Raw genomic sequence first — 144179 nt, 5'->3', positions numbered from 1 at the left:
GTTCCACTCATAGTCTGCCATGGTAGGTTGTGCCCGCTGGCAAGACATTCAGTCGGGGTGATTCCTCTCTCCATCCAGTCCTGGGCTTGTGTGTTTAGCTGGTTCCATTCATCTTTCCAGATGTTGGTCCTTGCTATTTCTTTGGTTGTCTGGAGAGGTGGGACTGTCTGCAGGAAACTGGCTCTGGATTTCAGTCGGGGTGGAGGTGCTGTGTGTCCGTGCAGGGGGTGCCTTGTGTCAAACTCCTGTGCTCTCCGCTTGCCTTGGGCGACGATGGATCGTCTCATGTGGGGGGGCAATGCCAGCTAGAGCGTAGAGGCACGGGACTAGCGTTGTCTTTATGCATCCCGTGATAATGCAGCAGGTGTCGTTAAGGGCTGTGTCAATCAGTTTGGTGTGGCGGGAGCGGCTCCAGCTTGAGCACGCGTATTCGGCTGTGGAGAAGCACAGGGCTAGGGCAGTTGGGATTGTGAGTTGATGGTTGGTGGATCGGCACCTCACTTTGAGTTTACCAGTTTGCGCAGGATGTTAATGCGAGTGTTGACCTTGGCTTTGGTGTGTCCTGTCGAGTGTGACTCCGAGGTTCACAGGGTGGGGGTGGTTGGAGAGTTTGTTTTTCGCATCTCGATTTTTTAAGATGGAAGCTGCATAGTTGGGTTTTTGATGGGTTGGGTTTCAGGTGGTTGTTATTGTAGTAGGTTGGCATCTCTTGGAGGGGACTTTCCAGGACAGGCTTAATCTTCTGGAAGTTCTCCTGTTGGTGATGTCGGTTGTCATGCAGAGATTGTCTGCATAGATGAAGCAGCGGCATTGTGGGGGAAGTGGTTGGTCATTAGTGTAGATATTGAAGAGGAGGGGGCCAGTATGCTGCCTTGTGGTAGGCCATTCTTTTGGGCTTTCCATTTGCTCTTCTTGTCATTTAGTTGGACAAAGAAGTGCCTGTTGTTGAGGAGGCTCTTGATGATTTGGCACAGGTCAAGGTCACCATTCATGTCAAAAAGTTTCCTAATCATGGTGCAGTGCTGGACAGTGTCGTAGGCAGCGGTGTGGTCTGATAAAGCTGCTCCGGTGATGAGTTTACACTCAAAACCGTCCTCAATGTGTTGGGTGAGGTTCAGTAGCTGCCCAGCACAGGACTGGCCAGGGCAGAAACCAGCTTGATCGTTAGTAAGCTTAGAGTCTATAAGTGGCATAAGGCATTGGAGTAATATCCTCTTGTACAGCGGTATTCTCCTGTGGGTCTACGCTGGTTTTGGTTGCGACCGTTTGCCACCAACTGTGCTGCAACTGAGTTTGCTATGACCTTTGTGAGCCTGGACGGTGTGGTATGGTCTTCACCGAGGCGGCAAATTGTGGCCCATGCCTTCTTGCTGTTGTTGGTCATATTGGTGTTTTCTATCAGCTCCTTCCAGACTTGCCTTCAATCTTCCCCGACTTTGTTCAACAGAATCTCTCCGAGTTCCATGGTGGTGGAGGAGAAAGGGTTCTCATGGTATGCCCTGTGGTAGGCTTTCGGTAGATTACTGGATGTTTCCAACAGCCCGGGGATGTACTGGCATCCTCTTGGTATACTGTATGTCGCCTGGCTGACCTTTTCAGCAGGTCTGTAAACATGTTATAATTATTGGGGTGTGATGGAATGCTGGAGATAGAGTTTCCGATCTCCTGTTGGAATGACAGCCAGTCTGCCTTCCGCAGATTGAACCTTCTGCGGAAGGAGACGGTTGGATTGGTTGGTTATGGTGATTGGCTGGTGTTGCGTATGGGGGATAGGGTCCAGGACCTCTTTCACAACTCTAGATGTTAGTTCACTGCTCACACAATCAAGATTTGGGTTATATCCTCGTTTACATCTGGCGCTGTGAAAAGATTTTGGCAGTTTAGCGTCGTGGATTAGGGTCAGGTGTTTCGACTCAAGCCAGGTTTCGACTTCATCTCCATCTTGATTGTTCACTTCATAACCCCACAGTGTGCTATGGGCATTGAAGTCCCCAATGCTGATGCGGTTCTTGCATCTATCTGGCAGTTCAGAGTGGAGGAACGGACTTTGGGGGGGTTTATACACTGATATGATAGAGACGTTCGGGAGGGCAACTGTGATGGTTTCCATTTGCCCTTCGGTGGTGTGGGTGCAGACCTCTTCGATCGCAAGGTTTGGTCTGCTGAATACAGCTCACCCATACTGTCTGTGTCGGATCTCGGCCACCAGCTTCATTCCAGGGATGGCTGGTCGGTGTTGTGCAGGGCCGATGCGGGTTTCCTGCATGCATACTATGTCGAAGCATTTGGCCGCTGTTGCTAGAATGTCTGCCTTGCATCTGGAGAAACCTTCAATATTGATTGGGGTGATTGACAGTGCAGGCCCTGAGGGGGGCGAGTGTCTGTTGCGCTCCGGCATCGTCATCTGGTAGATTACTTGGGTAGGTATACAGATATTGACCTACTGGTGGTAGTAATATCATATCAAAATATCAGATTGTACCAATCAGTGTTTCCCAGGCTGCACCAAAGGGAGTTTTCTGTATTAGCAGCTAGTCAGTTGCAGAGCATGAAGGAGTGCCATGCTAGCAGCTAAGCGAGCATTATAACGTGTGTTACAAAGTGACGCAAGTTCGTCATGGAAGTAAATGCTTGACTACAACAGAGCTGTTTGGAGTTTGTGAAAAACTATTTTTTCTCTTGAAGATAGTAAGTCCCTTTGGGGTGGACTTTGGGCTTTTTCACTTTGTAAACCTATAATGTGCACAAAATGATATATAACACTATAAAGGAAAAGGAAAAGCCAAAAAGCATAATATAAGCACTTTAACGCCAGCAGAAAGTCACTATTCCTGATTTCCCCTTCCTTCTTGCAGAACACTTCTACTTTATAAATACTTCAGGGTTATCTTGCATTCTTAACAGATTTTTGATTCAATTCTTTTTGTTGGCTGTGAAGCTAATTGTAACACCTAACCTGGTTTTTCATTGACTACTTGGTGGTTAAGTTATGTAAAGAATCATTCTATGCTCTATTCATTCTCTTTTTCAGCTTTGTTTTCTCCATGGACTCTGGGACATTGGCTTAGAAGATTTTGCTGATATTTCTTAGAATCCATTCTTGTCTCCAAACAATACTACAAATGGCAAGGTGTTCTTGACTTCTAAATGTACAGTACCTTAACCACAGTGACATTTTTGTTTAATTCCACAGCACCTATAAAAGAATTATAGAAGTGTTACATACTGAAAATGTCTTTCAAATTGTCATTGCAAGTTAGTTATCCCCCCTTTGTGTTCAGTAACACATTTGTGGAGAGAGTAATGTATTGTAGTCGTAACAGTGTTTTTATATATGTTGCTCCAAACTCTTCTACACCTTCATTATCTGAAAGGCATTATGTTTTTTTACATTATATTGCAGCTTCTTACATTTTTAGGGACCTGTAACTTTATGAGAGGTTTCCACTTGACTGTGTGATTTCACAAGACTGTCATCACTTCTCTCACAATGATGCCTCCAAAAAGGGGTGTTGATTAATCCATTAGCGAAGCTGCAATTACTATTGTCCCTGCAGTTATTTGCATGTAAAACGAGAAATCAGCCCTCAATAGACAGATATCATCACTTTGAGATACTTTGAGATTTCAGTGACATTCAGGAGTTATTTTGTGATGAAGTGTTCTATTTACATTTGTAATTTAATTGTGTGGTACACACTTCCCCTGACCTGGCTAATACACTTCTACTTCAGTTTGTGATTTCCTTTGTCACCCAAAACGGCAACATAACCCGGGGAGAAGGAGGGCATGCACTTATTACTTTCAATCAAAGGTGGGCGTATTGGAATATAAATGTCTCACCAAGGAGTTCTTGAACATTGGGGCAAGTCTGTTTGGTGGCTGAGTCCCTTACTAAACTGTCTAGTGGCTGCGTTGCATTATGGTCTATTGAAGCTACTGTCGGTGTAGAAATTTGTCTCTCTGCCTATTCTACTGTGGATTTGTTCTTGTGTTGGTGCAAAATGGCAGCTGCCTGCTGTGCAAAGAGTCTTTTTCTGAGTGACCCCAAAATATACTACAAAACAGTAACACACAAAACCCTTTTTGTTATATTTTTCTATAATTTCATCATGTGGCCACTTATCGGCATCAAGCAGATCCAGAAATAACCATAAACATTCTTTATAACTGCATTCAAGTGTTTCAGGATGGATTTTTCTATTACCATTACGTAAGTGGTGCTTATGGTATCGAGACATGAGGTGCAACACTGTATCTGACGCTTTTATTTTTCATCATAATAATGATACCGTTTTGATAGAAAATGAGCAGACTCCTGCTTCACTGCCATTACACAAAAGCAGTATTTGGTGTTCATATTTGGTCTCCTCTCCCCACACAGCTCAGTGAAAAGAAAAATGACACCTGTGGGGTTGCTTATGGCTCATTTCTTGGTCTTGTCTCGCATTCACCACACAATTCAATTAAACTGTGAGGTCTTTCTAGAAAGCGAGCATGATCCCTCATGTGCAACAAATGTGCGTGCACCCACACACACACACACACACACACACACACACACACACACACACACACACACACACACACACACACACACACACACACACACACACACACACACACACACACACATTCAGACACCCCCTACAGGCTTCTTTTCCTCACAAGGGAACACTCACTTAGCGTAGCGGCAGAGTGCAAAGATTGGAAACTCAGCAAGTGGTAGGAAACTTGTGGTATGGAATGAGAGGTTTGATGTTAACAGAAAACTCAGTATGCACTGTACAGAAACTTTGCTGTTAAGACTGATTGGCACTCAAGAGATTGAATCAAATTAGATTCTAATTTTGGGCAGAAGGTTCCCATATAGTATTTACCCAGAGTGTACTTTGGGAACTGTGTTTATATGTGTATCTGCAAGGAAGTTGGATATACTTAACCTCTTCCGTTCTGCTGGACCCACCACAGGGTCATTGCTAAAATGTGTTATTGTTCTCAATTATATGAGCCTGTACCTTAATTGCATTCTTCAAGTATATCCTTTACATAATGCTGAGGGATTATAATGTATTGAAAGGTGTACACTAAGATCCTGCTGTTAAACAATCGGTGGAAAATAAGCTTGGTCCTGTTATGTTTTACAAACAAAATGCCAACATTTTAAATATGAACAATGATATTGTTTAGGTTAGGGGGGAATATTGTGGTTAATGCATATCAAGCATGGTTAAGTTATGGTTAAGGTTGGGAAACAAAATTTGTTAAACCAGTAATGTATTTTTGGCCACTTGGTGGCAGTAGAAACAAGTTGTGAACACAACATTGACATTTCATCACCTTTTTAAGTTGATACGGTAAACTTAACAGTTGTCTATTTACACATCCAGCAGTTATTTTCATTAGCATCCACTTGGAGTCGTGTGTTGGACTACCTGGTGATTACAAGTCCATGATTTACTCTCTTTTAGCTCTGTTTGTTGTCTTTACTAACTAATGAGGAAAGTCTGTCTCTTTAGTCTGTCTCCAGCTAGTTGCTAACTGTCTGTGGGCCGTTTGGTGCTGAGCAGGCAGTGTACACTGGGTACAGTTTAGAGCTGCATGCTGCAGCCATAATCTAATGCTATAATAATAATAATAATAAATTGAATTTATATAGCGCTTTTCATGGACTCAAAGTCGCTTTACAGGGCAGGGTAGATTATAAAAACATAACAAAACAAAACGAGCAAACAAAACAAGTAGAAAACAAGATACAGATGAAAAAGGGAGGGGGGCAGGTGGACTATGGGTAGGCTGAGGTGAAGAGATGGGTCTTGAGGCGGGACTGGAAGATGGTGAGGGACTCAGAGGTGCGGATCTCTTGGGGGAGGGAGTTCCAGAGCCTGGGAGCTGCTCTGGAGAAGGCTCTGTCCCCAAAACAGCGCAGGTTGGACTTTTGGATATATAGAGCATATATAGAGCAGTGTGAGTGATCCATGAGTTGAAACTCACTATAACTCTCTGTGAAGCGGAGGGAAGAAATTTGGGTGATAATTATCTGGTGGACGAGCGAATACTACTCTCAAATTACCAGACCAGGGGTCTCCTTTATAAAACTGTGTGTAGGATCCTTAATAAAAGTGTACGTACGCCCAAAAGCCAAAAATGGCATACGCCAAAAAAAAAATCTGGTTTATAAAACTGTGCGTACACACATCTGTTCCCTTTATAAATCACAGATTACCCACAAGTGTGCGTACGTGCATCAGGCTCTTATCCCGACCTGTACATGCCCATTTTTAACCATAAATAGTCAATGCAAAGCCCCTAATGAATGCTGAACAGTCAATGACCCTGACTGCCGGGGAAAAAGCAAAAAACTTGTCAGACGCTCGGGAATTGCTGCAAATTGAATTATAATTTCAGCCTGTTCTCGCACATTGTAGATAAACCTGATGTATAAGACTACCTATATTAATAATACTGTCCAAAACGGCAGGCATTACGGCACTCTGGGACAGCTTCGATATACCAGACCTATATGATAAGATTTAACAGAACTATATATTATATCCAAACAAGCCTTAGCATTGAAGTTGAAAATTCTATATAATATGTATATAAATATTCTGCCATTTCCCTCAGGAAACAGCCTGTTGCCCCCAGAGTGGCGAAGACCTGTATTTGTACCGGGATGGCACGGTTCCGGCACGTTGCCCTCTCTACTGGACTCAATTCAGTACATACAATACAGTACAGATCCATGAACACAAGTTTTTGAAGACAAAAGTCTAATAGGCAAACACACTTTTCTTCATGCAGGTTTTGTTACGAACAGTATTAAAGTTCGGACCGATAACGAGGACATTAAGTGTAACGATTGTGTGATAGCTTAACGGCTGTATTTCCAGACTTTGACATTTAATGATATATGCACAGTATTAAAGACAAATATTTAGTTATTTAGTGTTTTTGAAATTTAGTCTTCTGCCGTTATCTAATGCTAGGATATTTGATGCTATCCTGTATTCCATGGAGTCGGGCCATCTCCTCCTCCTGCGCTCCGTAGCAGACGATGTGACGGTGAGACAGCGCCGATTAAATATTAAGAACGAATTTTGATTTAAGATTTGAGTTGGATTTTACAAGGTGTTTATGGACAACACGGTCTCACGGCAGTTCGTGAAATTAATCAAATTGTATTATTTTTAATCTATTGATTCATGTACAACAACACGTTCATCTGTTTTTTTTCGTGGTGGCCAGCACGAAATGGTAACCATCTATACGGAGGTTGGGTTTAGGAAAAGATTAACTGGGAAAGCAAACGTCACACCCCGGGACACGATCCGCGCTCTCTGGGGGACACGTGACAACAACAACGGGACGGCGGAGGTTGGATTTAGGAAAAAAACAACGGGGAAAAAAAACGCCACACGCAGGACCCGATCCCCGGTGTCCGGGGTGAAAGTCCTGTATTGTTTCACCCATCCACCACCCCAACCAAACTCCCTACGCGGATATTCAGCATTTCATACTACTCGCTACCGTAGTCGTGCTGTGATCACGACATACGCTTCCCATTGAAATACATTAGTTTACATTTTTGTGCTGGCCGCCACGAAAAATACGAGAAAAACGTCCCTGTGAACACGAATCAATAGATTAAATAACGTGACCATTTCACGAACTGCCGTGAGACTGGGTTGTTATGGAACAAGTATCACTCAGTACAAGCGCAAATAACACTGCTGGATTTAATCTTCATGATAACATGGATGATATGGAGTGAAGAAATGTGCGTGAGACATCAATACTTGAAAATATTAAGAGTAATCGTTATTCCCACATTTACTTTCTGCAGTCTGACTTCAGTTCACCACCTCACCATCTGCGTCGCCAATTCCCATTGTCTCCAAAATGTTCGTATGCATGGGTCAGAGTTTGCGTGGAGGACCGCACATTCTCCCGTCAAGTTTGTTTTTTATAAATCACAACCTTTGCGTGGGAAGTGGCACAAAACGGGGCTGAAAATGTGCGTACGCCACGTTTATAAATGAGACCCCTGATCCTCACTGCTACTATGCTGACAAACATGTTTGGCTCGTGTCTTTATCACTTAAGCCACGCTGGGATCACATGAAGATCACATGCAATCTGCAGCAGGATTACGTTTGTAGTTACATCGGCTACTTAAAGGTTCCCTGTGGAGCTTTTGACCTCTATTAGCGCTGTGGGGCTGTTTTCTTAATGAGTGGGTCCACGTTTTCCACAGGGAAACTTACCTGCCTCAATGTGTGCGATGAACCCAAACTCATTTGTGTCCATGCATGAGAGTGTTAGCACATCATTAGCTGGTAGGTTTTTTTCTCCCTTTTTTATCACCTTGGCAGTGTAGGCGGGATTGTTCACCAGATTACTAGCTGATTTCGGGAAATTGTATGGGAATACTTTTTCATGTCCTATAAAAAAGTGACCAGGGACAGTATATAGGGTCACATAGAATTTCTTTGCTATTATTATATCTACACTTGTGGCTATATATATATATATATATAGCCACATTATATAGCTGCATTAAATACTAATACTTCATGAGAAAATAATTAATTAGCCATTGTTGTTATGGACCCAGTGCAATGCCGATCCAAACACATTAATTTCATATCCATTACTGTAAAAAACAATAACTAAAAAACTTTTGAGGTTAGAAATAATACAAAGCTCCATTTTTTTGGTACCATTTCAGTCTTACCTAATAAGTCCTAAAAGAAATTGTAGTACTTTGGCTGCTTTTGTAAAATAAAGGTTTTTGTAAAAAAAAAAAAAAATCATTATAGTTAAATGTTATTATATATTTTTTATTGAAGAAAAATGTTACACTAGCAATAGTATCATCAACTCATTTCAAATCCTACCCCTGCTCAGTATGTTATTATTATACTTGTCAAGTACAAGCTGGCATTGTCAAACCGTTTGTCCCCCGTCATTGCTGCAGCTCTACTGGCTCTGCAGCTATGAGTCAGCAGGCTCAAACGGCTGCTAGGCAGTCATATGGTGATGTGGTTTGCTAGCGCTCTTATTGCAGATTTAGGAGAGCAGCTGTGTGTTAGACACTGCAGTTGACTCACTCTCATCGGGGGTGTAGTTGGACATAAATGGAGTTTTTGATTGGTTCCAAAAAAATCTGGCCCAAACCCGCATGAACTGATTCGGTTCTGAGTCTAACACAAGTCCCCATTTGATTTGACTTGAAACTGTCATTTTCTACCTCTGTATATATGAGTCAGTTCCTGATATAGAATCTTTACACATTTCACCGTCCTACCTCAGCAATACTTTAACAAAAGCAATGGATATCTTGTCCCTGCAGATAGTAACGTTAAAGGGGTTTCATCATACCTCAGATATTCCTGTCCATGAGGACAAAGTAAGTTCTCCTGGTGCTAATTTCATCTTCACTTTGTCTGTGTGGGTTTCCAAGTGGTAATGTGCATAACCAAGTAGCTGAGAAGCACCTAAATGTCACAGAACGTGTTTGGAGGGGCTGGAGGTAGGGGACAGATGTGCACATCACCTTGTTAGGGAAAAAAAACAACAACAACATAATGTGTGATTTAATCCTGATAAAAGTCAGAGAGTCTGACCTGGCATGAACCCACCGGGTCAGGTCTGACAAAAAAAAGAAAAGTGAATCAATAAAAGGCTTTAAAATGAGCTCTTACTCCCTACAGGGAAGCAGCTCACTGGCTCAGAGGAAAAAGCTTTGGCTTTGCCGGGAAGCTACCGGCCGTAGACTCAGCAAGTCGTCCTTGCATTAAAAATGCAAGTATAGAGAGAGAGCAAATATCTTTTTTTAATGAAGAGGTTTTTCTCTCCTTTTAAGAGAGATTTCAAAATCTCTCAAACGTGTTTCAAGTAGTAAACCTGTTGGTCTTGATAACCAATACTTCATATTTACTTTTCTGAAAAACGTCGAGCCTTCAAATTTTAATTAAAGCTAACCTTTTAGACCCTTTAATGGTATTTTCAGTAGGTGGCCACCACTTTAGTGTTTGCGTACAACTTTGAAAAAATACACTGACTTTAAAGCAGCATACTGACAACCCAAGTTTTTTTTTTTCCTGTCTGCATGTTCTCTTATTGTTTATACAGTCAATTCATTTGTTAGTCTGCTCGTTTTCCTACCCCCTGGCTGTCCTTTTAAATTTTTTAAAGGACATTATCTACATGTAAAACCCTACCGGCAGTCTGTGCGCTGTGTGTCCTTTGGTAATTGGACATTGCAAAGCTTTGGGTTTAACATTATTTAACCAAGGAAACGTTGTGCATGAGACTGAGAGCTGAGGTCGGCAGCAGTTAAATCCTACTGTGTTAAGTCTTGCAGTTTGGCAGATCCGTTGGTTGCGGCATGTGACTGTTCAGTAGTTTCTGCTTCCAATTTCGAGAAAATCCTCCCCTGTCACTCAAGTGATAGTGGTGATCTTTTTATCTTTACAGTATAATGCTACTGTGGCCACAGACAGCCTCTGCAATGCACCATACCCAATCCAACTTGTACTGCATGGTGTATGTATTTTTCTTTTTATGTTGGCTTGATACATATATATTATTTAGAATCAGGGCTGTCAATGTTAACGCATGCGATTCATCTTAAACGTATATGTATATATGTTTAAAAATATCAAAATTAATATTGATATCGCAATATTCATAATCGATTTCACAATAACACATTAACGCCTTCGAGGGTAACTATTGTTACGAGAATACATAAAGTGCACCACCCTGAAAAAGCTATGTTATGGAGACTTTCTTAGCTCTCCATAGATTCTCAAATATCGAACACAAAGCACAGAGAAACACAGAGATGGTTAAAAAATGGTGAATATTGCAAATAGTTTACGTAATTAATCACAGGGGAGTTACAGAGGAAAAGTAACAAGGTCTTATCAGTTCAGTGTTCCTCTGCAGTTCCCCAGAACAGTTTGTGCACCATGTTTTTATACTATTTTAGAGACTAAGAACTGTTTTCTGATTGGAATACAGCCAAAAACAAATCTCTTCTTATCCTATTCTTCTTATCGCTTGTCTGAGGAGTGTGCTGTCCTGTCACAGGAAGCACTAAATAATGAGGCCTCCCAACTAAAGGAGACTACAGTATGCAGCAACACAGAGACTCAGAGCGTACAGAACGTGAACACAGAGTATATAGGAAATGTAAAATGATCATTAATAAAACTCAAGGAATAATAATTCCTTTTACAGCTACGAAAGTGAGGCAGTTGGCAGTAGGTACTTTTATTGCACTGGAGACCACTGGACATTGTCGTCACAAGCATGTGTATATGGTAAGCTGGCCCATAATGCAAAAAGGTACTTGGCTACACTTTCCTTAACAGTGCCATGTGAGAGACTGTTCTCTTTGGCAGGCAACATTCTGCAGAAGAAGAGGTCAGCTCTATCATCTGAAAATCGGAACAAGATAGTCTGCCTGAGCAACTGATTGAAAAAAGAAATAAAAGAAAAGAGTAGACTGTATGATTGGTTGACAGGAGGCATGTTACAGAGATGCACACTGTTTGAGGTAATTATCTTTAACCAAGAATGTAGAGACTGTTCCCTCTTCACATACATTATGGCATTCTCTTTCTAAAATAGGCCTACTTGTTGTTGCATTCATTTGAGTTGATTACATTACATTGAAAAATTACAGGTAAGCTATTTGTGACTTTGTAGCAGACATTACTTAGTAACAGTTGTTGGTTACTGCTAAATATGTCTGCAGTTCATATGGGTGCCTCAACAAATTAAGATTGTTATTGAACACTTGTTTAATTATTTGTTAATGGGTGAGACAATTTTACTGAAGAACCAGTTTTTTTAAACCAGTTCTTCAGTCATTTATTTATTTCAACACTGCACGTTTACAAGTAAATCCTAATATTTTAAGTTTGCGATTAATCGTGATAAATTTACAGCCTATGACTGTGATTAACTTGATTCCATTTGATTCATCTTTTTTTTTTAACGATTGACAGCACTATTCTGAATACATGAAACACATCACATGCCAAGAACATTTCGGTGTTGGTTGTTCTTCCCACATTTAATTTTAGATTGATTTCTGTGATAACGTTACATAGTGAATCTGTAACGCTGCTCAATATGTTTATATTAACATTGGATCAAATAACTGTGTGTAATGTGAAGGGGGTCACATGTGACAAACCCACAGATAATTATCACCTGACTCTGCAGCTGCCCTCACCTCTACGGTGTTTGACCGTCTTCAACTAATTTCTTTAGTTTTACAGCCCGCAACTTTACTGGTGTAGTTCACTCCCTCACACCGCTCTCATCAGCGTCTGCAGCAGGCAGCTGTTTTCAGTGAAAAAGCTCCAACAAACCCACTGTATTCTACCAGCCCAGCAACAAACGCACGCAGACAAAGTTAGCTAGCAGCTGGTAAGCGTTTGGCAGCTAAAGAGCTGTATTCTTCCCTCAGGACTTGGCTAGGAGAGCAAAACAGAGATAAAATGAGAGGGAATATTGGGCTTAAATTAATCTGATAAGGAACATGACTCTAAATTAATGCTAATGCTGCTCTTTGTCTACTGTGTGTAAATGAATCCCTGTTTGCCTTAAAGTTCACCCAGAGAGATAGAGAAAGACAATATCTCTATCTCTCTAAGACTAATATCTCTATGGCTCTGGTATGGCTCTGAGTTCGCCCTGTCAACTTGATCAGGTGATGGATAATGTCAGTGATGTCTTTACAGCTTGTTTCTGCTGCCCCCAAGTGGCCAAAAAAAACCCAGCTATTGCAGGTTTAAAGGGATACTTCACCGATTAGCATTAAGCTTTGTATCAGTAGAAACCCGGGTAGTATTTTCAAATGACCGTGCTTCCCTCCCTCATGTCCCCCTGAGACGATAGAGCTCTGTATTGTGTGTCTTGAAAAAAGCCTTTGATGACCAAAAAAAATCGTCATTTAGCGTCATCGGAGGCATTTTTGGCCCGAGGCTAAGGACTACAGCCATAGTACAGCCAGCTAGGTCTGCATGTTTTCAACCCGCCCATAGGGGGTGGGACTGTCACTACTGGATGCGAGTCGAGTGTCAGCCATCTTGAAACTTAGCTAACAGGCTCTCTCTTTTAAGCAGCAGCCTTACAATTATGTGCATTCAAACTACCGCACATGTGTACCACGGGGATACATTGGTACAGATCGGATAATATGCAGGAAACTTTATTACAGACGGAATACTCGACACACTACGCAAGTTTTGCCTGCTACGCAGACCAGCACCTCAGCCTGCGGTGACGCTTGATGCCGCTAGCCGGGGAAGGGGACATCGAAAGCAATGTGTGAGAAAGCGGAACGAGTGCAGGAGTTCGAGCTAGGTGGAAAGCTAACGCTAGCCGGCCACCTGTCCCATCCATCCTGCATGCAAATGTTTGCTCATTAGACAACAAACTGGACTACATCCAACTTCAACAAAATTCCCAACACAAGTTCAGAGACTGCTGTGTTTTTGTTTTTGTGGAAACATGGCTGAACAACAGTGTACCGGACTCCGCTATCCAGCTACCAGGCCTTCCGAGCAGATGCTACTCTGTGGAGGTGGGCTGTGTTAACACGGACACGGACTGCTGCAGAAATGCGGTGCTTATCCAACTAATGAAGCTCAGCGTAAGTTCTTAAAGGAAGACTTCTAATTGCGTCTTTCATCACTCCTAATTGATCAGCTGTCCATGGCATTCAATCGGATTCAGCTGTTTCATTTTTAGTTAAACCAATCAGATTCAGCCACGTATCACAAGCCAATCACAGCATGACATCCTGTTTTAAATCTTCTCTCTCCTCTGCGGTTGTCAGTTGTCGTTTCAGGAATAGAGTGCATCCCGCATCCTCCCCTTCATCCACCGGTCGTCTCACCCACGTACGCCGTGGTTCGTCTGCTGTATGGCTATTCTGATTGGTTCCTGGGCACCTTCATCACCCCCACCAGTGTCTGGCCTCCATCGGGGGATATGTTTGGGTTCACTACCCCTTTTATAACATATGGATTTGATGGAGTCTAATCTCCAGAGACTTTGCACATTACATTTTCATATTCTGTCTTGTACAATAAACATGCTCATAATTGTCAGGAAGTCTCTCCTGATTGAACTGCTCACCGCTGGTGGAGTTTGTGACTGTTAAATGCCGACCATTCTTCATTCCACGCAAATTCACGGCTGTGTTTATACTCGGTGTTTACATCCCACCAAGCACTAATGCTACCAATGCGTTAGCTGAACTTTACAGGGCTATCAGCGAGTTCCACATCCGGATGGGCTACTTATTGTTGCTGGTGATTTCAAGCACGCAAATCTCAAAAAAGTTCTTATATTCCACCTTCACCTCACAGTGAATAGTAATTGAACTTTATGTTGTGTGTGCACTAAATGTAGCCTGTCTCGTATGTCGTTTGTATATAATGTCGTTTTTATAAAAGGTTGTTTTTATATATTTTAAATGTGTAACGCCATGGTGAAATGTTGTTTTGTTTCACTATATACAGTGTATAGTTGAAATGACAATAAAACCCACTTGACTTGACTGCCCTCTGTAACCGGTAGGTGTGGCTTGGGAGTAGCCTCGTAGGGTAGCGAAGCAAGTGCATTTTGTTGTCTTTCATCCACATGAGCCAAAAACACATTTTCTGGCTTTTCTCAGTCTACATGGCACCAATTTCTAAAAAAATTTCACATTTCTACTACATAACTGACCAAATTTAAATACATATTAATCTTTCCAGCGGTGAAATATCCCTTTAAGAAATGCAAATGCTGAACATTTTTGGACAAAATCTAATCGATATGATCCGATTGAAGCTGGAAGATATGGTTACTACTTGTTGATGAATCATCTGGCTCTTCAATCAATTCAGGAATACTACAGTTGTATAATGACAACAATACAGTATACCAGCTTTGACTTGCGGGAATTAAGTTGTATATTCTGGCAAATTCTTTGATTTGGAGTTACTTTGAGTAAACAATTCACAATTGACTTGGTCCCCAAATTTCAAACCGAAAATGTATATACTGTAGGCCTATACTAAATATCTGCTAGTGGGCTCCAATTTCCAAGTAAAATTAAATACATTATTTCAAAAAACGAAACACAAGTTACATCTCCTAGGTATGCAGAACAATGTAAAATTAGTGTTGGAAAAAAAGCTCCATCTGTATTGTTTGTTAAAGAGGTATGTGCGTATTTGTGAGCATTCAGAGTATAATCTAAAAGTGATGATGAAACCTCTGCATGCAGGGGTGGGCGATATGGCAAAAATATCATATCAAGATTTTCTTCAGGCAGGATCAGGATCCACGATCTTATCACGTTTCTTTTTCATTTGGCGTTTTAAGACTGTTATCTAAGTGACTGAACAGGATGACCAAACAAATTTCCCTATTTAAAATGTTATTGCCCTACAAGGTAACAAAACAAGACACCAAAGTGCGTTGTCAAATGCAACACTTCGTTAAGAAGCCTCTTTTAGGGTTCTGTAGTCATATCACATTCAGAACATTAATATAGCAACAATCTAATATTTGCTTTTTAAAGATAGCTAGTGGAGTAATTGTGTCCTTGGCAGAGAATAAATTCACATTCCCTCTGTGTGTATAGATATATAATATATTATATTTTTAAGGTCTTAATTTTTCATGTGATCAAGGACTAGTACCTGGCGGTGAATGAGACTGGCTTATAGAATGTACTGAGTGTACTGTTCTTTGAAATATCTTGCCTAAGACCATAATAGCTTGTGAAATCTGCTTTTAAGTTGATTTTCTCTTTGAAACTGCAGCTGCATGTTTTTGTAAAATAATTGAAAATATAAAAATAAGTCCTTGTATTATGCAGCAATGTATGACACAGAAATAACGTTTGTCCCTAAGGTCCAGGCTTTGGTAAACTGCAGCACGCTTAGTACAACTGAACCTTAAATGTCATATTGCCTTTTGCTAAATGTGTGTATGCAAATGATACTGCCAGTTTGAGTCAGTTGACAATTGTGTACAAGTTGCACAAGTGGTTGCTGGGTATGGTGGTGCCCTTTCTGTTCCAAAAGAACTTAAACATGCTGAGGTAAACATGCCTCCCTCTAGCTCCATCATGCCACATTTAGACACTATGCAGAATTATCATCTAATCATCAGGCCAAATTAAGCGTCGGTATGCATATAGGCTCCATTTTGATCAGAAGCACATTAAGCTACACAAGCTTAAAGAGATGAAACCTGAACAGTGCATGGCTGCATGAAAATGATCCATGATAGTAGTGAATAAGTCAGAATTAAATGACTAACGGCACTGCCGACACATTCATCATGTCACATCGTACACTATGTGGCATCTTTATTACTTCTTTCCTATTGAAATGCATATGTACAATGTGTGTACAGTATGTGTATGCGCAGTGAGTGAGAGAGAGAGACAGACAGAGAGAGAGCAGTGTACAGAAAATAGGGTATCCCCAGGGACAGTGCTTACTCCCGGTGGAGCGACCTGTCTTAAATAAATCATTCCATTTCCATGCCCAACTTCCCTATCTTCCTTTAATCCAGTGTGGGAGAGAGTGGAGAAAGATAGGGGAGTAAGCTGTTTGCCTTACTCCTCTGCCTGTGTGTCGCTTTAAGCCTTTGGTAACTTGAGTTCCCAAACTTTTTTTTTTTTTTTTTGTTGACCCACTTAAATGTAACTGTAAACCCACAAACTGGGTTGTACAGTAGAGGGGAAGTCATTTCGAATGAATTTTCTGTCAGTAAACAAGGTTGTTTTTATTACTGTGGATTCCAGCTGCATAAGCTGAGCAGGTTGACCACACATACTTTAGTAATGAGATCTTTCTATGCACTTACAAAATACAAGGCTGAATTTCCAACAAGTCAATTTTATAAATGTTAAATAAATGTTACTAAAGTAAAAAAAAAAAAAAGATCAAATGTCAAGTATTAAGATGGCAGTAAGTATTGCCCTGGAAATGTCCTTGTCATTAATCGGCTGCTTGTTTTTCATCAACTCACTTGTTTTTGCTGACTTCAGGTAAAAACCCCACCTAGCTGTGTGTATCTAGAGTATATATGGAGTCCTATACCAAACACTAAATGAGATTTGGAGGTCAATGGTAGTCCTGTGAATAGTAAGGCTGTTCTTAAGCTACCCTTGGCACATCCCGTGGGTCTGCCTGAAAAGTGCACTTACTGCATAACAGATCAGTTGACCCTGTCAGCTGTGCCTCACGGTGATTGGCACTGCTCTCTTTGAAAGCTGCAGACTTTTACTAGTGCTGAGTCTGACAAGACAAGGTTTCCCTCTCACACGAGGTTTCTCTACCTCACTGAGCCCGAAGACCTTTCAGGCTTTCGTGTTGTGATCAAGTGCAGGAGATATTTGTGAACCCTGATAGATAAGCCCTCTATTCCTCAGTGAGCACTGGGCTGGAAAACTGAAGCGCTCGCTGGAAACAAAGCCAATATTAACCATTAAATAAATAACAATTTTGATTCATAGATAATAGAAACTTGACATTTCACCACCCACATACAAAAAAATAAAAATAAACCTGTGACCTCAGAGCAACCACTTAATAAAGACTCAATTTGTGGCAAGCACTGAAACAACAGATACGTTTTCTTTTATATAGTGCAGATGACAAATGCAATCTCTGTTGAACAGAAGCAAATAGTCATGGTACAGACTAGGCTTTGATTGCCAATCGTATCGACTATCCGCGATTGAAGAGACGATTGCCGGTGTTTTTCCCCCCTGCCGATATAAAGGAACTAAACTGTTATAGAAAATGTGCTCCAAAATCTGCCCCCTACTGTGCATTTACAGGGGATGGTTCTGGTGGAGTGGCATGTCTGCGCACGGTGATGGTTAATCAGCAGTGACTCTGCTTCAAAGTAACTCTGTTGCGATCCTTTTCCCATCTGTGCACCATGTCCATAGCATCCTGCTGCGTGGCGTTTCGGCTCGGTTATGGCTGCCCGAGACGATTCACTGCTGTTCTAGCTGGTGTGTGTTGACAGTCAACTTAAAATACATTTTTAATGATGCATTTAATTTGTTACTGACTTTGTCTTGAAACTTAAAACTTTTTTGTGTGTGATCGAGAAAAGGGGGATGGTCTCCTCCGAACCTCCGCTCTATGTGATCACATAAACTGTGTTTTAATTAAGCAGAATTCACAATATTGCCTAGTGGTTTTCATTTACATACTGTATTGTTCTCTGTCCATGAGACGTTGGAAGTAGTGTGAAATTGTTATCACGGCTCATAAATACTATCTTAACCAGCAGTCATTAAGTTGCACTGCAGATGAAATCATTGTTTTACGATCGCTACTGTACATTGTCTGACAAAATAAGCAAAAAATAAACCCGATATGGAAATACAGACGATTGCCCGACCCTAATACTGACACAGCAGGTTAGGCTAATTTAGCAAAAATTTGCTGTGTTTGTGGGGCTGCATACTTACAAGCCTCTGAATCTCTCCAGAGTCCTTTTTAATCTTTCCGCAATATGCCTTTGGGTCCCAAGTGCATTTTTATAAAAATACTGCTCACGGGTAAATGTCTAATAATGAAAATGCCTAAAGATTCTCAGCAAAAAGATACATGAACAGTTTTGTACCACAACAACATGCAGCTGCTTTGCCAAAATCAAATCTGTTTTACCCCGAGAACTTTGATGCCGTGCAAAATGTCAAAGTGCGTCTGCACCCCCATCGCATGACAAAAAACATGATTTGTAGTTTCCCCTGCTGTTCTGATTGCAACAGTATAAGGCAGGCTTGTGAGTGAGTGACTCCCCGAGTTTCACACTTACCCGTTAAATCACATCTTCTGGCTTGGAGCTTACTCCACTCATCTCTTGGAAGTCAGCCATATTCAACATGATATCCTTATCTTAGTTACTGGAGCCCACCAGGAAAAGCAAAGACTGGCTGTTTTAGGCCATGGAGAGTTCTGCAGTCGGATGTAAATTCCTCATTCGTGGAGCGAGAACATCTTCTAGCTACAAAAAGTTAATTTTATCTCATTTTATTTTATTTTAGCAATGTTATACAAAATACTTTTTTTATTTGGGCCTAATGTCCCTTGAGCCCTTTGTTCCCTCAGCCCTTATACGTTCAGTAATAAGCTGTTCCAATATGGTGTCACTATGTGTCCCTGCAGTACATGAAAGGCACAAAAATACAGAATTTGACTGACAAAATGACTACGAGCGGAGAGTCTCAGTGTTGTGAAGTTAGTCTTTATATCATTTATAAATGACAATGCCATAATTGCTTTACTTTAATAGAGCCAAGCAAAAGGCAGCAGCCTTTGCTTTATCCCCTGAGGGAATGTCAAATGGAAGATTCGCTGCGTTGTCATCCCAAATATTAAAAGAATTGTCTTCTAGCCATTGTCTATGGTGCTGCAATTGCAGTGTGTTGGTAAGACAGACATTAATGTCGTCATAAAGACTCAAAAACCACACAAAATCAAAATGTTATATTTTTACCAATTATCCAGCATTGAGTTGTATCTTTTTAAAGCTATTTTTGTAACCCCACATTATATCTATTGTCGGCCCAGAAAGGTTAAATGTTTGCTTGGGGCGAAACTTCAATCCAACGTTTCCACAGACTGGGTCAGCCACTGCTGCGGGGCCTGCGTAGAAACTTTAATGTACAGGCAAAGGGAAGAATGGCACAGTGGATGGTGCCCCCACCTTAACGCTGTGTGACCAAATCACGGACTAACATAGATGGAGCTGACTGCACCTTAGACTCTTGTGTTAATTGTAATGTTTGCATAGAACCAGAAAGTATGCAACGCCTAACATACAGGTCAAGCTGCTGTTTTTAGATATCACAGCTATACCATTAGCTGAGAACATGAACAAGTTTGTTCTAAGTGATTAATTGTTCTGTATATCCATTCTAAACAAATTGTTTTTCTCAGGTGACCTATGGAGGCTTTTAATGGTGAATCATTAAGAAAGGAACACAAGAAATTTGGCGCAGAAAATACACAGTGTTTGTACAGAAGAGATTCGGATGGCAGTAATGTCAGCATTACTTTAATTAGTCTGCAGCAGCACAGCAGGTATGTCTGCCTCTTCAAACCACAGCTGTCCTTTCTGTCGGCCTTCTAAATACATCACATAGCTGCTGTGTCATAGCAGCACATCCAAAGATGTTGAATGGACGGTTTTCCCCAAGTTGGAACTAGATGACACTCGGCTTGTTGCACTCAAAGCGCAAAAAAATACATTCTGTGTGGTGATACAGCTGGCCGGTGTTCAAACTATACCGTGGCCTTCGGGGGAGCCCACTTTTTTTCCACGTGTGGGGGTCGTGTGCTTGCGACTTACAATGACTTACAAAGATACATAACAGCTACAAGTGTATGCACTACAGGATTGACCCTATTATACTTTATCGACAGGAATAGATAGGTCAAATAGCAAACAGCCAGCCACAAATAGTCCATAAACAAAGCATCAGGCTGTCTTTGAGATTTCACATGAACAACGGTTAAAGTTACTCAGTCTACCAAAGAATACCATAATTCCTCCGTTCAATTAGACCTTAGCGACTCACCACAAGCTTCCATCCTTAACAAAACAGCCATGTATATCGGCTCTTCCAGTCTCTCCACTGCTGGCTGTTCTAATTTAACGGGAGAGAGAGTAGCAAGAGGGGTAAGGATCATCTTCAGCCAGAGAGGAGTGTAAATGTGTGTGAATGTTTATCTGATGAGCAGGTGGCACCTTGTACGGCAGCCTCGGCCACAGTGTATGAATGTGTGTGAATGGTGAATGGTTCCTGTACTATGTAAAAAGCGCTTTGAGAAGTCGTTAAGACTAGAAAAGCGCTACATAAATGCAGTCCATTTATAAATAAATACAGTCCATTATTTCTTCAGCTTCTTCTTGCGTTGTCACCCCGGTGGGAGACGTGCTAACAGGGCTTGCAACCAAGGGGGTAAGCTTCGCTTCAGAACTTGAACCTCCGATGGCGCCATTTTGTTGCTACAAAGGTATCACCTCCTGTTAGCATTCCACTGACCGCCATTTTTTTTTTACGTCACTTGACTGCGAATAACTTTACATCTGAAGCGTTTAAAGACTCTATTTGTCCATTGTTTAGTTCTAAAGAATCACGACAATGTATAAAAGGCTCCATTACCTTGTATCTCACGTTATGGCTCCGTAGCAGACGTTTTTGTAAAAATAGACTAACGATTCTGTCATAACCAACTGACTTACTGTCGCATAGTAGAGGAATTACTGTATAGTACAGGAGAAGCTCCCAGGCAGTTTCGACTTACATTAGCTGTTTAGTTTTAACTACTAATGTTAACTAGCATGTTAGTTAGCAATAATTAGCCTGTGCTTATGTTATCTCCTTACATATACCTACGCTCTCCGTCTCTGTAAGATTGGGAATGATTGAGATTTCTCTTGGCACAGCTACCAGAAGACTTACAACTTTCAGACACGTTGCTCACGTCACATTTACGTTGTCTCTGTCAGTTGGAGGCTACGCAGTAAAGCAAGAGATCACCGGAAAAGTGCTTCTAATATCCTTCACTGGTCTCCGTCCAGAGCAACGGGGTCTATTGGTCCATTATATATATGTCAATGCTTGCAACAGGTGAATTAGTCATGCTATTAACGTCATCGCTACACAATTTCTTAGTAAAACCAAAATTAATTAAACTGCCTGTTTTCTTTTGGCCATGGCTATATGATGCTTACTGCAGAATGGATATCAAGGACTTTATGCGCCGATTAATGGCGCAATAAAAAAAACGTTATTTTTTCTGCGAATCTTTGAGTTAACATGTAGCCTACTAAACATGAGTTGAATTTGCACCGCAGCGCCGCCACGCCTTGATGCTCATAACAAAAATAGCATGTATAGTTATCTTTATTGAAGTGAATTAGGTTTAAATCGCCATCATGCATGAATGAATGATATTTTTGCAGTTTTACACATAATAATCCACGATGATCACATTACACAAAACTGAAATTGCACGTCAAAATGACACATTGTCAATATTTTTCTTTAGAGACCCCCCAAAAATTTCACAAATCACGTTTTCAGGGGAGCCCATGTCTTATTAAGGGGAGCCGAGCTACCCCTAGCTCCCCCGTAGTTCGCACCCTGCAGCTGGCGGGTGTAGTTTAGTAGAAAGAAAATAGTTCCTAAATGAAACTGCCCACAGTCGGGTCTGTGCATTATCTTGAGTAACAGGGTCATGATTTCTGGAAAGAGACATTGCTGTTGAGTTTGATGCTTTAAGCACGGCAAGCCGAGTGCCGTCACCAACGTATCTTTCATTCGTTCAGCCCAAATTGGTTAATAACACATTTCCTGTGGTGTGACAGACTCAGAACACATATTTATTTTTGCTTTACCAGGATTCTAACACCAAAGAAATGTTATTATCCTAAACCTAAAAGGATTCTTTCTACCCTTAGTCTTCATCTCAAACAGAACAGATGGATGTTTTCGCCATTAATTTATGATTACATACAGTAATCAGGTATTCTCATTGAGCTCAAGGTCTCTTTTGCAGGAGAGTACACTAAATGAAACAAACCTGCCAAGGGAAGAAAGCACATAAAATCCCAGTCATCTATAAATAAGTCAACTGTAAAGTCCAGTTCAGTATTTACTCAGTGTGTATGTAATGTTAACCAACCTTGACACCTAAGCTGTGTTCGAAACCGTTCCCTCATTCACTCACTCACTATTACCTATATAGTGTTTATTAAATAGTGAACTATATAGGGAACGACCATACGAGATTTTGGACACTCACTGAAAATATCGTTGCGTCAGTAGATGCGCCGGTTATTTGTGTGACGGAGGCGGGCGCGCCCAGCATCATGTAAACAAACCGAAACTAAAATACTTTTAATACGTCCCTGAAACATCTTATCTTTATATTAAGATCAACTGTAGTTTATTTTGAGTCAATGGTACTGTACATGTGCCATCCTGTTGCTCTAAATACTTGGTTGTACACCAAATGTGTGTTAATGTGAGGCTAAAAATAGCACAACAAATGCAGTATTTACAGCTATATGAGTAACATTTGCTAAAGGCTGTCATTTACATCTTAAGTAGGAAAGAATGGGCTTGGGGCTGTGCTCCACACAGCGCAGAGAGGAATTATTGAGAATTGAGAGACGAAATAAAAAATAGTTGGTTTTGGACTTTTTTTTTAGCTCCTTTTTGTTGACGAAGAGAAAACTTCCCAGCCAAGAGACGGAGCACAAACAGTCATCTTCGCTGGGAGATCTTAGAAATGAGAGTATGTAGTTCTCTTTGTTACTTATGTGGACCAGCTTACTTGTCTGAAATGGCCAGACCAAATCGCAAATGTGAGAAAGTCTTTGTGTGGACTAGCCAGACCTTCCTCCGCAGCGCTTTGGAGGAAGGTCTGGCAATGTGAGACTAATATGTCTGTGAATAATAGTTGCTGTTTTTGTAATGTGAATTTGAAAATAATACGTAATACTTATAAAACAGAAAGATCCACATCATTGGTGCCAGGGTGCTCGAGTGAAGAAAAATTACGTCTTTTACCATTACGTCTTTTGTGAAAGCTCGAAGGCTCTTAAAGTTGTCAGTCATTGTCTCAAACCTGCTCCTGGAAATCTGTCTGAACGGAAAGGGGGACCAGAAACATCTGCCAGAGCGAATAAAACAGATTCATCTGGTTCTCAGGCTACTTACCTGTTTTTATTGGAAACGTCAATGATTATAGTATGCATCTTCCGTAGTAGGCACAATGGTAAACTCACTGTATGAAGTTGTTTAAAGTATTATGAGCAGCATGTAAAAACAAGATCACTTTATAGTCAAGCACAGACATGATGACATAACCAACTTTACAATGGTTCTCTTGTTCCCCAAAAGAGAAATCACACAAACACATATCTAATTGTGTGTGTGTCTCTCTCTGTCTCTGTCTGTCTGTCTGTCTGTCTCTCTCTCTCTCTCTCTCTGCTCCAGCACCATCCTCAATTTAGTTTTCACCTTCAGTCTGAGTCTAGTCGCTCGGGAGGACGTTGTGCACATCTAATCACTAATGTATTATTTTTCATCCTCTCTTCAAGGTGCCCATTAAGCATACAGTTGGCACACTGCTCACATTTTCATCTTTAATGAACAATCTGCTTCAAAATTCTCCCAGTTTTTGACTTAACTTTGTGCAAACATGGTGTGTTTTTTTTTCTCTCTCGAGCAAACAGCTCAATCATAAAAAAAAAAAAAAAAAGTTTTCTCATCCACACTCCACATCCTCCTACATAAATGTCACCATCCACAGCCGGTACTTCTACTCAGGGAATGAAGAACAGAGCAAAGGTGTAAAATGATGAAAAAAGAAAAGAAAAAGTTTTCCTTTCTTTATCTTTTTATATTTTGTTATTGATTTATATGCTGTAAACATAAGATACTGTAACTATAATATACTAATTGTAATACTAAATTTGATAGAGATATTCACTTTTTTTCTTGTTGGAAGTTTACAGAACAAATTGAAGACATCAGTGAAGATCTCTCCGGCATGCTTTGAAGTATTTTCACTGGAGGGAGAGGTCACAGTTTTCCATTCACATTATGATGCATTGCAGTTTGCTCTTGGATTTAGCAGAAGGATTTGGCAGAGGCAGTGGGGGAACCAGGCAGTTATGAAGGAGGTGGTGATTTGATTGTATTTTATTGGCTGTGTAGAATTGCACCGCTGTAATATCCCTGTGGAGGGTGGACCTCAACTTCTGTAGGAGGAAGGTACAGTATATCCACTGCAGGATCTCCATGCTTATGGAGGTGATGGTTAAACTCAGGGAGGAAATAATGGAGGGTATTGCAGAGGCCATGGATGTGTATAGTAATCTTATTGTCTAATTGTAGTTCAATTACCGGTTTCTGTCACCACGACACATCTCAGCCTTTCTCTCCCAGTTAGTGACTCTTTTTTCAATCCCACCTAATGTAAACTGTATCATTGGTAAACTTCAGATGTGAAACTGAAGGATTGTCAGAAAATCTGTATTAAACTCTAAGTCAGGCTGTTAGATGATGAAGAAAAAGCTGTAAAAAAAAGCACTGCTTTTCTGAACATTGCATCATCGAACTGTAACGATGTTGAGGGGATTGTCTATTTTATTTCACTTTGTGCTCTTTTGAATCTCCTTCAAACATGTGCATATAGAAAACTGACAAGTACAATTACCAAAGAGGAGAGCAGGTCACATATTCAGCAGAGCATTCATTAACCTAAGGTTCTTGTGCTGCCTCTGATGACCTTTAATGTGCCATCCCACATACAGTGCAACACCAGTGTAGCGTAGCAAGGCAACTTTATTTTAAGCAGATGCTTCGAACATGAGACAGTGAGATAACACATACAACATTATAGACCTAAAGAAAACGAAGGAAAAAAACAATGACAAACCGGATTTTTTATTGCACATCAAAGTGGCGGTATATAAACAGATAGAGGGGTATGACATGCACCTACGGTCTCAGGCCAAAATCAAACTGATCATGTTGCAGTTCCTTGGTATAGACTACCAGCACAATATGTTTATAACCTTGATTTTAAAGTGACAAATGTTACAGCAACTTTGTCCAGATCTGTGCAGCATAGCTAAAAGCGTCCGCCACTTGTTTCAATGTAATTCTGAGAGCAATCAGCAGACCATGTAGCCTGATGTCGTCATACTCAGATTCTAGTCAGAGTACGAGTCTGATACTGCTCCATTGGGCTGTGATTATGGGGCGTGTTTCAACCGAACCAGGAAAGAAAATGCCTCTGCAGTTAATTGGCTAGACCTACAACCAATCAGAGCAACGGAGTATGGCGTAGGAAGGACGGCAAAAACATCTTTCCGATCGACAAATGCCTTGATCGTGGTTCTCTGTTCCTCTTTTAAAATGAATGCGCTGTCGATATCTTCTATAACAGACGCGATGGCGGAATCTACACATCTCAATTCTCCAGCAGCATACATCTTTGTTGTAAAAGAATTCAACCCAAGCGCTCTTTGGTGACGTGATTGATTACGTTACTGTTGATCATCTGTCCATCATCGTAGAAAGTCCGCCCTGACAATTTGATTGGTCCAAACAGCTCTGGTTCGAGCATAGTTGCTCCACAACGGATCAAGTCCAGACCGAACTTCCCGACCTCAAATGTTGTGGGTGGGGCTAAGTTTGGCTGGCGTTCCAGGCTACAGACCATGTATCATGGTGGCTGAAACTCAAAAACTCATGACTTTCAGCATTACCTCACTGCACTGATAGCGACATGATGCAGTACGTAGGCAGGCCCTTCCAGCTTTGTAAAAACAATTAAGTATACTGTGAATAATGGCAAATGGCTATCGATGTTCTTAAAAAAAAAAAAGGAGATAAAAATTTTGCACGATCACATCTGACCTTTCTGAAATCCAAGGCTGAAGTATTAACTGTAATATTCCCCCTTTGGAAAAGAGAAACTATCGACTGTATTTTACTTCTTAATAGTCTGCATCACAGCATACTAATGATCAGCTAGTAGTGTCTGCACACGCAATTCAAGTATATTTGTTAGTCACATGCAGGTGCTGCCACTTGAGTAGTCCAGCCTCTTGTGAAACAGTGTCCACACTGTACAATGCCAGCGCCTTTTCTGTAATACTGAAATGTTCGTGTCTTGTAATTGCTGTGTTGTGCGTAAAATCAAGCTTGTGGAAATTAGTTTTTTTTTTTTAAAGCTTTCATCACACAAGGTATGTTGATCATTTTTGCATCCCTCTTCACGTGTTAATTATGTACTCGCTTCTGGCATCCATTGTGAGTTGTAGCACTTCCAAGTGAAAATGAGGGGTGTTGAGGACTGGAGGCGATGAAGGCTGATGAAGACTTTTATGGTCACACGTGGCAGTGGCACAGATGGTTGCACCTGTTACAGAGCAGGCTGCATATTCAGCAGCGAGTCAAGTGAAGTGCTTGTTAACTAGTTCAAACTGGCTGTATTATTTGCATATGAGCTCTTTGGAAACTGCAACATGACGATTAATTAATTCTATGGAGAAATCTTTGATATCCTTCACTGCCAGCCTGTAACTTTCATGTGCGCGTAGGGCATGAGAGAAAAAAGAGAATTCAGTTATGCTGGAAAACTAAGCACTGGTCAAAAAAAAGACAACTAAGAATTGTCATGACTGCAAACATCATTACTTTTTGATGGATAATATTACACAATACTAAACAAACAGCATAAAAATATGAAAGAAATGCAATACCAACCACTTAACCGGTATGGCTGCCAACAATCGAAAATGCAAAACATAATAATTATTGTCTACAGTTAATCATTTCATTGCTTAGCAAGTCAGCAGTAAAACCAGCATGTCAGGTTGTTTTAATTACACTAACTGTGTGCCCCCTGATGTGTTCCCATGCAATGACAAACCATCAACAACTGGTGAAAGATAATTATCTCACCATCAATGCCTCTCAACCCCAGGATCTCCACCATCTCTTTAGGAAAATGAGGGGTGGAAAAAACGAAGCACTTTAGAAAAAAAGCCTTAGGAGATAACTGTCTGTCTCCGATACAGATGCGGATAAGAGCTCTATGAAGAACAGCAACAACTAACCTTGTCAACCATTGAGGAATTATATATGAAGTCAATTCTTACCGCAGAAACCTGTGTTACCCAACCTGTGGTCTGGATCAACAGAAGTACAGAGGTCAGTCTTTGCCCCTCACCTTTCGCTCTTTGTGCGTTGCCTTTCTCAAAATACCTTCGCTACGGCAAACAACAACAAACGTTGAGCTACCAAGTGTATGAGTGGAATGATTGTAAAGATTTACAAAGAATATGTTTACGGCATTTCCTCTCTAACTGGGACGTTTTGGGACCGATTGGAGAGGACTGCAATGGATGAAGTACACACGGCAATACACTGGTAAGAGCAAATTACGTTTAACCATGCATCCAGCTAATTTAAACAGCTCACGTTACAGTATTGTGTGAATAGTTAGCTTCATTTAATATTGTATTTTTGGCGTTTTGACTGTGATTGGTTTAAAGAAATGCAAACAACCCAGAGCATTTTATTTTTTTGTACTATCCTAGAATGTATGTGTGGTGTAGCCAGACCTTACTCCACAGCACTATAGAGTTAGGTCTAGCAATGCGAGACTACCCATACTGGCTTCTCACAGGCCCCATTTCTTCCCTGTGCACGTCCTCCAGATGATGAAAATTGGTTTTCACAAAGATCTGCAGCAGATGGGAGGGTGGGGGACTCAAAAATCATACTAAGAGTTTCAGAAAGTGATTGGGCATTTTCCCCCTTTTTCATGCTACACTATACTAGAGGAATATTTCCTCCATTGTGCTTGTCTATTCATTCGATTATCCAGTGCTTTTCATATGCAGTATGTTCTCAGACAATATACAGTAGCTTCATTAACATCACACAACTCATACAGTACGCCCCTCCAGTGACAACATTTTTTATTTTTTGTGTTCTTGTTTCAGTCCAGTAATCCTAATACTCTGAAATCAACTGAACTTTAACAACTGACTCACTCATGCACTTGATCCTGGCCCGGTGTGTGTGTGTGTGTGTGTGTGTGTGTGATCCTATCTGCAATCACAGGACCATGGACCACATAGACCAGTCTCAGCTTTGTTTAACAGTTTAGCATTGTCCCAAAAATAATTAACTGATGGACACTATTCATCATGGTCCAGCTCTATCCATCGAAAAGGTAACGAGGAACACACATACACAGAAGTGCAAACACAAACACACGGCGCAAGGCAACGGTCCCAAAAATGACAATGCTGACAATGTGTGTGTTTGGACCAGTGAAGATGAACAAGGCACGCCTTTTAATTATGCTTCCTACATCCCCCCCACCACCCCTCCACACACACACACACACACACACACACACACACACGCTACTACACTAAGGACAAAAATGAACTGAAGGACCACTCACCTGATTACCCTCAGTGCTCTCTTCTCTGTCTGATCATGGTGTTTATGTCCTCTTTTTTCATTATGCATAAATTAAATTTGATAAGTCAGAAATTACTTGAATATGTTTTTTTTTTATTTCATGTAGATGTTATTTTATCTGAATCAGAGAAATACATTATATTAAAATAGATCTAATAGGCACAATTGCATTCTTTATTTTTATACATTTTATGTGTTGGATGTGCACAAGTTACAGAAATCTGTGTTATTGACCAACACCACAATAATCTTAGAAAACTGGGATCTCATTTAAAAACAAAAAAAATCAATTTATTTTTCTAATCTTATTTAAATATGTTATGTGCCAAATTTAGTGAAAATAAGACCAAATTTGTGGGATGAATTCTGAAAGATCAGTATTGAAAATGTACAAAATGAGAGGAAACTAGGTAGAATTGCCCAATAGATTATTTTGTTAATTATATATATATATATATATATATATATATATATATATATATATATATATATATTTTTTTTTTTTCTTCTTCTTTTCTTTTCAGTTATGTTGTTTTTGGGTTGTCTTACCCATGTGCCATCCAGAGTGGGGGAAGGTAGGAGGGTCATTTCCAAAGACTCAGGGCCTGATGAATGTCATAACACTGTATGCGTGGATAAACAAGAGTACCATATTTGTATATTTAGGATAAAATGACCCATATCCAGTATTACAAATGTATATAGGCTGATGACTTACTGTTATTCTCAACTTCCAGTATTGAAAAATAAAAAGATCACAAAAAAAGAAATACCAGTTTTTAAGTTTTAGTTTGCGAGGGCTTTTATAATGACCAATAACAACGTCCTGTTCCTTGGCCCATGGCCTACCTTTCCACCAAATTCCATTACGAGTTACTGCAAACAAACACAAACGAATGGAACTGATGGAACTTTGTTTACCTGCCAATGACAATAAAAAGAAGCACACCAAATCTGCCAGCTGTTTCCTCCACACACCAGTTAAAAACTGGCATGGACCCTTAACAATATGAAGAAGGTACAGATGATATTTTTTAGTTTCCAGGGGCATAAATGCATTGCGGTGCAGCTTTTCTCAAGGTGATCCCACTAAAGCTGATCTCTGCATTGCGCACTTGGCAGGACAAAAAAAAAAAAAAAACACTAAGAAAGAAAGGGAGATGTAATTTGTACGTATACAAATGTCAAAATGTCAAGGCATGTAATCCTTTCAAGAGGTGATGAGGTCTTTGGTTAGAGCTTGGCACCACTCCAGACTTTAACACCAGAAAAGTGCTTACTCCAAGTTCTGGAGGTGAACGATGAGTTCTGATCCCACTCTCCTGTGCACTCACTCTCCCTCTTTCTCTCTCTCGCTTTGAAGGGATTATTTTGGTATCAGTACATATGGATTTATAGTAGCAGTGTAAAGTATATCCTGAGTGAGATGTTCCATTTTATTTATTGCCTAAGCATATTTTCCCAAGGATATTTGTGGGCTGAGGTGGTGTATATGTTAAACTAGTATGTTATTACACCATTCAGTTAAAGCCATATCACTTACAAATCCTCACCCCATTTCCCCGATGATGCATTCCTCCTTGATAAGAGCCACATCATTCACACAGACTGTGTCAAAACATTTTTAAAAGCATGGAGCTGTCAGAAAAAGACACATCCGGCTAGATAACCCAGTTCTATGCGAGCTGAGTGTTTGCAATGTCATCTGAGACAGCGTTTGTACAGGAGTCCCTGAAAACCCTGAAAACCTAGTTAATTAGGAATTGTTCGCTCTAAATTATAATGGAATTATTTTTCTCATTGAAAAACTCACTCAAGTTAAACGCTTATTAAACTAGTAATTGAGTTTGACTTGAGTCTAATGAAATACAAGGAAATAAATACGCTCTTGATGTATTAACCCCAGAATGCACAAAGGTGCGTGAAATTGTCCGTGTACGTTTTTGTATCAACATGTAATCAAGAAAAAACATTGTATTGTATTCCTTTTATATTCTATGTATTCCACTAAGTCCCTTTCCAATGCTCGTATTTATCTCACTACCCCAAATATTTGTAAAATGGCCCATGTAATTTTTTGGCATACTGTGTTTCCACTCTAATAATTTCCTTTGGGTTTTTACCCCCAGTTGGTCCTCCTACGCAAAAAATGCTTGATAAAAGCTGCACACTTGATTTGATATTCTATGTATCCCTCCACTACTTTTTAAAAATTCTGTCCAACGTCTGTCCTCCAAACCACTCGTCTGTCTTCTTCCACTTACAGCAGCTGTTGCTAGGCAACAGGTCATGGCTGCATTAGAATATTAATATTAACATTAAAACAATATTCAATAGTCAGTGAATAGGCTATTGGATAGAAGTTGCATCATGGAGTAATTCAGTTGAATTTCAATGTTCAGTTCAGGCAAGGACGTTCCCACCAGTTCAGCAGCTGTGATGCCATTACCACAACTTAAACAGTAATCTGTTACATTGCTTTTACCGGGAAGAGTAGTGTGATTACAGTTACATATTTGTTAGTAATGTGTTACTCTGTTACTTTGAATACTGGTCATAGAAAAGTGATAGCTAGCACTTAGTTTTCAGGATTGAACTGCCTTGATTATGGAAATACTGTAATATACACAGCTAAAGAGGCGAGAATACCACTAAATCACACAATTTTCTTCTAAAAAATAACGAAAAAACAAGTCGCCTCTAGGTTGAATGAATTACCCCAAACTAAGTTAAACATCAGTCTGAAGGTTGTTATGCTAAGCCAGATTAACCTGCTTTTTCTTACAACCCAGGATCACTGCAAAGATTTTTTTTTTTTTCTTTTCATCTTTGCAATGTTCGACATCCAATGTGGCTTTATTTCATCTTGTCTTAGCTTGTGTAATCCTCTGTTCTCCACCCCACCGGCTGTAGCATTGCAGTAGATTGTGCTGCATGCACGTCACGGCACCATATTACCACTATCCCACGCCTGAACTCCAGCCGCCTGTCATGTTTTGAATCGATTTTGTTTTTAGATTCTACAGAAGCCTTGACAAGGCTGGGCCATTTCTCAAATGTTTTAATTCCTTTAAAAGATAGACCGTGTTCTGAGATTCTCAAGCAGGTTCCTCCGGGACATATTTCCTGGCATTATGGCATATATACAGTAGTATAAGCGATTGGGCCTTTGCCCTCAGAGCCAAACAACTCTGGAATGTCACGCCAGAGGAGCTGGAAAAAACACCTTCAAATGTGTCACATTTGAATAGATTTGCTTTAGAGAATTCATTTTAATCCTTTTATTTCCTTAAGTGTTTTTGTTTAGTTTTTATACTTTTAGCTATTTTGCATATTGAATACTTTTTATATGGTAATTTAATTTGTCTTGCACAATTTTGTGTTGTGTCCTGTGGATCTTTCATGTTTTTATGCCATCCATGACGATTAATATTTGGGCCATACAAATAATGTTAGTAATATTGACATTGAGTAGTAACTTCCACAAGTGGACCGCTGCCGTAAACACTGAAGCTACTGCCGACCATGTCTTCGGTCAGGGAGGACTGTAAGTCAGTGTTTCTATCATTGGTGTTGCTAACCCGTCATGTGACCTGCTGGTGTACAGTTTACTGAACCATTAGTCTGGCATTTATTAAGTATGTAAGAGCAGGAATGCTGATCGATAATTCATTTTAGCTTTGCCAGCATAACGGCATAAACAATCCGGAGGATCTGGTGGTCGTTGCTGCTAGATTAGAGCTCTTACATTAGAGGTGCCAGAGCGAAGCAGCAGCCTGTCGTTTGAACGGCTGAACAGTCAGGTAGTCGCTGCCAGCTCATCAAAGCACGGAAAAGGGCAGAAAATATCGCTGTCACTGCCAACCTTGTCTGCCAACGCAGGTAAGCACATGTTTAGCAAAAACACTGGTGCATCTGAGCTCACAGCAGCCACCACCACTACACCAGGCCAGCACTGAGGAGGACCCCCCCCCCACACACACACAAACACACACTGAAAGAGCTAATGGGATTTCATTTCATGTGAAAAATAATATAATAAAATAATAAAATGGATTGATATGACTCTTAAAACTACAACCATACAGTCCCTTTTCCCAAATAAACTCCTTAGGCTGCAAATAACAATTATTATCTCCAAAATGACTCCAGTGTGCACCGATTTAATACGAAGGAAAGCTGAAAATCTACATTTAGGAAGCTGGAACCAGAGGATATTTTCGCTTTTACTGTTTTTGGCTGATAAGGGTAACAGTTTATCAGCACTACACCTACATACTCACTTGCTATGTTTGTTTATAGTTCTCTCCTCCTCTGCAGCTTTTCCTACATGTCAACCTAGATGCTCAGTGCAGTTTTATGACTATGTCAGCAGTGCTTGAAAGTATGCCAGAGCTGCAACACCAGCACAATGAATTCTGTCTTAAATGTATATGGTTGTTGATGTGTTTGTGTTTAATCTTCTACTTGACAGTCTGACTTGTCTGCACAACATGTGAGGTCCTGTTACAAACAATGTGTCAATCTTGTCTTTGTCGGCACCAATTAGCCAGGTCACATTCCTTCTGCTCCCTTGCACACTGTCAAATAAAGCAATTCTGATTTGGATACAAGCCTGAGGAGCAGCTTGGATATGGAGAAAAAAAGTGTAGCACAGTATCTCTAATATCAAATATTGGAATAGAAGTCTGAAAATACCGTTATCTTCCTTTCTCTTTCTTTGGAATTTACTTTATGCGTATCCCTTGAAAAGTGTTAAATAAATAAAATAATGATTTTTTTCATCAGATGAAACTCAGCTTGTCAGATTTTGCCTGCTAATGTTTTTTTTTTTTTTAGTAACAACCGCACAGACTATTACAGTTTAAGAAAAGCAGATGTCTTCTTCTATCCCAAAGGGCAACATTATTGGCTGACATCAGCATGTCGTTTTTAAGCTCTCTTTTTCAAGGAAGGCTAATTTCTGGAGCTGTGACAGGTATTTCAGATTTTCAGCCTACGTGAGTCAAACGGACATGTTGAGCGTGTATCACTTTCAGGCAGCAACCACATGCCACCGCCACTGCTGCTGCTGCTGCTGCCCGTTTGCTCAAATCTACTTTTAGATCATTTGTTGAATAACCGGATGTGGAACTGGGATTGGCTCCTGTCAAGGCAACATGCAGCAACAGGCAACATTTCTTTTGCCTCCTAATTGCAGTTCCATAGGGACAACTGCCATTATCCGGTCTATCTGCCACTATAGACCGCATATGTTCCAATACTGAGGTCTTTAAGTTGTTTTCACTCAGCAGTATCTGTGATGAAAACATCTAGCTCCTCTTCATCTGTAATGGAAGCAAACCTTTAAACGTAGCATAAAAACTGTACAACTCAAAATCTCTGCTGTGACATAAGCCTTTGAAGTTGGAATGATGTTAGTTTTTTGCGCACAGTTTTTCAGCTGTTTGCTTCTGTCAGATACTGAAATGAATTATCCATTAACTAGCATATTAATCAAACCAATCAATCAAAACACACGCACACACACACACACACTCACACACACACACACACACACACACACACACACACACACACACACACACACACACACACACACGCACACATAAATAACACATACACATACAGAGTGAGCATTGAATTGAATTGAATTGAATGTTTGCCTCTTCTCTTCTCCATAACATCATAATATTCTTGGCTCCTTCTCTTATCCAGTCTGTGCACACAAATGTCTGTAGCTACTTTTGGCATAAAAGCTGCCAAAATTGTGAGAGATGCCAAACTATACTGAGAGTCAACTATCGGTGCCTGGAAACACAATTTTAGGGTCTTGTCCTATCTGTTTCCCATTGACTTTTTTTTTAATAGGATAATATATTAATCCCAGTGAAAGGTCATGTATCCTGTATTTCTCCCATAAAACGGCATGCACATGCCATTGTTAAAAAACAACAAAAAAGAACTGAGCATTGTAGCTTCTTTCTTGGGCATCTTTCCGGGTGAGCCTCATGCCCCCTGCTTCCATAGTATTTATTTCAAACTATGTGTTGACATTTCTATTTCACTGGATAATGTATTGTGAAAAGAGCGAAGGGATACAACTAGGGCTGAAACGACTCCTCGAGTAATTTGAATAATGTGATTACTAAAAATCCTCGATGGAAAATTCTTTGCCTCGAAGCTTTGTTTAATCAATGTAACTAACGTTGTACCGCTCACTGTGTTTCCGCACGGATGATTTTTACTAGCGCGCAACGGGCTGACGCTGGACAAGACTGATGGCGCAGATAACAAAATGAAGGAAGACAGCGAAAAATAATGAGGGGCTAAGAGAAGAGACAGGCAAGAGAAAACGACAGGAAGTTTGGGACCATTTTGAGCTTCAAAAAATGACAACTCTGTACTGTGTGTTTATTGTAAAATCGAACTAGCTTACCACAATAGCAGGGCGTCGATGCTACATCATCTCAGCAGAAAACATCCAGTCAACTCCTCCATTCCACGGAACGAACCCGACACAAGGCACCTAACGTCTGCTGCTCTCGTCCACCGCTACAGCACGCTACTCTGCAAATAGCGATGTTTTACAAGCAAGCTAAAACGAAAGCTGTCGGTTTGTAGTCTAACTATTTATTAGTTTGCTACTTATCTTGAAATTTGGACACATTTTTGTAAACTTAGCTGCTGCCGGAGACAAACCAGCCCCTCCCCGCTGGAGAGGTAACCTCATGGCTACTTAATATGCGCGTGAATGACATCATCGGACCATGCCGGTGATATCTGCATTCTTAATTGTTTCGCCTAACTCAGTATTAGCCTTCTTAAAATCTATCCCCCTGAACAGTGTAGTTGAATTGCCCTGCTGTGAGCTTTGTACAGTCACATTTACCTGGGCTTAGTGAACAGCTCTTTTGCATATCCAGTGTAAAGAGCCAGAGGCAAGAAGGGGAAGGGGGCGAAAAAGATTTACATTTGGGCCTCCAAAAATGAATTTTTGCCGAGAGCATAAGGGGCTTGGTGGCCCATGTGGCATATGTCCCTGTTATTGTATGCAATTTAGGAAATAAAAAATGTAGCTTTTTCTAAAAAAGAAAACCTTTTTTTACTATTGCTTTTACTATAAAGCAAAAGTATTTATTATCCAATTACTCGATTAATCGATGAAATAATCAAGAACCAAGCTTCCAAGCCTGATTACAACCAAGATGATGCAGTTGCATGGTTTGTGTGGCAACCGAGCCATCAGCATAGTGCAGAGGTTACCCTTTAAAGGGATACTTCACCGATTTAGCATTGAGCTTTGTAGCAGTACAAACCCTCCCTCATGTCCCCTTGAGACCAGAGATCTCTGTATTGTGGGTCTGGAAAAAATCTTCCAATGACGGAAAACGCAGATTTTTGCGTCATCGGAAGACCTTTTGCGCAATGGACTACAGCCAGTAGTAGGAGCTACTTTCGCATGTTTTCAACCCGCCCATAGGGGGTTGGACTGGTCTTTACACAAAGCTTACCAGAGAAACCCAAGTGTCAGCCATCTTGAAGCATCGCTAAACAGGCTCTCTTTTCATCAGCAAACTTTTACAACAATTATGTGCATTCAATCTACCGCACATGTGTACCACCGGGATACATTGGTACAGATTGGAGAACATGCAGGAAACTTTATTACAGACAGAATACTCGACTTCGCCTGTGACGGAGACCAGCACCTCAGCCTGCGGTGTCGCCCGATGCCGCTAGCCGGTAAGAGGACATCCTCAGCGGTGAAACGTGAACGAGGGCTGGAGTATAACCTAGCTAGGTGTAAAGCTAATGCTAGCCGGCCACCTGTTCCATCAATCCTGCTTGCAAGTGTCCGCTCATTAGATAACAAACTGGACTACATCCAACTTCAACGAACGCAAGTTCAGAGACCGCTGTGTTTTTGTTGTTGTGGAAACATGGCTGAACAACAGTGTACCGGACTATCCAGCTACCAGGCCTGCTGCTCTGTCGCCGGGTAAGACTAGTGGAGGTGGGCTGTGTTAACATGGACTGGTGCAGAAATGGAGTTATTTGTATCCAACTACCTGCTAACTGCTGTGGTAATTTGTGACTGTTAAATGCCGACCATTCTACATTCCACGTAAATGTACGTCTGTGTTTATACTCGGTGTTTACAGCCCACCAAGCGCTAATGCTAGTTTGCGTTAGCTGAACTTTACAGGGCATATAATGTGTGTGCACTAAATATAGCCTGTTTCGTATGTTGTTTTTATATAATGTCGTTTTTATACATTTTAAATGTGTAACACCACTTGAGCCACGGTGAAACGTTGTTTCGTGTATATTGTTGAAATGACAATAAAACACACTTGAGTTGAGTTGAATGCTGCCTCACTGTCTGTCTGTCTGTAAAGGGTAGGCGTGGCTTGGGAGTGGACTCTAAAGCAGCGAAGCAAGTGCATTCTGGGATTTGGTGTCTTTCATCCATATGAGCCAAAAACACATTTTCTGGCTTATCTTGGCCTAGAAGGCACCAATTTCTAAAAGAAAATTCACATTTCTACTACATAAGTGACCCAATTTAAAGACATATTGGTCTTTCCAACTGTGAAATATCCCTTTAAGCCTGTTTTACAGTTCTGCGGAGGCTCCACGCAGAGCTTTCGCCGTATCCAACGTATGTGGCCTGATGTTTATACTTGTGCGCTGGTGTGTGCGTTGAGCCGACATATGTGTGTGTGTGTGTGTGGGGAGTGGGTGATGGAGCGAGGGAGAAGTGAGAGAGTGACGGTGATTAGCTTTGGAGAGGGTACCGACTCTAGAGTCATAGTGAGAGAAACAGTTTCTCCTCTGTGTTTTCTGTCCAAGGTAGGAAATCTGTAGCAGTAAAAGTTAACCCTCTCCTTGATTTCATGTTGTTTATGGAGAAGGAGAACCAGGAAATGAGTCATGGAAAATGCAGCACTACCAAGCCACGGCCGAGCGACGTGCGTCGCTGTGACATGTAGTTAGATTTTTCGAGAGGTGCACGTCAGGCTATGGCGTAGGGTCCGGCATAGACACAGAGGGGTCTGCGGGTGGCTTTTAATACGTAGTAGTGGTGTGACAATTTCCCTTTCCTCTTCCTGTTTCTACAGTGTGTAACCTTTTCAGATTTTACTGTTTTCTATGTTTCATTCTTTTTACTGTATGATATGTTGTTTTATTCTTGGTTCCAGATGTAAAGCACTTTGGATACCTGCTGCTTGCTGTAAAGTGCTATATAAATAAATGTTGATTGATTGATTGATTTAATAGGATTTTTCTCCCCTGCACCTTTCAGTCTGTGCATGCTACTAGTTGGCAACCTCCCCTTCTCTCTCTCTCTCTCTCTCTCTCTCTCTCTCTGTCCGCCTGTCTTATGCGTAACAGGTGTTATTAGACTCTTGATTATAGACAACAGCAGTCAAGTGGGATACCATCTGTTTCACAGCTTGCTGGTTTAACCTGTCTTCTCTTAGAACCAGACTCCCTGAACAAAGCTTTTCTTAAAGGGGACATTTGCACCAAACTGGTTTGGGTATCATGTCGGTTTTAATCACAATAGAATATATTTTAACGAAAGAGTAAGCAGCAGCAAATATGACATGTACATATTTTGGCTTGTGTAGAGCACCCCTGGCTATAGAATAACAAATTCCTCCTTTCTTTCAACATACCTGTGTTTGCTGCTTCAAGGGGCTTGACAACCTGACAAAGGTACTGCAAGCATAGAGTACCAGATTTAATATCTTACCGTGATTCACTTTCTAGAGTTATACAATCTGCCTTAAAGGAGGTATAAACCCCTGTTTGATATTTTAAAGTGTAATAAGCCTTCAAACTGGAACGACTATTTTGTATTAGAATCCTTTACCTGAACTATGTAGCAACACGCCCACAATAATGTGGCAGCAGTTTTTTCATACTACCAAGTCTTTTTGACAGTGGCCTTACAACACATTGGGCCCTATCTTGCACTCAGCGCAATTGCCTTTGTACACCGACGCATGTATCATTCCTATTTTGCACCCCACGCACAGCGGATTTTTCCCTCCACAGCAGGGCTGGACCGGCCATCTGGCACACCGGGCATTTTCCCGGTGGGCCGACGCACTTTTGGGCAGAATCGGCGATATAAATAGGCCTTTTTGTATTTTTTGGCCGGGCCGGCCCATAAAGAACTCACAGCGGCCCATTGGTTAATTTTCTTTATTGGCACTGGCCTGACCCAATCAAATCCAGGAAACTCCTTCCCCACTCCGGGCCACAAATTTACAAATCCCACTATGGCCACGCCTCCCGGCCCTGAGACACGAGCTGTAATAGTTATGCTCGAAGTTTAGCATTCACGTTAAAATGGACAAACGACCACCAAAGGGCAAGGGAGGTGCAGAGAAATTACAGGAGAAAAAGATTAAGAATCTACAGGCGGATTCCTCAAAATGTGCCAAAATGTTTGACATGTTTGGGCCTGTAGTAGCTGCTTCAACATCAGCATTACCTGAAGCCGAGGAGGAGGAGAGGTGGCTGGCTATACAGAGAAGCAGAAACAGCATCATAACAGGGAAGAAGCTGAGGAGGAGGAGAGTGACCATGACATGGGAGCGAGTGAGGAAAAGATGGAAGAGAGAGTAGATGACGATGTGGTAAGGAGTAGGCAAATTAACTGTCAGGAAGGGAGGGAGGCTGTGTGTGTGTGTGTGTGTGTGTGTGTGTGTGTGTGTGTGTGTGTGTGTGTGTGTGTGTGTGTGTGTGTGTGTGTGTGCGCCACATCATAACGATAACAAGCAGTTTGGCTGTAACATTAAAGTTAGTGGCTGTCAGGTAACCGAACTGTTTAAGCTTACATTGAAAATGCTAGCGGTTAGCCTGTTGGGTAGCTGAAAAGTCTGTGTGATCTATAAAGTCAGTGTTGATACAAGCATCAGTGTTCCTTGAATGGCTTAATTAGCTTCTCTTGTATTGGTGCTTTTTTCCAGGGCATATACTACTCTCAGCTTTACTGTAGCTTTTGGGAAGGGTTATAGTTATGGTCATAGTATTTAGCAGACACTTGTGTCCAAAGCGACAAAATATGAATCTTACAATAGTTAAAATTAACAGTAAACAGTTTTTAAAAGCCAATATTAAGCAAAATAGTAATAATAACAATAATGGCAATACAATATCAAAAAATAATAAAAATACCATAAATATGGAAATCATAACTCTAAGAATGAATGAATTATTTAAGTGTAAGATCAACAGATAAGTCTTGAGACCTATCTGCAGGGAATGTGTCTGACCAATCACGGTGGGTGTGGGCTGCCTGGGCCAAAAATGCCAGGGCCAATTTTTTGTCCCAGTCCAGCCCTGCTCCACAGACGCACGTCGGTAAATTAGGGAATGTATTTGCGCTCCCGGGGGCGGTTCAGCGAAAAGAGGAGGCGTGTTCAGGCGCAAACATTACGTGGTGCTATTTTGCAGTTTCAGAAAACAATTCCGCCACTGACCAGGAAAAACCTGGTCTAAAGTCAGTGGCGCTAGTCTAAAGTCAGTAGCGCGTTATTCAGATGCTATTTTAGAGACGAATGCTTTGCCATAATGTAGCGTATACACTTCTCTCATCTACAGCAGTTCACATTTTTGAAAACCATACATAATTACAAAGAAAAATATTACTGAAAATGCGCTTCATGTGTTTGGATAGATCAGGAGGCATTTTACAGTACAATCCTCAAAAAGTCGCAGCATTCTTTGTGGCTTGTTGTGTTTTACACATTTCCATGATTCATGGATGTGTTGATGACATAAATGAGGAAATATTAGAGGACTTAAGGAGACGTGATGTTGAACTACGGTGGGATTGGACACTCCGGCGGAATCTGGTCCGGGAGTGGCAATGCGCGATGCGCTCCTGATGGAGCGGGTGGACGGAGATGGAGTTGGGGGAAGAGGAAGGGGCACAACAGGTGCAGGTCGTGCGTTTGGAGGCCCACGCTGCATGGCTGCAGCAATCCTCTCCAGACTTGAGGAGACGCGCCCGAGAGGCCGCAGCAACATCGCCACCCGGACAAGACGGGCATTTATTACTTTGCCGCATCCCGGACAGCTCCCGCTGGCGTGCGCCAGGCAAATCTGCCGTCATAATAGCAATCCGCCACGGAACAATACGCCTGCTCTTAAAGGGAATGTGAGATGACGCTCTGATTGGTTATTTCACGTTACGCCCAAACCACACCTAGCTACTTCAGACCAACCCATTTTAGATTTGCGTCGGGCGCAAGAGTCATTTATCCCGCCGGTATAATAGCAACAGCGCCCGAGATCCGCCCACAAAGCTACTTGCGTTTTGCGTTTCACACTTGCGTTTCAGATCGTTAAAATAGGGCCCATTATCTTAAAGAGATGTTTTGATGAATTAAATCCAGCGCTGTGCCATGGCAGGGTATGCAGATTAACGATGTGTGTCTTCCCTCTAGGGCTGAAAGGATTCCTTGAGTAACTTGAGTAAACAAAAAATCTAATTTGTTGCATCAAAGCTTTGTTTAATCCATATAACTATGTACAGCCCACTGTGTTTTCACACAGATGATTATTACTGTCACACAACATGCTTACAGGTTGTGTACAGGTGACGTGAAGAAGATGGCACAAATTGTAAAATGGAGGAAGAGAGAGAAAATAGCAAGGGGCGAAGAGAAGAGACCAGGGCAGAGAAAACGACAAAGTGTCCAAAGTATGGGATGATTTCAAGCTAAAACAAAATGAAAGCTCTGCACAGTGTGTCTATTCTAAAACCAAACTAGTTAACCACAGTAGCACAACGCCAATGCTTCAGCATCTCAGCAGGAAGCATTCAGTCTAACGTTACGCGCACCCAGTCCACAGAGTGGATCCGACACGAGGTTACCGCTAACATTAGCATTGAACGTAAATCAATATTGCTAGCTAACATGAGAGCTCCCCGCTCAACTGCCGGCAAAAGTCAGGGAGCTCACACACTGCGGGGACACAGAGCTGGTTAGCTGATTGGGTTAGTTGTTTATTTCAAAAGACCGGTCTAATTTTCTCTTTTGTATATTTACTATTGCGCTTTAATAAAGCAAAAGTATTTCTTATCCGAATACTCGATTAATCGATGGAATAATCGCTAGAAAACTTGACTACTAAAATAATAATCGATCGCTGCAGTCCTACTTCCCTACATGGCTGTAGTGTACGAGGCTCCCAGCTGAACAGAACTGGTGCCACCGGTGGCCGGGTTTGGTCAGTGGTAGAGCAGGGGCACATGTACTGAGAGGTTTATGCCTCGACGCAGAGGTCCAAGGTTCGAATCCGACCTGTGACAATTTCCTGCATATCTTCCCCCCCTTTCTCACCTAGCTGTCCTGTCAAAAATTAAAGGCGGAAAAGCCCCAAAAATAAAAAAAAAAAGAACTGGTGCCACGGAGGGAAGCCAAACACAATTCATCTAAACACACTGCTCACACAAGGATGACACAGCTGGATTAAAATCGGCAATGTATCCCTTTAAGCAATGGGATCCGGAATAACACAGTTAAGCTTCTTCGCTAACAGTTCTTCAAACTGTTTGGAAGTAATTATAAACTGGCCTTTGTCATGATGGATAGCCCCTAAAAAAAGTATTAACCACTAGTCAAATTCTTGCTGCAAAAAATAATTATTGTTAATAGTTATTATTGCTTCTATCTAAATAAATTAGAAATTTTCTGTTTTAAAGTTGCTCCCTACTCCGTATTCACGGATAGTGATGACTTCTGCTTATATAAGGTGTTATCGGTTAATGGGTGACAATGTGCTCACAAGGTAAGGCGTCTTCAACACCGAATCTGCAGCAGAAAAGGCAGGCTCCCTTTCAATGAATACTGATGGTAATGTTGCAGATGGGTTTTTCAGGCTTTGTGTAAACCACTATGCAGGTCCTTGGTATTTAATGAGCTTTAAGTGGACTTGCTGTCACATTTTTCAAAATATTTTGTTTACTTGTACTAATGCAGCAGTGTCACAAGAACCTCCGACATGTAAGACGTGACTATCTACTGATAAACAACTGTTTTTTAATGGGGGGAAAAATAATACAAAAATCATTGAAGCAAATGGCCATACTGTTTGTTTTCCAGATTCTCTTTTTTTCTCAGTACAGTCTGTGCAGCTGATTCTTCAGTTTAAGATGACCAGTGCTTCACACCAGCTAACGGATGCATCAGACACAGCCTCACAGCCACAGAGGAACAGCCTGGGCTCTTCATTTTCTTCCTTTCTTCTCCTTGTCAGATTATGCTTAAGTACTGGGACTTGCCTTTTCTGGAGGCAGAGCTGGATCCAAGTATGACGTATTAACACTGAAATAAGTACTGAGTGTGAAATAACGTTCACATTCAATTCTAAACACAAAAAAAGAAATGATCTGATTCACTGCTTGTGAAAATACTTCCATTTCCCTCTTACAGTATATATACAATAACTGTCTGGAAATTAATGACATTACTGTTCATTTTCCGAATTGGATGATTTCACTGAGGCTGAGTGTGTCATCTCCGGAATAAATTGTAATCAGAATGAATTAATGATCCTTTTGTTGGAATAGACATTCTAGCATTTGAGACTGACCACACATACCATTAAGTGTCTGAGTAAAGCCTGCACCAATTGCCTCGCAACATTTTGCTGGGCAGCCATCAAGTACTTTGTGAGAGAAATGGAGCAATCCCAAAGGCAATTGTGACTGTGAGCCATTTTGTGCTATTTGGGTAGTGGGAATGTCATAATAAAAAGCAGTCTCTTCACTGAAGTGTACTTTATTTTATTTTTTTACTCAAATCGTGATTGTTTCCAGAAGAAATTCAGTTTAGCTGATTGAATATTAAATTACTTTTAAAATGCCAGTGAGGGAAGTGTATGGTGTCAGGATTATATCATATTTTGGGAGCCCGATAAAACATGCTCACGAGGAAATTATATCAATTCAAACGCGCACAATGGAGAGTTGTACAGGCAGCTGCGAGCGTGAAACAAAACATAAGGAGAGGGAAAGAATGGCACCTGCACGTTAAAATTAAGCACACGCACAGAGCAGCCACCACGCGTCCGCGTAGAAGCATAATTGGCCTTTAGTTTACCTTGATTGACAGCTATCCCTCAGGAAACGTGGAGTTCTTGTACCGGCCAAAGAACTGTTTTGTCTTTGATAATGATGTAGCACAAGGTAGCACTGTAAATAAAGGAATGTATCTCTCTCATCTGTTCTGTTGTTGGGATATGTGTGACGCTTTTGAAATGTCTGTAAATCCTTGCAGATGTACACAATGTAGCCTACCCTTATCTCTAACATTAGAGCTAGCCTTAGCTAACATGGCTATTGTTTTGCCTGGCCAACCAGTCTGATTAATCCATAACATAAATTTAGAGCCAGTTTATCAAATTGTTAACGTTACATCATACACCCGTCATGAATCATTATTTCTGTTTCTGGAATAATCAGACTGGCTGGCCCGGCTCACAGCCAGGGTGCGATTTGTAGAAGAAGAAAAAAAAAAAAAAAAGAAAAAGGGTTTGATGAGGCACAACAAAACAAAACATGGAAGAATTAAATCCCCCTTTCTACACCATGGATATAGTGACACTCAGCCAGGCATGCCAAAACACTTATTTATGCACTTCAATATTCAATGGAAAATAATCTCAGAATGAAATAGCACAACGTGGTGTCAACATTAAACACGGCGCTTTCAAGCCGGGGAGTGGAGTTCACTTTGCGGCGAAAACTAGATACTTTCACCCAGGAAACGCTTCCTCGGGAGTGTTTTAATCCAAAGCACAATCTTTTTTTTTTCCAGACTTAACTAGTCGTTTTTTTGCCTAAACTTCATCGCCCCATGACGCTTAATTTTTCTGCCTAAACTCCACTACCACGGCCCCTGAAAGGACCGTCATCTGGCGGTGCCTGTAGCCGGCTCACAATCCCCTGTTGGCGGCTGAACAACTGACGCTGGTAGCTGGCGTCCCGGAGCTCTTTATTGGCTAAATACAACCAGTAACTGCCGCTCTGACTTTATCCTTCTATCGCACTATGTTCACGTTACAGCGCTTCACCTAGTTTCAAATATTTCTATTTTAGGTATATAATGGTCTATTGGTGATTCTATATTCTATACATCATCACTTTGAGGGGGGAAACAAATTTGTCCCCACTGGGGATAAAAATAATATAATAAAGAAACAGGGCTATGTAGACCAGAGAGGTGGAAATCCCTTCCACCCCGAAAACGCACCCTGCTTGCAGCCATGTTAGCTAAGGCTAACGTTAGCTCTAATGTTAGAGGCATGGGTTCATACATCTGAAAGCATTTACGGACATTTCAAAAGCATCGCGCATATACATATACATTCCCTATTTACAGTGCTATCTTGCACTACATCGTCAATAAAGACAGAAAAACTGTTCTTCGGGCTGGTACAACAACTCCGAGCTTCCTGAGCAACAGCTGTCAATCAAGGTAGGCTAAGGAGGTCCGTGGGTGAGATTGCCTCGAAAGTGACCAATCATAGGCGGTTTCCACCCCCATAATGTCAAAAGTCAGTTTCAATCGAGCGAGCAGAAATCATTTCTAGAGCAGAGTTTACCAGCGAGAGCGTGTATGCCCTCCAGCGCTCGCACAGCAGACACTCGCGGGTGTGTGGTGGATGCTCTGCACGTGCTGCTTAGTTTTATATGCACAGGTGCCATTCTTTCCCTCTCCCTCTGTTTTGTTTCACGCTCACAGCTGCCTGTAGAACTCTCCATTGTTGAATTGGTGCGCGGAGTAATATCTGCGCATGTGAAATGATATAATTTGCTCGTGGGCATGTTTTATCGCGCTCGCGAGATATGACATGATCCTGACGCCGTAGTAGTGTAGGCTTGTATTTTTAGGACTGTGAAAATGGTTCCAAGGTTCTGTGAGGGTCTTTGTTCATCATATTGATTCAGCGTAGAGAGCAGGCATAGCATATTGTGCTACTGGTCATGAAATTCTCAGATTTGCCCGTATGGATCAAACAATTCTGTTAGACAGATGGAGTGATTCAAATTAGTTAAAAGAATCTGACTTTCCATGTATAATACAGAAAGATTACTTCCTTTTCTTTGGAGAGAGATCCACTTCCCTCCTCCGACCTCATAAAATAAGCTACAGCACATTTCTTCAAAGCACATTCTTCTCAGTTCAGCATTCTTGGAGCTGCTTAGTAATCCTTTTTCTTTGAATATTTCTATACAAGTGTTCATGTGCAAATGGGACAAATAAGGCAAAATGGTGACATATTGTCTGTGAATAATACATAGTATGAAATCTATTGGAAAAAAAAGAATTGCAATTTTTATTTGTATTCATGTACAGTATGAACTACAATCTCAGGTATCAATAATTGAACATCATCCTCAGAGAAATTAGTTGGACTCCTTTACAAGCACAGTCTCTTGTTTTTTTTTTCTTGTTTTTGTTTTGCTTTTTGTGTTTTTTTTTTAACAATTGAAGCACATGTAAAATTATGATCGAAGATCTTTTTTTTTTTTGCATTATGTTTTTGAAAATATTTTTTTTTTGTAGAAATTTAACCATTTGATGATTATTCTCTCCAAAAATGAGAGAGAATATTCACACATACAGTAACCCTCTCTATACATAGACAGTTGGCAGAATAACACACACCAATTTGATCACCTTGGCTTGGGGTTTTGCACAAAAATCAAGCTCACTCTGCTGGTATTTCAAGTCCAACATTCTGCAGGTCAGTCTTACTGTAATTTCATTCTGGCATTCAGATATCTCTCCACATAAAGCCATCCTGCTCAAGCAAATACCAATACAGAGATACTGTATTCCATTCATTCTGAATAACTGACAACCATCATCCCCATATATATATATATAAAAAAAAAACTCTTTTTTTTTCTTTTTTTTTTTACTGTAGCCAGCATTAACATTGAATCATTAAGCCACCAAAAGCATTGAAAAGGAATTGAGCATTGAAAAAGAAAACAGTGGAAAGGGAAAGAATGGTTCACTCTATGATGTTACCATTAACGGTACTAGTCTCGTCATTCGTAACACTCAATGAAAGGCATGAATAGCTTTCAATTGTTCCTTTTCCACTTACAGTTTCAAATGTCTCTACCACCTCCACTGACAAGGCCGGTCCTTAAATGTATATTTTGCTTCCACCATACCACCGTTATTGTATTGTATAAAAGAATACATTTAGGAGACTGACTGATAAGAAGAATATGAATTTGTGTGACAGTGCTTTATTAGACTCATACTATAACCCATGGAAGCTGTCTTGACTGAGAGGAAAGTTAATAAGGCGAATAGAGCTACTGAAATTTTCACATCATGCAGCGATATTTCATTAAAATAACTGAAACAGTGCGTTGCTCTGCAAAGGTGACGTCGTGTGCAGGGTCAAATCCCATCAAAACCATTTGTAAATACAGATTCCATTATGTCAGATTTGGCGATAACCTGTCGCATTTGTGAAATCGCCTGTGGGAAATTAAAATATGCTTGTTGCACAGAGACCAAAGCAAAAGGCATATCTACCTCTTTTTACTTTCTGCACAAGGTCACTGTTTCCATGGCGACAGTGTGATGGCTAGTTTTGCCTCCTTATCTTTTTTTTCACTCCACTCCCTTCATATCTGCAATATATCTGTTTGAAGACCCCTCATGACTGTTGTGGCTCTGGCTCCCGCCTCCCCACCAACTGTTCTTCACTTTTCATCCCTACCTCCTTCCTCCTTAAGCCGTCCTCTTTGAAAGACTAAATGAAAAATCAAAGTGTAAACAGACTAGAGGAGAGACAATGTTTTCATGGTCTATACAGGATGCAACATCAAAGTGTGTGTGTGTTTTTCTGTGACAAAAAAAATGAGACTGAGCAGGGGTCGCTTCAATATCAAAGGCCTCCACCCTCTGTTAGATGTTTGGCACAGGGATAGTGGAAAAGTCTCACGCTGTTTTGTTATCAGCTTTCCTCTGTTAGTCTGCAAATGAATTGCTGATACAGATTAATGAGCTATAACCCATCTCCCCTTATTTTGTTGCAAGTTCCTAGCTGCCTCACTGACTATGTTAGCCCCGTCTGCGTTCGTCTGACAGGGTCACACTACATTACAAAGCAGCCTCATTTGCCTCTTCATGTGTATAACAGATGGACTATCAGCGCCCAAGCTCGTGTGACCCTGGGGTGATGGCAAGGTAACGGGACACTGAGTGGACGTAGATCATTACTGGGTTAACAGGGAGGCTACAGACTGCAGCCTTATGCTCCCCTTCATTTTCCCAAGCAATATTCTGCCGTCGTGCGGCACATGCCGGCGGATAAAGCGAGACAAATGAGACATGGCGAGGGGGTGAGAAACGTGCCTGAGCTAAGTGACAGAGAGACAATCAAAGAAGCAAGAGGACATGGAGGAAAATGAGAGTGGGGAGAGAGCAGAGAGGGTTGACAGGGAAGATGGAGAACTCAGACATGGAGGAAGAAGAAGAAGAAGAAGAAGAAGAAGAAGAAGAAGAAGAAGAAGAAGAAGAAGAAGAAGAAGAAGAAGAAGAAGAAGAGAGGAGGAGTAGGAGAGAAGTAGTAAAGGTTGAAGTGTGAAGAAAAGGTAGGAGGAGGAGTGGGAGCAAGAACTTAATCTTAATTAAAGTGAAGGATGTATGGTTGTTGTTCAGGAGCCACAGGGGAAATGCACAGCTACTCTTTTTGACTGCTTTGCTCCTCGGGCATGCTGGCTTCACTGTGATATCACCCAGAGCTGTGTCATTAAAGAGATCTCATTTTGTGATGAGTGACAGTTAGAATATGATGGCAATGAAAATAAACCCATTTTTTCTTTTGTCGTTATAAACCTCTGCCAAATTGGACTTGGTATGCTGAACAACTAGTAAATAAATGCGTATAAATACTAAAGCAATGCCCCTCAACAAAACACATTATTATCAGGTAAAATCAAAATATTAAAGTAATGGCATTGCATTAATTTTAGCTTAAGGCCAATGTCAGTGGTTTCCAATGAGCTGTTTCATGCCTTCCATATTCACTTTAAGAAAACCATTCTTTCCCTTGTGCAGTGTTACACAGAGAGAGAGAGAGAGAGAGAGAGAGAAAGAGAGAGAGAAATAAAATGAGCTAAAAAGCTATCACAAATTGTTTTTCTTCATTTAGCCACTAGACATACTTTTAATAAATAATCTTTGTTTTTGTAAAGACACTTGTTAAAGTATCATATGTTGTCCATTTGCCAAATGCTGATTTATCGACATCATCTCTGTCAAGTCAATGTCATTTTGACTTCTTTTATCTTCACGTTTTGGTCCATTGTACTCCAAGTATGAAACTGCTGATACGGGATGTTTAGTCAAATTCAAGATCAGATTTGGGTCTCTTGTACATTGTCTTTTGAGCAGGCTTGAATCAGTAAAGGTTCCTGTGTGGTTGAGCTGTGTATGGTGCTGAGCATAGGAGCATGGTGGTAAGTGCTCTTGTAGGTGTTGTAGTGGTTGTAGTGCTCCAGAGGGGGCAGCGTTAGGTGTCTCTCCATGGCAGCGACACCTGCAAGCTCTTCTTCAACTGTAATGACCTCCATGGAGGAGGCAGGGCCATCAGGATCCTGCTGGTTATGCTGCTTCCTCATCTTGTAGAAAATAACCAGCAGAACAGCAGCCATAAGTGTGATGGCCACGAAGCAGCCTATGATAATCTTGGTGGTTTTCATCACCTCATCTAGGCCATTGAGGGCTCCCTCTCCATCCAGATCAAGAACTGGAATTGTATAAGTCCGCTCTGTGGTCCTTGTTGAAACAGGAGTCCCTTTTGTTGTAGAGGATGACACCCAGCCAAATGGGGGAAGTGGCGTTTGGCTATCATCCCCCGGAGTCTCAATGGTCTCCACGGTGACTGTGGTAAAATAGGTCACTCCGCTGTTTTCCACAGAAGTGACATTAAGCACAGCAGAGGCAGAAATGTTGCCTGCTGTGTTGCTTACCATACAGGTGTAAGTTCCAGTGTCCTGCATTGTGACGCTAGTAAAGTTCAGTGTCCCATCATTGAGTACAGACAAACGCACTTTATATGCCCCATGTGTCACCAACGAGCCATTTGGTGTAAGCCAGCTGATGGATGTCAGCGAGCTGGTACGACATTTAAGCTCTGCACCCATGCCTTCTGTCACATTCAAGTCACTTGGTGGCTCCACAATGACAGGAACATCACACTGGAAGTAGCTGTGGTCCAATTCCCCAATGTAGCGACCTTTAAAGATTGCAGGAGAATGGCAACGGGCGCAGCAGCTAGTATTGGCAGGTACTGCCTCCTTCAGCCACCAGCTGAGCCACAAGATATCACAGTTGCAGTTCCAAGGGTTGTGATGGAGGTGGACCCGCTCCAGGCGATGCAATGGTGTGAAGAGGTCATGTGGTAGAAAGGTAAGGTTGTTGTGAGCCAGGTTGAGCTCGACCAGTGACTGAAGGTCATCAAAGGAATTCCTCTCGATTGTTTGGATCTGGGCATGCATCATCCACAGCTTCTGGAGGTTCACTAATCCTAAAAAGGAGCTGGGCTTGACAACAGAGAGCTGGTTTCCTGACATTTCTAGCTCTTCAAGCCTGACCAAAGGTAAGATGTTGGGGATCTCCTTGAGGTTGCACATTCCCAGGTTCAGGTAGCGCAGGTTGCTCAAGTCCTTGAAGGCTCCGTCAGAAATGTAGGAGAGACGTTTGAGCTCACCTAGATCCAGCCTTCGAAGCGAGGGGACCCGGTTGAAGGCATAAGATGGTATACTTTCGATGGGGTTGTTCCGTAGCCACAATTCCTTCAGCTTAGACAAGTACTCAAACGCTCCATTGGGGATTGTTGTGAGCCGATTATCAAAGAGCTCCAAAGTGTTCAGACTGGCCAGTCCATTAAAGGCGCCAATTTCAATGCTGCGGATGTGGTTCTTGCTCAGCTGCAGGATCTCCAGATGGCGCAGATGTTTGAAACTGTCCACCTTGATGACCTGGATGAGGTTGTCCTGGAGGTTCAGGTAGCGAGTGTTGGTGGAAATGCCATCTGGGACGTCCCGTAGACTGCGGCGGGTGCATATTACTTTGCTGAACTGGTTGCTGCATGAGCAGACAGAAGGACAGGTCTGAGCGCGAACCAGCCCAGCCACCACCAGGATCTGGAGGGCCAAAAGCAGCACAAAGAGGGGGTTGGACAGCGCCCCCTTCAGCCTACGACCTCTCATTGTCTGGCGCTGGAGGGAAGAGATCATTGTGTTCAGCATTCATAGTTCATCTGCTGTTCGTGTTCTCTGCAAAAAGAAGAAAATAGAGAGAATGATATTTAGTAACCACATTAATTAGCGAGGAGTACATAATTGATGTTGCTGTAGTGAGTTAAAGCTATCAATACAAGATTGTTTTTAATGCTGAATTGATTAGTTGGTCAACAGAACATTGACAAAAGAAATCCCTAATATCTTTAGGATTTCTAGACTTCACAGAAGCTGATGCAGCTACACTGAAGACCGAAAATGAAAAAGGAGAATTTAGCATTCTGATTAATTTCTTGTGAGCCCCTTACTTATTGGAATCCTAAGCCTAGAACTATTTAATACACAAAGCCTTAGTCCTGAATAATTTAACATTACAAGTTTACCATTACACTCAATGAGGCCAATGGCAATGTGGCCCTCTACTGTCACAAACTAATCGTAGTCTTAGTGCCAATGAAAAATGTGTACCGAATATATGTCCATGCTATGTCCACAGTTTGCATGTCCATGCAAACTGTGAAATGCATTCATACTGTACACTGGCAAAAAAAAGAGGAAGTTGAGCTATTCTTGCCTGAAATTGTGCTATGGCTTATATGAACACAACAATATTTTAATGAACTCATTGATGAATGTTCTCCAGTGACAAAACAATGAGGGTTATTTTCCACTATCTCAACTTCCTAGTAAAATATTCTATAGCCTTTTTATTGCCTTTGAAATTATTTATCTGTGATTCATTTTCTGGGGTTTCAAAAACAGCATTTTTCATTGATTCATGATTAATGTGTTTTTATTCAAAGCAGTACTTGCAGTGCTGTTTACGTTTCATTACGATCCAATTTATTGTCACAGCAAAATCCCTCACAAATACCGTGATTCAAGTGTGTGAAGTGGCCTGATATGGCCCTTGTATAACTATAGCAGAATTTATTATCTCCCAAATCAAGTGACTAACAAGAAACTCGTTACTCTGTTATCTTTGATTAGATTAAATTAGATAAGATTAGTCCATTCTGCCAAAGTGTAAAAGAATATTCCTGAGTGTGCTCAAGATAAAAATAGACCAAGACATTCATACACATACAGTACAGCCTGTACCTCCCACTTCCACACAGCAGTGTTGATTTGTTGCTATCACTCCTTATTATCTCCTGCCCACAGAGATGGTAACTTACAAATAAATCAATACATGCGGTATTCCAAACATATTATATATGCTGTGAAATTATAAAATGTGACAGCATCGTATCAGACTGTGCTATTAAGTAATGCAGACACCATTTTTCAGTGCAGTTATTAATGCCTTTGCCAAGAGCAAAAGCACTCTTGCCTTGTGCAAGAAACATAAACCTTCCCTACTGGGTCCGTTTCATTTAAGTATTCTCCTTGTCTCTTTTCAACTCTTCCAACTCAAGTTATGTTAATCATCTCTTTCCATCAACCCACGAGCAAAAAAAAAAAGCGAGTATATTATGACAGGTGTTTTCTTAACTGTAAAAATTGTGAACTGAGGTGTAAATGTTCTTCGGTGAGGATGAGTGGCTGGCTTAATCAGTAGAAATGAGCCGGCATGTGGCTAGTTTTTGCACCAGCAAGGCTGCCACGCCAGCCATGGTGTAGGGAGGCTGCGGAGAGACGAGCCTCTGCTGGGGAATCAAGTAGAATGAAGCCTCCCACTGACAGGAGCTAATTTTGTCTGGCTGGAATTACAACAACCCTATGCTGCCACCTAAGAGAAGAACATGTCAGACATGGCAAACACACTGATAAAGAATATCAGCTGACAAAAAACATTTCCACTGGAATGATTTAGGAAAAACAGTAAATTCAGCAACAAGCATGCTGCTCTACCACTCATAGAGTAATTATAGCATTGGCCACATGCCTTCTTCATAATTTTTTTTATCTGAATACATTTTATCAGCATATAATGCCTCATTACATGAAGGGATTGCAGAAGAAAAAAAAAACTAGCTCCAAACATACTTCCTCCCTTTGTTGGTGCAACATTGCATGGATTAATTCCATCTAGGTACGCTCAACATGTATTCATAGCTACTGAAAGCAGTAGCTGCTTACATCTAAAATCCTGCCAGCAACATAAAAAGACACCCACCCTTACTTTTCTGCTCCTGCACCAGCAGCCACTGGCATTATGGCTGACACCACTTTGATTGCAAACGTGTTAGCTTGGACATTCCCACACACCAGGGAAGCAAGCTTGGCAGTCAATGGAGTGTCTACCACTCAAGAAATTAGGTAACACCTCCAACAAAAAATTTAAATCTGTTTCATAGTCTCATGGTATGATGATGAGAATAAATATGTTAACACTGCTCCACACAAGTCTAATAGAGGAAGATAAGACATCTTTGAGGGTGAAATGTAACAAGAAATTATGCATTATTGAACAACTTGCTTTGCAGTCACATTTAGATTTTTATGTTTGTCTTAGCTTGTTTGGCATATTAAACATTTCCCCTCAGAGTTCTAAGAGGGGATTTGCACTGTTTTATGTACAATGTGATTATTCCAACCAAGTGACAAGATGGCAGACATCTCAATTTGCAGTGTTACTATCAGATAAAAAAAAGGTCACATGTTCAGCAGTTAGCATGCTAATCTCATGTGTGGCACAAGATTCTATTATATACTGATATTATCACAATTAACACCCAGTGTTATTGACACTCTACATCCTGGCAAAATTGCACTCGCTTAATATACCCTCGGGAATCACAACCCCCACACCCACCACACATCCCTGAAAAGCAGACGTTTTAAATTTACTACATTAAATGAAATAATATACTATGGTGACTAAGTCACTAGAAAGAACATGACTTTTTTTTTATTTATCTCATAATAATTTGTAATATTTAATTCACATTGTTTATTAGACAATTACTGATCAGTCATTTGCAGTTGGCCCAGTGAGTGTGAAACTGATAGAGTGGGTAAAAGATGAAGGGATATGAAATGTGGCAAGCAGCATCATGATGGAGAAAGAAGCCTGTGGCCACTTAGAGGGCTGTCTGTTGAAGTGAATGTCATCTTGCTAATTCATTCAACACATTACCGATTCATTACACTTGCATACGTTTGTCTTGTTTTAACCTCGTTTGTGCTGATGTTGTAACCTCACAGGCCATCTGGATTTTACAAGACCTGCATACAATGTGCCTATACGAGATACAAATGAGTAACAGGTTTGTTGTGTCCGTGTTTGAAATTATGACATCTTGAGGGCTAATGAATATTTTAGCATATAGTAACTACAATACATAAGGACCTAAGCAACAACATAACACAAGGGAGATTGTTAAAGGTCCAGTGTGTAACGTGTTTAGTTGTTCATTAACTAAATCTGTCTAAATCCTTTTTCATGAATATTGACCACCACCATCAATTCCAAGTATTCCTTTTGGCTTGAAATTTTACATTTGCATTCGCATGAACTGGAGTAGATGCTCCATATTCGTGCACCATTTTGAAATACGTTAGTAAGGGACATACAGGACATACTGCTCCGCTTTTGACATTTTCGCTGTCACATGATAAACTCACAGGTGCTGCTAACGCTGCTAATGGGTATCTTGGCTTCCTGGCCCGGCAAGTTTGAAGAAGGAAACATGGAGGACCACACGTATTCAAAATCCAAATTTCAGGAACAGGAGTCTTCTTCTTCGCCCAGAAAAAAAAAAAGGATATTAAAAAGAGCAAGAGACCGTCTTTTTGAAGCGTGAAGGCTACCGTAGCTGTAATACGTACTTTGAACTGCGTGGTGCGAGATAATTGATTGCGATTTATGATCTCAACGCTAGATGGGAGAAATTCCTACACATTGGACCTTTAAAGGATAAAGCTACATTTTCTTTATCAACAAATCCAAAGTAAAGACTAAAACCAAAGCTGAGTTACTAGTCCTTCTGTCAATACCTAATGACGTGCCTACTAGGTCGGTGTCACTCGGCCCAAATCCCCATTTGTTACTATGGAACACGTCAATCTTTAAAAACAAGTCACAGATGCATAGATTCATTTTGTTACAAAGGCTCAATACAATCCTAAAAAAGCTGGGCGATGCATTTATCTCACACAGAAGTAAATACAGGGCTTAATTTTAATCATATTCCGGCACCTCCGACGTTGGATCTGGAACTTTTTTTATTGGATCCAGCACCTCCTGTGTCACCATGAAAAATGAATTGCCTAAATGAAAAAAATAAACTACTGTTTGTGTAGTGTTCAATGTTGTTATCTGTCTTGTTAGTATTTATTCCCCACTGAAGTTCCACAAAAATCTCGTGTTTGCATTTTCAATGCGTTTTGAGGTGAATTTTCAGGGTAAGACGGAGGGGGCAGAGGGACGGAGGGAGGGGAGGCACTTCAACAGCGCGGCGCTGCACTTCAAGTGACACAAGCGCTTGTGCTAGTTGAGATTGCTGTTATAGCCTCATTTTACTCAGGGTAAAAATGTAAAAAAGACTTGCTTAACTTTTTCAAATACACTGGCCAGTCGGATCCCAAACAAGCAAAAAACGTTTCTGCCGATCAAGAATGTGGAGACCACGGTAGGTTTTTTTGGTTAATTTAATAGTTAATGGATAATTGCTGCTTGTGAAAACGATTGTTGCAGTGTATTTTTTATTTTCTTTTACATTTCGCACCGATGCAGTGCATGTTCTGACATAAAAATAAACATTGTCCTGATGTACACACAGCGTTGTTTAGGTTTTTTTAGTCAGAGAAGCTACGTAGGCAGTGTAATAATTTTCTTTTGTTCCAATACCTCCAACCCCAGTTTTCAGTCACCGGATCCGCACCCCTCCTCTGCGCTCTGGGACCTCCCACTTTACAAATTAAGCACTGAGTAAATAGTGCATTTGTTGGTGACTATTTTTGGCTGCAGAATAATACACATTTGGTGCACTAGTGGGTAAGTACAATTGGCTCAAAATAAACTACCCATGTTTGTTGTAATGAAGCAACACTGTGACTCATTTATGTTTTTTAGTAATATTTTGATAATAGTGGAGCACAGAGGGACAAGAAACACACTTTGGCTACACAGAAAATACTTGTTAGTTGCATCAATTCATTGTGTTTTTTTTTTTGAGAAAAAGAAGAACAAGAACATAATATGGAATAGTGCCAGCATTAACATTTAAATGGTTTAGAGAAAATCCAAATAGAGCTTAAATGATTAGTCAATGAATTGATTCGTTAATCAACAGAAAATTAATTGGCATTATTTGAGTAGTTTTTCAAGCAGAAATGTCAGAACATTCTCTGGTTCCAGCTTTTAAAAAGTCAGGATTTTCTTTTCTTCTGTCACCTGAGATAATAAACTGAATATATATATATATATATATATATATATATATATATATATATATATATATATATATATAAAATATATATATATATATATATATATATATATATATATATATATTATATATATATATACCAGTAAAATGGTATATATATATATATATATATATATATATATATATATATATTTGGGTTAGGGACTGCTGGTCCGATAATCACATCAGATTGGGCTTTTACAATGGGCATTTAATAACATGTTATAGACAAAGTGATTATTGGTTAATAAGTGAGAAAGAAATGGCCGAATAATAGATACATGAACAATAACAGCCCTAAAAAAGACGCAGCAGATTAAACTAACGAGTAGATACTGTTTCATTTTTCATTTAAGTGAACAACTGTCTTACATTTAGAAAATAGCTAAATGTGACCCAGTAAAATGGTTGGACAGTTTTATACAATTAGAGATGAAGTTTAAGATAAGGGAATCCAGTAATAATCAGCTCAATATAACATAACAGCAGCATTGCTATTCGCTTCCAAACAACGTTTGCTGGGGTTCAAAATCTGTGTGCAGCTTTATGTCTGACACTGAGGGGTGGCAGTTTGAAAATCTTTTACTGGGGCCCATCATGATGAGCAGCCACCACTGCTGCTGTCTCTCTGACATTCAGACTGAGTGCTCCATTCTCCGCCTCTGCTCCACCTGAAAAAAAGGGAATTCCCCTCCCCCACCTTGGCCTCAGTACGCAGAGTGCTGGCGTTAGGGAAATAAATCTAGCAGACTGTTGGGTGCTGCTGATTTATCCGCCAAACTCTATTCTTTTAACTCAAACAGAAACAATGGCCATTGACTGGACGAGTCTCAGAACAGCAAAACCAGTGCATTTCCTTCATTCTCTTGGGATGGTGTTATCCAACAAATATTTTAAGTATTGTCACTGGCTTGCATGCTACCGCCAATAAAACGGTACCTGTAACTAGGGTAAGTTCAGGCTGTTAGACTAGGCCTTACTGCAGCTGTTACATGCATCATAATGCTCAGTATATTGTTACGTTTAGTGGTTATAGTATAATCACATCTGCCATTTGCTGATTGTGCTTTTGCTGTTAATGCCTGATACGCAGTATATTTTTTATTTGCTTCGTCTTTATCATTTGGTTTGACTGGACCAGTTGTTTGGAGGAGTGATGCTTTGAAACAAAAGATGTTGAACACCCGTTCCTTTTAGTGTTTTAAACAAGGTGTGTTGGCAATGCAGCCTCTCTTGCTCTGTTCTCCTTTGTGAAAATAATTACAGGGCCTTGCTGCAGTGCACTGTAATCTGGAAAAACTACTGAAGTACAACTGTCTGGAGCCACAATATGTCATTTACAGCGGATTCAAGGTAACATCATCCTTATTGCACGGGAGATACAATCCATGAACATTCTATAACGTCTTGTTAAAAGACGACTGCAGGCATGCAATGGAAAAGATAAGACATACAGGCAAGGTCATACTAGTGGGTTACACTGAAGTGTTTTCTGTCATCTGTGTGGAGATAAAGTGCTTCTTGAATGGATAGCTGCCAAGGGGGTCAGTGAAAGGTGGAACAGGACTCTAAGCTATAGGGTGCAGAGTGCAGGATGCTGTCACGACTGCAGGGACACTCCAGATTTAATAAAGCTGACCAAACCAAAAGTGCTCACAGCACCAGAATGTGTTTCATTTTCAGAAACCTTTTAAGTAATTCTTATTTTAGATAGATAGAACAATGATATTGGATTTTCTAAATGCTTGCAAATACACACTCTATCGGCTCCTTTAATTTTAAAGCTGCATTAAATGATTATTGGTCACTAGGGGGGCACAGAAACATGAAAACAAGCTGTCTGATACATTGACTCAAACCTACAGCAAATAATGTATGCAGGCCATGCAATTCTTAACAATGAGCCAAAAGAGGCTAAAAAGCTTTACAGAACTGCAGAGTTGGCTGACACTACTACTACTACACTGCTTTCGACACTATGAGCAACCTCTTTCATTTTACACAGAGTCATTTGATTTAATGTTATTATAGAAAAAAATATTGATTAAGCTTTAGGATGACATAAGGGTTTATGTTCAGAAGGTTCAAAGCCCAATAAAGGTACACAGATCAGAAAGACAGTATATAGAAAACCCATCCATCCATACATCTTCACACTCATCTCATTCACGAGGGGCTAGAGTCTACTTAGCTCACTATATACTGAAAATGTTCTTGCTATTTTATTACCAAAATGGTTGCCATTGTTCAGCTGAATGTGAGGTAAAAAGGGTCTATAACTTTCCAGAAAATCTTTGTTTTCTCTGACCAACAAAAGAGAGCAGCCTGTAATCTAGGTCTCTTCATCATGAACAATGAGGGGAAAAAGGTGGTGCAGTTGACCCTCTGACCTAAGCTTAACCTCCACTATCCCCTCAGGAAAGCAGCGCTTCCAGATGGCACAATCGCATTATTGGAAATAATCACAATTTTAGATGACCAGGCTCATTTCTCCCGTCTGTGATGGAATGAGATTAAATTAAAAGAGAGGCAAAATTGAGAGCAATCAAACTGCCATCTGGAATTATGGTCAGACAGACAATAACTATGAGAACAAAAACCTATAGACACATTTTAATTTGCTATGTGGCAATATGCTATGGTATTATGTCTGAAAAGGGTACAAAAGACATTAGCTTTAATCAATCACTTGTTTCTGATAAATGTAATGGTATTATCGGCCGTCCAGCCACTTTGCCCCATAGACTGATTGCATTCTTTTTTTTTTAAAGGGGTGATAGAATACAAAACTGATTTTACCTTGTCCTAGTTGAAAAATGACAGTTTGGTGGGTAAATAGGACATACATAGAACCTCAAAATCCCATTGACACCTCTTTCCTCTGCAAATCTCACAATTTGAAACTGCTGCTGAAAACGGGCGAATCTCAACGAGCCACCGAGCCTCCTCATTTGGCTCTAGTCTCTCTCTTTGTCACGCCCCAACATTTACATGGCTACACAACTGACCAGAGATCAGGTAGTCTTCTGAATCTAGGTCGCGCAGATCTCTGCTATTCCATTACAAAATTCACTTCTGAAACTTTTTTACTTTAAGTGCATAGTTTTATTAATCAACTATGTAAAGCTCAAATATGGGCCGTTTTACAAAAATTGATGGCTAATTGCAATGTGTGTCGGAGTTCAGCGGCCAGTGCTGCCTGGGTTGCTACATCGGACTACCAAACGCCGCTGCCCTGACAGAGCTCCAGGGCCTGCAGCTCGCTGTTCTCCCTCCCCTCTTCCTGCTAAATGGCCGGTGAGTGACTGAGAGCGCGGTCAGCGAGCTTGTTACGCCCGCAATCTCTTACCGCAGGTTACAGTTAATCTTATAATGGATATGTGTTGAGTTATTTAAACAAACGATCGGTGAAATAAACGCCTCTTGTCCGCGAGTCTCATTGATAGAGCCTGCGGTGAGCTGGAGTCCATCAATGAGAGCTAGCTAGCCTCCTCCTAACGAGACCTCTGAAATTCACAAAAATGCCTTAAAATGAAATCGGACAAGTGTTAGCTAAGCTTTGTAAGACCTTTTGGTATCTGTGATATACATGCAGTGACGAAATTCAAAGTGTAAATATACTATAGTTATGCCAAAAGTGTAGCTAGCTAGCTGCGATCTTTTCCCATTGTATTGAATGGGACACATAGCTAGCTAGCTGCTCCTCCTAACAAGACCCCCTCACGTTCACAAAAATGCCTTAAATTGAAATCAGACACAACTGTTAGCTTTGTAAGACCTTGGGGTAGCTGTGATATAAGTGCTGTGATGAAATTCAAACAGGAAATATATTATCGTTATGCCGGCAGCCGCCCAGCTCCGCGGAGCCCCGGTAGTGCAGTAATCCACAGAGGGTGACTTTGCCCTGGGTATGGAGCCCAGCAGGCTGCCGCTTTCTTGTCAGACTGTGTGGAGCTCCTAAAGTCCGACACGTCTTACCAAATTTGCAATTAGCCATACATTTTTCGTAAAACGGCCCATATTTGAGCTTTATATAGTGGATTTCTCGCATAAAAAAGTCTCAGAAGTGAATTTCGTAATGAAACATTGCAGTGTCTGAAATATGAGAACTGCTGTCTCGTCTCCAATGTGTGTGTATGGGGATTCGCTCAACCAATCAGCGCACAGCTCATCTAAATATTCATGAGCATACCATATTTGGAAGAAAAGCTCTTGTTAGAAATAGGGCCAAAACACAGGTCATTTTCAGCCCAACCAATGTTATATACCCTATTAGGAGACCATAAGGAACAGTGTGAAATACGCTATATAATCATTCTATCACCCCTTTAAGATAATTTTTTGGGGCATTTTAGGCCCTTATATCCACAGGACAGACGAAGACAAGAAAGTGGAGGAGGGGGGGAACGACATGCAGCAAAGGGCTGCAGGTCGGAGCCAAACCCAAGGGCTGCTGCGTCGAGGAGGAAACCTCTATACTGTATGTGTGCGCCTGGTCTACCAACTGAGCTAACCAGGCCACTTGGCTAATTGTATTCTGACGGCCGCATATAGTTTGCTTTTGTTTATAAATTGTCTCTGAAACTGCCATGACACATACTACAAACTTTGGAGAAGAGTGAGACGAGCCAAGTAGTGAGTGGACAACTCGGCAGAATTTTTATAGAACTGTTAAACAATTTCAGGTCTGATGTAGGAGAGGTTTAAAAGTATCAAAACTACTGTGTAAAAGGTTTTGTAATGATGTAAATAGAAGAGATGACTTACTTAAAAACAATGCAACTCAACCCAAGGGTAAGAGTGTGTACAATTAAGACATTACACATCTGTAAATTCTAGAAATTGGAGTTATATTAAATATTGAGTAGGTCAAACATGTATACCTGGGTGCAGCTGTTTTTCAGGATATCACCCTTGTGTTACCTTTTGTGTTGTTGCTGTACACATTATAGAACATTTTGAGGCCCTGTATGTTCTTTCATGTGCTTTAATTTCTGGCGAGTAGAGAAAGGTTGCCACTTGTGCCAAAACTGGTTAGAGGGAGAGCCAGAGGGTAAAGAGACACCTTTCAAGTGACAATTCAATTCCTATTCACGTATTACCTTATGCTGCCTCCATTATAATAATTGCATGGGCTAAATAATCTGCAGGGACCTCCATGTTCAAATGCACTCTGCCAAGGCTCTGTCTGGTCTCTGCAAAGGGATTAAGACAGGATGCCCTGGGTGGCAGGCTGACTGAATGCGAGGGCGCTGTTAGTATTCGTGTCACTTGTCGAGCCCACCAATCTGCTCCCATGACTGCGTTGCTAAAAAAGGGAGATCTGCAAGATTGTAGGTGGAATAGCATCATGGCAGAGTCAAGGCGGATTGGACTAAATGAAAACATGGCACAGTAGTGTATGTTTGCATGACTCATGGCAGTGGGGACAATCTCGGTAATTGGTTACACAGATATAAACTAATGCTTTCGCTGCAAAACATTTTGGAAACAAATGCAGTGCTAAAAAGCGGGTGTCCGCTTTTGTTTAGGTAGGTGAGTACACACAGCCTGCATCAGTGGCAGAATAATGAGCTGAACAGACCTCATAAGCTGCCCTCTTACAGTAGTTAAACAGATCGCTGCTTTAGCAGAGAATTTGTGTGATTGGTGAAGGGAGCATGCCGCTGAGGGCCAATGTTGTACCGCCTGCAAAATAATTCTGAATGAACTTGTGACACTCATTTTGTCTGAAAGATTAATTATTAACCCTTGTGTTGTCTTCCATTCGACCGTGTACTTGTCGTCCTGAAAAATCAACACTTTTTCTGACATTTTCGTCAACTTTTGTCTCTTTTTTTCAATGTTTTTGGATCTTTTTTGATGTTCAACGCTTCTTTTCCCTACAATTTATAAACACCACTAACACCAACTTATTACCAGTTTTACACTCATTTTTGGAATTCATGTTCAATAAAAAAAACTAATTTATAGGATAGAAATTATGAATTATTTAGACTCATATTAAAGGAAGGATAATTACAGAAGGGTATGTCAATGTCCAGTTTGGTTTTGAAACATTTTTTTTTTCAAATGCACATTTTTTTATAAAACACCCAAAAGTCAATAAAAGTAGAGATCCTATCTTTTGTTGTACTTGCGAAGCATGATGTATGGAATCATCCAAATTAGGTAGTTAAAAAGAAACCCATATTTCTGATATAGACATTTTGAAAAACGGGTCAAATTTGACCCGAAGACAACACAAGGGTTAAATATTTAATTCAAAAGGTTCCACATCACAGTGATGCCCTTTTAACATGTTATGCTTCATCAGTGGAACTTGGCTCTTTCCAAATGTGTTAATAACATATTGAATGTGATTTCTTTCAGGTTCAGAAGCTGTAGAAAGCCAGTGAGTTGTGTTTTCATTATATAACACTTGCATTTCAAATGTCCATGGCCAGGGATAAAAAGTTATTTTAGTTTGCAATTTGTAGAAGGCATTTAGATTGCTCTCTTCCTGTGGCCTACTGTATCACTGGTGCAGTGGAAATACTTCCAAAAGGCCAAAATACTGTCAGCTATTGTTAGTGTTGAGAAAGACAACAGTGTTGCATTAAAAATGACACAATAGCAATGTAGCTTCAATGGCCATCTTGGCAGTTTGCCGCTCCCTGCAAAATGCAGAGTGCTCGAAGGGATTAGTTCACTGGAGTGTCCCCTGTTCAGTCACAGCTATTTGCCAATGAATTCCGGCCATTCTCTTTTGCAAATTGACTGAATAGATGAAGTTGGAGGCAGTTCTCTCTGGAGCTTTTGTGTTCACATTGGGGTGACAGGATACTGACAACAGATGGCACCATACGTGGTGCAGTCTTTTGTTCTTTTGTTTAAGATTGCTGCCCACCAGCGTGCCACAATCTCTCATTGGAAATCCTTTCTCTGGATTCGGCCCTATAGCCATGAGTACGTGAGAAGTCATTCACACGTCTCTAATAAGTGCAATGCTGAGACTACGTATGCAGTCGCATACCCCTATGCTGACAAACTGTTGGATTTAAAAATTGGTGTTGACAGTCACAGAAAAATGTCACACAGTTTCTGAAACACAGGTTAGATGTGGGAATCAGAATAATATTCAGGCTATATGATGTATAATTATAGTAGGATGAATTGTGTTTGTCTTGTAAAAAAGGTAGGTGATGGTAAACAGCTCTAGCTTGGTGTGGCATTAAGGTACTGTAAATATTTGTAAAGGTATTTGTTTGGCTTTAAAATAGATTAAAAAAAAGATTAAATTCTAGCAGTACTCAACTTTATTTTTTTCTTTTACTATAAAAAGGGCTTACATTCAGTCTATAAAACAAACAAAAGTATACACACCCACAAACATCAAATAATACTCCCAAACAGATGTAGCAAGACCAAAAAGATGAAGGCTGAAGATATTGTATGCTATGCCTAATTTTCTCCCAATCCAATAAAAAACAACAACAAAAAAACGTGAAAGCTACAAATGCCAGTTTTAAGCCATGCTTGCCATATGCCTCTTTTGAAACTAGCTGGTGGAAGCATCTTGCTTTTCCACTTGACTTGACCAAATGCCACACACCAAGCAGTGTTAACTTATGACAGCTTTATTTTGGAGAGAAAAATGTAGAAATCACAGAAACGGATAAGATGCTCCTCCTGACTTGCCTTAGCTGACACAGTAGCCTACTCCTCACTGTAAGCATTAACATGTAATGGTGAACAGAACTACTTTGAACATTTAAAAGTGGATGTTACTGTTCTGATGCAACGGTGATGGATTAATAGGGCTGAGATGTCTAGTCGAGTTCAGATCTGTATCCACTCTGAAGCCAGCCTCCAGCACTCATAATCATGTTTGGAGTCTTAAAAAAAAAAGATGAAAGCTGTGAGGAAACATAGCTTCTGTATAGTTAATGGGCTTCACCATATAAATTGGCCTATATAGTCTAAAAAGCACACAGCATCCAATCATCCAGCTTCCATGAAGAGCATACAGTGGGGACCTGTGGGACTATAAGTAGGCTGTTTACGCATAATTACCTTTTATGCAAACATCAACAAAAAGCATTAAATATTGCACTGAAAAACTGAAATGCAGTAAGAAAAATGATTATGCCATTATGCTTTGTCGTTGTGCATAAGGAGGTGGATTCTTTGATATTCTGCAACTCCAAAAACAAATATACTATGACAAAGATAGAACTCATAATTAACATTTACTGTGAAATGAACACACATAAATTCACCTTATGGTCACATTTCATCCCGCAACAGCTACACACACACAAACACATGCACAGTGTAAGAATCACATTACGTACAGTACAGTAGAAGCCTTCAAATCTTGGTCAAGGATTAAATGCAAGCTAAACCCTTCCGTCCCAAATTGCTTGAATAAAGTGATAAGGGTGTGATACTTCTATTGATCCCTGCAGTGAAACTCTCTTTTCACTTGGCTCCCTCAAGGGAGGTCAGAGTGTCGGGTCATCTTCACAAAGACCGCCCCTGGAGCTGGCAGCGAGTCAGTGGGGAATCACTGACTTGCTCAAGGGCAGGACAAGATTGCTGTGTACATTACAAGCTTTTTCCTGCGTGGCTACAATGGGAGGATCTTAAATCTCTCCTACTTAGAATATCTTCAAAAGAAGTTCCCAACATAAGACACAAAGCTTCTAGAAGTGGAGGATAGATTTCTATTTGAAGTGAATATTAAGAGAGCGCCAATAGGTTGTCCTACTTCGAAGGCAATCTATTCACCTAGTCCTCTATGTAGAACAAAACGGAACAATGGGTACTTCTCAGCTATTCTTCTTAAGTATATCCCTGCCATGTGCCATGTTGTATTATATGGGGATCTAGTGCCACTAGTGCTACTTCGTATCTCAAAATTGCACAACTGATCCTGAGCAATGTGCAATGTTGAATATGTGTTGTCATCTAACTGCCAAATGTGTAAGACACTATAAATTCCTTTCATAAAGCAACTAGTCCATCCCACTGCAACGATTCACAGCTTGGATATTAAATTCCCTTCGACCAGATTACTATTATTATCTACCTCACGGTGAAGGGTGAGCAGAGGATTAAGGTCTGTTTAAAAATAACCGGCATCAAATATATTTGGACTCAATAAATGAAAGCTATAGAGCAGACATGTTCTCAGTGGTGTGATTTTGATTCCCCCCCTCCTCTTCTCCCTCCTCTTTTCTTTTCTCTCTGTTAATCTGCTTTGCTAATTCAGCAGCGAATGCGTGACGCATGGTAGGAGACCGTCTTAAAGTCAGTCCGAAATCAAAGCGGGGAAGATGCTATTATTCAAGTGGCAGTCCACAGTTTTGTAAAAGATGAATGTACACTGTACAAATAGTCTCTCATAAAGGCTCAGATCTACCGACAGGATCACAAATCATCACAATGAGCCGTGTTATTGTTCTGCTCGTGCAGGGTCATTTGGTATAGGCCTGGGATTGGTTGTATTGTTGCAACCCAAACATGATGTGCTTTTCTAACTTTGGATTGTGCGCTGATGATGGTGACGATGATCCTTACCCTGCGTTATTATGTTTTATTATCTAGCAAACCGGCTGCTGAGCAGACTAGCTGTGGTTGTGCTAGGCAAGGCATTGTGTTGGTTTTCTCACTGCTGATGGCTGATTGATTGCATGTAGCCAGTGTTGACAGCATACGCTAGGTAGTGCATCTTGTTTTTCCTTCATTACTTGGTCATGGGGAGAATTCTCAGCTGGCATGCTAATAAGCTGTTAAGAATTGGTGTTGTGCCAAAATGCGCATCCCCCCCCTCCCCCCCGAAAATGTTTTTCCCTGTTGGTGTGTCCTCGTTTGTCCTTGGTGTTCTGGTGCCACTTCCACTCTTTGAAATCCTAATACATGTTTTAATTTCTGTTTATTATTGATCACTCAAAAAGACCGATGTCTATCGAATGCTAATTATTGCACAACACAGTGTCATTTTATGGGAGACGTCCTGCCTCAGCCTCTTAGAGTCTAAATGGTGCATGCCTTTGCTATACTTTAATTTTGTGATGTATGATATAGTCCTACTTTGAATATGTTTTGTATTTTAATATACATAACTCTGCTTCTCAGCATGGTGATGAAGATGATGGTGATTGTATGTGAAAATAAGACACATTATTTCATTTTGGATATTGATTTTACCTTCGTGAATCACGCTGCAGTTGTTAATCTGCATTCATCCAATGCCCTACGGTCCAAACATCCTTTACAGTACATGTGTCTTTTAACCTGTTAACCCTGGGCTTTAATCTCGATTTAACATTACCCTGGGTTATCTTTACACGCCTGACATTGTTTGTGTTTAATCCTGGTTAGCCTGAGGCGAAGCTGTCCAGCTGCTGTGGTGCTGATTATTGTTTATCTGAGGTAGCTTGTTTTTCTCCGGTTTAGTTGTTTGAGTCAAGGATGTAGCTTGCATGACCCCAGGCCACGTATTTCTTCCAAAATGTGCATGTTGTACTGTCAATTATTCATGAAAAAAAAAAGATACGTTTTTTTTTGGCTGAAGCTAATGTTAAAGTTGCCATTCATGCTGTACAATGACGCATGTTGGTTTATGGATTATGCCATTTAAAACTGATACTATAAAAAGGGACAGGTACTCTTTCAATATATCTAAAAATCACCACGTTTAGATTTTTTTTTTTTATCTATACCTGAAACACATCTCAACAGAACAAGTACCGTATGTTGATGCGGCGATTTTGTTAGAAAACTGTGTATTTATAATGTATCATCCAGCAGATATGGAGCAACCTTAGCATTCATTTGGAGTTGTGTTACTGGACACCCGATCAATATATACCTCCAATTTTTACTCTCCCTTCAGCTGTTTTTGATCTCTACCGACACCTGAGAAGATATCGGGCTCTCTAGCTGGTGAATCCTCCACGATACTCACCAGCAGGTGTACTGTGGGTTTTTGGAGCTACTGTGACGAAAACAGCTACAGGCTGGGGTCAAAAAAAAATGGAAAACCAGAACAATGAGCTGAAAGATGCTGAAATGCTCCGTGGAGAACTGCAATTAAAAATAATAAGTAATTATGGCGGCTTTAAATCATTGAAAATACTTGAAAATGTATCATTTATAGTTTAACTGCTAGCAAATCCATCCATTCATTTTCTATATCACTAGTGTTCAGCACCATAGGGGGCTGCAGCCTATCTCATCATGCACTGGGTGAGAACTACGACATGTCGCCAGTCTTCACAGTGCTAATATAGACAGCTAAACACATTCATACCTACGAGGACTTTACAGTCTCCACTTCACCTAACCCTGTGGACTGTGGGAGGAAACTAAAGTACACATTGATGCAGACATAAGGATAATTTGTCTGGAATGTACAGAGAACCTATGTGTCTGGAATGTACATGTTCTCCCCAGCTCTCCATTGCATGTATCACATATATTGTCCTATATTTCTAAATAGTGCTGCAAAGATTATTTGGTTGTCAACTATTAAATTCCTCGCCAACTAGTTTTGATAATTGATTAATCGGTTTGGGTCATTTTTTTATGAAAAAAAAAGTAAAACTTCTCCGATCCAGCTTCCAACATGTGAATATTTTCTAGTTTCTTCTCTCCTCTGTGACAGTAAACAGAATTTCTTTGAGTTGTGGACAAAATGATACATTTAAGGACGCCATCTTGAGCTTTGGAAAACACTGATGAAGATTTTTCACCATTTTCTGACATTTTATAGACCAAACAACTAATCGATTAATCAGGAAAATAATCAACAGATTAATCTTCCATGAAAATAACCGATAGTTGCAGCCCTATTTCTGGATGCACATTTGTAGATCTCAATTCCATTGGATTTGAAGCACACTGAGCACACAGAGCACATTGTCTTTCACTGTCTCTCTCTCTGCACGTCTGCAGCTCCACTGCACCTTAATCCTCCAGCTTTTTCCCTCTCTTTCCTCGAAGCACCTATCTCCTTCTCCCTCACTCCCCTGAGAACCGCTATCTGGCTCCCTCTATCCTGGAGCCTTTCTCTAACTCCGTCTCATTCTCCACTCTCATCACTTAATAATTTCTTACAGAGGAAAATCTAATCAAATCTGAGTGAGAGTGAGAAAAAGCAGAGGTGGGAAGTGTGTGATTTTGACTTGGAGAGGGGGGCTAAAAAAAAAGAAAAAAAAAAAGACAGACGCAACATTGGCAGCGTGTGAGGGGGTAGAGAGAGCGAACTGCAAGTGCATTAGCAGTCAGAGCACTTAGTGTGAGGAATCCATTCATTATTCATTAGCTAATTCACCATGTATAGTAATTAAAATCAGGGCCTGCTCCAAAATGGAAAGAGCTATGATAGACTGGTTTTCTATGTACGATATTTAAGAGGGCTGTTTTTCAGTAGTCATGCTCCAAGGATTCATAAATCCTGTTTACCTGGATGCAACTTGCTGTCAGGACACTTTTAGTGCTTCACCCAGTATGTAGGGTGACATTTTCTGACATGAGAATGAATCCAAAATAGAAATATGCAAATGTGCAACATGACCTATAAATAACAAAAAAACCATGACCTATTTATTATACAGTGCATGTTGGGAAATTGCTTATTACAAACAAAAATGTCAAGATAAAGATTTAATAATCAAAGCACTTGTAACTCTTGCATATTTACCTATTTGTCAGGGGGATATTTTAATCGTTTTATCGCATTTGATTTACAAATACAGACAGTATGTGCATACGCACTTTTCAATGCACAAATATATGTCATGGCCCATTAAAAAAAATCAAACAGGTGTGTTTCTGAAAACACTACAAGACCAAAATAATGTTGTGTCAATTACTAGCAAACTAAAATAGGGCGAGCTGATCATTCCCCTGTTCATTCAGTGGGCGTGCGCGGGAGGGGGGGGGTGCTTGTTTGAGCTATATTTGAACAACAAAGTTGCTTGTTTTGGCCTTGTTCTGACAGCAGTGGTAAAGGTTGGAGTCAAAATAATCCTACAGTGTGTGTGTGTGTGTGTGTGTGTCTGTGATGTGCTTGTTCATTCACACCAACTAATTGTCTCTCTTTTTTTATTATTATCTGTTGACTACAGTTAAAGATCATTCTCTCAATTTTTACTCTCCCTTCAGCTGTTTTTGATCTCTACCGACATCTGAGAAGATACCGGGCTCTCTAGCTGGTGAATCCTCCACCATACTCACCAGCTAGTCTTTAACTGAGACTGCCGTTTGGTGTTGGGCAGCAGGTGTACTGTGGGTTTTTGGAGCTACTTTGATGAAAACAGCTACAAGCTGGGGTTAAAAAAAAAAAAAAAAGATAGGTTAAGGCAGCTTTAAATCACTGAAAATACTTGAAAATGTATCATTTATAGTTTAACTGCTAGCAAATCCATCCATCCATTTTCTATATCACTAGTGTTCAGCACCATAGGGGGCTGCAGCCTATCTCATCATGCACTGGGTGAGAACTACGACATGTCGCCAGTCTTCACAGTGCTAACACATATAGACAGCTAAACACATTCACACCTACGAGCACTTTAGAGTCTCCACTTCACCTAACCCTGTGGACTGTGGGAGGAAACTGAAGTACACATTGATGCAGACATAAGGATAATTTGTCAAAAATGTACAGATAACCTATGTGTCTGGAATGTACATGTTCTCCCCAGCTCTCCATTGCATGTATCACATATATTGTCCTATATTTCTAAATAGTGCAGCAAAGATTACTACAACTACTAACTCTAGGTTGTGTGTGTGTGTGTGTGTGTGTGTGTGTGTGTGTGTGTGGTGTGTGTGTGTCAATCCAGAATCCTACCTGAATCCAGATGTGCAACAAGCCCCATAATTATTCTAAAATCATCTGAAGCATCTGCATATACAGTAATGGCCTTTTAACATAAGATCTAAAATAAAGTCAACATGAGCCTCTGATTACCAATTTAAAACACATCAAAACCTAAAGTAACACTTCATTAGCAACATCTGGTGTCCTCTATTGACAATTCATACCACAGAGTAGCGATTCCACATACATATCCAGGTCATGAAAACTTTAACATTTGCTGTGCAAGCACTCAGTGTCTCGTAGGTCTTATAGGAACAAAATCTCTTGTTCAGCACAGAAAATGATGCTTCTGCTTTTCTTGGAGCAGCCACAGCAGCTTTTTTGGAATAAACAAAGGAAGACAGTTAGCATGAGCAGTGACAGCCACGTGATAAAACAGACACAAAAAAGGATGTCGTCTACTTACTTATTTTATTACACAAAATCTAAGAAAAAACGTAATGCCCTTGTATTGCTATTTTTGAAATGTGTTCATGATTCTCTATCAGACTTAACAAACAATTCATTCCTTACTCTTAATCAACGTAGGCTGTTGTTTGCAGGCTTTACAGCTGCAAAACTACAAAAAAGTCTTTGCAGTCTCGAAAAGGATAGCGAATTTGGAATGTACAACAGCTACGATGAATAGACAATAAGGGCATGGATGGATATAGCTGTTTAGTATAGTTCATATAGAATAGTTTTTTGTTTGTCATTGTACACATCCATATACTCTGTGTATGTTGTGCCTAAGAAGACAATAAACAAAGGAAAAGGATACATTAATTGAAATTCTAGTGTTGTAGTGGCGTGAGTTTGGTATTGCCTTCCAAAGATGAAAAGAACTTAAGGAGAAAGGGGACAAGGATGAACAAAACAGACTTGTCGCCTTTTTTTTTGGACAGAGCAATGATCATTTATTACCAAGGCTGCCGCCAAAATAAAAATAGGAGAAAAATCTCATCACATTTAGACACAGGAAGTGTATTCTAAACAGCAGCGAATGGCGAGTGTCAACAGAAAGCTGTGTTTCACAGCAGCATTACATCTTCTGCCACTTCTGCCCATTTAGCACCGATAACAGACATTACATACAAACAATTCCCAACGCCAAAGCCCAAATCCATATAGGAACAACTAACAGCAGTTTGTACATGGCAGCATCATGTAGATCTGTACCGTTTACTATTACAGTGATCTCAGTGTCAAATCTTTTCTAACTGCTGGGTCCAACCTTATCGCCCCCACCCCTCAACCTCAACCTCTGTTGGCGAGCCTTTTACTCACATGACATTTTGATGAGTGGTCGATAAAAAATCAGCAATGTCATTGCTGTTCATTGCTCTTCCATTGACCTACATTTTATTCTTGTTTCAATACTTAATAAGTCCCACCATACTGCTGACAACCCAACCAACCAAGTTCCTAATATTACTGTATGAGAGCATGGACCACAACTGCTTTGGCACTTTCAAACTAATTATATCATATAATTATTCAATACGATGCAATTATGGGGATTTGCAGACTTGTTTTGGTTTTACCAGCCTTTTTGTGTGATTTTAGACTCTACGCCCTATGCAACCCGGTCTCACTCGAAGGCGTACAAATAACACGGGTTTCTACCTGTGAAATACGTGCAATGTGTACGCGAAAGTGAAATTCTACGTGCATTACAGACACGGAGCGCTCCAATTGAAGTAATGGGGACCGGTGCGTTTTATATGCACGCAGCTCGCGTCACCACGTTGTGTGTTATCGCGAGAACAGCATCACACACAAAAACATAGATATGGTTGGGTTTAGAAAAATAATGCAGGGAAAGGCTTTAGTAACACAAGAAAGTCACAAAAACACACTAATAAACGGTTGGGTTTAGGGAAGAAACATTGGGGAAGGCTTAACAAAAAAACACTACAAAGTCGCAAAAACGCGCCACATAAACACGCTAATAAACGGCCTAACAACAAAAAAAAAAAACACATGCTGAAAATCGCCGAACACGGGACGCAAAACCCGGTCTCCTGGGTGAAAGTCCTGTGTTTTACCCATCCACCACCCCAACCAACGTCCTTATGCGGTCCCACGTCCATTTATACTATAACCGCAGTGGTTTCCATTACTGTAATTGGAGCGCTCCACGTATCTACTGTACGAACAATTTCACTTTCGCGTACACATTGCACGTATTTCACAGGTAGAAACCCGTGGTATTTGTACGCTTTTCAGTGAGACTGGGCTCGCCCTATGATACTGGAGATGGCTAATACGACGGCTTCTTCACCGTGTGCATTTGGGAACTACATACGTATGTTTGTATATTTTGCTGGACAGCAGACACATTCTTTAGTCCTTGCTTCTGATGATTTTAGAGTCAAGTATTGCCAGACCTTCCTCCACATCGCTGCAGAGGAGGGTCTGGCTAGTCCACACAGCACTCCGGGATGGGAGAAGAACATGCTCTGGTTTATTGACATTTCTTTAAACCAATCACAATCGTCTTGGGCAGCGCTAAGCGCCGGACGGAGCAACGGCGCCTCTGCAAAATAGCCTCAAGGAGGAACTTGTTTTGGTGGAAGAAGTGAACGTTCAAAGGTTGTTTTAGTCGTGCAACAGAGAACTCAGATTGGACAGATAGTCTAGCTAGCTGTCTGGATTTACCCTGCAGAGATCTGAGGAGCAGTTAACCATAGTCCTCATAAATCCACCGGAGTTTTTACATTACAACACAAAGAAAGCGGAAGGTAACAGACAGAAAAGAGTGACATCTGGCCGAATTTCCGGCAGCATCGGAGCAATCCCGGAAGTGGAACGTCATGGATATAGACTAGGCTGCAACTAACGATTATTTTTCATTTATTTATTTGATTAATCAATAGTTATTTGGTCTATAAAATGTCAGAAATTGTTGTCTGCAAAAACAGTTGTTTTATCTGACCAACTCTCCAAAACTTGATGTTCAGTTTAGGATCACAAGACAAAAAAAAGCAATCCTCCATTTAAGTGGCTGTAACAATGATGTGTTTGGCAATTTTCTATCATTATTTTATCATCAAAATAGCAATTAGATTATTTTTCAGTTTGGTTTAGTTTGCACCTTCTTGTCAGAAAAAAAAAAGAGTTCCAGCTTTAGATTTAGTAATTAAACCTTTATTCCTACATGGAACATTGCATGTGTAAATTGTGTATACTGGATTTCTTTTTGTATGTGACACAGCTTAATCCATAAATGAGGAGGAACAAATTATTTATTGAGGGCTTTAGATCAAAAGCCGATCATTGTTCTGCTTTGCAGCAGTCCGTGGCACACATTCACAAACGCTTTTATCCTTCATATTCTCAGGGTGACTAGTTTCTTCGATTAACATATCCGGTCTTGTGTCACGATTTTAAGTGGATGAAAGCGCCTGGCGGATGAGTGAATGGAAGATCGAGGGAAAGCGACAGATGTTGGCTGAAGTCACTGTTGCTCCTCTCTCTCTGCCCTGGTGTAAAAGTGGGTGTTCATCCCCTGAATACAGATGGCATTACACAAGCAATCCTCTAAACTGCTGAGACACGCTAACATGCTGCTGTCTGGAATGGCCTGCGTCTATCTCCAGTGCCTATGCAAAGCCAAACACCTTTTGTTAATCTCACAGCAAAGGGCCTCAGTTTAGGATACGGTTCAGAAGACGTTTCCTATTATCGTTTACTTACACTTAGTTTTCCAGTTTATTTCCTATGATGTCAGTGAGAAGAGGGGACAAGCAGTAACTGATGTAGAGCATTGGATCTCTTTGAAGCTGCCTGACGGTAGTCTCCACTGAAGAATCGATGCGTAATGGAAAATATTGCTTGAATGCACAATCATCTTAATACAATTGAATTGATGTGTGGCATTTCTCCTCTGGTCCCCTCTCTTGTGCCTTGGTGGTAGATTGTCCTGAACTTATGACAATTAACCTTGAACACCGTGGGGGACAGGAAAGGAAGGAGCCTGCACGATTTTCAATAATTAAATTATCCCTTCTGTTGCACATCTCAAAGTCCACTGCCACATTATCTGCCTCCCCAGTAACTGATAGATCAGGTCTTTGTTGTGCAAATGCCTATTCTTGTATCCTACCTCACCATTCAGACAGAGAGCTGCACCTGAATATGCAACTACTTTATAATTTAATACATTTGACATGCTAAGTGAGGTTTTATCCATTATACTACTATGTACACAGGTAACTTACATGTTTCTATGATTACATCTGTGTAACTTGACTTGTAAAACTTGTCTTGGTTTAAGACTCATAGTAGATGTTGTAAAGAGGAATGGAAACAGTGTGACACCTGAAAAAACTCCTTTTATAATTACATTATTTTGTTAAATACTATACTTGGACATTTAGTTATTTATATTCAAAATGACACATGCATTGCATGTGCCAGTAGGTGGCAGATTAAGCAGTCCATGGCACATTTCTGCCAGCCAAATAGAGGAGCCCAGTTGCAGTTGATAGTCTGAGCCCGGTTCTGCTGTACCGACAGTTTGTATGTTTTGTGAAGTCTTGCTGGTAAAATAATAAAAGTGAATGTTTTTCTTCAACACTCATGCTGTTGCACTCTGAATGGTGTAATAACTGCAATCGAGGTGTGAAAGAAAGTCAGTTTAGCTTCAGTTGCACATATATGTATGAATTGGAATTAGAAAAAAAAAACGCTTTGACTTATTGAGAACAATGAAGCCAGTGTTTGGATCTAGAAAAGCCAGATTACATCTTGAAGTCTCATTTTTACTGCAAGATGTAATTCTGAAAAACCCCTACTGAGACCGAACCAAAAACGAGACGGAAAATCAGAGGAGAGAAAAGACACTCTGTTGTAGTGCAAACAGGCTAACGTTAACGTCAAAATACACAAAGGTGTTGAATGAGCAATGTTGGTGCTCTGCTGAATCAAGACTTCCAATACGATAAAGTGGCTTCTGAACGATAAAGGTGCTAATAAGGAGGCAACATCTGTTATGTCAACATGTCAAATACATATTTAATAATCATGTCATGTCTGCTGCTGCTCTCATCTCATTTTCAGGTTGTGGATTCGGATTCAATACAATTGATCAAACCCCGACCCAACTCTTGAATGTCCCAAACTCTGTGAACCCCTATTTTACCGTAGATTTAGATTAAGTTAAACTTTACAAATCTCAGTGTTGAAATTCCCCCTTTTAATTCATCTTAACTATTTAAGAGCAGTGGCCAGTCAGGAATCAGTGCCATGGGGCAACCTGCAGTTCAGTGTTTAGTGCCTTGGTTAAGGGAAAAGGCACAAGTATTCGTAATATGACTTTCGGTTTGGGAGGAAGCCTGGGTGAACACAATGGCAACATTGCACACTTGCTGTGAGGTGACAGCGTGGCCTTTTATCCACCTCAGAATGATCCAGAAACAAATTTTTATGGATAATGTCAGAGGTCCAAAACAGCCGCAATATGTATTTTGCAGCAATGAGAGCCCAGGGAGTGGCATTCATTCATTCAGGTTGAGAAGTGTGTTTGGCTCAGTCAGGTGTAGGAAGCTTTCATGTTCGTGTCTGGGTGATGCAGAGAGCTGCCAATCATTCACTGAACAACCTACACACTTGAAAACTTCTTGTCCCAAGCTAATGCCTATTGATCACCATGAGTGAGGTAAAATTGTGGGCCATGCTGGCATGGCTCCACTCTTGAGAAAAACAAATCATTACACAAACCCAACACAAACGGTTGAGGTGGCTGACTCGATGTCCGCATTCAAGCTCACGTTCCTGCTGTGACAGTACAGTTAATCAGTAACAGCGTTTCTCAAAGAAAGTTATTACTTGAGGTATGCAATTCCACTGAGTACCATCACGGCATGATTTCTACAGGCCATTACCAAAAATTAACATACAATTTGATAAACCTTTATTAATCCCCAGAGGGAAATTCAGGTGTCATAGCAGCAACAGCAACGGGAATGAAACAAAGGAGAGCTTCAGGTAAGAGTACAGAACCAAACCAAGATAAGAATAAAAATTAAGATAATAAAATAATAAAGATAAAGTTATGACACTCAACAGCAATTTCATATTTTGGTCCCTAACCACATCTGGTCTGTTCAAATCGATTTCAGGCTCACAAAGGCACTGGATTGTTTTTGTGACCTTCAGTGTAAGGATTAGCTCTGGAATAGATAATACCCACTGTGGTGTAAAACACTGTTCACCCTAATGTGCCATAAGTCCACACTATTACAGTAATTGACCAACCGCATTGTAATCACAAAAATGACTGCACCTTCCCATTTGGCTAATGTAAATGAAGTGATTTTATATTTGTTAACTGAAGTCAAAGGTATATTTTAGCAACACTGCACAGACTGCATTCATTATTGCTGAGTGACTGTTTTTTTTTCTTTCTATTGACCTCATAGAATATTTCTTCCGCTGTGATACTATTTACACTTTGCATCAATACGATTTCATTGTTATTGCTATGTCTCCAGTCATGTCTATACTTGAAGAAATATAGGAGGTTTGAAGGTTAACAAGATTTTCTTTCATCCTAAACACTCACACACACAAACACACACACACACACACACACACACACACACACACACACACACACACACACACACACACACACACACACAGTCAGTAACACATGTACAGGTGTCTTGTGGGGCCTCCTTGCAGTGCTGCACTTCACTGTGGATATGCTCAGACAGAATATACGAGCTCGAGGGCTTGGAAGAGGGCCAGGCTCGTCTCCTCGATTTTGGGTCGTAAACGCGGCCTCTGCCCAACGACTGCAGGGCCTTTTAAAACAGGGCTCAGCTTGATTGGACACACTTCTGTTGCTCCGTCCCCGACTGCAGGCAAGCCAGCTGATCAGAGAGGCAGAACAAAGCTGGTCTCTTACAAGCAGGTCAGCTCTCAACCTCTTGTACAGTAAACATATATATTTATTTTTTTTCTATAAAAGACAGTCTTCGATTCACCACTGCTTGTAGATAGTGGAAACTGCTGTAAGGACAGCAGCCTAGAATTGTGTACCAAAAAGAATGTGGTACATATTGAGCCTCGGTAGCTCATTTGAACAGGGAACACAGCACCAGGATCAGGGATGAAAAGAAAGGACAATTTAAATGTGGGCATCAGGCAGAGAGAATGTGGAAGAGTTTCAAGTGAAAGTTTGGTTCATGAGGCCCTATGCATTCTGCATACGGCCTTGCTCACACTGGTGTTTTGAACGTCTAATTTGTTCATGAATAATACAACATGAACCATTTGGCTCATGAATATGAAATAGATGGAACCACAGGCTCTCCCCATAATCAACAGTCGACGCACACAGTCCGCCGTCAGCTCTGTAGCTCTGTAGCTCTGCACCAGCATTTCCTCTAGTGCATTTAGCCAATCGCAGCCGATCATAGCCTTAGCAGAATGTTGGTGTTGGTACAAACTGTCCGTGAATAATGTGTGAATACAGCGTCTTTCGTCGCCAAGGATATTTTAGTGGAACACAAGCGTTCTCCTTCTGTCTCTCTTTTTCTCTCTCTCTCATCTTCATGCACAGTCAAACGGTATTTAGAGTGTGACAGCCCTAATTCCCTGGACCACCAACTTTCTCTAACATGGAGCAAAAAATATGATTGCAATGTTTTATTTACTGCTGTTGGATAAACGGTGTGTTCACTGTAGAAATGACAGTGAAACATGATGCGGAGCTAATGCACCAACAATCTCTGCCCATTCGTTTACCCCGCCTGAAGCCGCATGGCTCTCCTCCAACATGGCCATATGCCCCTTAGCCTAGCTGCTCCACGCTGTATTGAATGACTCATGATACAGAGTGTACATATCATCACTACCCATCACACAACAATAATATTTGGGGCTGCATTACTTATTAGGAATTGGTCTTTTCATTGTTTTTGTGATAAACTGATCAATGATGTTGTTTAGAAAATGACAGAAAAATGTGACTCAAAGATTTACAATCATTGCATTTCTTCTGGAAAAAAGACTGAAATGATGGCTTAGTTCAAAAAAGTTGTCAATTTTCTTGAATAATTGTTTTGATTAAAGCTAAACGAAATCATTCAATTGACAGGAAGTGAATCAGCAACCTTTTGGTAATCAATCACTGAGTAATTCTCTTAGCAAAAATGCCAAACATTTTATGGTTTCCGCTTCTTAAATGGGAGGATTTGATGGTTTTCTTTGTCTTATAGTTAACTAAAATAAAGTTAAGTAAACTGAATATCTTTTTAGCCATTTGGACTGGTAACTTTGGACAAGACCTCTCTTTGGGCTTTGAAAAATTTTACTAAATGATAAATCGATCCACAAATGAATTGATAATGAAGATAATTGTTAGTTGTGATCCTTGTTGTGATATGATCTATTGAGAATGCAATATGAAAAAATCATGCTACTTTAATGTTGATGGTTTCCATGTTCATTTGATAAGGTACATGCTCCTCTTTGGGTTGGGATAAATTATTTCCCTTTTAAAAACATGTTCAAACCCAATGTATTAGCACAATACATTGCTGTCAAGCTGAAAACAGGGCTACCAAGGCAAAGCCTTTGTACTTGACGCATCAAATGGCAGAATACGCATATGGCTCTCTTTGGTGTAGGTTGGACTCTGCTGTGTAGTTGTGTTTTGAAGCAACATAAGCAGGAGCTGTGCAGACTTGTTGGTAAATGGCTTACACTATAGATTCATCATGTTGCACATACAGTATAAGCTGCCTGTTGTCTTTGCAGTGTTTGCAAGTATTTGATTCTCCTTTCCCTGCCCACTGTGTAAATAGCATTATGAGTCAAACAACAAAAAGTTGAAGATAGTTATACAGTTTGGAGCCATGCTAGTGGCATTGGTGATCATCTACTTTTCCTCTAGCGCCATCATGAGATTGTGTGAAATGTCTTGACAACTATTGGATGAATTGCCATGAAATACAGACAGTCATGTTCCCCTCATGATGAATTATATTAACTCTGTTTATTCTTTAGGTTTCCATATCCATATCCAGTGGAAAAATGTTAATTTGTCCAATACTGGATTTTATGACCAAATACCTGCAACTCTCATGACATCCCATCAGCCTGTTTAGTGCCAATTAGCACATAACACCACTATGCTTGTATGTACAACCTCACAGAGATGCTAGCATGGCTGTGGACTCTTGATCTTGTTAGTGTTCAAATGCCCAACATGACTACAATGTATCGGTGGAGGTTCTTTGGGTTGGGATAAACTCTTTGAGACCCATTATATTAACACATTACATGCCTGCAAATCTTTCACCGAAAAGTAGGATCAGATTTTATCTTGATATGAGGTATTATATACACATGTATATATATATATATATACTTTATCAGACCTGCCTTGCATCCTTGTTCATATTCTGTCAGAGAGGAAAGAAGAGTGAATAAAAGACTGAAGATTCTGAAGCCTGACTGGACACAGAAACAAGGTGTGTATTCCTATATCCAGTGATGCATCCTTATCCAATCATATGACAGGACCTGTTAATTAAAAACCTTGCACCACAAGTGGTAGGTAGGTTAGTCAAGAAGTGCCACTGTCTCTAATTTTATTAACTGGCCCTTATTGTTAGTCATTTTCATTACCACCGTGTGAATGAGATAAAGACCTGGGGATCCCCCTCAGTTTGTTTCCGTATTCCCTGTCTGGATAATTAAAGTCCAAGCAGCAGGTGCTAGTTAGCAAAGCTTGCAAAATGTAGCTTCAGCTGTGTATTCTCAAAGACATTACACGGAAACGCATAATGCTTATTACTGAGCTACAGGTGTGACAAATAATTAGGTGAGAAGTTTTTGCCACTTTAGATGATTGAAGAGCTAAAAAACATAGGGCGGTGACTAATGATTATTTTCTTTATTGGTAATCTGCTGATTACTGCCCTAATTAATAATTCATGTTTCTGTTTAATGAGAGAAAATAGTGAAAAATGTGACGTCTTAAACATATATGTATGTTTTATGTATTTACAATGATATAAACACATTTGAGAACTGAGAGCAGCAGCAGCAGAGACGAGAAGCCAACAGGCAAGTGTTATTTACATAAACTTCTGGTATACTTACAAACTTTCCAATCCATCGTTTTATGAGTACATAACCTATTTGTACTAGTGTAGAATTTTGGTATCATTTCGGGCATTATTAGTGGGGTAACTGACAAGATACAAGCCTGGATCCATTAGCCCCTGCGCTAAGCTATTCAGCTGATAACGCTAACTCGTCCAATGTCCAGCTTCTGGGGGGGTGTTTGGTGCAAAGGACCCTAGGGTGAAATTACTCCGAACCATCACTTTAAACCCAAGCGTTATTGAACCATGCATATAAGTTTAGATATACATTATGTGCTGAGGTTTGGATCTGTCTGTGTCTGAGATTTCTGCAGCCACCCAGTAAAATGGAGACTAATTGAATCTCCTTTGTAGTTTTCAAAGCATTAAAAAATCGCATTAGAAACAAAACCTCAATAACAATGTTTCTTTCCAGAAACATTTTCCACTTAGTCTGCTAACCTTCAGATGTATCATATTGTTATTCAACTACTAATAGCATCTTATTGTCTAATTTATGGCATATGTCCATCCTGTAATGTGCATGCTTCAGTCAGTTTTTGAGACAGCATTTTAGCGTTTAAAAAAATGTTTTAATGGAACTTATATTGAATAACAAAATGGTGTCTCGTCTTTTACGATCCTAACCTGCGGCTCAGCTGACCCAGACATTTTTTTAGGTTTGGTCACTGTAATGAATAAAACGTATCGGCATAGACTCAATAGGAAGACTGGAATTGCAGAAAAATGTGATTGGGACATCCATTATCTCCGATGATGTAAAATGGTAGCCTACAAATCTAGACGCACCCTATTAATTTGCAGCCAGGGTCAGTCTAACAACTCTCTGTTGGCTTGCAAGCTGGAAAAACCAAATTCTGGTCAGGCCAATCACATCGTGTATGGAGTCGGTGGGCGGGCTTAACATAAGAACGGCAGAGTTGCGACGGTTGCGCGTGAATTCCCTGCTACTTGAAAACAAAGAAGATGGCTGCTGCTGCTGGTGAACAGCGGCCTTTTGAATCGGCTTTGGCTTTGGCTACTCTGGAAGACTTGGAGTTAAAGTGATGGTTCGGAGTAATTCACCCTAGGGTCCTTTGCACCATGAACTTGAGCCAAACACCCCCAAGTAGTACAAATAGGTTATGCTCTCATAAAACGATGGATTGGAAAGTTTGTAAGTACACCAGAAGTTTATGAACACTTGCCTGCTCTCTTCTGCTCTCTGCTGCTGCTGCTGCTGCTGCTGCTACCTGCAGTTAGACGAGTGCTTAGGGCCGTCTACAAATTACTACACCGAAAAGAGATACAACAAAAATATTTATTAATTTAATGATTAAATAAGGTAATGTCTCCAAACTTACCTCAATTATTACTTGTCTCCTGCTAGTTATACTACAGCACTTACAAAAAAAAAAAGTTAAATTAAAAAATATTTTTGTTGCATCTCTTTTCGGTTGTTGTAATTTGTAGGGCCTAAGCACTTTCCTTTAACAACAGCAACAACAGCAGAGAGCAGAAGCCAGCAGGCAAGTGTTATTTACATAAACTTCTGGTGCACTTAAACTCCAATCCATCGTTTATGAGAGCATAACTACTTATACCTCTTGCTGTAGACGTTCTTGTATCATTTCGGGCATTATTAGTGGGGTAACTTACGAGATACAAACGTGGGTCCATTAGCCCCTGCGCTTAGCTATTCAGCTGATAACGCTACTCTAGCTAACTCTCCCAATGTTAGACCCAGGTGAAAAAAGCTTCTGGGGGGTGTTTGGCTCGAGGTCATGGTGCAAAGGACCCTAGGGTGAATTACACCGAACCATTCTTAAAAAAGAAAGATGTGTTCGGAGTTTTGCTGACCAGATACGGCAGAAGTTTAATCTATCAACTAGCGTTGCTCTGGTTGGCTATGAGTGTAGAGGGAATTTGAAAGACTTTATCCCGCCCCTCGGATTTGAGCCCTGCCAATGGTGAGTTCCCAGACTCAACATCTTGATGTGGGTCTGGCTTGTCAGGCTAGTAAAACAGTTAAAAGATGCAGAAAACATGGAATAGATCAAATTGTGTTGCAACGGTCCTTTAAGTACTCCAGCTGCATTGGATACTTGGCGCAGACTTAATGCATTGCACAAAATATGAAAGGGACTTTGTGTTATTATTGAGAATACAAGACAAAGAATGGCCTCGTAAGAGATTTTCTCTTTCTTTGCCTTTGAAATTGAAGGACAAAATGCTGTTGTGGCAAACAATGAGGTTCACCAATAACGTATTAATACATGGCAACAAGGGAACAAAATGTTCGAACAGCCTTGTTCAAGCCCAGAAAACACGGTGGATGAAGATCATAAAAGGGGAGAAATGTAGCTGAGGCGACTCCGGGCCACACACTAAAGAGGCAATCTTGTCAGACTTACAAGATTCCCTTCTCGGTTTAGTAGTGTTTGACTTGGCGCCAGTTACTGGGGTTTCATCTTTGCCAATTAAGCCAATCAAATGTATTCCAGCAACTAGAATCTGAGTGGTTTGCCAAAGCATTAATGAACTAGATATTCATTTCATTCTTACATTGATTTGTTAACTTCCGTCACCGTACCATGAATCACTCTGTTCATAGTGAGTTGCAACATGAAAGTCCATGCATGCATGACTCTAAGTATTGTTGAGATATTCTCATCAAAGACATCTGAGCTAAATGAACTGGCAGGAGATAACATGTATATTAATATGTGGGGTGTTAGATAAATAGGGGAAGGTTAGAGAGAGGCAGACAGAAAGAGGAGGGGGGCATTGAACATGAGAGAGATAGAGACTCATCATGACTGTCATCACTTCAGCTATTATCCCTAATTCTCTAAGGGAATATCTTAGTAAGGCGGAGTAAATTTGAGGCTGATAAGCAGACAATGAGATTTGCCCGGGCTTTAAGGCAAAGCCCTTCCAAGGGCTTGCTTTCACCTACTCTAGGTTTGAACTTGACGCATCAAATGGCAGAATACTCATATGGCTGTATTTGGTGTAGGTTGGACTCTGTTGTGTAGTTGTGTTTTGAAGCGACATAAGCAGGTGGGTGGCACATATAAGCTGCCTGTAGTCTTTGCAGTATAACAACTTAAATCATTTTCTTTTGCCCTCTGTTGGGTCTCTAACCCACAAAAAGCTGAATTAGCAAATATTATCATGCTAACATGCTTAACTAAGACGTTGGACATGGCATCAGCATTACCATAAAGCACAAAGCACCACTGGGCCTATGAGTACAGCCTCAAAGAACTGCTAGCATGGCGATAGACCTTCAATTTTCTTAGTGTTCAAAATATATTTACAATGTATCAGTGCCCTTATTATCAGAACATAAATATCTTATGTGAAAAAGGAGTTTCTTTTTCTACCACAGACCAGAGGAAGTGAAGGAATACTTCTCCAATAGTTTAAACTATTTTTTACTACCAAACACTATTTCCCTGTAGGGCTCAAAGTAAGCTTAAAGGTTTGCAGCTTTCTGCTTTGCAGAGGACGATAGCTTTGATTTGTGGCAGTTCCAACATGGATTCCAACAGCTAACCAAGGTGGTGGTTACAACAAAGTATCAAATTGTACACCGGAACTTTTGAAGTCCATCCTGCAGCATAATATTCTTCTTTTCACTGTCCATCCATATTCTCAGCATGTTCCAGACTCTTGCTAGCGTCATATTTTGGCAAACAAATTGACTGTTTGGAACATACTGACCATACAGATGGACAGAGGAGAAACAGATTATGCTGCAGGAATTTTGAAGTTTCTATAGACACTGTTACTTTTTTCCCCTTGTGATAATTATTTTTTTTTTTTATTGAGCTGTGAATCCAAGCTGCTTTTCCTCCATGAAGATAGATTGGGTCTCACCTACTCTGTCAGTTTTTTTGATTATCGTAGCTAGTAACTGGCCTTAGAAGAGCTATAAATAGCCATTTCAGCCTCATTAACATTTTCTGTGACCATTGCATGTCATGCATTTGGTAGCGTCAGCCTCAGTAAATTGTACATTCCTCAAATTAGGGTTCAAAAGCAATTTTGAATGAAGTACTGAATCATTATAAAATCAGAATCCTGTTTAAACCCTTTTTTCGGTTTAGCCGTCAACAAGTTTTAGTAACAGAATTCTTCAATATAAACCCATAAGAGAATATATTAAATAAATATCAAAAGGCTACCATTGTAACAATTAAAATCCACTACATTCCCAGTAAGTGTTGATTTGTTGTTGCGGGCCAAAAGACATCTAGATACTAAAATTGAGCCAAATTGTTATCGATATCTGGGTCCCACAGCCATTGTTTCCACAGTATTAAAGTGACTATATTTGAAGTGATGGTTAGGACGTAACCTGATGCGTCAGATGCATAACACAGAACCATCTGAGAAGTTGCCCTGAACTGTTTGGAAAAGGGCAGGCAAAACTTAAACTCTTGAAGAAGTCAGTCAGGAGAAGAGCGAACATATTTTTACCATCAAGAAAAGCCTTTAGTGCTGTTCTTTGCTCTTCCGTCAATAAAGATAATAAAGGTCTGATATAACTGATGCTACTGCAGCATCTATGCAAACATTTTAAGGAGCCGCCATTGTTGTTGTTAACAAACAGTTTCCCAGCACACACACCTAAACCCCGCCCGTAGCTGCCAGTTGCTCCTTAGTAGGCGCTGATTGGTCTGGCCGACTCTGGACCAGACACAAACACATTACTTGAAGCCTGACAAGATTTAAATGTATATAATATATTGTGATATGTGATCCCGTGATTCTCGCGTGATCTTGTGATATTGCGAGAATCCAGCTGCCGTTCAAGGTAAATTAGGATTAGGTAAATTAGGACTATGCTTTTCATTGAAATATACTGTAGCCATTGAAATGCTCTTAAACAACAGCTGTTGAAATATCAGGGTGGTACGTTCCGCCCAGTTTTAACTTGGATGTCTAAACATCTTTTGACCTGCGAATCAATACCATGCTTACTGGAATATTTCTGAATACTGCTGAATTCATGATCACTGTCCCTGAATGTTTTCAGTGTTGTTGCTAATAAAATAGGGAGGGAATACAATATTCAATGTGAGATTTGTTTGACTTGACTAATCAGAGTGTTTTATCAACATGGGATCAGATCCAAAATGAGCTATCAAACCACAGCCCTACACATTCCAAGCTTTATCTACCATTGTGATATGTCTTGATTTTGTTCATGTTACTACTATCTGAAGAAAACTTGTGAAAAGGAAAAAAAAGAAGCCATAATTGCCTTTTGGACACTGTTTACTGTGATTATGCATTCTACAGCAGTGGGCGGTACTCAGATGTGCCTCACATCACAGCAGCACCATACATATAATCACAGAAAATAGTGTCTACTCCAGCAGTATTGCTAAACTGTACATGTGTAGGTTGTTGGGAGTATGTAGAGGAATCTATAAAGGGCATTATGGCATTTGCAGAAAGTGGCTGGTTGCTGAAGAGGCAGAAACATGGTACCCGTAGCCTGAGCATACTCTTTCTATCAGAAGCTCTCACTGGAGTTGATGGCTGGTTGCTGCTGCAGGCCACAACAGACACATAGAACACAAAACAGATGGTGAAATAAGGCACCAAAGGCTGCAGTCAAAACAGTGAATGTGTCATAATGACATTTATGCCATAAGTTGTGATTTTTGTCAGACATCAACACTGTCACTCTACATAAGACACACTTATTGATAATAAACCGTAGTGGTACTACAGGCACACACAAGCAGATACAGCCTCTTCATACTGTACATCACCACGTTAATATTTGTTGATTTAGAATGGCAGACTTGTGAATGACACAGAGCAGGATGCGCTGAATAATCCCCTTTCTGGTGCACAAAGGCATAACTTAAGCTGCTACAGTGAATACTAAGTCTCTCCAGCCTGGCATGCGTTGGTCTCTTTCACACCCGAGCGGTTCAAGTCGTTCAGATTGGCCTGTCTCTTCACTCGACACAAACACATGTTTTGTGGAGGTACCACTGGAAAGATAGAGAGTGCTATCTATCAAAATGGAGCCGACTGGAAGTCAGTCTAATCTCAAGCTGCGTCCCATTCACTTATTTATGTCACACAGCGACATACATATACGTACAGAAATGCACACAATAATTCTGGATTAGTTAAGATAAAAAGCACAGGCCAGTATTTATTTATTTTTTTCACTCTATGCAGACGGAACCTCAGCCATAATTTATCGCCACTCCCAACGCCAATCCTCATATCACACAGAGAAGTATGCAGAAGGCCAAGACGACAATATAAATTGATGAAACGACAAAACAGTGCCCCCGTAATAGTAAAGCATATTCTTGAAAAACACTGACTGCCCCCTTCAATCGCCAAAAGTATAAGTGCAATGAAGTAGATAGTAATTTGAAAATGAATCAGCATTTTTGCTTTTGACAGATTGAACCCCAAGGTTTTCAAAATGGGCAATTGTATCCTAACATAATACACCATCATTATCACCAAATAAAAGAGAAGTTGGAACCAGATTATATTAGGTATTTTGCTTGACAAAGGATCTTTTTTGTTGCCCATTAATCATGTATCGACTAATTGTAATTATTGTAATGACTTTTAGAAATTCATCATGACTCCTAGTTTGACTGACAGTGTGAAAGATGTGAAACGTGCAGTTTATTCCATGCAGGTGTGTGAATGGTCCTTAAAATGACTCGGTGATTAACATCCCACCATGCTTAGCGCTGTGTCTAAAAACCCTAGGCAGACCCAGTTGCTCGTTATTTCGTCTCCTGTGGCTCAAAGAAGAAATCCATGACTTTTCTAAGAGGGCTGATTGTTGAAGTATATTTTGCTGGAGCTTGTGTTATGTACATTGTTTGACTTAATGATGTTTCACAATTGGAAAAATGCGGCTAAGGTAATGATGGCACGAAAATATGTTGAAACGACATAACCACCTGGGTAGAACAGACGCACATAGCCCTCGACTGTGATGTCTGTGCATTATTCCAGATGCATGAAAAAAAAAACAGACATGGCACTATGAATCAACTCACTATAAATGTCTGTCACAAGAAATTTAGGGAGCAATAGTATGGTGGAACTGCATCGCGTCAAGCCCTTATTATACGTACAGTAAATTCGTTTTTCTACACAGCAGGTTGCACAAGAACCAGCGGTGGTTTACTGAGGGTAAAAAAAAAAACTCATTTGGTTAGATGAGTCACCACTCACCCTGTTCTGAACCAGTGGTTGACTACATGTGTGTCACGCATGAAAGGAAATCTATTCGCCCAAGTGCTTATTTCCCACAGTGAAGGCTTCTGTCAAAGCTGTTCTGGTGAGTGGCCCTGGCATGGTGTACATCTATTTGGTCCCTTAGCAGGCAGGTGAATGCCAAAAACTAGCAACACCTGCCATGGTGATCACATCCCTTATGTCTTGCTGTTTCTGCCTTGATGACTGAGGAATATTACAAGAGGACAAACGCAAATCTACAGGCCATGACGGGTCCCTGAGTTAAGCATGGAGATCATGTTTACCACGCTGGCAGTAATGGTCACCAGTTCTCAGCCAAGCAGAACACTACACTTATTCTACAAAGAATGATTCTGACTGGAACGTCTTGTAAAAATAATTCTTGCATTTCTCTAGTTGAGCTTCAGGTTTTTTCAGAATCGTAAAGCTCAGTGTAGCAGCTCAGGTGGCTCATTCTGACCTAATGACCTATTGAGACACTTATTGATTGGTGGCCTTAATTTGAGTGGTTACCATCGTATTACTGTGCACTGACATAATCCAGATCTAGAACCGAATGTAACGCCAATTTAAAATGTAACTGTAAATCTCACTGTTAAAGGACCGTTGAAAATTAAATAAGGAACAATCATTTTGTTTCTGCATATATGTTGGTGAGAACACAACTAATAATTTGATTTAAGACATTTTTAAACTTTAAATGATCATTTTACTCTACATTTTCAGACATTTAAAGAGCCCACTGATACTAAGGAATAAATGGTTGGATGTGAAACAGGCACTATTCTTCCTACTATTTACAGAAACCTTTGCTGAAATATGCTGTATTTAAGATGTTCCAATTCACCATTCAATCATCAAACTTCCAACCCCATCAAGCAGACTATAGGTCAAATACATAACGGGTAGGGTATGCTTGTATATGCATGCAAATATTGTGTTAACCAACCCTAAATGACAGCCCCATCCTTCAACACTTTGACTGTGTCCTTCATTTTACAGGCTGGTTGTAAAATCGCCAGATGTGCATATTATAAAAGTGTACACTTGAGGATGAACCGGTTCAGGTTTAAGTGGAATGCCTTTGGATGCAGCAGCGCGAGCAGTTTTAGATGTGATGTCTGCTTCAAATGCAGCTCCCTCTACCCATTTCAGCCAACACACAAGTATTTTCAGCATCAAGGCATTTTCAGCACCTCCCACTGATGGACAGCGCCTATTTATTTAAAAAAGAAAAAGAAAAGAAAAAAGGCCTGTATTGCTAAAACAACAACTCTAGGATTTGATAGTTTACATTTTAAAATGCTCCCTGTACTTCTGATTGACCTGCTCAGGCTGTGGAAGGGAGAAATGACAACCTCATTTCTGAGTATCACCCATGGGTGGCTTTCATGTTTTTTTTTGTTTTTTTTTGCAGACATACTAGGTCAACAGGCAGAACAACAAATGAGAGAGAAAGGAAATGTGTACAAGCTGTGTGCATGAGCAGATTCTGTAAAATAAAGCTTGACCTGAAGCTTTTGCTTTGCCACATTCCCACTCAAAGCGCCCTTCCTGAGGGGCCAGCCTGCCCACCTGGCCAATCCGGCGCTCTTTCTGCTGCAAACGTGTATGCTGAGAATACCTGAACTGAATTTGAATTACCATATGACGTAGGCCTTTTTCTAGCAGTAATGTCCTGCTGGCAACAGGGACTACCACAGACCCGTACAGTCTCAACCAAGCGCTCAAACACACAAATTGTTGCACCAGCTACCCCCCACACCTTCTCAACCTCCTTTCTGTCCCTATCCATCATATCTCTCATCTATATATCTCTCTAGCCTATAACACACACACACACACACACATTCAGAAACACGCACAATCACTCACGCACAAAAGAGGATGCGACAACTATCATAACCTACCTATAGAGAATAAAAAAGGGCATCTCAAAAAATAAAAGTATCTTTCTTTAAATTGAAGTCTGTAAGGCAACCACAAATCACGGGTGAAATGGCGATGGATCGGTCTACATGGGGATATACAACAGCATATCACACCGAATAGGCTCAAATGGACTGAATTAAATGGAATACTTACGCATTTTCTCGAATAAATGAAATCGACGTTGAGAACAGCGAAGGAAAAACCAGCAGGGCCACGGTCCCCGTTTTCAAGATTTGCAGTACGAGCGAGGCACAAATCTCCATGTGAAAGGGATTGGAGGCTGCTGCAGTCCGCGTCTCTCTCGATCACAAGTCAAGATGCTCGCCTGCGAAACATTGAGAAAGAGTTGCGTGGATCTGCGGTGCGGCCACCATTCCCTCGGATGCAATGAGCGCCGATGAAAGCCCTCAGAGGAGCAGGAACCCCCTGGACTTGAAGATATTCCTCTGGACTGAAGAGGATGGAATCCTGCAGAGTTTTTAATGGGGGGATCAAGTCTGTATAGGCCCTTCTTTCCCCCAAACCAGTCACAGTCCAAAATGTACTCCCACTGGTGGTTTCCTCCTGTGAAAGACCGCTAAATCAAATTTCACAAACAAAAAAAGAAAAAAAAAAGAAAAATACAAATACAACCGAAGTGGACTAATTCGTGTGGATTTACTAGTCAATCTTTTAGTTTTTTTGTTGTTGCGAGTGTCATTTACTCAAAACAAATGAACAAAACCATGGACAGACATGACAATTAATTACCTATTTAAAGCATTGTTAAGGTCAGCGCAGAAAGGGGCGCAGAAGCGTCCTACAAAAAAATCCTGAGAACGCCTATTGGATCAAATTAAGGATATCCGTCCCACTGCAACCATCACACGCGTCGCATCAGGACAAATGGGTTGCCATAGGCTGCTCTAAAAAATCGCAGAGCATATGGCATACAGTAGGATATTTTCTATCAAGTAGAATGGGAAGGATCCACGGGATGCTATTCTTCCCCCCTTCCCACCCCCCTACTAAAGCAATTCGGTGTATTGATTACATAAGCGCAGCTATTAGTAATAATTCCGCTTGTCAGGGAGAGTGTGTCCGATCCGGCTGGTGTGGCAGCATCATCATCATCACCATCCGTGTGTTCCAAATAAAGCGGGTTTTTTGCCACCGGCTCCTAATGGTTCCCCCGCTCGCTGCAGTCCATGACTTGAATAGAGAGCACGTTGAAATCACGGTCTCCAGGCACAGATCTGCCACGCGCGTGTGTGCGAGTCACGTGTGTGTGTGTGTGTGTGTGTGTGTGTGTGTGTGTGCGTCCGTGCGTGTAGGTAGGTAGGTATAGGTAGGTGCGTGCGTGTGTAGGCGTGAGCGTGTTCCTGTATTGCCCAGGGACCACTTTAACTTTGACCACTTTGCTTGCGGGTCCATCTGCCCATTTAATCACCCAGCGGTCGTCAATTATCAGGGATCAATCGCATTAACGCATAAAGCCCAGATCTCATGTCTCTGACTGTTTGTTTGTGTGTGTGTGTGTGTGTGTGTGTGTGTGTGTGTGTGTGTGTGTCCGTGCGCGTGCATGTGTGATTCAATTGTTGATGAGGTATGGTTGCCACCTACAGGCGTTCGTCTCTATCCAGTCACCCAAAACGGACCCATTTCACCGTCTGAATCCACAAATCAATTCACATTCAACATGTAGAGGTCTTATCAGTTTTCCTTAACAATGAAAGCTCCACCATGTTACAATCAGCTACAAAAGAAATCACGATTAAGTCTTTGGACTCTACTGGAACATGACATTATTTTACCACCTGCTGTTTTTCAGGAGCACGTCTACATGCAACCACTGTATTCCGTTTTACAAATGCTGTCAGGAGCAGACAAAAGTAACCAGGCAATGTGGCATGAAAGCTTCTTACTGATTTTCTTTACTGCTGATGGTCATAAGAAGGGACATCTTCATCCCCTGCAAACAGCACTGTGGAAGACAGGGTGGCACTTCTGGGTAAGGAGGCTTAGGGACTTGGAGACCTTTAGACAAACTAGTGAGTGTGCATTCATTTCATCTGAGATGAACAGCGTGTCTCATGATGGGCCGCAAGTCAGCTACGTGACAGAGTGGCTCCTGGTCACTGAGATCACACTGCTTTATGAGAGTAAGAAAGACCGAGAGAGAGAACCCAGATTAATAGAAATCAGTCATACTGGGATTGTGAAATATGTTGTTTTGATTGACCGCTTTAGTTACATTTCTGATTACAAGTTTTCCTAGATGTCCTGTCCAGTGAAAACAAAAAAAAAAAATTATTTTCTTTTTCTGATGAACTTAAAGTGTTCCTTTGTGTTGAGAAAATTCTCCTCCTTCTTAAGATAAACAAATTATTTTAAGCCTTCTTCAGCTGAAAAATGCATTGTCACAAAGCTAAAAAAAACGGGACATCGACACTGCAATTTTTAGACCAATTTTATAGATTAGGAGTTTAGCATAATCTTAAACATCTACAGCAATAAAATGCAATATAATATTGTGGAGTATTTTGACAGTGTGGTACTAGTACTTTTAGGACCCGAATACTTCCACCATTGGCTTCCCACCACCATGATCAAACACCAAATAAGGGAATCGGTGTGACATCCAACACATTTTTTGGTCAGTAATTTTGTCTCTAAAATGTCAGAAATATAAAAATAGAGAAAAACATCACAATTTCCCAAAGCTCAGGACCATGTTGACGTCTTCAAAATGCTTGTTTTGTCTGGCCAACAGTCCAAAACCCAAGGATATTCTATTGGATGAAGAAAATTAGCAAATATCCACATTTGAAGTTGTACCTGGTGAATTTTTTGCTCTTCTGCCTAAACAAGACTAAGATTGTAGCCACGCTACCAGTGCCATAAAGCTTTAATGATCGTTATGAAAAAATAGATTAAAGAAAAGAAAAAAAATAGATTGCTTATATAAATCAAAAGAATTTGACCTGATGATGGCGCTCGATGAAAAGTCAGGGAATCAACAAAGTTCAGAAAGACCATAAATGTCTGCACCAAACCGCATGGCAATCCATCCAACAGACTTTTCGCTGAAAACCTCAAATGTCAGCCTACTGTACTAGTTGCATATAGAACCACTAGTAGGTAGGAACATACATTTTTGCCAATCCATCTAATGTAGATCTAAAGGCCAACATTGCCATCCCTAAAGCTTCACGGCTAGCGTTGCTAAAAATGACTTCAGTGATTAATCGGTTTTCAAAATAGTTGCAGATTAATTTTTTTCCCTTGATCCACTCATGTAGTTTCAGCTCTAGAGGGAATATATTTTGGAAGAATGGTGTTCCATTGCTCCAGTACAGCTAACATCACACCTTATTAAGACACATCTTTAATTCGTCATCCATATCTATCTGTCTGCCTGTCCATGCAATCATTGTATCAACAACATGATTTTGTGATTTGTAATTTATACCAAGTCACTCATCTACCATACATCACTTTTTTTTTTAAACTGGAAGCAATAATTGAATGCATTTATTCACTATATAATGAAGGGCTTTGAGTTTTACACACAGCTAAGATGAAAACGCGCATGTTGGATGATAATGAGAAGTCAGACCTCAGAAATTTGATTTCTGACTGAATCAAAGTCAGTCCTAACCCTTTTCTTTTTGCGCCGATTTGTCATTGTTAAAACTGTGCCACAAAATCAATATACACTACCCATGAGCCATCAAACTGAGTAATAAGGTCTTACTTTGTTAAAAAGTCCCCTTTTGAATCAGTTATCCAACTTTAGTATCTTGAACTGAAAGCAGTTCCTTCACTCTCATAAAACATTTGAGTGCGTCTTCCACATCTGTGAAGGTCAAAACATTCTTCGTCATGCATTACTAAAAGGGTAGCGGGTCAAAACAAAAGCCAATTTCATGTAGATTAAATATAATCCTGATCTAAGGCTAAATCACTGGAAGTCTAATCTGAGAGAATTTCCATTGCCTCGGATGAAATCAGATCCAGGTGCACCAGCTGGACCTTTGTGGGTTTCAAATTACCTATATTATGTCATAATTGGACTTTACTTCAATATCATTTTTCATACGCTGCACAAATATTAATGGGGTAACAGTTACATAAATGTAGGAGACTTTCACAGAATCACTAACACTAGAGATACATTTGATGTATTTTCTGTTATCAGCATTTTATTCACGCTTTGATGAAATATGAATTTTAATTTCTCGAGATCTCCTGAGCGGAAAAATTAAAAAATTAAAGCGCAAGGAACAAGGGGGATGGATGCTGTAAATGAAAGCCTCAGCAGATCTGCACAATTAAATCAATGTCAACCACATGCTGCTTCAACAACGTACTCCCTCATTACAATGTTCATGCATGGACAATATAAATATACTGTATGTCTTATTAAGCCCTATTTGAATCCATGCAACAGCAATACTTATTGTCAATGCCAAAGATTCCCAGCCCACAAATGACTTCTGGGCGGTAAATCAAGACATGGTGTTGGAAGAATTTTTGACAGCTTGACAGCTTTTATTACTTTTATTTTCTATGGAAAATGAAAAGTTGGAAATGTTTTAGCCCAGGCTTATATTCCTATGCATTGTTCTAAAGGAATCCATCAAATACACTTGCTTGGAAGTTGTTTGATTAAGTGAATCTTTATGCAGACAGACAGATGGGTGGACACACAGCCTAAATACTTGATTGAAATACTCTAAAATACACCAAGCTCTGCAGCCAGATGGATTTTAACGCGCAAGCTTTTTGTTTTTTTTGTTTTTTAACAAAGTGCTCTAACGTGATTAGCAAAAAGCACAATGTATATCACTTTTTATCATCTTCATTGAACTTTAAATAGTTAACTGCTTGAGATGTGATTTAAAAAAAATGAGAAAGAATGTTGGAAATTGAAAAGTGCTTCATGCTTTATCCAGGCTTTTGGAAGGAAGGTTATTCTCGCTGACTTATTTAGATATCCTGGCTTTAAAGTCTGTCAAACAAATTGAGGGACACAGATGGGACAAGCTATGTGAAAGTGTTTAACAAATTATGGGCAGAGACGGCTTTAGTTGATTCTTTTCATCCCTCATTTTGGTCCATAGCCATTTTTCTGTCAGAATAGATTTGGCCTTTATATTTCTTTTTCTCTGTGAGACATCTCTTTTCCGTCTTCCTTCCTATCTTCTTCCATCAGCCTATTGGGATTGTTGGATTGGCTGCTACTGTAGCACATGTCCCAGACTGCTTTCTGGGACAAACTTCAAGAAGCCGGGCTGGAAAAAAGATGGAAGGGAAAATATAGTAGAGAGAGAGAGAGAGAGAGAGAGAGGGGGAGAGAGAGGATCCTTTAGCACTACGGAGCCTCTTCAATTATTCAAATGGCCGCTGTCCCTCTGCACTTGTTCTCTCTGCTTGGTTTGAATATTAAAATGGCTGCCCCCAAAGAGACAGATATCCAGAAGATGAAACCCACGCAGAGTTCAAAGGATGAATGTGCTTGACTCCTCGCATCCCCGCCACAGCAGTCGATGAACGGGAGACTATCTATGCAGCTGAGTGCATGACTTTGAAGAGGGTAGCATTCCTATCACGTTTGGCCTAAATTCCATTAAAGAAAGGCTGAGGGACTGCTATATTAGCATCAAATAGAGCATGCAACCTGTATCCCAACATCAGTGTTGCCACAGTTACTTTGAAAAAGTAAATTAGTTACTTTACAGATTACTTGATTATAAAAGTAATTTAGTTACTTTACAGATTACTTGATTTTAAAAGTAACAAAGTTAGATTACAAGTTACTTTATTAGTTACATTCAGCAACTGCCGACAACACCCCCACAGCCTCAACATAAAAATGACAACCGGTTTACTGTGAGGCAGCACGGCGTTGCCAGTAGTAGGATCTGGTTTATTATGGCACGAAAGAGAGCGAGTCAACCGTGTTTAAGGGCAGCATTTCCGCTACAACATAGGCCTACTGCCCGACCAACTTCTTCAACTCTCCCCCACTTACTGGCTTTGCACCGATGTCCAGCTTTTGTTGTTCGGGTGGTGGGGGACCTCCTTCTCTCTGCTTCGCACCACCTGCTGGGACTTGCTCTGTAAGTTTGACTGCAGTGCTGCGACTCCAAATGTTTCTTCGAATTTGACGTAGTGTTTTTGTAGCTAGATAGCACTTTGTCGCTACCAGCACAGAGTGTACAACCAACCTTAATATTGCCGTCTTTAGCCGACACAAACTCAAAATAGTGACTGTATTTCCAGCTAGAAAGCGCGCATCTCTCTCCTCCCTCCATTGTTGTTTACGTTTGTGTCGCTGCATGGTACACGTGAACTGTCCTCATGCTGAAAACGTGACTTGTCGCATACGTGACTTCACTCCCCGAGACGCAAGAAGAAAGCAAAAATATATATTTTTACTATGGAAAATGACAAAAATAGTAACGCACAGTGACTTGGATAAGTAACTTTAATCTGGTTACTGGTTTGGAAATAGTAACGCGTTAGATTACTCATTAATGAAAAAAGTGGTCAGATTAGAGTAACGCGTTACAAGTAACACGTTACAAGTAACGCGTTACGTGGCATCACTGCCCAACATACAGGAAATACCCACTCCTCTCAGAAGTGTACAGTGAAGTAGTAACAGTGGGCCAGGGGTCTCATTTATAAAACAGCGCGTAGGATCCTTACTAAAAGTATACGTACGCCCAAAAGCCAAAAATGGCGTACGGCCAAAAAAAATCTGATTTATAAAACCGTGCGTACGTACATCTTTAAGCAATGATCCCTTTATAAATCACAGATTACCCACAAGTGTGCGTACGTGAATCAGCCTCTTATCCAGCCCTGTACCATTTTTAACCATAAATAGTCAATACAAAGCACCTCATGAATGCTAATCAGTATGTTAATGACCCTGGCAGTTGTTCTTTCATTACGCCAAATCATTGATGACGACTGGCAGGGGAAAAGCAAAAAACTTCTAGACGCTGGTGAATTGCTGCACATTGAATTATAATTTCTGCCTGTTCTCGCACAGTAGGGAAACCTTATCTATAGACTACGTATATTAATAATACCTTCCAAAACGGCAGGCATTACAGCACTCTGGGACAGCTTCGATATACCAGACCTATATGATAAGATTTAACAGAACTATATATTATATCCAAACAAGCCTTAGCGATAAAGTTGAAAATGATGTATAATATATAATATAACATTTATATAAAAGCTGTCATTGCCATTTGCCATTTACCACTGGAAAAAGCCAGTTGCCCCCAGAGTGGAGGACCTGTATTTGGACTGGGATGGACTGGGATGGACCGGGATGGCACGGTTCCGGCGCGTTGCCCTCTCTACTGGACCCAATTCAGTACATAGATTCAAGAGCACAGCAATAGGGAATTTAAAATTGTCATGGCTCCTGTCACCACAGTATTTATATATTTACAGCAATTTGTGATTGTAGTCAACCTTGCCAAAATCACAGCATCAACTAGTGGTATCCCCCACCCCGAGATACAATTTGAAGACGAAAGTCTAATAGGCAAACACACTTCTCTTCATGCAGTTTTGGTCACGAACAGTATTAAAGTTCGGACCGATAACGAGGACATGAAGTGTAACGATTGTGCGAGAGCTTAACGGCTGTATTTCCAGACTTTGCCATTTGATGATATAGGGTATGCACAGTATTAAAGATAGATATTTAGTTATTTACACTGTGTTCTGCAGTTATATAATGGTAGGGTGTTTGATGCTATCCTGTATGCCATGCAGTCGGGCCATCTCCTCCTCTTGCGCTCCGTAGTGGACAATGGCCCTCATTTATCAATCTAACGTAGAAACCAGCGGAGATATGAGCGCAGAAATCATCTTACGAAAGGCTTCACGTGGGATTCATGAAACGTTCGTATCACACCAATCAGAGCGTAAGAATGGTCGGACATTGATAAATGCAACGGCTGGAAACAATCGTAATTTAAATATCACGCCCCAATATATTCTCTAGGCCTCGCCCCTACAATTTACGACACGGCGAGATGTAATCCGGCTAAGAAGCGGCACTTTTCAGAGGTGGAGACTGAAACCATGATATCTCAGGTCCATTTGCACTAACGTGTGTACTATTTGGCAGCCTGAAAACTGGTATTAAAGGCTGTAGAAAGAATGTGGAATTGAAAGAGATCACTGATGCGGTCAACAGTGTTGCCGTAGTAAATCGGACTCCAGCTGAAGTTTATTTAATTTATACATCCTTGACATATATATGCTATAGTCCTAATAGTAATATACAGACTTATATTGCAATCTCTTTGGCCTACATGTAGGTGTACCTATATTTAAATAAACACACGGTAGCGGAGTTTAGTTTAGTCTTTAGTCTTTTATTTTACTCGTGTTTTTCTCATGAGTCAGAGCCAGGCAACCGTGAGCTATGAGGGAGAGCGCGTGTCCTCCGCCCCACGTGCTGGACCACCACCCCGACCCTGACTCCTGACAGCAGAGGAGCTGGAAAAACAAGCCAAAATATTTCGGTCAATGGCAGAAATAAATCGTTCACTTGTGGCCACTGACGACTCTTTGAAATAGTTTTTTAAGTATTTTATTAGCTAAAATCAATGTCTTCATTCATAAATATGTCCTCACTGGTGTACAACTACCTCTGCTAATGACCTGACTTATCCTCGTAAGCGAAGAATTTCTTATCTGTATTTACATTGGCCTAGTCCAAGGAGGCTTCCATGTCGTTCCGCCATTTTGAAAAACTATAATGCAAGGGACATAAAGCACTAGCAACGCTTTTTCGTTCAGAGCCAGCGTCAGGTGACTGAAACCAGCTGAAACGGAGAAATTTGAAAGCCTGCACTGCACTTTAGTTCATAGTGGAGGATCATACTTATGCCGAGCCACAGGAGAAGGAATCCTCGTCGCCAAAAAAGCGAAAAAGCGAATTAAAAAGGCAACGTTCAAAACACAAGGGTAAACATTGGGGTAGCCTTTCCCAGGTGGAAAGAGCTAATGAAGGAGAAAGACTTTCAAAGGGACGCTGAAGTTGCCGGCTTTCTTCAGGTAAGTCAATGTTACGGTCTAAATTACAAGGGTAATTACTTATACATTCTCACACTAATGATTCAATGCAGTTTGCAGTTCGTTTGAAATAATGACCCTCATTACCTGAAAGAAAACTCGATGAAGCACTATTGGAAGACATGCTGTCATAGCTTCTTGGTAAATAACGGCTACTGTAGTTGCAACACGCATTTGAAAAAGCGAGGCACTAGACCGCACTATTCGTTTGAATGCAAAATACAATTTCACCGCTAGATGGGAGAAATTCCTACACACAATGTACCTTTAAAAGAAAGACGAAAACCTGAAGAATAAATAAAAATGTTGTGCATCGTCATGTTTCCTGTATTGAATATCATTGCCAAACACCTTTTAAAAGAAAGGAATAATATCCTGTCTCCTTGGTAGAGCCCCCAGTTGGGGCTGTGCTGGACACTGCTCTCTGGGCATCAGGTCATCTGGCTCCAATCGCTACATTTATGGCACCCTGTTTTCTTGCGCGATGTTGTGCAGAACCCCACAGGCTAAAACAATGTTGCAGACTTTTTCTGGCGTGTATAGTAGGGTCGCCCCCGCTGATGCAAGACAGAGCCATCTGCCTTTAATCAATCCGATGGAACGCTCCACCGTGGCCCGTGTTCGTACATGTGCACTGCTGTACCAGCACATAGTCTTCTAAAAGAGCCAGATCTGCCATTGCTGATAAGTGATCAACTGATGACTTCACCTTCTCCTGTTAAACCGATTATATGCTGCACCGCAAGACCACACTGACTCGAAAACTTGCGCACACAAGTTTAAACTTGACGTGAGATTTGATCGTAGCCTCCGCTCACGTCCATATTGATAAATGCCAAGCTTTGCTTGGAGATGACCGTATGCCGGTTTAACGCTCGTTTTTTGTCGTATGTTCATTTCGTAAATGAGGGCCAAAGACAGCTCCGATTAAATATTACGAACAAATTTTAATTTAAGTTGGGTTTTACAAGGTGTTTATGGAACAAGCAAATAACACTGCTGGAATTAATCTTCATGACAACGTGGATGATATGGAGTGAAGAAATGTGCGTGAGACATCAATACTTGACAATATTAAGAGTAATCGTTATTCCCACATTTAGTTTCTGCAGTCTGACATCAGTTCACCACCTCACCATCTGCGTCGCCAATTCTTATTGTCTCCTATTCCCATTGTCTCCAAAATGTGTGTACGCATGGGTCAGAGTTTGCGTGGAGGACCGCACATTCTCCCGTCACGTTTGTTTTTTATAAATCACAACCCGTGGGTAGGCGGACGCGCACATTTTCAGCCCCGCTGGCGTACGCACGCGTTTATAAATGAGACCCCATCGGATTGACTAAAGGCAGATGGCTCTGTCTTGCATCAGCGGGCGACCCCAGGGGTCTCATTTATAAACGTGGCGTACGCACAAACCTGGGCTGAAAATGTGCGTACGCCACTTCCTGCGCAAAGGTTGTGATAACAAAAAACAAACTTGATGGCAGAATGTGCGGTCCTCCACGCAAACTCTGACCCATGCGTACGCACATTTTGGAGACAAAATAGGAATTGGCGACGCAGATGCTGATGTGGTGAACTGAAGTCAGACTGCAGAAAGTACATGTGGGAATAAGGGTTAGGCTACTCTTAATATGTTTAAGTATTAAAAAATAATGCCTCACGCACATTTCTTCACACCATATGAAGATTAAATCCAGCAGTGTTATTTGCGCTTGTACTGAGTGATAATTGTTCCATAAACACCTCAAACTCAAATCTTAAATAAAAAACTCATTCTTAATATTTAATCAGCGCTGTCTTGCCGTGACATTGTCCGCTACGGAGCGCAGGAGGAGGAGATGGCCCGACTGCATGGAATACAGGATAGCATCAAATACCCTACCATTGTATAACTGCACAACACAGTGTAAATAACTAAATATCTGTCTTTAAAACTGTGCATATATCATCAAATGTCAAAGTCTGGAAATACAGCCGTACAAGCTCTCGCGCAATCGTTACACTCTATGTCCTTGTTATCGGTCTAAAATTTAATACTGTTTATAACAAACCCTGCATGAAGAAAAGCGTGTTTGCCTATTACATTTCGATTTCAAATTGTATCTCGGGGTGGGGGACACCAGTTGTTGCTGTGATTTTAGCAAGGTGTTAACAATCACAAATTGTTGTAGACTAAACATAAATCGCGCGGCTGAACCCGTATGCGTACGTTGCATGATGGCACTGCTGGCCCTGCAGGAGGACAGCAATGGAAGAATCAGGAGAAAAAGAGACTTCAGGGACCATGACGATGACTGGCTCATATGCCGATTTAAATTCCCTAATGTAGCTGTAATAGTAATATAGCTATGAATATAGGTAGTCTATCGATCCGTTTTCCATACGGCTGGCGACAACAGGCCGAAATTATAATTCAATTGGCAGCAATTCCGGCCGTCTGAGAGTTTGTTTTTGTTTGTTTTCTCCGCCAGTCGTCATGATTCGCATGTTTCGGTGTAACGAAGAACAACTGCCAGGGCCATTAACATACTGATCAGCATTCACAAGGTGCTTTACATTGACTATTTATGGTTAAAAATGGGCGTGTACAGGGCGGGATAAGAAGTTGATCCACGTACGCACGCTTGTAGTCAATCTGTGATTTATAAAGGGAACATTGCTTACAGGTGTGCGTACGCACGGTTTTATAAATCTGACTTTTTTTCGGCTTACGCCAATTTGGGCTTTTGGGCGCACGTACACTTATAGTAAGGATCCTACGCACAGTTTTATAAATGAGACCCCTGGTCCGTTTTTGGGGGCTCAGCCTGGTCACCATAGTCAGTTGAGATTTTGTGACATGATCATCATCCTTTATGATACACACTGCATTGATTGGACACCAGCTTTTTGTTTTTAATAAAGTGCAAAAAGTCCTGTCATGAGATTGAACCCAGGTAATCATGCTGTAATTTACGGTGTAGAGCCATTTGGCCATTAATGGTAGGGCAGTGATGGAAGAATTATTTAGATTACATTACATGTCATTTGGCTGTTACTTTTATCCAAAGCGACTTACAATTGCTATATATGTCAGAGGTCGCACGCCTCTGGAGCAACTAGGGGTTAAGTGTCTTGCTCAGGGGTTGATGTATCGCAGTGGGAATCAAACCCAGATCTCCCGCACCAAAGGCATGTGTCATATCCACTGCGCCATCACCAGTAGATCTTACACTTTGGTAAAAAGATAAAAATAAAATTTAGATTTGTTGACCCTGAGGGAGATTTGTTTCCACAGGCAATACATACAATCTTCATGAATATATGCATGCCCCGTCTAGTATCCCAGCTTCAGCAGTGTCAGTGAGGCAGTTTGTTCAGGGCTGCTATGGCAGCAATACAACAATGTAAAAATACTGAATCTGCAAAGTAACTAGTAACTATATCTTAAATTCCCCATAAGGAGGATGGTTCAAACTAAGTTTTAGTCCGTTACGCAATTTTTGTGACTCATTTTAAGACAATCCCTGATGTTTTACTAATCCTAACAAAGTATTTGTGTTGCCTAAACTTACCTAGTTCTGTTTCACAACGGTTACTACGTGTTTTAAAGTGTGGCCGTTATGTTAAATAGAACGGTCACATGATTACGGTGACGTGATTAAACTGCCACACTGTAACAGTAAATAGAACAGTCATATGTGTTGTTTTGGGAGTCTTTGGAAATCAACCTATAATGACGTTTAGGTATGAGGATGTGTTGACTGAAAAGTACAAGACTTGAAATTAAAAAAATACCTTGATTGAATTGAAAGTACAAGCACCGTATAATTGCACTCTTTGTGTGTACAGTAGATGGGTACATGTACTTATGTTCCACCACTGGGTGGTTCAATCCCTGCCTTCTCCTGGCATTGTGCCAAAGCTGTCAATTATTACAACTACAGTGGACCCCAGACTAATAAAAATGTACGGTAATGGAATGGATTACATGGAATTACACACCTGAGATACAAAACTAATAAAAGGAAAACATAAAATTTGTCTTAGTAAGGTGTTCTTCCACCACAAGAAACCAGAACAGTTTTAAGTGCAGCTTGACATAGACTCTCCAAGTCTCTGGAACTCTACTGGAAGGATAAAAAACATTCGTCAAAATGATATTCCCTCACTTGTGTTTTGATGATGATGGTGAAGATTGCTGCATCGTCCAGCAATCTTCGGCTTTTGTATTTTATCCTTTTCCTCTTACTTTTTGTTCTTGGTAGAATTACGCAAAGTAATGCTGCCTTTCTCTCTTTTTGTCAACAGTTGGAGAGGACATGGTAATCTTGTAACAAACTTACCAACCAGGGTTTCTGCGATTTCATACAGTGTGAGCACCACGCCGTCATTACATTAACCTTCATCCTGGACTATACATCTGACCATTGCACATAGCTATATTATTTGCAAATTCTGCACTCAACCCATTCAGCCTCTTTTTTCTTATGCAAATATTATTTAATGTATGCACTATTCACCAAGGCAAATTCAAAAGGCAAAAAAGTGTAAACATATGTTAATATACCATACATGATTAATATAAATACAGTGTCTGCTTAGCATGTCATTCACAATGCTTTCATATTCATCAGACAATTAGGTGTCCCCTTGGTCCCTGTATAGAAGCATTTGCATGTGTATGATTCCCGCTAATTTATTCACGTCACCTGTCTATATCTTAAGGCTAAGACTAAGGAGAGAGGGAACACATAGCCTACTGTACCTTACCACTTCTAATTTGATAGTGCATGTGTCTCTAAAGAAACTTCCCCCAGAGAGACCCCATAGAATTTTATATAGTTTTTTTTTTTCTTTATTTGCTTTGATTTTGTTCGTATTCAGTGTTCACAGTAAGCAGCGTAGGATGATGGACCTTAATGGACCGTGTTTTCTCTCATTACAGCACTTCCAGATAACTGAAGTAGTATTTCTATGTATGCATATTACGTTAAAGCCCCTTTGTGGATAAAAAAAAAAACTAAAAAAAAACTCAGCTGGTGAAATGGCTGTGAATAGTGTAAACGTTTCCACTCTGAGGTGAATGAAAATATGCCAGTTTAAGATGCATCTGGGGGCAACAAGACCACTTTCTGTTTGTGAATGTGAAGCCAAACAATCCTGAGAAAGGTTTAACATATTTGCAAAAATAGAACAAATTACATTTATACATAGTTTCATTTGTATCAAAATCAGGCTTTCTAGAGTTAGTGTGCAGTCTACAAATGCATGATAACTGATTCTAGTATTGCACTGCAGTAAGTCTTAACATTTTTTCATAAACTTTGTATGGCTCATAAAGGCTCAAAATTATCTTCATGTAGGTCAAATAAAATCATCTTTTCATATTATTTGTCATTAAAGTGGGACATGACTTCAATATTGACTTTTTGACCCTTGTATGCTTGACCACAAAAGCCTCCTTTTTTAAATGCCTTGTGTGACTGATGTGAAAAACACCCAAGCTGATAATTTCTTTTATGCACTGAATTAATTTGAAGCTAAGATGAGTGGAAACCAGTGTGAAAAATATAGGCCATCAGTATATCTGGACTTAACAGCACAATTCTGTCTTTACACAGCACCTATGTACTTTAAATCAGATGTGCATAAGGAGTCATTTTGTTCTAACTATATACATTCATATTGTATACTAAAGACAGAAATATCTGCAGAAACAGTAAGACATTTAAGTCTTTCTTGCAGGTGCTTTACCAGGAGCTACATGCCTAATATTGCAAATATTATGTGACCCATTTTGCAAAAGAAATCAATGTTGCAGCCCTTCACATAGGTTCTAAGCCAGTGCAGAGAAACAATGAAGAGTTTTGCAAAGCTGCCTCCACTCCTTTGCCATGCCAATATGGATACGTTGGCACATGTTCCCATCGTTGTTGAACACTGCTGTCCAACAGGCCTTGTTTCTCCAGGAAACATTATTTTGATTAATTACACCAAGTCCCCATTGAAATTGAATGACCTCCAAAAGAGCTTACCAAATCCTCGTCATGTGACTTCCTGTGCGGGCCCAGATTTCGATAAAGCATCATAATGAGGCCTATTAGCATAAACTTGAAGACAAAGAGATGCTTCTGAAATGGGCTAGGGTGTTATATATTTTATCCGGTAACTTTCTCGACAGTTTTACCGCCTCTTGTGAACCTATACAGCACAGCTCAGAAAAACTAAATGCACGAGTATGGTGATTAATGTGAGTGCTTTAGGCACTGAGGAGTGCACAGGGACCACAGTTAAGGGCAGTTTAGTGTGACCTGTTATTTTGTCATAAACGCTGTGGCGTGTCACGACAAAGCAAACCAGAATGCACCGACTTAACGACGCTTCTCTGTGTGTTCGGCCTCACAGTGGTGAGAAATGACAAAATCAGCTCCTTGCGTTCATGCCGTCCTATTAGATCTGTAAGGTGCAGTCCTGAGCCTGATGCATTAAACATCTTTACTCTGAAAAATGCTCTCAAGGGTAAAAAGCTTTAGGACTGACAAAGAATATACAGATGAGTAATGCATTGAATGATTTGATACCCTTCAGATAGAAGATATGTTTATAAGATTTGAGTGTGGACGGATTGGAAAATTCTAATATCCCATATCACCCACACTATCCCACATCATCAATAAAGTGTGAGGAGGAGACCGTTCCCTTCCACATTCAGTAGAGGCAGACGATGTGAATTCATCACAGTTCAGATGGAACTGCAGGCTAAGATACTGGCGGTGGCGGTGCTCCTGCAGTGGCAGCTCAATGTCTTTCTTAATCAGAATAGACGGTGGGTGTCAAAGGACCAAAGCAGTGAGCTTCCATTAGGATAGCCTCTTATGAATGAATGAATGAATGAATGAAGGCTTTATTTCGTTAAAATGATACAATAAAAGCTAAAAGAACAAAAGCAATATTAACTTAAAATGTCTGAAAAGGAATAAGAAGAAGCATACACTTATTTAATCCTACCCCTTCTCCATTACTCATTAATAATCATCAGATTGGCTTCATATTTATATCATATTCTATCGTAACACATTATTTACAATTTGCTACATATAGTTATATGTACACTATATACCCACACCAAAAAGTATAAAACATACATATTTACATATGTATATACCCACCATAGGAAATAAATATTGTAAATAAATAAACATACTGTGAGGACACCTTGTCGAAGCCCTTCTTCCTCCCTGTACCGCCCGTCCTCCCCCACCCATTTTATATCCAGCCTCTTTATTAAAAAATTAGTTTTTCAATATTGTAGGGGTTAGGTTATTTATTGCTTTATACATTATTTGTATTTGCTGTTTGAAAATGAACACGATCAGTGAATTCCAATGCTTTTGACTTTAAGAATCTTGAATTTGTTTGATCTTTATAACCGGCATTATGAATTTTTTGCAATATAGATAGTAGAGGTGTGAATCTTCACTAATCTCCCAATTCGATTTGATTACGATTATCATGTCTTCGATTCGATATCTTGATGCATCACAATGCGTCAAATCCATTTTTCTATTAAAGCCATATGGGATATTTGAGTTGACAGAATGCATTAAGATACTGTATAGTTCAATATAATACAGTTTTCTATATTACTTAATATGGTTATGTTTTATATAGTGATGATAGTGGACATGTTTAAGTATAGTCCCAAACCTCCACACAGTAATTTAAATATGCTAATACCAGTGAACAGTAAAGAATGTGGAGTGATTTGTAGTCCAGAACGTGGTCTGCCTTACTCAGTACTGAAATGTTTTATTGTATTGCATATGTTTTGTGAGATTTCCATCTTATTTTGTTATTGTTGTTATTGTCATTGTTATACACCACTGCACTTATTTTCATTAATTTGTTCAATGTCCACACCATCTACCTGTATCTATAGAGTTCTCATTTTACAATTACCAAATAACATGATTTTAGTTTGACTTAGTCTCGCTTTGCCAGACCTTCCTCCACGGCACTGCAAAGGAGGGTCTGGCTAGTCCACACAGCATTCCGGGATGGGAGAAAATCGGCCTCTGGTTTATTGACATTTCTTAAAACCAATCACAATCAACATGGGCGCTGCTTAGCACGGGACAGAGCCACGGTGCCGCTGCAAAATAGCCTCAGGAAGGAACTTGTTTTGGTGGAACATGTGTACGTTCAAAGGTTGTTTTAGTCGTGCAACAGAAAACTCAGATTCCACTGTCCGCTGTCTGGATTTACCCTGCAGAGATCTGAGGAGCAGTTAACCATAGTCCTCATAAATCCACCGGTGCTTAAAATTCCAACATAAAGAAAAGAGTGAAAGTGGAATTTCCGGGGACAACGGAGCAATCCCTGAAGTGGAACGTCGTGGATATGGACCTAATGAGAATTTGTTTCTGTCAAAATACCTTTTTAATCTGCGCAGTTCTGAAGTAATAGTCTCCAGTAGCTCCTTTGAGTTCCCCCCAGAACATAAAAATATTAGTTTTATCCGCAAATAGCACGAATTTTAATGTCTTTGATATCTTGCAGACATCATTTATTTAACGAGGTCTCCTCTTACAAACTGAGCCAAGTACAAAAAAATCTGAATGTCAGACACATTTGTGTACAAAATCAATGTTTAGAGAAAAAAACAGTCTGGGACCAGTGAGCGCTCCTTAGTTTTCCTGAAGATAAAACGTTCACCTTAACAAGACCATTTTCTCTCCTCTGAAATCCTATAAAATGGCTGATGGATGACAGATACGATCAGGGGGTTGTATTAGTCAATACACAGAATCTGATGTTACAGTCGTTTGTGCCAAATTTCAAGCTGAGCAGTCATACAAAAGCCGAATTCAAATGGAAGAAGAAGGATATACTCACGTGCAAATGGTAACTGGTGCATAAATCTACGTGTATTATGTAACCAACTAATCTAACTGCTCCATTCACTAGCCAACCAATTTAATTAATAGAGGTTATGTTTCCTGGGTTCCTCGATTACTTCTAAATCAGTATTTGTCTGTGTCGGCAGGTAGGTGAGGTTTGTGGAATGACTAAAGACCACCTGGAGGCCTCTTTACAAATCAATACCAACCTCATGGTCGGCGTTATCTCCTAAGGAGAGGAGTTAAGATTGATTGTCGTTAAGCACTTTACAGGATGGAAAGAGGATGAGGATGGATCATAAAACGCCCGCGCACCACCTACCCATCCCTCTCAGCTGCAGCAAAGTACAGCCAATCGATAGGAGCAGGATCAGCAAAAATAAATAAATAAATAGAAAATGGTAAAAAAAAAAAAAATAAACACTTAAATAAACAGGGAAGCAATGGTAAACCAAAAACAGGAATTGCACAAGAAATTGATTAAATCTGTGGCAAGAAAGTGAGGAAATACCATTTATCAGAATCACTAAGCAAAAAAAACAACACACAATTTCAATGTAGTTATGTTAATTTGAACTGATCCCTGTAAGGTGGATTTGGCATTTTTATTACAATAGTTTATGTAACTGGCGGAGTCTGTGTTTTGCAAAACCAAGAGGTTAGAAACTAGAATATGAAAAGAGAAAATGGCAGATCTTCAAATTAAATACGTGGCTCTTCTAGGTCCAAATGAATAAATGCAAAGTGAGAGTATAATCTTAACTCACTCAGGAGGTAACCAACATATGCACAATGGATCATTAGAATGCATGTGATGGATTATGATATCATACAACAGGTGAAGAGGGAGGGTGTTTAACACACATTAACTCTGAGGATAAGCAGTCAGGTTATTATTATGTATATTTGTGTGTATAAAACTATATATGTATATATAATGTACATTAGCACATCCATAACTAAAAGAACTTATTTAAAAAATTGCCAGTCCTTCCTCCACAGCGCTGCAGAAGAGGGTCTGGCTAGTCCACACAGCATTCCGGGATGAGAGAGAAAGGTGCTCTGGTTAATTGGCATTTCTTTAAACAAATCGCAATCTTCACAGAGCCCCGGTGCCGCTGCAAAATAGCCTCGGGAAGGAACTTGTCTTGGTGGAACCAAAACGTGTGTACGTTCAAAAGTTGTTTTAGTCGTGCAACAGTAAACTCAGATTGCACAGATAGTCTAGCTAGCTGTCTGGATTTACCCTGCAGAGATCTGAGGAGCAGTTAACCATTGTCCTCAGAAATCCACCGGAGTTTAGAATTCCAACACAAAGGAAGCGTTAGGTAACGGAAATCCGGCCGAAAAGAAGGACATAACGGCGGAATTTCCGGCGGCGATGGGGCAATCCCGGAAGTGGAAGTTTGTGGATATAGACTAACTACTGTACATAAATGATGTCTATATTTAATGTAAAATGTATCTTTGTCTTAAGTTAAGAAGTGAATCCTTCATATTTATTTAGACCTCTTGTTGGAGTCATCTTTTACATAAAGAAGTGCCTGTGAAATCTGTTGGTTACAGAAAAATGAGGAGTGACGCGAACATATTAAATATGAAACAGGCTTTGACAGATGTCTCATATTAGAAACTGTAAACAACTTTGTAATTTCCCTAAAAGCAAATCCGACCAAGGTGATTTACTGTTACTGTACTGAAAACACTGCATATGTCATGGCTTCGTAAGAGACAGAAGTCATAACAGCTGCCAGCTTTACTAAATAATTAAGGTTATTTAAAAAGTAGAGATTCATGACACATTTTCTCATAAAGGTCTGCCTGAGTTTAACAGTGCTTAGGACATTCAAGTATATATACGGTGTAAAAACTATAAAGTACCAAAACACAGATTGACTTTTCCCAGTTAAAGAAAAAAGATCTAAAACATTTCTGACATTCATTGGCCTCAACTCAGCTGAATTATACTGTAGTACACTCATAGTCTAGGCTATACACATCCAAACATGATTTCATGACAGATTACAGTCAAATTACCGTGATACAGATCTCACTGTGGATCACTATTTTTAACTTTTTTATTCTCTGCCGGAAGGAACATTTTAATATGCTAATACATGTTCTCCTTCTTAATGGCACCAGCTCATTCAAACGGTTGCATCTACTGCATCAGCAGCTTTGAGATTGGAGTCACGGAACAAGAGCTAATATCTGTCTGCATTAGTTCATAAAACTGGGTAGGATAAGGACAGCACTGGGATCCACCAGCCAGACAGTGTCCACTGGTAATGCTGTAGGTGTAAATGGAGTCATGCTCAGATGAAAGAGTAAGGCGTGTGTGCACACCCCTACTCATCCATCATATTTGAGGGTGTATGTGTCTGTCTATGTGGGCAAGGAGAGACGGAGGATGCTCTCCAGCCGGGCCCAGGAGATGGGCTGAAGGGAGGATGACAGATGACGGATGAGGTGCCGTCATGGTTTCCTAAGAGCTCAGTAAGATCTGTCTTCTGGCGGCACATCTAAATTATTACCTCAGCTTCACAGGCATTTGTAGCGCTCAGCCTTTCTTGTGTTATTCCAGCAAGGCTGCCGACCTCTGGGTTTTCTGAGCTCATGACTTTGTTTATTATTCAGCTTCTGTGGGATGTAAGATAACCATCTGCATACCTCTTGCTGTTTAACGTAACAAGTGCCTTCTGCTTCCTAGAGGCTGTGGTGATAGTAATGCATAATATCAGGTAGTGATGTTATCCAAACCCTAACGTCAATGCAGAATTTATCATTCCCATCATCAGGAATCCAGATGCTTTCCACAGCTTCCTATCCACCAGAAAGGTGCAATGAAATCTCAGATCTGACAGTCATGTATTTTTTATTCACACTCTGACTGCTGTAGAATATGTATGCCTGCGCATTTCATGATTCAACGATCACCTGCCAAGTTGCATAGCAATATGGACTTAGTATCTGAAGCTTGAATATGTGAAACATATGAACTTTTCAAGTGTGTCTACATATTCCTGGAGCAGCTGGTCTCAAGCGATCAGTGCTATTATAAAATACTTGACACAAACAAGCCCTAGTGATAAATCCTGCTGCATACTCATTAATTCAAGAGTTAAAAAAACATGCAGGCAGGGAGCAGATCACACTCCAGATCTTGCTGTGAGCTTGGATAGCGAGGGCCCCGTCCCTCTGTGTTTGACTGTGGCCCTAGAAAGCATAACTGGCAGGGAGGCTCACAGAAAGGTGCACTAGACACATGTCTCTGCCAGACACTGTGGGCTAGTGCTGAGTGCTTCAGCATGCCAAGTTGGTGTGGAGGAAAGTAGGGCAAACAATGCAATCCAAAGTATAACAAAGTGGACATTTTCTTTTGAGCAGAAATTACACAAATATAAAGTGTCAAGAGGATTTGCATACATTTGCAAATGAAATAGCAACAAGAAGTCATTGTTATAGCGAGTGCAGCTCCTTTGCAGTCCCGTGGCACATTTGGGGTTTTGCAAGCTACAAACAATCTCGAGTCACATTGCCAAACTGCAAACATAAGCCATAATCTTTGTGCGACAGTCAGTACGTTTACATGCACACAGAAATATTCCACTATTATTCAGAATATGACAATATTCCAAATTTGATACATGTCATGTAAACAGCATATTCCGGTTGGATATTCCGAATAAGGGCTTTTTCCGAATATAGCATTTTCCGATTATGACGTGGGATATTCCGGTATTATGTGGACATGTATACAGCGCATTCGGGAGTATGCGTCTCAATCAGGTTTTTACCCCAGTTTATGGTCTCTTGCCTGTTTACGGCTTATGGTCAACTCTTTGCGTTGCTATGGTTGCTGTACACAAACCAACCATCCAACATTTTGTAAAGCTGCAGACCCGATAAGAAGGAGAAACACAGCTACTTTTAAACATTATCAAAGACTTGGATATCAACAGGTTTTTGGATATGTGTTCGCACGGTCCAACAAGTCTGCCGACGCTGGTAAACTTTGAAAAAATCGTATTTTGCACGGCTAACGTTACATGTTAATGGGAATATTAGTGGAATATTCACTTTCATCAGCCATGTAAACAGCTTAGTCAGAATATCATCTTTTTCGGAATAAGGGCAAAAACTAGAATATTATGTGCACGTAAACGTAGTCAGCGTTTTGATTGTGCATGTCACCTTAAAGTAAGTAAGACATTTCTAAAAGAAAAGTGTTTTTTTCACCCACAGCACTTAAAGATGAGAAGACGAAATGAATGATGACAATGACATATTATGTAAGAGATGATGCATACCTCTGTGAAAACTCCAATGTGTAAAAAAGAAATCAAGCCTTCCTTTTATTAAAGGTGTCATACCGAGATGTCACTCACCCCCAAACTCCTTTGTAATGGACCTCTGCTCTGCCTGACAGTCTTTTCATCTCTATTGTGAACATGTTACTTTAGTATTTCCATTAAGTACAAAGACACAGTACTGAAATGTCTCTGTTATCTCATAGCACACATTTTTCTCTTTTTTTTTGTGCAGCATTTTGTCAGCAAGCATCAGTTTTCTCTATATTCATTAATAATTTCAGTTTGTAATTGAAATCAGTCGTTGTGGTTTTGGTTTGATAGTCTTGAGAGCATCCGCCCCTGTTTTCCTTGTCCCTAAACTCGGATAGGTTTACCAGCACACATTTGATTTAACATATTTGGGTATAGTAGCTGCTGTTGCTCAAAGCTGATAATTATATTTTCAATTCTTTCTAAAATGCATGTAATGACCCCCCCCCCTCCCAAACCGGTCCATCTCGATTAACCTTCCATTATGTAGTGTTGTCTACTCGCAACTGAGGAAGATCCATAATAAGGCTGCAAGGACCGATTACTTTCATTATTGATTAATCTGTCATTAGTCATATACTTCACATTTCTAATAACACAAAGAAAAGCAGTACATCTTCACGTTTGAGCAGACGAAACCAGCAAATGTTTTTGCTTGATACATGATTTAAAGCAGCATCAACTTTAACTTAATCTTTACCACAACATTGATGAATCAACACCTTATAAAGTTGGCAATTGTGCAGTTGCCTAGTAACACATCCATCAGAAATGAAGCAATTTCTAACAAATCCGTTCTGGTCTGTTCTGAGAAGGGACTGTGTAACCCCTCACAGGTCCAGCTCTTTTAGTCAATCATGCTTTTCTGTTAGAGCCTCTAATAGGTGGAACACTCTACCAAATGAAACCAGAAACTGCACCACCTACCATAACTTCGCACAAAGTCTCAAGGCCTGGCCCTTGGAAAGTCAGACTTGTGAACATGTTTAAACTCCTGGTCATTTTTTATTATTGTTGTTATCACTTCTGACCTGCTTCTAACACGCTTGATGTTTGATGTTTTGCCCGGTGTCAAATATAGCCCGCTCTGCATTTCTTGGGTATGTATGGAAAATTAACTTGCATTTGAACTATTTTACCATCTTATTAACCTGTGCTGTATTAACTCCTCCCTCACGAGTGATGTAACCTATTGCATCTTTTAATTACTGCCTGTTACTGCTTTGCATGGTTGAACGGTGCAAGAAGACGGCTCGGGTCTGTGTTGCTTGGCTGTGTTTCGATGCTTGTATGGCTCCTTATACTGAATGGGGATACTGCTGATGTGTAACTGTGCTAATGTCTTGCTGCTTCCTGTAGCGCTGCATGGCTTACTGAGAAAGCTTATTTGTTGCTCTAGCTGTCTGTATGGTGTCTTGTTGACTTCTGTCTGTGTAGTTTCACCTGTACTAATGTCATGTTGTTTCCTGTTGCTCTGGTCTAACATCATCTGGCCAAAGGACTACAGTTGAAAATTAGCCGGCTGGCTAAAACTGGCACATTTACAGAAATGTTAATTAATGTGTGTTGTCCTTTATAAAATAAAGAATAAGAATAAGAAAAAATTAGCAGCAAATATCTGTTTCTGTAGCTGCTAAATGCTACACTATGTTCACCCGCTATAGCTGCTACCTTTGTTTGCCATTCTTTTAGAGCTAGGCAGGTAGCTTACAGTGGGTTCATCAGAGCTTTTTCACTGAAAATAGCTGCCTGCCTGCTGCTGGGTTTATTTATTTTTTATAATTGGATTTATGAGGACAGTGAGAGAGTGAACCAGAACAGTAAAGTTGCAGACCGTAAAAGCAAAACACTTAAGCTGAAAGAATTGAAGAGCTGAGATGAACTGGCGGGTCAAGTGCTAATTCTCATGGGTTCCTCAGCTGTGTTATGTCTAACAGCTTTTCCATTTTTATTATCAAAATATCGATTATCGCCGCTTTAAACAATTCACTAATTAGGAAAATTATCTGTCGACTAATTGACTGATCGACTCCGAGTTCCAGCACTACTCCGTATTAGGGGAGGATTTATAAATGCAAAGATTGGCTGTGTGATGCAGAAAACATCCATCCCCATGGATACTGATAGATGCCTTGCTTGCACAGCTGTTGTTATATTATGTCCTGTCTCTCTGTAAATGCATAACATTACCAAAACAACAATAGGGATGAATTGTTCTCTTCCAGTCCCCACTTAAAGGCTTATGGCAAAACAAAGGCTGAGCAGATAAAATCACCTCTCTCCAGTTATCATTTCAGGTGTTATCAAATCTAAAAACCCAGATGATCTTAAGGATATATACTTTAACCTCAATATGGACATGGAATTACATAATAATAATATTAATAATAATAATAATAATAATAATACATTTTATTTATATAACGCTTTCCAAAGTACTCAAAGACACTTTATAATAAAACCAAAACAAGGAGCACATTTAAAAAAAAAAGTGAAGCAATAAAACAAACATAAAAAACAAGCATAACAAAAGCAAGTGAAACAATGAAACCAGCAAATACTGTACTAATCTAAAGAGGTAGGTTTTGATGAGTGATTTGAATGTGCCCAGGTTAGGACAGTCACGTGATGTGTACGGTTTTGAGGTGGAAGAAGTAGGGCTGGGTATCGTATAATTAATACTTTTTTTCTATGCCAATTTTATAGAATCCATTTTATAGTGCTCATATTATGCTCATTTTCAGGTTCATAATTTTATTTAGAGGTTATATCAGAATAGGTTTACATGGTTTGATCTTCAAAAAACACCATATTGTTGTACTGCACATTGCTGCAGCTCCTCCTTTCACCCTGTGTGTTGAGCTCTCTGTTTTAGCTACAGAGTGAGGCATCACACTTCTGTACCATCTTTGTTGGGAGTCGCACGTGCGCAGTAGCTAGGTAAGGACTACTAGCCAGTCAGAAGCAGAGTATGAGGGCGTGCCACGCTAGCAGCTAGGCGAGCATTATAACGTGCGTTACAAAGTGACGCACGTTATCGTCACGGAAGTAAAAGCTGGACTACAATAGAGCTGTTTGGAGCAGTTTGTGAACAGTGTTTTCTGTTGGAGATGGTAAGTCAATAAAGGAAAGGGAAAAGGCCAAAAAGCATAATATGAGCACTTAAACAAAAAGAAATTACAGCATTACACATTTCGGCACAAATCTTTTGATTTATTTTGCAGCTCCTACTACGTGAGCCTCTGTGCTTAACGTAGAGTTTTTCCTGCGCGTCTCTACAACATTTAACGTTAAACAGCCAGTCAGCAGCATTATTAGATGTTGGTAGAAGCATGCTGCATGCTTATTGGCTCACTGACGCTGATGAGATTGACTCCATAGATACTGAAAGTTGGTATTGAATGACAAGGCATTTTTTGATACTCGATACTATGTAGGCAATTTGGTCTGTGCCCAAAAAGGATTGAATTCGGTACCCAGCCCTAGGAAGAAGGCAGTTCTGGTGATTTGGTTGATTTGATATTCAAAAGTGAGGTTGCTTTTAAAAATGACTCCGAGGGTACGGATGTGCGGGGATGGAGACAGGTTGGAGTTGTTGATGGAGAGACTGAAGTTGTGGGTGTTTTTTGCAAGATATTTGGGCCTGATGATAATCATGTCAGATTTATTGTACTTGAATCGGAGGAAGTTGGTTTGCATCCAGGTTTGAATATCGGTGAGGCAGTTGGTCAGAGTGGAGGAGGTAACCGTGGTGACAATGCAATTAATGTACTGTAGCCTATATGAAGTATAAAATTATCCTCTTATATGTTGTGTATGTATGTATGTATGTATGTAAAAAATGAAGTTTGATAATACACTTTGTAAAAGAGTGAAGATTGACTTTTGACTGCTTAATTATGCCTCATGATGCCATTCTGCTGAGGCAGAAACTCTATGGCAACAGCACCGCTGAGTCCAATTTCAGCTCAGTTATGAGGTTTGGATAAAATGAACAAAAGCAATTGCAGAAGACCTCCAAAACACCACTTTTGTCTAGTGTTGTGACTGAAATGCTTTTGTGATTTTTGTCGCTCTGCTGTTTATTTTTTTTTTTTGAAGATTTTTTGGGCATTTTAGGCCTTTATTATATAGGACAGATGGAGATGTGAAAGGGGAGAGAGAGGGAGAATGACATGCAGCAAAGGGCTGCAGGTCGCAGTTGAACCTGCGGCCGCTGCGATATGGACTGAGCCTTTGTACAGGGGGCGCACGCTCTACAAGGTGAGCACCCTGCTGTTTGTTTGTTTTCATAGTTTTCCAGTGTATGTTCTTTTGAATCACATTGTTATTAATAGGACTCCACAAGCATCAATTAGCAACTACAAGGCACCAGCAGAGGGCATCAAAAAATCATTATGTCCCCAGCCAACCATTTGTAGGATGCCTCCAACAGTTATATTTAACAAGAATCCAAAGGATGCAGCGGGGACAACCAAAAATATGCTGGGCTAACATATTGCTGTCATGTTGTGCTGCAGAACAGTAGTGAAGCTGTCAGCTCGCTCAAACCTTAAATGGACCAGCTGTGCACAACTGGACAGTATTGGCTTTCTGACTTCACAAGCAATCACAGTCCGCTTTCTCAAAACAGTTTGAGATGAGCAGTTGTTAAATAACTCACACTGCAGCTCTTTTCTATGATTACATGCTAGGATAAACCATTTTACCTTTGAGGTTCAGAGTAAGGACTAATGCAATAATGTATTCATGCAATCATTTCACCAGAGAAAACAGCTTCCATTTCTCAGACGGCAGATGAACAAGGTTCTGCTTTGATAATGAAATATGTGTAAAACAATGCACCATCTTACATCTACTTGGCTCGCAGTTCATTTAATCCAGATGTGGCGGTAACTAGATTAGAAGCAAGTCTGCCAGATCTCCACTGGATGTATCCAATCACGTTATGTATGAAATACACTGCAGGAATATAAAATATTCCAACTGTGATAGCCGAGATGTGCGGTGGCAGCTGCATAGGCACTCTGTCTTGTGGCTGCTTCTTGAAGCAGGGATGTGCGCCAAGAAAGGAAGGAACTAAGTCCCTTGCAAATCCATTCACTGGGAATGGTTGTCATCCCTCCAATCCATTCAAATTTGATTTGGCAAAAAGAAGTTTGCATGACAGAATGTTGAGCTCCAATTGGGAGAGGTGATGAGGGGGAGGTGAATGACGCACATGCCCAAGAGGCTAAATGAGTCAGGAGGAGTCCCAGGGCTCAAACAATATACACTTGGTTAATAAATCTAAGACATTATTCTTTCAGTTTATGCAGCTAGGAAATATGCAAACAGATTTAATCTATAGTGATCCATGGGTTGTGCCTCATAGCAACAGCGCTCCGGGTCGGAACCTTCCGGCTCTCTGCCTGTCCAGGTGTAGTGTGCATGTCTGTGTGGATGCTCCGGTTTCTGGTTCTGATTTACTGTCAATTTGTCTCAACCCTGCCTTCCTAGGATGTATAGATAATGGATGGACAAAGGGGTGGATAGAAAAAAAGGGTTATTGGCAAAACAATTTGATTGTATTACTGGTTAATCTGTCTATTATTGTCTGATCTGGTCTACTCTCTCATCAGCATCAATTCTATGGCTGTAAAAAAGAAAAAGAAAAGAAGAAGCTGTAAACCTACTGTTCACGACCTGCCGGACACCAAAGGGAAAACAGACAGTTAGCAACTCAAATGGCCAGAACACGACTCCAAATGAATGGTAGCCTATGTCTAGTCTATATCCACGACATTCCACTTCCGGGAGTGCTCTTGTTGCCTTCGCTGGAGGACCTTCATTCGGCTGGATGTCTGTTACCTTCCGCTTTCATTGTGTTGGAATTTTAAATGTCGGACGATTTATGAAGACTATGGTTAACTGCTCCTCAGATCTCTGCAGGGTAAATCCATACAGCTAGCTAGACTATCTGTCCAATCTGAGTTTTCTGTTGCTAAAACAACTTTTGAACGTACACATGTTCCACCAAAGCAAGTTCCTTCCCAAGGCTATATTGCAGAGGCACCGTGGCTCCGCAAGGTAACGTAACCCCATTTGTTCAGGTCCTATCCCCTGACCAATCGGCTATCCTAACCATAACCACTCGAGGTGAAATGTCTAACCCCAACCAATCGAGCTGCTTTGTAGGGCGGGTCTTGGCGTGGCCATAGTGGGATTCGTAATTTCGCATCCCGGGATGCTGTATGGACTTGCCAGAACTTCCTCCCCAGCGCTGTAGAGGAAGTTCTGGCAAAGCGAGACTACCCTATGTCTGTTTGATGTGCAAATAAGCAAATGTTAGTTAACAAGTTCACAATATCAACTTAAAAGCAGGGTTGGCAACTATTTCCAATAAACACTTTTTTATATGTTGTTTGAAATGGTCTTGAACACCCCGACAGCAATCATTTATGGGCTCGGAAAAAGGACCAAACATGTTCCGTCATCTGTAGCTGCTGTAATCAGGTAAAAACGCCCACCAATCACTCCCTCACGGTCTGCTTAGAAAGTAACAATGAAATGCTTCCTTGCCCCGCTGCGCATACTTTACCCTTTTACTTTAAATTAATAGCTTTTTGATGCTTACAAGGACAACAGAGAGTGGGATCATTGTGATTGTGTTACTAGTGCCCAGATACCCTATGTCTGCAATCCGCATAATTTGATTATACGGACAAAACATACCGCAACACATGCATATGCACACATTTACAACCGTTTGGTGACTCTCTTACAGAAGATGTAACATAATATGTTACATAATATTACAGTCCGGAGGCTCCAACATACTTTCTTTTTCAAATAAATACCAATTAACCACCAACAACCACAGCTTCTTTCTCTTTTTTTTATAACAACATATAGACAGGTCTGAAAAAGTGAAAGGATTTGGCCCCTTGTTTAATTTGGAAACCAAGACAAGAGTGCACAAGACGTGGTTGAATAATGCATAACACTGTCCTTTACTGTGCAATGCTATGCATATTTATGGCGCATGCTGATCAGTACATCAGTAGTAAAACAGGCTATCTCAGTCACGCTCCCATGTGGTTTCACCTGTGAATGTAGCCGAGACTACAAATGTGTGCTTTAGGTGGCTGTAGACCATCCAGTAAAAATGTGATGAAGGAAATAAATAAATGGATAAATGGGAAATGGTTACCAATGGTTACATGGGACATACCACAATGTTGGAAAGTACTGGTCTCCAGTACTACTAATACAAGTTATTAATGATCTGATCAAATGAGCAAACAAGCAAAATGTATTAAAGGGGTGATAGAATGATTATATAGGGTATTTCACACTGTTCCTTATGGTCTCCTCAGGGCCGGTTCTAGCCCTTTGGTTGCCCTAGGCAAGATTGAGTTTTGCGCCCCCCCCCCCATCCCCTAGTCTTGCATTGCCAGATCTCCACAGCGCTGTGTCAGCGATAGAGTAGCAATGTATGTTCATTTTAGTTTCTAGCTTCCATGTAAGTTAGATGGCACCAGCATTTGGTCTAATCATAACTGGTCTGGCAACCCAAAGGCCAGTGTTTTGTTTCCAGATTTGTGTGCATGGTGACTTATGATGGGGGGACTGGGGGTCCACCCCCTGAAAATGTTTAGCATTAAATACTTCATTTCCTGCATTTTGGTGAATTTTTATGCACTTATTTTTGTTTACCTTTTTCTGAAACAATTTAAACTGGAAATATCTTTATCTAAAGGGAAACATAGATTACAATCCAAATATAAAAACATAATGGAATATATTGCAGTAAGGCTCTCAGACATTCTGTATTGCTTTCAACTATTTATTCTCCTGTAGATCGACTTTTCTAATTATATCTGAGTCACAACACATGTAGCCTAGCATAATTTACTCTCCCCCTTTTGCTTCTTTTGTTGAGGAAGTAACCTCCTTAAATGTGCATATTAAAATGATTCACCTGAATGATACATGAATTCATTTTAATGAATTAATAAACCCCTGGACTGTAATATTTCAGATGTGTTTGAGCAAGATTTCTGCTCATGTTCAAAACTTTGTGCACATTCAAAATACAGTATATCTCATCTGTGTGTTCTCTGAGGTTTGGAGGAGTCGTGATATTTTGAGAAAAATAAAGTGATAATACAATAAGCTATTACAAGAATAAAGTCACTCTATTTCAGAAAATAATCCACCTGCACCGTAGTCTGCTGTGCATTACGTGATTGCTCTGTTGAGACGGTAGATCTCAGACCTTCTGACAGACACAGAGCCCCGCTTGGGACGCTGGTCTCTGAATGAGACAGTTTAGGGAAGTGGCTGTAGGCTACGCTGCTCTACATCGGAGGTGGAAACACAGAACTACGCAGAAATAGCAACACATCTGCCGCAGCATGCCCACAGCAGAGCGCGCCCACGGAAGGTGCGCTGCAGCAGCTCCGTGTCTGTCAGGGGCGTAGCACAAGACCCTGGGCCCTATGCATAGGCAGTCCTGATGGGCCCCCATGTTCCTCAAACCCCCTCCCCCCCAAAAATAAATAAATAAAATAAATAATAATCAGGCCTCTGTACACATGAATCTGTAGGCCTAGATGTTTATAGGGTAATAACTATTAACTGTATTGCTTGGAGTAGCCTGATAACACACATTTCAAACCTCCTTTCTCAACATTCTGTAGCCTACTTTACTGTGGTTACTACTACATTTTGTTTGTTTTCTCTGTATCTTTACTTGCCAACATGTGTACTATGGTGTCTCTCTGATCATCTGTTAATTTATCTGGCCATAGTCCTGGATCCTCTGGCAAAAACTGGTCACTGGACACTACTTTCCAATTCCTTAGCTCTCATTTCCACACTTTGCTCAGAGCTCCCTGCTGTCTTCACTCCCATCATCCTCAATCACATCTTCTCTATCATCTTTCTCTATGAAGGATACATCTGATATTAACCTCTTATCCTAATTGTAACCTAATATAATAAAACACACTAAGATGTTAGTGTTACTTAACACCTTTCAGTCAAAATGGCTAAACATGGTTTGCTTTAATTTTGATATAAGCTCACCTTGTCTCAAATCCAAAGAGGATGATGAGGGGTCTGTTGTTACTCCACTCCCTGGTGGGACAGTTTCTGAAACTGAGGGCCAAGTGTTTCACAATGTTAACATCTGCTTCTACTAAATCTGACATAACTATAATGTTGACATGATATGTATCTACCGATGATCTACCAAGCTACCTATGACACTGATTAGCCTATTATTGCTAATTATAGACATTATATAGCCTATTCATTTGAAATGTGTTTTAAATAGGCTATTACAATGGTGTATTGGATGCAAACAGCGTTGTTAATGTAGTTTATTTATTTTACCTCAGATTACATGTATAACCAAATTATCATTTGAAAGTGTATGTTCTGCTCTTTCAATGGGTTGTCTCAGTCCGTTTTTAGCACTAACAGTCACGGAGATATTCAAGCAGTTTAGCATCATGGATTTCGTTTTATAGTTTGTGCTCACCTTTCTTTGAAAAGAAGTCAGTTACCAATTGTTTCCCCTCATTTTGTTTTATCTCCTTCTCCTGTCTTTCCTTTCTTATTGGTAGCATGATTTGGATTTCTTTGAGTAAGACATTTCTACAGCAGAAGTTTGCGCTCCACCAGATGCTCAACTGAACTAACATAAACAAAATGCGTGCAGATGGACTAAACCATTTGGCGCATTAGCAAGGGGTGATTGAGACCTTAGCTAGTCTTTTTTGTATACAAAATGTAGTCAGTCAATCAACCAAGTTATTCAGCCAATACACTAACTTTACATTTGATCTGATATGCATTATGAAATTTTATTAGGAAATAAAAATATCCAGGTAAAATAAAATATATTCCAGACTTTTCAAGGGCCCTCTCTCCCCTTGGGGCCTGGTAATCAGTATTGGGTTTACCCCCAGTCCGACACCCCCGGTGTCTGTGCCGTAGTGATGGGCATTCCGGCTCTTTTTCGTGAGCCGGCTCGTTTGACTCAGCTCACTGAAAAGAGCCGGCTCTTTAGGCTCACAAAGGGCTCTTTAAAAAAAATTATGTTTTGACTATGATAGGTGTGAAAAACAATTCTAATTAAATTATTAAATGAAATCATACTCACAATGTCTCACAATTTCTTTAAAAATGCATTGATTTGTTATAAAAAAAAAGAATACTATTAAACATTTGCATTTAAATTACAACTTTTTAATGTATAGAAACAACATTCAAAACAAATACAATCTGAATCTGAACAACATAATAGAACCCATATTAAAGAAAAATAACTGAAAGGATTAAACTGGTCCCTCTTTTTCTCTCTGTTTTGTTTTCAGAGCTGTTTTTCCTCTCCTCTGTCCTCTCTCCCGAGTTTGACAGTGTGTGTGTGTGTGTGTGTGTGTGTGTGTGTGTGTGTGTGTGAGATGGCTCGGCCCCTCCCTCATGCCGTATAATTGGTTGACACCTTGTGTATGATTGACAGGAATAGAATGTGAGGCTGATCAGACAGTCGAAACTAATGTGTGCCTATGTAATAATTTTTTTGTTCTTTGAATTAGTCAATTATTTTAAATAAAATAAAATTCACTCGTTATTTCATTATTACATAATGATTTAATTTCTATAGGCTATATTTTTTAAAATACAGTCGGCTCTTCGGATATGCAAGCCAGCTCCCGTCGTTCACCTACAAGAGCCGGCTCTTAGAGTGCCGCTGCTCATCTCTATTTTTACAGCGAGAGTGGACACCAAGCGACGCACAGCTCTGCTTCAGAGCTCCGTGTGTTTGAGACTGACCCATAGACTGGAAACGTTGTGTAATGAAAGGTTGACAAGTAAACGTGTGGCTGAGGGGGCGCCCTAGGATGATCATGTTTAATAAACACGTTTTATTTCGCTTGTCGTTCTAATTCTATTATTAATGGGAAGTAAACCTAAGGGCGACACGGCGCCCTCAACACATTTGACGCCCTAGGCAATCGCCTTGGTCGCCTATGGCAATCGCCAGCCCTGGGTCTCCTAATGGGGTATGTAACATTGGTTGGGCTGAAAATGGCCTGGTTGATATTTTACTGGCCCTTATGCATCCCTGTGTTTTGGCCCTATTTGTAACAAGAGCTTTTCTTCCAAATATGGTATTCTCATGAATATTTAGATGAGCTGCGCGCTGATTGGTTGAGCGAATTGCCATACGCACACATTAGAGAAGCGCGCTGATTGGTTGAGCGAATCCCCAATACACACACATTAGAAACGCGACAGAATCTCATATTCCAGACACTGCAATGTTTCTTTACCAAATTCACTTCTGAGACTTTTTTATGCGAGAAATCAACTATATAAAGCTCAAATATGGGCCGTTTTACAAAAATGTATGGCTAATTGCACTGGCTAATTGTATTGGACTTTAGGAGCTCCACACAGTCTGACGAGAAAGCGGCAGCCTGCTGGGCTCCATACCCAGGGCAAAGTCACCCTTTGTGGATACTGCACTACGGGGCTCCGCGGCCAGCATAACTATAATATATTTACGGTTTGAATTTCGTCACGCCACTTATATAACATCTACCCCAATGTCTTATAAAGCTAACCGTTGTGTCCGATTTGATTTTAAGGCATTTTTATGAACGCGAGGCGTCTTTGTAGGACGAGCAGCTGCTTGCTATATGTCCCATTCATTACAATGGGGAAATATCGCAGCTAGCTAGCTACACTTTCGGCATAACTAAAAGTATATTTACAGTTTGAATTTCGTCACGGCATGAATATTACAGGTTCCTCAAAGTCTTACAAAGCTTTTACGATTTTGGATTTCAACTGAATGTATTTTTGTGAATGTCAGAGGTCTCCTTAGGAGGAGGCTAGCTAGCTCTCATTGATGGACTCCAGCTCTATCAATGAGACTCGCGGACAAGAGGCGTTTATTTCCCCGATTGTTTGTTTAAATAACTCAACACACATATCCATTATAAGATTAACTGGAACCTGCGGGCTGCGGTAAGAGATTGCAGGCGTAACAAGCTCGCTGACCGCACTCTCAGTCACTCACCGGCCGGCCGGTAGCAGGAAGAGGGGAGGGAGAACAGCGAGCTGCAGGCCCTGGAGCTCTGTCGGGGCAGCGGCATGTGGTAGTTCCAGTCACCCAGAAAAGGGTGAGTTTGCGCGGGTATTGAGCACCGGGCGCCGGCCGAGCTCAATCAAGCTCACAGCAGGCCGGGGTCTATGACGGAGGACAGGCAGGGCGGCGATGTAGCAACCCAGGCAGCACCGGCGACAAAATTTGCAATTAGCCATCCATTTTCGTAAAACGGCCCATATTTGAGCTTTACGTGGTTGATTTCTCGCATAAAAAAGTTTCAGAAGTGAATTTTGTAATGGAATAGCAGAGATCTGCATGACCTAGATTCAGAAGACTACCTATGTAAATGTTGGGGCGTGACCGTTCTCTTAATACACCCATGGGCTGACAAAGGTTCCGGTTTTTGGGAGGTTGACGTCAACTTCCAGCTTTGTTGAGATTCGCCCGTTTTCAGCGGCAGTTTCAAAATATGAGATTTTCATAGTAAAGGGGTGTCAATGGGATTTTGAGCTTCTATGTATGTCCTATTTACCCACCAAACTGTCGTTATTCAACTATGACAGGGTAAAATCGGTTTTGCATTCTATCACCCCTTTAAAACAACAACTTAAAAGTGAGTATTTTGTGTCAAGTCCATAAGCATGCATGATCAGGAGGGAGGTCAAAATATGATTTGGAAGATGTGTTTTTACGTTGCTTTCGAATAATTGCGCCTTAAATATAATTTATCTGCACTATTGGCTCTCATTTTATGATTGTTAAATTAGGCTACTTATGTAATTGCAGTGTTATTGCTGTTCTTTTTTTTTATTCTATCATGATGCCCATTGTCTTTTATCTCTGTATTTTATTATTTATAGTAAAATGAATAGCCTCAGCTAAGAAAAGTAATATGCTGTTTATATTATAATTATTTTTAATAAACCATATTTATTATTAACAGCAGCAGAAATAGTATTTACATTTCAATCCATATGCTATAAGGCTCCTTCTGCAGCATCTACACTAAACTGTCTTTGAGGATTAAGATTAACTATGCTTATCATATGAATCCTAATTGAAATGGACTCGTTTCAGGACTAATAAAAGACTCAAACTAATGCCATGTAAAATGTCAGCAGGGCTACTCATAGACGTATTAGTGACTGCAGTCATGACTACACTTGCATGGAACATGAAGGATGTGAGAGGATGCATTACATGAATTTATGATCATAATCCATTTAATCTTTGTCAGTGGCTCAATGCTTTCAAGGACAATTCAACATCATAACTGTGCCTATAGGGGCTCTTGATAAAGTGATATAGTGTATTGGCTTGTCAGACTTACTGTATATTTAACACCAGCTAATTTAACCCAGGCTTTAACATAACATCAACATTTAATGAACATATTCTTCACTGATGTGCTTCTGGAGAACAGTGTTTGCTTCGACTTTACCAGCATCATTATTTAGTTGCATTTTTTTTTTAGAAATTAGTATTGCAGACATATATTCGGAATGGAATTTATTGCCTGTTCTAAAGTCTGCAGGATCAACATAATTTATGACTTTGGGCCGTCCAGGGCCTGGTTTTCACTTGGAAATTAGGATTTAGAGGAATTATTATCAATCAATGATAAATCTGGCTGATAGTCTATGCCACATGTCCTCTCTTGCATTACTTGCATTACTCCTGTATGTTCAGTGTCCTGCTCTTAAATAAAGGAGAGATATATTACATACAATTAAAATAAAAGGCAGATTTGTGTACACATTTGCACATAAAAGGTACTATTGATTCAGAGTTTTTTTTTATTGATATTTCTTGTCCATTCCATCCGTTTGAGGATCTGTTCAGAGCCCTCGGGGGGAAAAGGAATCTGCTGAGGAGAAAACCCAAGCTAGAGGCAAAGCTGTGTTCTCAAAGCCAAAGTTATAATGAACTCCATGTGTTTGAAGTCAGACATGCGGGCATCTCCTCAAAGAATACTAAACTCAAATATAAAATGCGACTCTATAAATGCAGTCAACTTATAAAGTATTCATAAATAGGTGGCTATGGCTCATTGATCATCACACCAGTTTTAATGTAGCTTTATTTTTGAGCTTCTCTCCAAGTACACTGTAAAATGAATGGCCGTCCATTGATGCTAGATTCATGACAAGACATCTTGCATCCAGTTGACTTGTACAATCTGATGACCGAACAGGAAGTGACAGGAAACCTCATATGAGGTTGTCTCTGAAATGCTTTTTATTTCTAATATAATCCTTCTTAATAAAGCCAATACAAAATACTAATACTTGTTTCTTTTTCAGCATTCCGTATGCTAGAGCAATTCACCGTCATATCGTTAATATAACAAAAGCATAAAGTTTCCATTATTCATTTAACAAGATCAAATATCACACTATGCTTTATACTGTGGAACACACCTATTGACAATGTATGCAGAACCCGTTCCTGCATATTGCATTACTAAATTGTAATTTCCCCACTGGGGATCAATAAAAACTATAACATTTAAAGAAAGAAATACTTGACTGACATGGTGCATGCCTTAATACCCCCCCCCAAAACAACTGAACTTCCATTAAATTCACTGTGGATAATAATGGTCCCCAGAGGAGAAATCTAAATGTTTTGGTGATGTATTTTTCTTGCAAATATAGCAACTCTGCATGCATGAGTTCTCATAACCTAATTGTAGATTGCATGGCAGATTGCCATGGAAATTGCTGAGAACATTTATGACCCAAAGAGGATAAACTCTTTTGATTGTAATGACACATGCAATTTCCTCTAGATAAAACAAAGTGAATTATTGGCAGGAAGAACTTTCGCACAAAACAATCATAGATAATTTAAGATAAAAATACAACAAGAGTAAAATGAATGCACAAATAACTTCATTGAATGGTTCCTTCCACCTGACCCTACAACACAACTTTTAATATGGATCTTACCAATCTAGCATTTCATTAGTCATTGGCTTGCGCTAACATACATTTTCTCCCAAAATATATGCCGCTGATTTATTATTTAAACGTTGTAAAAATATATATTTAGTTATTTACAGTGATCATTACTCAGACCAATTACTTGCTCTTTTCTTTCTGTTATGACATGCAGCTACATTGAGGACGACAGTTATATTACTTCTCAGGCATTGTTCCCTTTGGCACATCATCTGGTACATGTAATGGCAATGTATACAAACACACAAAGTATAGAACAAGCCTTTATACATGGAACGTTAATGCTCAGGAGATTTAGTTCATTTTAAATGAGAACACACACATCCCACGTTATTGTAGGATTACGTATATCCAGACGATATATTTAGCAGGACTATGCACCAGAATGGAGTTCATTTACTGGTAATTGTACATGTATTACACTTTACAATCACCATTTGTTTTATTCATTATTTATCAGCCCGGCTTATGGCAAAGCTCTAGGGATGACAGTGTCAGCTGGTTGGTTAGCGCAACACTTTGATTCAGAGGGAAATACTACTAATTATCAAATGGCTTGCAATGTAACTTGGCACACTTATTCACTTGTTTAACCTACTGCAGAATCCAACTTGTGAGGAAACCACATACAAAATATTATATTTGTTCTGTGCAAGAATTATGAAAAGCCTGGGCTGACTATACAACTTCAAGAGAAAAAGACGCCTGTTAAGTTCTTTTGGAAGTTATATGTGATATTAATTAGTTTAAAAACAAATGGCACACAAGGCACTTTGGGTTGTTTTTTGACCGCTGACTTTAACCTGCAAATATCTACAGTTTGAACAGAAATCATTGTATTTTGGCGTGCAAACAAAGGTTTTCTACAGAAGTGGGTTGAGTTTCTATACATCTCTATCAGCAGAGTCAAAGCAGGCAAGAAAACAAAGTGAGGCCTGGGTGAAAGGATTAAGGGAAGAAGAGGGCCCAGAGCAGAGTGCTGCTGCTGGTCTGATAAGCTTGCTTGGAATTTGGTAGACATCAAACTGTTATTGCTTGCAGAGGACAGAAGAAAAAATAGACACATTAATATTTTTCTTAAACTGTAGCAACCTGTAAGCAGCACAGACTATGGAAAGAACCCTTTAGTTTGTATACAGCTCACATCAGCTACACTTAGCCACTGAGCTTGATTTATTGATGTTTTACTAAGCTTATTTAGCCAGCTACCTAAGTTAGATTATGTGGCATGCAGCTCAGTAAATGAAACCTGATTGAGAGGCTAAAGTCTGAGTGCCAACCTGAACCAGCAGCAGCTCTTTTCTTAGGGTCCTCATTTTGTTTTAACCCAGTGATTAACAGAAATGAAGCCCCCTTCTCTGTCAGTGTACTTCAATTACTACAATCAGTAATTCACAAGTGCTTAATGTGTGTGCACTACAGTAGATGAGAACTGAATGACAATTCATGTTTCTTCAACAACACCAAACAGAGACATTTAGCTAAGATACATTGTGTAAATTCATAGTTTTACACAATTCACGGAAGCTAGCTTGCTTGCTTGCCAAATGTAAATTAACATATGATTCACCTTGCAAATAGGAACAGAACAGCCATCGATCTTCACATTTTTAATATTTGATCATTAGTAATAGGTTGAAACAAATGTGTCAGCTTACTGTTATGGCTAACATGTTAGCAAATACTTTTCTGTTTATACATCTAGTACACATTGAGCAACATGGGCATCCCATTGGAGTCATGTTTTAGCCAGCTGTCGAATGTATAATAGTCATTGTCATTTTAGCTAAGCTTTTGGTACCCACCAACTCTTGAGAATATTATCTTTGTCTTCAGCTAGGTGTGCAACCTTTACACCAGCTGGTGGCTTAAGTTGTATGTTTGCTGATTTTAGCTAAGCAAGCTTTTAGATGTCAGAGCATGCTTGCTGGAAACTTCACTACTCATGGTTTGATATGGGGGTTTATAACAAGGGGGTAAGTGAGATTCTGAGTCTAACAAGCCATCACCTTCCGCTAGCATTCCATTGGCTCCCATTCATTTTGGCGTCACTTTGACAGCCAATAACTTTACATCTGAAGCATTTAAAGACTCTATTTGTCCATTGTTTATTTCTTAAGAAACACAACAATGTATAAAAGGCTCCATTACCTTGAATTCTCACGTTATGGCCCCGTAGATGCCGTTTTTGTAAAAATAGGCTAACGATTGTGTCATGACCACGCGACTTTCTGTCACACAGTAGACAAATTACAGTATAGTCAGGAGAAGCTCGCAGGCAATCGGAGGGACGTGGAGGCATACAGTCAAGGGAGAAGCCCATAGAGAGTCCATGAAAGCATCGGAACAAAATATTTCAGCAATGTTTTGCTGCTCTTCCGCTCATGGACAGCTCCTACCTACGCTCTCCGTCTCTGCAAGATTTGGAAAGATTCAGATTTCTCTTGGCACAGCTACCAGAAGACTTACAATTTTCAGACAGGTTGCTCACGTCGCATCTACGTCGTCAAGCTCAGCTTGAGGCTGCACAGCAGCTGCGCAGTACGCTCAGCCATCACCGGAAAAGTGCTTCTGATTGACTTCACTGGTCTCCGTCGAAGTCTATGGCGTCGCTGTGTCCATTTCGTTTACTGTCTATGGCTTATAATGGTTATAACTATGAGACTTTTGAAGTGTATTAATACAACTACTACTACTGGGTTTATGGTAATGATTTAAAAAAATGTGACAGTATAAACATGGTGTGAAAGCTGTTACTTCTGCTATGATCGCTCCATTTTTCAACAGACTTAAAGGAACACGCCGACTTATTGGGAATTTAGCTTATTCACCGTAACCCCCAGAGTTAGACAAGTCGATACATACCCTTCTCATCTCAGTGCGTGCTGTAAGGCTGTCTGACGGCTCCAGCGGCATCAGGCCAGCACAGAACAGGCAGGTGAATGGTTCCAGTAATCCTACTGCTCGAATTAGTGACAAAATGCCCAAACATGTTCCTATTTACATGTTGTGATTTGTAGAGTGATAGCGGTACAAACAACGTAACATGACACACAGCCATCTTCTAACCGTAAACAAATCGGGAACTATATTCTCAGGCGGAAGAATATAGTACTTGGGTGGGGGGATATGGCGGCGCCAAGCAAGTCTGTCTGAGAATATAGTTCCCAGTTTGTTTACTGTTAGAAGATGGCTGTGTCTCATGTTACGTTGTTTTTTTGTACATGCTGTGACTCTACAAATCACAACATGTAAACAGGAACATGTTCGCGTTATTTTGTCACTTTTGTCACAATTCGAAGCAGTAGGCTAGTTGGAACCAGTTACCTGCAGGATCTGTGCTGGGCTAAGCTAACGCTGGAGCCGTCAGACAGCGTTACAGCACGCACGGAGATGAGAAGGGTATGTATCGACTTGTCTTACTCTGGGGGTTACGGTGAATAAGCTAAATTCCCAATAAGTCGGCGTGTTCCTTTAAAATTTGTGGTTTCTAAATGTTGGCGTGAAGATAACTGACCATAATGAAGTGATTGAGAAAACTATCAAATTCTCTCTTGAAATGCAAAGTCATGAGGTGTTTCCAAAAGAAGTACAGAAGTTTGATTTCACTTATAGTTCACTTTTAGAGGGAGTTCAAATGGAAATGCAAACATGGAGCAAAAATGATATTTTGTATCTATTATGGACGGCCTCCTTTGTTGTCAATGAGCTGTTAGGTAATCAATAGAAAAAGGTTGCCATGTTCAAGTGGTTCCATAGCGTGTTTTTTGTATCAAGGGCTTTATTGTGTAAAATGCTTCATCATTTCTTGGTAAAAAATATAGTATCATACTTAATTCCTTTAGGGGACTAAAGTAGATTAGACTGAACCCCAACAAAATAATAATAAAAAAAAAAGTGATAAGGGACAATTTACTTTATTCTAGAACCAACATTAGAATCTAATGTGGTGACTCGGTGGGCTAAGGACTAAACAGTACCATGTAACTGCTATGTTCTGCTGTCAAATCCACCACTTGTATCATGCTGGCTCCTCTCTTTCCGCATTTTCTGTTACTACCTTGTTAGAACTATCAAATGAAGATGAAATGCCAAAGAACAGAGTGTCAGAAAGGAGCAGTTGAAGAAATGTCAAAATGAAAAAGTGATCTTTTAAATGTTAAAGCTGAGATACATTAGTGTTTTTGGTGTGGCTGTGTGACTACTGGCTGAGTGGCTGACACACATAGGCTTACAGTACTCATGTCTGAACATCAATACTATTAATTTATATCACCATTTGGCCTGTCAGAAGGCTTTTACTGAAGCTAAAAATCATAAACACATTTACACTTTAATCAATATCATAAAAAATATGGTGCAGCAATGAGTGTTCCTTTTCTCCTGAGACATGGGTGCCAAAACAACTTGAAGATAATTTATGGGTTGAGAGGCGCCACTACAGCACTTTAACAGTTATACATCCCTCACTTGATTGAAAGGGCTTGGGAAAATTTAAAAAAAATCTGCGATGCTTATAATGAGATGCCCTGTACAAAAAAAAGACTACTAATGGCTGTAGTGATGGAGAAGAGGATCAAAAACACTAATGTGATTTCTTGTCTATCGAGGCAACATACTGTTTGTACCATTTATTTTTTATGAACAAACATAAATTAAAAAAGCTTTTAGAGGGAGTTCAAATGGAAATGCAAACATGGAGCAAAAATGATATTTTGTATCTATTATGGACGGCCTCCCTCCCAAATTAGGGATAAGCCTACATAATTTATCCTTTAAAAAAATATATATTCCTTTGTCTATGTTTTAATAGATTGTCGTCAGTGTTAGCTAGATTCTGGAAAAAACTGGAAAATGCAGCGGTAAAAAATAACTAAAGGTGCCCTATGGAGTTTTCTTATAGACACAAGTTATGTTTACATTCAGTGTTATCGCTTAAATGCATTATGTGTATCCTTGAGGTCTAACAAATGTGTTGAATGCCTTTCCCATTTTTGAAACATTTTGAATCCATAGCGCTACTAAAGGTTAACAGTTAATACATGGAACCAATTATACGTAATAATAAATAATACGTCGGCTCAAGTACTGGACTATTTCCATTTTATGCCACTTTATACCATTCCACTACATTTCAAAGGTAAATACTGTACTTTACTTCAATACGTTTTACCAATTACTTTTAACATTAAGATTTTACATAAAAAGCATATGAGTTTTACACTTGCAATACACAACTACACAACGGTGTATATGAAGTAGTTAAAATTCACCCAACTTTTGTATTCATGAAAACAGCAACATTTCAAAATTGCTTGTTTGGTGCATATTTTTCCATGTAGCTCTCAGTCTCGGCCCCCCATCACTAGCAGATGGGTCTGACCCAACAAAAAAACCCTACAGCTAACTGTGCCACCTGTTGCCAAAGTATTATCACTGACAAGAAGCTGGAATATACGGAGGAATATAATGAAGCTGACTAGCTCAAAGGTTTCACGCTGCCTAGCAACTAAATATTCATTGAAAGCTTCAAACCAACAGCAGAAATGCAGGAACATAAACCATGTCAAATGTAAGTAACATAATTTAATACCTGGTCGAATTTCTGGCAACTTTCAAATGTCTGACCAAACTCAGTCTCTGGGACTTGCAGGTGGTGTACTGGTGTGCATCCACAGTAGCTGCAGGCATTGCCCTGTGATAGCAGGTCGTAATCCTCACATTCTTCACACTTCAGGCACCTACCCCTCTGCACACCACGTTTATCCTTCATTTCCTTCTTTCTTGCAGGGTAGGGGGGGGGTAAATAAAGGCCTTGCGCTGTGCCTTTCGAGGGGAGAGATTGAGGGTCCTATAGTGGGCACTAGCAAAGATTCTAGAGTGAATGGGATTTCTGGCGCCAATACGTACTCTTCAAATATCCTTTCGGTCCCGGCGATTGGAAATTGTGCAAACGACAGCCTTTTCAAGGCATTTGAGAAGGAAGGAGTGGTAGCATGCAAGCTCCCAAACTGATGTTCGTCGAGTTTTGGATAATTTTCAGCTTCGGCAGCTTTACCTATATGCTAAAATCTACAATGACTGAGGAACCAGTTCATGTGTTGAATTTGTTATTACCCAGTGTGCTTTGTTGAATGGTCTCAATTGTTTATGGTTTTATTTCATGTGAATACCAGTTTACTAGAGGAGTAACTTAGTATTTGAAGTAATGCAGTAATGCAGGACGTGTGCATTTAGTTTCCATGCTTATTGTGTTTCCACAACAACTTTAGTGAGTAAATCTACTGAAATGGCCACCATCTTGGTGGAGTGTGATGTGTAAGATGAGAAAGCAGAGGTTAAGTCATGTATGTCATGATTGTAAAAAACATCTTTGCCAAGCGCAAACTAGTACAGAAGGCATCAATAAATTATTGGGGAGGGTCATGCCTCTTTTCCCAATAATTTTGGAGGGTCATAGAACAATGTATTGCTGCTGAAGGGAGGGTCAACAGTCCCTAATCCGTTTTTATAAAATTAAACATACCCACTTAGTTAGATCTAGGGACACAGACCCTATTATCAGACAGTTTGTTGACAACTCTTCCAAAGGTTATAATGTGATGCTTCAGAAAACCTATTGCCTTTGAAAATGGTAATGCATGTATGTTCCCATGTACACTGTACACTATAGCTCTGAGCTCTTTCTTACACTCAATCACTAGGTGCCCCGCTGGCCCCATTCCACAGTATGGACAACTTGCTACAGCGCCCTCCTGAGCCCCCATATGAGTTTTCTTTGGCTTCATATTCCATTCCTAGTGTGTCTACTGCTGAACTTTGCAGTCTGACAGGTAATACATATTAATATAAATGCATGATGGCATGAATATTCGAATATATAATACACATATTTGGTTTTGGGTGCCGGGGCACAGTCTGACTTTTAATTTAATTTTTTTTATTGGTGATCATGACAAAAAGAAAACACCTGTCACACACACACAATATATATATATATATATATATATATAAAAAAGATAAACAAGACAGACGTACAGACAGAAAAAAACAGCAGTTATGATGCGACACAACCCGAAGCCCCAGCAGGAGGTAGGGTGAGTCAGTCACAGTCTGACTTTGACAATGTTAAATACTTTAGGAACTTTCATTTTTCTTAAACAGACATTTGACAGATTTTTACAGATCATACCTCAGAAAATCACTGAACAGCAACGACGATACAAAAAAAGACTAAAGTCTGAGAACCATTTTTCATCTGTTCAAGAAGGGAGACAATGAGATTCTGACACTGTGAGCTTCACAATGTCATTTTATGTTATGGGCTGGTGTTCAGTTTTGTTTGCAATTGGGTTTACCAGAATTCCTAATTAATCAGAGGAAGGGGAATCTTTGCAGTGTTAGCGCAGCACAAAATACTTTTTTTCTCCTTTAAAAAAAACAAACAAAAAAACTTCAAATAAGGCTGCAGCATATTTGACACCACTCTGTTTTGAGGGAATACAGTAGTGGAAGCAAGGGATGGTTGCCACATAGGGAGCTTGTTAACACAACTCTGACATTTATAAGAAATGAGTATGCAGACTGGAGGCATGCAGTGCAAGGATCTACAGCCATTGTGCTATCCCTGCACCAAATGCCCTTGTCTGGTGCTGGGATGGTGGTGTGGGAATGACAGGATGTACATGGACACAGCAAGGGTCCTTTTACGCAACACAGGGTTATTTTTACTGAAAGGGTGTTTGATAAGATGTCCACAATCATTTGGGTGTATACAGTGTTTATGACAAGTTATGTGTTTGCTATTTGTTTAAAACTGAAATATGGCTTCAGAAATTCAGAAATGTTTTGTAGCTTAAACAAAGAAAACTGGGCATAATGTGTGTATGTGTGCCTTGCATTAAAAAATAGAGAATGAGAAATAAAAAGGTTTTCAAAAATGGAAAATTGCATTTTAAAACTTTATTTTTTAGCTTTGGATCTTGAAAACATTGCTGGGGAGGGGGACATCTGGACTACCTTGCTTAGCCACGGCAACCCGGCGCCAGATAAGCCCAAGAACATGGAAGGTAAGGGAAAACCTAAACAATAATCTCAAAATAATTTCTGCGACTCACGATTGACATCCCATCAGTTTTTATTGGTTGACGCAAAGGCAGTTAATCATCATTGTAGATCAATTGAAATGCACAATATATTCGTGCCTGACATAAACTAAGACCAGGATTCCAGTGCAGTCAAACATCAATAGGAAAAGCATTTAAACCTGGAGACTTTGATATGCCAGCTGCTCATTCAAGAGTTGTCCCACAGCGCTATGCAGCCAGGTGCTTCCGGATCACAGGCATTTCATTTCCTTTAACCCTGGATCTGCCCTTACCATCAAATCTCATCAAATTTGAAGCAAGCCGGCGTGAAAGGCAAATGATTACAATCTGCGATCCAGATTGAACACCTCTGACCTTTCTGCAACAAATTTCTCTTTTAAAAGCACCAGTGAATGTCAAACTATTCCTTTTTCTTCCGTTGGGAGGGCTGAAGGGTCCAGTCCACACTGCTTCATCTGGACGGCGATCTCAAACAGGTAGTCGTAGCATTCACACCTACAAAATGCAGCAGTATTTTTAGTGTTGAAAGAGAAAAATACAATGGAAGGTATTTAAAATCAGGTTTCTTACCCTCTATACAAATACACTAATATGTTCTTAGTCATAAATAACAACAAAAGGTTAATAGTACTGGGAGGTAAATGCTCACATGGTCTTAGCTTTTTCCCACGACTCGCCCCAGACATAGACACCATGTCGGCGGACGAGGACGGCACATGAATCTGGATATTCCTCCATTGCCCGAGCCATCCGGTCTTTCAAGTCCTTCTCCTCTGGTGTATTTTCAACAATAGGCACCACCAGGCTGTCATCATACCTGTGAATATGCAGGGTACGAAATGACAAATTAAACACAGGCTGAGATCTTTTCGAGGCCTTAACTTTTGCAATCAGAGGGCTGTCAGATAGAGGCTCTGCATGCCTGTTCTCAAAGATTGCCACCATCATCTGTGGTACAGCCCCTCTGATTGTCAAAGTGATACAGTAAATCAGACACAGTGCTTAAATTGGATAAGTAGTCTATCAAGTAAAAATACCAAACATTTCCGGATTGCAGCATCAAATGTGATGATTTGCTGGTTTTCTCGGTTGTATATCATTGTAAGTTGAATATCTTTGGTTTTGCAACTGTTGAGGTTGCCAACTGGGACCCTTTTCGCCATTTTATAAAATAAACAATTATGGATAATAATGACTAACAAAAATAATGATTTCATACTGCTGTAATCAAACAGGCCTAATGATCCTAACTGCCTCCTTCCTAGCTCCAACCAGAGAATAATTATCTAACTCTCTGCCAACATTTACCTCTTTTTAAGCTGCCTGGATGGGTAACAAGCACAATCTTTGAACTGTTAAAAGGTTATTTCTACCTGTCTTTTACCAGGTATGAAGAAAAAAAAAAAAGTCCAGGAACAATGTCAGTATTGTACCAAACAACTTTGAGGCAGTGACACATGTTTCAGCCTGTGATTTGCATCACAGTTATTGGGAAAAGTAAGGCAAGACAGGGCACATTTCTTTACAAAGACATCATGGCCATGAAAGAGGTGTTCCTATCATCACTTTTTTCCCTGTGTAAATTAGAGATGGTCCGATACAGCATTGGCATCAGACCATACTGATACCAGTATCCAGTATCAATACTGCCTAAAACGCTGGTATCGGGAAGTACTGGAGTTTATGCACCGATCCGATACCACGTAATAAAGCCCTAAAGAAAATCTATGTTAAAGTAGTTTATTTATGTTTTTTTTCCCCTTTATAACTGACTGTCAAACTGGATAATAAAAGAAAGTTCTGTGGCATTCATTGTTTGTGTTTGTTCATGTTTCACAAAGAGTTTAACCTGAGCCAGACCGACAAAGATAGAAATCATATCACATCCATACAGGGATAGTAGTATACAGTTGTTAAAACATAATAAAATATATGACACACTGGTATCGGATCGGTACTCGGTATCAGCCGATACGCAAGTTCAGGTATCAGAATGGGTATCAGGAAGCAAAAAATGGTATCAGGCCATCTCTAGTGTAAATACCCACAGACGATGATGGACCATGAAATTGTAATCGTCATGTGACTGATTTGATGTACCATGTCCAGTGTTTCCTCTATGTTGATATTACCGTGGCGGCCCGCCACAGTAAAATTTCTGCCGCCACAGTATCAGAAATAGGGCAGACGCACAACAGGGTTTCCGCTATGTACACCGCGCACCGCCGCTCCTTCAGCTGTTTATGAAAAGTCATAAAGTCCTAATTACACGACTCTGCAGAGCCGTGTGCTCTACTGAACTCAAGCAAACTGTCATCCGCTCTCTCTCCCACTTTAAGCGGAGCAAGTGGAACAGCGACAGGACGTCATCACTCGTGAAGTCATGGCAACCAAATAAACAACAGGTCGCGTACTACTTCTCACTCAATCTTAGGCAAAGTGACAAACCGCAACGAGAGCCGCGACATGAAATCCGCACTCACACGGGTCCTGTGAAATATGATAGCTACAGTTTATTGGAAAATAGCATTGCGGACACTGAATTTGATGACTTTACTGTTTATCAGACCCCAGATGAGACAAGAAGCTAAGTGTGATGCGAGATGCTAAAAAGAAAACTACACGCTGTTTTCAGGTAATGTTACTTTTTGACGTTCAACTTTTTCTCCTATCCCAGAATGTATGTGTGGTGTAGCCTGACCTTACTCCACATCGCTGTGAAGATAGGTCTGGCAATGTGAGACTAACCATACACTTACATGTACTAAGATTTAAAATTGTACATAGTTATATGCCACTTTTCATACAAAATCTGTGTTCCTTACGTTTACCTTACCGAAGTGGATATTTTGGATTTGCACCTTATTGTTAACCTGTTAACTTTTACGATCCTTACGGTTGACCGTTTACATTTTTGGCATTGTGTGCAGTACACAGTGTTTCCTCTAGGATTCTTTTTAGCAGTGGGGGCAGATCTGTCGGACCCCCCCGTCCCGCCGCCAAATGTTTTACGTATTAAACGGAACTGACACTTTGCTGCAACACAAACACATATATTTATTCACCTCTATTCACACACAATGAGGCATATTTTCATTTTTTTTTGATTGAACTGTATTTTTGAGGAACTGTAGGTCTACAAAATGAATTTTACAAGAAATTCTTCATAGGGAAACCAAAACCCAAAGTAGGCTATAGTATGAAACCATTCATAATGAAATGAATTGCATATTTGCCGCAGTGGCAAAGTTGGCAGCCTTGCTGTGTGCATTTGATTTTTCTTGGCTTTTGGAAAAATAACTCTAAGGCTCGGTTATAGGGGAATTCAGAAAGAGGTGGCCCATTAATGCTGAGTAGCATACATGCTGCTAGATGGTCCCCCTGTGGCCTGGACTTTTGAAATGTGTAATAACTTTGCTAAATAAATAAAAATACAATCCTGCTGGTACCTGACTTTTCCTTAAAGAGTCTGTATTTTCTTTTAAATACATAAAAAGGCTATATACATTACACAAAAGGCAAAGAAAATACAATCACTTGTACCTATTGCTTAGTAATAATCATAGTATCTGTCAGAGAAACTTAACTATTAACTAGTCTCGAGTAACAATGTGGGCAGTAAGGGCATTAAGGTGGTAGCCTAAGTGGGCAGAAGAGAGATAGAGAAAGAGGAAGCAGACGTGTTGTAGATGCAACCGGAGCAGAGTTAATGGTTATTCATGTTATAACGTGGGCCCTGGAGGTAACCAGTCTCCCCTGGTTTTCTGACCACCGTCGGAAACGAAGCGATCAGGAAAGGTTAACCCACTGAAGATTTTAACAGCTTATTAACGTGCCTCATCTGTTGACATTTCCGAATGCCTTCCTACAGTTGCTTAATAAAAAAAGGGCTTTCCACACAAACTTACGTAGCCTACATGTGTCATTAGTATGAGGAAAACATTTGATATTAACTGTGTCGGGCTCGGACACAAATTTCTTAATGCCTGTCGGACTCCGGCTGGGTTCGGTCACGGATCTGTCGGACGCGGGCTGGGCTCGGACAGAAAAATTCGGCCCAATCCGGACTCTAGTGGGCATCACCGATGCACTGAAGGCAAAGCCAGAGTCGGTAACGCAGGCTACGGCGTGGATGGACTCTGTTCTGAATCAGAAGAAAAGCACCGGGCGCTCGCTCTGTGAAAGGCGCGGTACACGTAGATGGCCGGTAGCTGTCTACGTGTTCATATAACTTTATACATGCTACAACTGGCTGGAATGATTGCACACATCCTCTCCAAGGAGTGCACCAGCTGTAAAATGTCCCGGAGGAAGTTCATGCAGCAACTGGCAGAGGAGCTGAGAACGGAGTTTATGGCGGAAAAAAAGGAAAGCGGCGCACGGTCCGCGCACCGCAGACACCAAAACAGAGGCAGTGCAGGTTAGGTTATAAATGTTAAAATAACATAGGCCTACTTTTAATTGTTATTTGGCTGTGAATTATGTTGAATGAATTTCCCCCAATATGTTTCGGGACATGAATGTTTGAAATAATCACGGTTTAGCCTACTATGCCATGATATCAGGGGCGTTGTATTGAATCAACAGCCACGTGCAATTTAGCTAGCAGGTGAAGGTGAAACTAATAATGTGCAATAATTACAGACTAATACAGGCTTAAGTGAACTGACAACATAAGTTATACGACTTACAGTTCTCAAGGATGTACACATGCCATCTCAACCGGGTCCTCTGGACAGTGTGGCACGCTGCCCTTTCGCGTTGTGAAGCGCGTGACCGCGTTCTGTAACAATCACTGCTGATAGACGGCTTTTTGTTTTCATTTTCTACATTTCTGATACCGTGGCGGGAGAAATATAACCGTGGCGGAACGCCACTTGCCAATCAACATAGAGGAAACACTGAGTACATTTGGTTTTTGCACCTTATAGATAACCTTTATTTGTATAGATAACCTTTGTTTGTATTCAGTTTTTATTCACACTTATTTGCACTCTTTCTCACAGTGTACTGCAACTGCTGCACAACAATTTCCCTCAGGATAAAAATGTATTTCTTATCTCAGGTGTGTCTTCAAACAACAAAGCTAAAGTATTTAAGAGAAACTACTCCTACAGTTGTAACTCCCTCAGCCCTTTTTAATATGCTGTGAGAGGGTTCTAGCTGATTTTGAGTGTGTAATTACAAGGTTATGTTACTGAAGCTCAGTTAAACAGCAACATTTCCAGTTATAGAATCCGATAAACAGTTTCATTACAAACATGAGATCAAGCAGGATTGTGCCTTAAGTCCAATGTGTCTGCCCAAGGGGAGTGCAGACACTCCTCAGATCTACACAAGGGTTCCATGTTTTTCATTTTGCAGCTATGATTTCTACTACAAGTGCCAAGATACTTTCATAACCACGACTTCATAAACTTTCACTTGACTGAAAATAAAAATGCTTGGAAGCTCGTTGGACTTCACTAATCCTTGCTGCTTGATTACATACCCATAGTTAGTGCCTGATGTGCCCTTACGAATCCCCTTGATCATCTCCTGGTGTGTTATCCTGAACTCTTTGCCAGGATACAGCAGTGTTGCCATGACAGCAGCCTTGGAGTGGGTGTGTATAACTGCCTGTGCCCCTGTAGTTTAGCAAAGGAAAAGCAGGTTTTCAGTTTTGTCTACTGGTATTGTCTTTCTCAAATTATTATTGTAACAAGGCAGGGGAAAGCATGCCACAGATGATGATCAGACATCCTATGCTTTAAAATTATTTGATACAATTTAAATTGCGTTAGTTCAATTTCTATTTTTGGTGGCTTCCTTATCTGAAAAAGATGCAAACTCTCACCTGGTATTCCACAATAGAGAGGATGAGTAATTAAAATAAAAATCATACTTTTTGGCTGAGGTATTTCATAAAAATTTTGACCTTTAATTGTAATGCCTTATGGAACCTTGTTTGCTTCTTTATAAAATGTTATATATTTTGGAATTTTATCTTAAAGCATTACTTCAACAAACCACTTCATTTTGTGAACAATAACCTTACACTTGAATAAAATGTTTGTGAAATGTAGCTGCTAAATAAAAGAAACAAGACCGGAGGAGAATATTTGGTGTCTATTAATGATTTTACAATGTTATTTCCATGGCTATTTGTTACATAATTTTGAATGACAAAATGTTTTTTACCACCTTTAGCGAACATAATCACAACATTCAGGAAAGCGTATACACGTTTTTAAATTCCATTCAGCCTTTCACATAAATAAAGATAGAAACAATCATATTTAAATAAAGTAAAGTAATTTGTCTGTTTTGCTACTTCTTTCTTTGTGCAATAGTAAACATTTGATTGGACTCTGACACAGACAAAACAAGTATATCACTGAATTAATTAAAAAAGGATAATTGGGGGGTATTGGGATTACTGATCAGTTCTATCACTGACTGACTGCAAACGGTGGTTAGTATGGGTGGTAATGTGTACGAATGTAATAAGAATGACTCGCCTCTCATAGTATAGGCATTCATGAAAAGTGGTGTACACTGGCTCTTCTTTAACTTCTTCCAGGCAGGTGGACAGCTGATGTTCCTCTCCTCCATGTCACACACAAATATGTCTTCTGGCTGAGTAACACAAACATTAAACAGGTGTGAACACACAAATCCTTTTCTGAATTTTTTGCTGCTTAATCTTAACTCTTGATTATTTGTACTGAGCAGCACAATACTGCAACCTGCTTACCTGTATTCTCTCTTTCTGGATGCCTGATGGTGCGATGTAGATCTGCTCTCTATGAGTTATACAACAAACAGCATGGTATGTTTTAATATGGAGGAGAAGGACGAGGGCCTTGCATGGTATACAAATAATAGGAGTCTTCTCAGGTTATTGTGTCTTTGCCTTACAGAAAATGGTATGGTGTTATGCAAGGAGCAGTCCATAAGAAACACTCACTAAAGCTTTTCAAGCCATCCACAAAGAACCCATTTTCCTGGGCAGTTATTTTAAGTAATTATTTTATAACAGTTTTCCATAGACTTCCTGTAGTTATTGCTAGAGTCATCCTTTTTTCTTTTTTTAATCTAACATTTTTGTGTCTTAGTGTCCATTGTTATACTTGGAATGCCCTTTGAACTGTAATGTAAATAATATTTCAACATATCACGTTTCCTTAACCAAGAAATAAAGTTATTGATAGAAAATGTTTCATTCTACAGCCTGGACCAAAAGACCCAATGGAAAAAATTATAAAAAGTGAGGACATCGACTGATTTTCAGAGTTAAACAAACAGCCTCATTAGATCCCCTCATAATCTTTCATGATCACATTTCCTGCTTAAATATTGAGAGCCGCAACATCCCCCATAGAATGTAGAGGATAAAGCTATTGTACTTGTTTTTTTTTTTCAATCTAACAATAAAGACAATAGATAAAGGACTAGCCTATTGATTTTTGTGTGCAATGTTTGGAGAGGCCGCCTCAGGCTCTGAGTCATATCTGAGTCAAACCAAAGCAGTAAATAGAAAAAAAAATAAAAATACACTTATTAGAAGTTTGTGTAAAATGGCAATACTGTCTAGATTGCATTACATATTTCCATCCACTTTCTTTTATCTAAAGTAAATGAGCGTTTAACAGCTTTTAGGTTCCTAAGCTGAACAATCCAAGCATCAATTTATAAACTGTGTAAACAGCCACAATATGGATACATGGGAATAGTTCTCATTTAGTAGACCATGTAGATGATGTTGGTGCCCAAAGACATTTGGGACTTGAATGCTTCCTGTTTTTCCAACTTCATAAAAAACTGAAAACTAGAAAATAGTCCTCACTCTGACAAAAACATCCATTTTGAGGAATGATTAAGTATGTTAATGATTAGAACTGCTTATTTTCTATCAAAATCTAAAACGTATATATTAATTTAACAAGATGAAAGGAAATTCTCCTCTCAATCATTTAAGACTTACAATTTGTTTCTATCTGAATGAAATACCAGCATAGATGGAGTGGCAGTCAGTAAATCTAATTTGGTTTTATCTGAAGTTCCATCAAGCTCCCCTGTTGGCTCAAATAAATGTCTGCCATTCCCCATTTCAAACAGGGATTTGCTGATGGGTGGCGCTTTCCTTGTAGCTGCCATCCAAAACACCACAGTTCAAAGATGTTCGTAATAACCTGTCAAAGCCTTCAGTTTGAATTCTGTTTCATTTTGGCAACACTGTGACCTTCTGTCTTCACCCTAGATTTGCAAACATTGTCAAAACTGATTTAACTGACCTCACATCAGCCTCGCTGCACTTTTGTCAGCATACAAATGTCGGAAAACAAAATCCCCACAACAGGATTCAATTTTTGGCATGATTGTCAAAGATATGCAAACAGAAAAGTTAAATGAAGGCGTGTCATTTCTGATCCTTCACAGTATTCTGCAAGAAATGAATGTACATACGAACCCTCGTCTCAGACTGATCCCTCCGCCTGTCCCCGTCACCCATCCCAGCTGGTAGAAGAGTCGGCATAACTCCGGGATGAGAACACGAGGATGCTCCTTCTCCTGTAAGTTATCGTAGATCAAGTTTAACAATCTTAGCATACATCAGTGTGAATAGAAGTCATTCAACTTTAAAGGCACATGGTTAAATGTACAAGCACTGTGCATTTTATGTTGATGGCATTGCTGTACCAGTACTGTGACACTGTAACGGAAAACAGCAAACTGTTATTTAGTATAACCAATGCA

The 144179-nt window shown here is 40.2% G+C and overlaps 2 protein-coding genes across 3 annotated transcripts in view; both read right to left on the bottom strand.

The window, feature by feature from the left end:
* Nucleotides 1-44655: 44655 nt before the first annotated feature.
* Nucleotides 44656-91144, bottom strand: lrrc4cb (leucine rich repeat containing 4C, genome duplicate b). Of its 2 annotated transcripts, none has more exons than XM_039796070.1 (2): nucleotides 90086-91144; nucleotides 44656-51434 (listed from the first exon to the last, which is right to left on the bottom strand). In XM_039796070.1, exon 2 carries the CDS (start codon nucleotides 51405-51407, stop codon nucleotides 49512-49514), a length of 1896 nt encoding a protein of 631 aa, XP_039652004.1. In that variant the 5' UTR covers nucleotides 51408-51434; nucleotides 90086-91144; the 3' UTR covers nucleotides 44656-49511. The 2 variants fall into 2 exon arrangements, with proteins under 2 accessions (XP_039652004.1, XP_039652005.1); XM_039796071.1 differs by lacking the exon at nucleotides 90086-91144 and adding an exon at nucleotides 52894-53019.
* Nucleotides 91145-135451: 44307 nt separating this feature from the next.
* LOC120556255 (APAF1 interacting protein) overlaps nucleotides 135452-144179 on the bottom strand; it is a 15212-nt gene continuing 6484 nt past the window's right edge. The window contains exons 2-7 of the mRNA XM_039795716.1: nucleotides 143893-143993; nucleotides 142177-142225; nucleotides 141941-142058; nucleotides 140932-141067; nucleotides 136090-136257; nucleotides 135452-135935 (exon numbers count right to left, since the gene is read on the bottom strand). Coding sequence (XP_039651650.1) covers nucleotides 135836-135935; nucleotides 136090-136257; nucleotides 140932-141067; nucleotides 141941-142058; nucleotides 142177-142225; nucleotides 143893-143993 — 672 coding nt within the window. The 3' untranslated portion in view covers nucleotides 135452-135835. The remainder of the gene's footprint in view (nucleotides 135936-136089; nucleotides 136258-140931; nucleotides 141068-141940; nucleotides 142059-142176; nucleotides 142226-143892; nucleotides 143994-144179) is intronic.

Source organism: Perca fluviatilis, chromosome 3 (genome assembly GCF_010015445.1).
Source record: "Perca fluviatilis chromosome 3, GENO_Pfluv_1.0, whole genome shotgun sequence".
Lineage (NCBI taxonomy): Eukaryota > Metazoa > Chordata > Actinopteri > Perciformes > Percidae > Perca > Perca fluviatilis.
Note: the sequence above shows the minus strand (reverse complement) of the source record. Positions and strands in the feature narration are given on the sequence as shown.

Excerpts from the sequence above, each read along its gene's own strand:
- lrrc4cb (XM_039796070.1), bottom strand. The coding sequence starts at position 51,407 with ATGCTGAACACAATGATCTCTTCCCTCCAGCGCCAGACAATGAGAGGT.